This window comes from Oncorhynchus clarkii, chromosome 11 (assembly GCF_045791955.1).
Source record: "Oncorhynchus clarkii lewisi isolate Uvic-CL-2024 chromosome 11, UVic_Ocla_1.0, whole genome shotgun sequence".
In the NCBI taxonomy this organism is placed as follows: Eukaryota; Metazoa; Chordata; class Actinopteri; order Salmoniformes; family Salmonidae; genus Oncorhynchus; species Oncorhynchus clarkii.
In genome coordinates, this window is record NC_092157.1 from 36,670,309 (window position 1) to 36,800,333 (window position 130,025).

The 130,025-nt window shown below is 42.4% G+C and overlaps 2 protein-coding genes and 1 pseudogene across 5 annotated transcripts in view; all 3 read left to right on the forward strand.

Annotated features, from left to right (window-relative positions):
* The first annotated feature begins 26,618 nt into the window (after positions 1 to 26,618).
* Positions 26,619 to 27,677, forward strand: LOC139420732 (B-type lectin plumieribetin-like; annotated as a pseudogene).
* Positions 27,678 to 39,822: 12,145 nt separating this feature from the next.
* LOC139420481 (nuclear receptor-binding protein 2-like) lies at positions 39,823 to 121,606 on the forward strand. 2 transcript variants are annotated; one of them, XM_071170676.1, is made up of 17 exons: positions 39,823 to 40,451; positions 101,310 to 101,432; positions 103,320 to 103,421; positions 104,501 to 104,590; positions 107,514 to 107,554; positions 107,763 to 107,857; positions 108,134 to 108,157; positions 108,260 to 108,346; positions 108,521 to 108,576; positions 112,908 to 113,003; positions 113,428 to 113,560; positions 115,844 to 115,997; positions 116,178 to 116,313; positions 116,439 to 116,492; positions 116,683 to 116,746; positions 117,620 to 117,675; positions 117,776 to 121,606. In XM_071170676.1, exons 1-17 carry the CDS (start codon positions 40,332 to 40,334, stop codon positions 117,854 to 117,856), a joined length of 1,512 nt encoding a protein of 503 aa, XP_071026777.1. In that variant the 5' UTR covers positions 39,823 to 40,331; the 3' UTR covers positions 117,857 to 121,606. The 2 variants fall into 2 exon arrangements, with proteins under 2 accessions (XP_071026777.1, XP_071026778.1); XM_071170677.1 differs by lacking the exon at positions 39,823 to 40,451 and adding an exon at positions 84,624 to 84,744.
* Positions 121,607 to 122,507: 901 nt separating this feature from the next.
* Positions 122,508 to 130,025, forward strand: part of LOC139420482 (poly(U)-binding-splicing factor PUF60-like) — a 25,613-nt gene continuing 18,095 nt past the window's right edge. Inside the window, exons 1-5 of one of the 3 annotated variants that reach the window (XM_071170679.1) lie at positions 122,520 to 122,582; positions 126,071 to 126,155; positions 126,441 to 126,536; positions 126,669 to 126,758; positions 127,351 to 127,401. In XM_071170679.1, the coding sequence (XP_071026780.1) occupies positions 126,456 to 126,536; positions 126,669 to 126,758; positions 127,351 to 127,401 (222 nt within the window). In that variant the 5' untranslated portion in view covers positions 122,520 to 122,582; positions 126,071 to 126,155; positions 126,441 to 126,455. Of the gene's footprint in view, positions 122,583 to 126,070; positions 126,156 to 126,440; positions 126,537 to 126,668; positions 126,759 to 127,350; positions 127,402 to 130,025 lie in introns of all 3 variants that reach the window. The other 2 variants (XM_071170678.1, XM_071170680.1) reach the window with 2 other exon arrangements.

Genomic DNA, 130,025 nt, shown 5'->3' on the forward strand with positions numbered 1-130,025 from the left:
CTATGGCTACAGGCAGCCCAACTCTGATCTTTTGTTCAACTATTGGCAAAAGAGCTGATCTGATTGGTCAAAAGACCAATAAGTGGAAAAAATATCAGAATCCGGCTGACGGTGTAAACGCATTCGAAGTCCTTTATTTGTGCCTGAATTGATCTACAGCTGCACGTGAATGTATACGATATGTGATTGTGACATTTATCACCTGAATCCGTCATAGCCGTCATATATATTTTTTCCAGTATGTCACTCAAGTTCAATTTGTTTTCACTTTTAGAATGCCCATAGATCAAGGCCTGCATTCACAACACGTCTCGGAGTAGAAGTGATGATGGGATCATATTTCCATTTTAGATCCTACTGAATAAGATATGAACAGGGGGGATCTGATCCTAGCACTCCTACTCACTCTTCATGAATACAGGTCCTGATCCCTCATGTATTGTAATGTGGCATAATGTGTTGTCTTGAGTGTTTGAAGGGTGTTGTGCAGATGTTTTAAAAGATGTTGCAGTAATTGATGACCATGGACAAAATGGTGGTGTGCAAAATTAGTTTTTTATAGAAAATAGTATGGATGGAGGAAATATGTTCTGTACATGATTGTCAGTGCCCACGGAAACATTGCTATAATGCAGTTCCATTTTAAAAGAAACAAAGCATTCTGGGTGGTCATTGCTTATGTTCAGTGTACATACACTACCGGTCAAAAGTTTTAGAACACCTACTCATTCAAGTGTCTTTCAAGTTATCTTTATTTTCAGTATTTTCTACATTGTAGAATTATAGTGAAGACATCAAAACTATGAAGTTACACGTGGAATCATATACTAACCAAAAGTGTTAAACAAAGCAAAATATTTGTCAAATAGCCACCCTTTGCCTTGATGACAGCTTTACACACTTGGCATTCTCTCAACCAGCTATACCTGGAATGCTTTCCAACAGTCTTGGAGGGGTTCCCACATGCTGAGCACTTGTTGGCTGCTTTTCCATTCACTCTGTGCTCCGACTCATCCCAAACTATCTCAATTTGGTTGAGGTCGGTGGATTGTGGAGGCCAGGTCATCTGATGCATCACTCTCCTTCTTGGTCAAATAGCCCTTACACAGCCTGGAAGTGTGTTGGGTAATTGTCCTGTTGAAAAACAAATGATAGTCCCACTAAGCCCAGAACAGATGGGATGGTGTATTGCTGCAGAAATGTATTTTGATGTAACACTTTTTTGGTTACTACATGACTCCAGTGCTTGGATTTTTTGTCACTGGTTATTTGGACAAATCCTGATTTTTGCAGGCGTTATTTTGGATGGAGCAGGGACATTTGACTCATATACTTGCCTGTAGAGAGAAAGGGTAGAGTTATTTTGTTTTCGGTTCTGATCCTCGTTCTATGTAAACTAATAAACGATGTGTTATTTCATAGTTTAGTCAAATAAAAATAAGAAAAAACCTTGAATGAGTGGGTGTTCTAAAACTTTTGACCGGTAGTGTAAATAGTAAAAATATTGATGACCAATAAAGTCAATTTCTATTAAACATCACTGCTGTAGTGTTCTTTAACAATTCAACCAACATATACAGTGGGGCAAAAAAGTATTTAGTCTGCCACCAACTGTGCAAGTTTTCCCACTTAAAAAGATGAGAGGCCTGTAGTTTTCATCATAGGTACACTTCAACTATGACAGACAAAATTAGAAAAAAAATCCTGAAAATCACATTGTAGGATTTGTAATTAATTTATTTGCAAATTATGGTGGAAAATAAGTATTTGGTCACCTACAAACAAGCAAGATTTCTGGCTCTCACAGACCTGTAAGTTCTTCTTTAAGAGGCTCCTCTGTCCTCCACTCGTATTAATGGCACCTGTTTGAACTTGTTATCAGTATAAAAGACACCTGTCCACAACCTCAAACAGTCACACTCCAAACTCCACTATGGCCAAGACCAAAGAGCTGTCAAAGGACACCAGAAACAAAATTGTAGACCTGCACCAGGCTGGGAAGACTGAATCTGCAATAGGTAAGCAGCTTGGTTTGAAGAAATCAACTGTGGGAGCAATTATTAGGAAATGGAAGACATACAAGACCACTGATAATCTTCCTCGATCTGGGGCTCCACGCAAGATCTCACCCCGTGGGGTCAAAATTATCACAAGAACGGTGAGCAAAAATCCCAGAACCACACGGGGGGACCTTGTGAATGACCTGCAGAGAGCTGGGACCAAAGTAATAAAGCCTACCATCAGTAACACACTACGCCGCCAGGGACTCAAATCCTGCAGTGCCAGACGTGTCCCCCTGCTTAAGCCAGTGCATGTCCAGGCCCGTCTGAAGTTTGCTAGAGAGCATTTGGATGATCCAGAAGAAGATTGGGAGAATGTCATATGGTCAGATGAAACCAAAATATAACTTTTTAGTAAAAACTCAACTCGTCGTGTTTGGAGGACAAAGAATGCCAACAAAGGGTATATAACAAAGTATTGAGAAACTTTTGTTATTGACCAAATACTTATTTTCCACCATAATTTGCAAATAAATTCATAAAAAATCCTACAATGTGATTTTCTGGATTTTTCTTTCTCATTTTGTCTGTCATAGTTGAAGTGTACCTATGATGAAAATTACAGGCCTCATCTTTTTAAGTGGGAGAACTTGCACAATTGGTGGCTGACTAAATACTTTTTTGCCCCACTGTATTATTCATAACAAGATGAGTACAGTTAAAAGTTACAGGATAATACATAAAATACCTTTTACCATGCAGATACATGTTCACTTAATGTATGCTGTGGCTAATACAAAACTATGTTGAAATATAGAAATTGAAACTTCCAGATTCTCATGTTGAAACCAACTTCCTCCTTGTAACTAGGTCAAAAACAGCGCATGACCCAGGCCTGCACATTATCCTTGATTGCTCAATCCCTCTCCAAAAACACATTCGAGGCTCTTTCCCTTTTGTTTGTCTGAGTTAGTGTTCCTCCCTGTAGTGGAGTGGGTGGTCTTCAAACAGAACAATAACCTCAGTCAGGCTGCTCCGCACACACTGGGAGGAAGATGGCTGCTCTACTACTGCTGTTGTTGGTTAGTGCTGGAGTCCTGCTGTCTTCTACTGAGGCTCAGGAGGCTTATAATAAACTCCCCGATAACTACAGGAAAGGAGTGGATCTGGCTCTGCAACAACTCAACTCTCACGCTGGAGTCAAACACCATTTTCTCTTCTTCAAGAGTCTCCTGAAGTCCGACATAGAGGTAAAAAACCTTGTGCCGAAAACCATTGAGGTTTCTATTGCCGGGAGGTTGTTTTTCTGAGGACTGTGGCAAGACTGCGTTTTGTGTAGACCTGGTAAATGTTTATGGTTGTTTAGTCTACTCAATGATATACATTTCCTTCCTCTAGTCTGGATTTGATGTGAGCTACATTTATCACAGCTTCTACCTGAAAGCCACCAAGTGCCCAAAGGGAACGGTTGACTCCACGCAATGCAAGTTCAGGAATGACCGAGTGAGTACCTGGAACTGTCTCAGCACAGTTGAGCTGAATCATCAATAACCTTACGGCTTTCGTACAAATCCCATAAATTATACACATCTAAGTCTACAGCATGGAATTGTAATCTACATATAATGCTGTCATATTGTGTGTATTTCTACAGCCATTGATAGACTGTTCAGTCTGCTACAAAACCTTTGCTGGAGAGATTGAGAAGGATCCAAAACCGTATATCCACTGTGTCCACAAACCAGCACTTACAGAGGTTTGTTGGATCGCTAGTTGTCCCTTCCCCCGACACTAAACTGTTTCAATCATTCACCAGTCAAATTCTATAACTAAATATGATTATGAAGAAAATGTTAGAATTTTCATGAAGAAAATTATAGAATTGTCTATAAACTAGTTCCTATAAAGATTAAGGACAATATCACGAGGTGAACTCTTATCTAATTCAGAAACGGACAGTAATTGCAGGGATTTGTTCCATCACATTATTGAGTAAAAGTTGAATTTGAAGACAAATAAATATTGTGAATGTTATTAAAGCAGAATATTAACCTGTTTATTTCCCCTTGTGAATTTCAGGATATGATGACAACAAGAGTAGAACACTGTAATACAATGAGTTACCACAGTGGAGCCCCTACTCTCCTGGCTTCAAAATCTTAAAGTGAAAGGGGCCATGTTAGTTCTGTGCCATGACGAAATAATGCTATTGCACAATACATCTGGGTTTAGTCTGGAAAGAGAGCCTAATTTTGTCTGTATTCTGTGTTCATTATTCTGTATTTACCTTCATACTATTTCTAATTACTTTAAACACGCTTAGGCTTGAGCTCCAAGTGTTCACTTCATGCATGCTACGTTCGTGTTTCCTATTCCTCTACCTCTGCAATATCCCAGTTGAATGTGGTAAATTTATGTTCAATAAAGTTTTATTCAGAAAAAAATAATTAAAGTCGTTGGTGTTCTCTTTTCCAAATAGCACATAGCACATGATAGGGGAAATTCCTCTAGATGTTACAGCGTCTCCCATTTCTCTATAGGAAGGCCAAGAAAAACAATCACGACAGTTGGTTGATAGCCTGTTTTAAGCTTGGACTTGTGATTCCTTAGGCCTGAGCAATATGTGTTTTTGAGTCTCGTTAATGTTTATACCGGTGGAAGAAGTGTGTCTATCGTCCATAGGGTGTTACTAACTGAACAATGTAGCACAGGCAAGATTTGTTTAATATAAAATGTTATTTTATTCTGAGTTTAAGGTGCAATACATCTAGCACAACTTCTACCTGAAAGCCACCAAGTGTGCCAGGGGAAAAGTTAATCCATATGTTGTGTATATTCTAACAGCCACTGATGGACTTTGGAGTTTGCTACAGAACATTTGCTGGAGAGATTGAGAAACACCCCCAAGCCGTAAATTATTTATTTCTAAATGACAAGTGTTTAAATGTGTTTGAAATGATGACCTTTTCATGTCATGCTATGACGACTACAGTACTGTCGCAAGATAAGCTACACCAGCGGAGCCTCTACTCTCCGTCACCAAGACTGAAATACCATAGAATAGATGGTTAATAAGACAGAATTGAAGATGAACTGCATTTACAACCCACTGGTGTTATTTCTATTTTGTGCCACGATCACAATAATAAAAAATCTAACCCTAACCCATAACCAGTGTCGACATGTGTGAAAACGGCGCAATTGTACATTTTGTAGTAGTTAAAAATAGCAATTTGATGTCATCGAAATGAAAGATGTAATAACACAGATTTTCAAAACGCTGAGATTGGCTGTGACGCGGGGAGCGGGAAAATTCCCACGCCCTGACATGAAATGTGTGTTACTTTTAATCCTACTCAATTATGTCAGCCATTATGAATTTAGGGCCTTATCTTTTTAGCCACAGAACATAGAAATGTGCCATTTTCACACACTGGTATGGTGCTGGAGATAATGAATATCAGGTTGAAAAGTGGTGGAATTGCCCTTTAAGTAAATTCTGATAACATTTACACATATTGAATAATAACTTACAAAATGTACATGTACACGTATCTGTATATAGTGTAATATTTAGTATCTCAGCTACACTGAAATTATTTTTTTTAAATGACACAATAATGACCGAAATCTGTTAACTAAGTGGTGAGCCTTTACCATATTGATTTCATGCTTCCCTTTGCCAATTGAAACAAACAACTTAAATACTAGGCTAGCTGACTACTGAGAATCAACCTTTAGACTCCGTTGTGTTGTGAGACCTTGTTTTCTAGGTAATAGCATATATAGAAGATTTAGAACATATCATTGTACACTATTCATTTGAGAAAAGCAATTCTAGTGGTGGTAAGTTACAGTACATAACAGTTGTAATGAAGTCCACATGGCCAGAGACCATGCCCTTGGGGCCCTCTGACCCAATGCCAGGGACAGATATTATTGTTACCCCGATCCAGTTCCTAACAAGGACATTGCAAAGATATGCTCTGCCCATACTGCAAAAAAACACTGCCCTTTGAGTTTGTGCAGGTCACTGCGACTTGGAATTCGGGTGATGAGCAGCCGCAGGAAGATGGCAGCCTCCAGGGATGAGCAGCCGCAAGAAGATGGCAGTCTCCAGGGATGAGCAGCCGCAGGAAGATGGCAGTCTTCAGGGATGAGCAGCCGCAAGAAGATGGCAGTCTCCAGGGATGAGCAGCCGCAGGAAGATGGCAGTCTCCAGGGATGAGCAGCCGCAGGAAGATGACAGTCTCCAGGGATGCAGGGCTCAATCCGTGGGCATTCACATGCAACAAAAGTATGGAAAGTAAGACGTGGGAAATAAATTGGCTAATTTTGACTCTCAGCCCAGCTGTAAGATCAGTCCCGTTGCCTTGGTTTAGGTTCCTGCTTACATGGGTAATTCTACCCATGAATTACAGAATTACAACTAATTTTGTTTACATCATGCATGATATGTTCTAATCAAATCCAAAGCAATAACAAACATAATGCTACATTAATATAGTACAATGTAATTGTTTATACACCTATTTGTATTGAGAGATGGCGGTGCCAAACACTGACTCCTGAACTTCATGTTTGAAAATAAAGCAATTCAAGATTGAAATGTTTTTAACGCTATTTCTATAGAACATCTTAAGTTGTTATATTATTATTATCTAATTAGTAGTTTTGTTTATTTTTAAACATCTTTCCCCCCCCAAAAAAATGCTGTCCTACTTTTTTTATGTCACTGCCGAAACATACATTAAAATACTGTAGAATGAATGTGCTTTAAGCCACACCCATACAAATATCACTATAGATGACGGGATCACAATCCTCTCTAGCATGACCACATGGTGAGTAGTCTGTCTGCAAACATTTTGGTGTGAGGGAGTTGGTTTATCTTCATGTATTTTTAAGAAGTGTCACTACCAAACATATAATATTGAAAGAAATAAGTAAAGTATAGTTTTGGGATTCAAGTATATGTTTGCTGGGATGTCCAAATGAAAGCTACCTATCCATATGCTAGCAATGGGAATGTATTAAGGTAGAAAACAAGTCGATATTGTCCAAACCGAAACAATTGACACCATAGAGATATAGAGGTCTCAACTTTATCTGTGCCATTATGGTGTGTGTCACAGCACTGGCAGCACCTTTGAGGCTATCTCCATTTTAAAGTTGCATGTGCCATGCTCTACCAACTGAGCTACAGAGGACCACCATCTGGGTAGTTACAGAGTGCCAAAGATCATACCCCAAGACATGCTAACCTCCCCTGTTATTGGTAATGGTTAGCATGTCTTGAGGGTATGATCTTGGAATCAAAGAAAATGTTATTAGTCTCATGCGCTGAATACAACAGTGAAATGCATACTTAACATCCCCTAACCAACAATGCAGTTAAAAAAAAGTTTATATAAGAATACAAAATAAAAGTAACAAGTAATTAAAGAGCAGCAGTAAAATAACAATAGCGAGACTATATACAGGGGGGTACTGTTACAGAGTCAATATTTGTTGGGTTTGTTGAGGTAATATGTACATGAAGGTAGAGTTATTAAAGTGACTATGCATAGATGATAACAACAGAGAGTAGCAGCAGTGTAAAAGAGGGGGGCAATGCAAATAGTCTGGGTAGCCATTTGATGAGGTGTTCAGGAGTCTTATGGCTTGGGGGTAGAAGCTGTTTAGAAGCCTCTTGGACATAGACTTGGTGCTCTGGTACCGCTTGCCGTGCTATAGCAGAGAGACGTCTATGACTAGGGTGGCTAGAGTCTTTGACAATTTTTAGGGCCTTCCTCTGACACTGCCTGGTATCGAGGTCCTGGATGGCAGGAAGCTTGGTCGCAGTGAAGTACTGAGCCGTTCGCACTACCCTCTTTAGTGCCTTGCAGTTGCCATACCAGGCAGTGGTGCAACCAATGCTCTCAATGGTGCAGCTGTAGAATATAACCTTTTGATGATCTGAGGACCCATGCCAAATCTTTACAGTCTCCTGAGGGGGAATAGGTTTTTTCATGCCCTCTTCATGACTGTCTTGGTGTGCATGGACCATGTTCGTAGGAACTTGAAGCTCTCAACCTGCTCCACTGCAGCTCCGTGGATGAGAATGGGGTGTGCTCGGTCCTCTTTTTCCTGTAGTCCACAATCATCTTCTTTGTCTTGATCGCGTTGAGGGAGAGGTTGTTGTCCTGGCACCACACGGCCAGGTCTCTGACCTCCTCCCTTAAAGGCTGTCTCGTCGTTGTTGTGTCATCGGAAAACTTATTGATGTTGTTGGAGTCATGCCTGGCTGTGCAGTCATGAGTGAACAGGGAGTATAGTAGGGGACTGAGCACAAACCGCTGAGGGGCCCCTGTATTGAGGATCAGCGTGGCAAATGTGTTGTTGTCTACCCTTATCACCTGGGGGTGGCCAATCATCAAGTCCAGGATCCAAACAAACAAGAAATAAGACCAAAAAAACGAAAACTTGAGTGTGTATAACTATTCAACCCCCCAAAATCAATACATTGTAGAGCCACATTTTGCAGCAATTACAGATGCAAGTCTCTTGGGATATGTCTCTATAAGCTTGGCACATCTATCCACTGGGATTTTTTCCCCATTCTTTTTTTTGTTTTTGTTTTTTTGTTTGAATTTTACCCCTTTTTCTCCCCAATTTCGTGGTATCCAATTGTTGTAGTAGCTACTATCTTGTCTCATTGCTACAACTCCCGTACGGGCTCGGGAGAGACGAAGGCTGAATGTCATGCGTCCTCCGATACACAACCCAACCAGTCGTACTGCTTCTTAACACAGCGCGCATCCAACCCGGAAGCCAGCCGTACACCAATGTGTCGGAGGCTACACCGTGCACCTGGCAACCTTGGCTAGCGCGCACTGCGCCCGGCCCGCCACAGGAGTCGCTGGTGCGCGATGAGACAAGGAGATCCCTACCGACCAATCCCTCCCTAACCCGGACGACGCTAGGCCAATTGTGCGTCGCCCCACGGACCTCCCGGTCGCGGCCGGTTACGACAGAGCCTGGGCGCGAACCCAGGGACTCTGATGACACAGCTGACGCTGCAATACAGCGCCCTTAACCACTGCGCCACCCGGGAGGCCTTTTTCCCATTCTTCAAGGCAAAACTCCTCCAGCTCCTTCAAGTTGGATGGGTTCCTGCTGGTGTACAGCAATCTTTAAGTCATACCACAGATTCTCAATTGGATTGAGGTCTGGGCTTTGACTAGACCATTCCAAGACATTTAAATGTTTCCCCTTAAACCACTCAAGTATTACTTTAGCAGTATGCTTAGGGTTATTGTCCTGCTGGAAGGTGAACCTCTGTCCCAGTCTCAAATCTCTGGAAGACTGAAACAGGTTTCCCTCAATAATTTTCCTGTATTTAGCGTCATCCATCATTCCTTCAATTCTGCCCAGTTTCCCAGTCCCTGCCAATGAAAAACATCCCCACAGCATAACGCTGCCACCATCATGCTTCACTGTGAGGATCGTGTTCTCGGGGTGATGAGAGGTGTTGGGTTTGCGCCAGACACAGTGTTTTCCTTGATGGCCAAAAAGCTCCCTTTTAGCTCCATCTGACCCGAGTACCTTCTTCCATATGTTTGGGGAGTCTCCCACATGCCTTTAGAAGAACACCAAACGTGTTTGCTTAACTTTTTCTTGAAGCAATGGCTTTTTTTCTGGCCACTCTTCCGTAAAGCCCATCTCTGTGGAATGTATGGCTTAAAGTGGTCCTATGGACAGATACTCCAATCTCCACTGTGGAGCTTTGCAGCTCCTTCAGGGTTATTTTTGGTCTCTTTGTTACCTCTCTGATTAATGCCCTCCTTGCCTGGTCTGTGAGTTTTGGTGGGCAGCCCTCTCTTGGCAGGTTTGTTATGGTGCCATATTCTTTCCATTTTTTAATAATGGATTTAATGGTGCTCCGTGGGATGTTCAAAGTTTAGATTTTTTTTTTTCAACACAACCCTGATTTGTACTTCTCCACAACTTTGTCCCTGACCTGTTTGGAGAGCTCCTTCGTCTTCATGGTGCCGCCTGCTTGGTGGTGCCCCTAGCTTAATGTTGTTGCAGACTCTGGGGCCTTTCAGAACAGGTGTGTATATATACAGAGATCACGTGACAGATCATGTGACACAGATTGCACACAGGTGGACTTTATTTAATTAATTATGTGACTAATGAAGGTAATTGGTTGCACCAGTTCTTATTTTGGAGCTTCATAGCAAGAGGTGAATACATACAGTTGAAGTCAGAAGTTTACATACAAATGAGGTTGGAGTCATTAAAACTCGTTTTTCAACCACTCCACAAATGTCTTGCTAACAAACTATGGTTTTGGCAAGTCGGTTAGGACATCTACTTTGTGCATAACACGTCAATTTTCCAACAATTGTTTACAGACAGATTATTTCACTTATAATTCACTGTATCACAATTCCAGTGGGTCAGAAGTTTACATACACTAAGTTGACTGTGCCTTTAAACAGCTTGGACAATTCCAGAAAATGATGTCATGGCTTTTGATAGGCTAATTTGGTTCAATTGGAGGTGTACCTGTGGATGTATTTCAAGGCCTACGTTCAAACTCAGTGCCTCTTTGCTTGACATCATGGGAACATCTAAAGAAATCAGCCAAGACCTCAGAAAAACAATTGTCGACCTCCACAAGTCTGGTTCATCCTTGGGAGCAATCACGTTCATCTGTACAAACAAAAGTACCCAAGTATAAACACCATGGGACCACGCAGCCGTCATACCGCTCAGGAAGGAGACGCGTTCTGTCTCCTTTAGATAGCGTACTTTGGTGCGAAAAGTGCATATCAATCCCAGAACAACAGCAAAGGACCTTGTGAAGATGCTGGAGGAAATAGGTACAAAATTATCTATATCTATTATCTATATCGACATAACCTGAAAGGCCGCTCAGCAAGGAAGAAGCCACTGCTCCAAAACCACCATAAAAAAGCCAGACAACGGTCTGCAACTGCACATGGGGACAAAGATCATACTTTTTGGAGAAATGTCCTCTTGTCTGATGAAACAAAAATAGAACTGTTTGGCCATAATGACCATCGTTATGTTTGGAGGAAAAAGGGGGAGGCTTGCAAGCCGAAGAACACCATCCCAAAGGTGAAGCATGGGGGTGGCAGCATCATGTTGTGGGGGTGCTTTGCTGCAGGAGAGACTGGTTCACTTCACAAAATAGATGGCATCATGAGAAAAAGCGTGTGCAAGCAAGGAGGCCTACTAACTTGACTCAGTTACACCAGCTCTGTGAGGAGGAATTGGCCAAAATTCACCCAACTTATTGTGGGAAGCTTGTGGAAGGCTACCCAAAACGTTTGACCCAAGTTAAACAAAGGCAATGCTACCAAATACTAATTGAGTGTATGTAAACTTCTGACCCACTGGGAATGTGATGAAAGAAATAAAAGTTGAAAGAAATAAATCTCTCTACTATTATTCTGACATTTCACATTCTTTAAAAAAAGTGTTGATCCTAACTGACCTAAAACAGGGAATTCTTACTAGGATTAAATGTCAGGAATTGTGAAAAACTGAGTTTAAATGTATTTGGCTAAGGTGTATGTAAACCTCCGACTTCAACTGTATGCACGCACCACTCTTCCGTTTTTAATTTTAAATTCCGTTTATTTTTTTCACCTTACTAATTTTGACTATTTTGTGTATATCCATTACATAAAATCCAAATAAAAATACATTTAAATTACAGGTTGTAGTGCAACAAAATAGGAAAAATGTCAAGGGGGGTGAAAACTTTTGCAAGGCACTGTAGGTGTTCCTTTTGTCCAGTTGGGAAAGGGCAGTGTGGAGTGCAATAGAGATTGCATCATTTGTGGATCTGTTGGGGCGGAATGCAAATTGGATGGGTCTAGGGTTTCTGGGATAATGGTGTTGATGTGAGCCATGACCGGCCTTTCAAAGCACTTCATGGCTACAGACGTGAGTGCTACGGGTCGGTAGTCATTTAGGCAGGTTACCGGCCTTGTGAATTAAAAAAAAAATGTTTACCCCTTTTTTCTCCCCAGTTTCGTGGTATCCAATTGGTAGTAGTTAGTCTTGTCTCATCGCTGCAACTCCCATGCGGACTTGGGAGAGGCGAAGATCGAGAGCCATGCGTCCTCCGAAACATTACCCACCCTAGCCGCACTGCTTCTTGACACAAATCCAACCCGCAAGCCAGCCACACCAATGTGTCGGAGGAAACACCGTACACCTGGCGACCTGGTCAGCATGCACTGCGCACGGCCCGACACAGGATTCGCTAGTGCGCGATGAGACAAGGATATCCCTGCCGGCCAAACACTCCCTAATCCGGACGACGCTGGGCAAATTGTCTGCCGCTCCATGGGCCTCCCGGTCGCGGCCGGCTGCGAATCTCTGGTGGCTTATAAGAAATCCCGCTATGCCCTCCGACGAACTATCAAACAGGCAAAGCGTCAATACAGGACTAAGATCAAATCATACAACACCGGCTCTGATGCTCGTCGAATGTGGCAGGTCTTGCAAATCATTACAGACTACAAAGGGAAGCACAGCCAAGAGCTGCCCAGTGGCAGGTTTGTTATGGTGCGATGCGGTGCCTTAGACCACTGCGCCACCCGGGAAGCTGGCCTTGTGAATGTTGACCTGTTTAATGGTCTTACTCACATCGGCTTCGGAGAGCGTGATCACACAGTCTTCCGGAACAGCTGGTGCTCTCATGCATGTTTCAGTGTTTTTTGCCTCGAAACGAGCATAGAAGTAGGTTAGCTTGTCTGGTAGGCTCGTGTCACTGGGCAGCTCTTGGCTGTGCTTCCCTTTGTAGTCTGTAATGATTTGCAAGACCTGCCACATTCGACGAGCATCAGAGCCGGTGTTGTATGATTCGATCTTAGTCCTGTATTGACGCTTTGCCTGTTTGATAGTTCGTCGGAGGGCATAGCGGGATTTCTTATAAGCTTCCAGGTTATAGTCCCGCTCCTTGAAAGTGGCAGCTCTAGCCTTTAGCTTAGTATGGATGTTGCCTGTAATCCATGGCTTCTGGTTGGGGTATGTACGTACGGTCACTGTGAGGACAACAGCGCCGCCTCTGGGTGAGTGTTTTCTTGTTTGGTTATGGTGAAAAACTGCTCATTCAATGCTGTCTTAGTGCCAACCTCTGACAGTGGTGGTATGTAAACAGCTACGAAAAATAAAGGTAAACTCTCTAGGTAGATAGTGTGGTCTCCAGCTTATCATGAGATACTCTACCTCAGGCGAGCAATAGCTTGAGACTTCCTTAGATATCGTGCACCAGCTGTTATTTGCAATAATACGTAGTCCACCTCCTCTTCTCTTACCAGACGCCGCTGTTCTAACCTGCCAGTGCAGTGTATAACAAGCCAGCTGTATGTTGATAGTGTCGTCGTTCAGCCACGACTCCGTGAAGCATAAGATATTACAGTTTTGAATGTCCCATTGGTAGTTTAATTTTCTGTTTAGGTCAGCTATTTTATTGTCCAAAAATTGCACTTTGCTAGCAGAACGGAAGGAAGTGAGGGTCTATTCGATCGCCTACGAATTCTCAGAGGGCAGCCCCCGCTCCGGCCCCTTTTTCTCCGCCTCTTCACAAAAATCACGGGGATCTGGGCCTGCTCCCAAGAAAGCAGTATATCGTTCGCGTCGGGCTCGTCAGACTCATTATAGGAAAAAAAGGATTCTGCCAGTCCGTGGTGAGTAATCACAGTCCTGATGCGAAGTTATTTTCAGAGTAAGAGACGGTATCGGCAACATTATGTACAAAATAAGTAAAAAATATATAATTTACTAACAACGCAAATAAACAAACAAAAGAACAATCGGTTGGGGGCAGGTAAAACATCTGCCTTCTTTTCCGGGGGCCATTTTTCAAGAAGGATTTTGACTTTGACCCTGTGTAACTTTTCTCACTCATTATTATTCACGATTCATTCAGGAACATCTGCAATCATGGTAGCATTCACATTAACATATTATATTCTTATTTATAATATAAGTGACTCCAAAATAACACCACTCATATTGATCAGATCACGAAACTCACGTTAGGGCCAGATGTAAACAAGGCTCTAGACAAGCTTGATTTGCCACATGGGTTTCACTCAAAGTACAAAGTAGAGGGAAAGAATTAGAACTGACCCATGGTGTGTCATGCTGTTCATTTTGGAATGTGTGATACTACACTTCTTCACATACAGTGCCTTCAGAAAATATTAATACCCCTTGACTTTTTTCACATTTTGTTGTGTTACAGCCTATATTTAAAATGGATTAAATGGAGATTTACTGGCCTACTACACACGATATTCCATAATGTCAAAGTGAACTTTTTTGATTGTATTATTTTTTTTTACACATTTTTTACACATTTTACCCTGATATGTCTTGTCAATAAGTATTTGACCCTTTGTGATGTCAAGCCTAAGTTTAGAAATAAAAATGTGCTTAACGAGTCACATAATAAGTTGCATTGACTCACTCCATGTAAAATAATAGTGTTTAACATGATTGTTTTATGACTATGGCATCTCTGTACATCACACATACAGTACAATTATCTGTAACATCCTTCACTCCAGCAGTGAATTGCAAACACAGATTTAACCACAAAGATTTAGTATTTGGTCCAATATTCCTAGCACACAATGAATACATCATGCTAGTGACTCTACAAACTTGTTGGATGCATTTGCTGTGTGTTTTGGTTGTGTTTCAGATTATTTTGTACCCAATAGAAATGAATGGTAAAGAATGTTTTGTGTCATTTTGAAGTCACTTTTATTGTAAATAAGAATATAATATGTTTATAAGCACTTCTACATTAATGTGGATGCCACCATGATTACGGATAGCCCTGAATGGATCATGAGTAATGATGAGTGCGAAAGTTAGACAGGTGTCTAGCACTCAAATTTTATCAATGTATGTACCCAAAATAAGGTAGGCTACATTCAATTGGCTTTGGTTCTGGGGAACATCAAGACAGGTGCAGGTTGTTAAATAGCTGGCTTATGATAGACACACATACAGTCGACCTGGGTATCCTGGAAGGATATTGACCTCATCCCGTCAGTAGAGGATGCCTGGTTATTCTTTAAAAGTGCCTTCCTCACCTTCTTAAATAAGCATGCCCCATTCAAAAAATGTAGAACCAGGAGCAGATGTTGCCCTTGGTTCTCTCCAGACCTGACTCACCTGACTGCCCTGACTGACCTGACAAAAACATCCTGTGGCGTTCTGTATTAGCATGGAATAGCCCCCGTGAAATACAACTTTTCAGGGAAGTTAGGAACCACAGGCAGCTAGGAAAGCTAAGGCTAGCTTTTTCAAGCAGAAATGTGCATCTTGTAGAACAAACTCAAAAAAAGTTCTGGGACACTGTAAAGTCCATGGAGAATAAGAGCACCTCCTCCCAGCTGCCCACTGCACTGAGGCTAGGAAACACTGTCACCACTGATAAATCCACTATAATTGATCATTTAAATAAGCATTTTTCTATGGCTGTCCATGCTTTCCATCTGGATACCCCTACCCCGATCGAGAGCCCTCCACCCCCCACAGCAACTCGCCCAAGCCTCCACCATTTCTCCTTCACCCAAATCCAGATAGCTGATTTTATGAAAGAGCTGCAAAATCTGGACCCCTACAAATCAGCCAGGTTAGACAATCTGGACCCTCTCTTTCTAAAATGATCTGCCTAAATTATTGCTACCCCCATTACTAGCCTGTTCAAACTCTCTTTCGTATCATCTGAGATTCCCAAAGATTGGAAAGCTGCCGCGGTCATCCCCCTCTTCAAAGGGGGGGACACTCTAGACCCAAACTGTTATAGACCTATATCTATCCTACCCTGCCTTTCTAAGGTCTTTGAAAGCCAAGTTAACAAACAGATTACCGACCATTTCGAAACCCACCGTACCTTCTCCGCTATGCAATCTGGTTTCAGAGCTGGTCATGGGTGCACCTCAGCCACGCTCAAGGTCCTAAACGATATCATAACCGCCATCGAAAGAGACATTACTGTGCAGCCGTATTCATCAACCTGGCCAAGGCTTTCGACTCTGTCAATCACCACATTCTTATCGGCAGACTCGACAGCCTTGGTTTCTCAAATGATTGCCTCGCCTGGTTCACCAACTACTTCTCTGATAGAGTTCAGTGTGTCATATCGGAGGGCCTGTTGTCCGGACCTTTGGCAGTCTCTATGGGGGTGCCACAGGGTTCAATTCTCGGGCCGACTCTCTTCTCTGTATACATCAATGATGTCGCTCTTGCTGCTGGTGATTCTCTGATCCACCTCTACGTAGACGACACCATTCTGGATACTTCTGGCCCCTCTTTGGACACTGTGTTAACAAACCTCCAGACTAGCTTCAATGCCATACAACTCTCCTTCCGTGGCCTCCAACTGCTCTTAAATGCATATAAAACTAAAAGCATGCTCTTCAACCGATTGCTGCCCGCACGACTAGCATCATTAGTCTGGACGGTTCTGACTTAGAATATGTGGACAACTACAAATACCTGGGTGTCTGGTTAGACTGTAAACTCTCCTTCCAGACTCACATTAAGCATCTCCAATCCAAAATTAAATCTAGAATCAGCTTCCTATTTCGCCCCAAAGCATCCTTCACTCATGCTGCCAAACATACTCTCGTAAAATTGACCATCCTTCCGATCCTCGACTTTGGTGATGTCATTTACAAAATAGCCTCCAACACTCTGCTCAGCAAATTGGATGCCGTCTATCACAGTGCCATCCGTTTTGTCACCAAAGCCCCATATACTAGCTACCTCTGCGACCTGTACGCTCTCGTTGGCTGGCCCTCGCTTCATACTCGCCGCCAAACCCACTGGCTCCAGGTCATCTACAAGTCTCTGCTAGGTAAAGCCCCGCCTTATCTCAGCACACTGGTCACCATAGCAGCACCCACCCGTAGGACACGCTCCAGCAAGTATATCTCACTGGTCACCCTCAAAGCCAATTCTTCCTTTGGCCGGCATTCCTTCCAGTTCTCTGCTGCCAATGACTGGAACGAACTGCAAAAGTCACTGAAGCTGGAGACTTATATCTCCCTCACTAACTTTAAGCACCAGCTGTCAGAGCAGCTCACAGATCACTGCACCTGTACATAGCCGATCTGTAAACAGCCCATCCAACTACCTCATCCCCATACTGTATGTATTTATTTATCTTGCTCCTTTTCACCCCAGTATCTCTACTTGCACATTTATCTTCTGCACATCTACCATTCCAGTGTTTAATTGCTTTATGGTAATTACTTCGCCAACATGGCCTATTTATTGCCTTACCTCCCTTATCCTACCTCATTTGCACAGACTGTATATATACTTTTTCTACTGTATTATTGACTGTATGTTTGTTTATTCCATGTGTAACTCTGTGTTGTTGTATGTGTCGAACTGCTTTGCTTTATCTTGGCCAGGGCGCAGTTGTAAATGAGAACTTTGTTCTCAACTAGCCTACCTGGTTAAATGAAGGTGGAATAAAAAATAAAATGTAAATATATTTCAGTGCCAGAAATATGTGAGGGAAAGAGAGCGATTGTTATTAGATTTGAGGAGTAACGGGGTTGAAAAGCCAGGATTAAGTGAACTGCCGGGGAAATCTTCGGGAGTTGTAGTATTTAATTATGTATTTTCTTTTCTTCTGGAGATTTGATTATTGGGTAGGATTTAGACCTTCACTGTCTGTGGTCCACACTCCAGTCCAGCTGGTGGCGATAGTTCCACTTAAAGTTGGTTGCCAACCGCCATATAAAATTCACAGAAGAAGAAGTGAATTAACCAACAACAACAACAGGAGGAGATGTAAAAAAAGATATATACTTTTTCCGTCATAGGGAGAGATAATTAACGAAACAAAAGGAGGCAACGGAAAAACTTCTTTCCTATAAAAAAAATTCCATACACATGATTTGGCTCTTCATCTGTGAATTCTGACAGTAGGAGCAACATTTCGCAATCTATTTTGCACGCAGTTGAGCGCACAAACTGGACTATAATATTACTGTATATAGACTTTTTCTACTGCATGTTTGTTTATTCCATGTGTAACTCTGTGTTGTGTCTGTCGAACTGCTTTGCTTTATCTTGGCCAGGTCGCAATTGCAAATGAGAACTTGTTCTCAACTAGCCTACCTGGTTAAATAAAGGTGAAATTTAAAAAGATTAAAATAAAAAAAACATTACTGTACTATCTCTGTAGAAGGATGGCAACTTTGTGACCTATGGCTGGTAGCCCATGTGGTCTTCAGATACAGCCAGCCCCAACCCCCACTGCCTGTGCATGCAGGACAACTGCAACCTGGTGATGTACACAGAGAAGGACGCCGCCATCTAGCACACCAACACCTCTGCAAGATGTGCCTGATCCACCTTAAAGACAGCAACACCCTTGTGCTGCAGAAGGACGGGGTTGACATCTGGAGCTCAAAAGACTCTCACGGCATTACATAAATGAATCACAAAGACTGAAGCTTTTTTTGTGTGGGCTACACTACTACAGTAGGCCTACATATAGTGTCTGAATAGGGCAATCATAAAGTATCATGTAAAAATGTGTATACAGTGTTGTGAACCAATAAAACAATCCATTTGTTTTGTGTTCATTTTGGATTGTCAACAAAAGTGATGCAGCGGAGTTTTTGTATAATTTCAGCCAGCAGTTTTGAAAGGACCGCTCACGAGTATGGTTGGTTGCAAAGCTACCGGAAATGTATTCTGTAATTTTGGTAATTAACAGGTAATCTATGGCAATTTTGAGTGTCCATATTGTCCATGAGTTTCTAGTGGATAGACCTTCAAGAGAAAATAGCTAACTCTTCCAACTATTGCCTTTTTTCAGAACTGCCACCAGTTTGGTGCCAAAACATGTACAACCAAGACATTGACAATAAAATAAGTGTAAAGAAATATGAAGGATATTTAATGCTGAAACCCTCATATTAAACACCAATGGTATTCACTAAGTTGGTGCTTTATGTTTAGGATAATGTTTTACAGCTTTGTCATAAAAATTATATTTTAAAATCATCTTATTTGATTATTTTATATATTTTACGTGCGATAAAGCCACACAAATGGCCATAGATAATTACAGACGCCTGTGAAAGTCTGAAGTACCCAAAAAGGCTACTAGATGTCATCTTATAAAATTAAATAAAACATTCGAAAGCTACCAAAATTCTAGTAGTTTACTTGTAAACTTAAAACGTTTTCAGTAATATACCCTCCATTTGCAATCCTAGAACAACATCATCAATTTCTTATATGTTACGTCCTCCCAAAGACAACTAACAATATTTGCATGATTTACAGTATCATTATTCATAATTAATTCATCATTAACGTTTGCTTAATGCATGTGACCGACCAATACCTCACAAAGCTTCTTCTCTCCAAGCTGAGACCTTGAAACAGTCAATCAAATGTATCAAATATATTTATGAAGTCCATTTAACATCAGTCGATGTCACAAAGTGCTATACAGAATCCCAGCCTAAAACCCCAAACAGCAAGCAATGCCGATGTAGAAGCATGGAGGCTAGGAAAAACTCCCTAGAAAGGCATGAACCAAGGAAGAAACCTAGAGTGGAACCAGGCTCTGAGGGGTTGCCAGTCCTCTTCTGGCTGTGCTGGGTGGAGATTATAACGGCACATGGCCAAGATATTTAAACGTTCATAGATGACCAGCAGGGTCAGATAATAATAATCACAGTGGTTGTAGAATGTGCAACCTCAGGAGTAAATGTCAGTTGGATTTTCATAGGCAAGCATTCAGAGTTCGAGAAAGCAGGTGCGGCAGAGAGAGAGAGAGAGAGAGAGTTGAAAACGGCAGTCCCGGACAAGGTAGCACGTCCAGTGAGCAGGACAGGGTTCCATAGCCGCATGCAGAATAGTTCAAACTGGAGCAGCAGCATGACCAGGTAGACTGGGAACAACAAGGGGTCATGAGGCCAGGTAGTCCTGAGGCATGGTCCTAGGGCTCAGGTCCTGAGAGAGAGAGAGAGAGAGAGAGAGAGAGAGAGAGAGAGAGAGAGAGAGAGAGCGAGAGAGAGAGAGAGAGAGAGAGAGAGAGAGCATACTTAAATTCACACAGGACACCGGATAAGACAGGAGAATAACACCAGATGTATCAGACTGACCCTAGCCCCCCGGCACATAGACTATTGCAGCATAGATACTGGAGGCTGAGACAGAAGAGGGCGGGAGACACTGTGGCCCCGTCCGACAATACCCCTGAACAGGGCCAACCAGGCAGGATACAACCCCACCAAAGCACAGCCCCCACACCACTAGAGGGATATCCGCAAACCACCAACTTACTACCATGAGACAAGTCCGAGTATAGCCCACGAAGATCTCCCCCATGGCACGAACCCGAGAGGGCGCCAACCTGGACCCCTCCTATGATATGTTACGTCATGCAAAATAAATAAAACATCTCAACAACAAAAAATAAATATCCTGAAATTTGTATGATGTTACAAATTCTAATTCAATATATTTAAGATCCCATACAATCTCTTTAAACTAACATCTTGTTTAAATCATATTGTCATTGAAATAGCTGTGGGGTCGATTTCAAGGCAGGAGTACGTTGACTCTCTATTGTGTCACTACGGTAGCATCTTCTATGAGTAGTCTCCATTTGTCTTCCCGTGGTGTCTCGCATTTTCTCGCATCTAATTGCCTCCTTCTCGACCAAATTGGAGGAGAAGGTGGGGGTCAAGGAAAGATGAACTGAGAAAGAATATTTAGTGGCTACTATTGTGCATTTTTCCAGTCCACCTCCCAGCCAAACCGAAGAAGAAGCAGCCACGTTGATTCAACGGAAATTGCAGTTACTATTGAAGTGAAAAACATGTTAATTGCTACGATGACTGAGAAGATGATTCCAATCATCACAGCACCCAGATGTCCAGACAAAACTTCTCAAAGGGATTCAGCTTCACTTGTCACGTCACACTAATGTTAGCAATTTATGTTCTTTTTCTATAAAACAAACTCCAAAGCAAATCAGGGGGAGAAAAATAGGTTTATTCAGAGGGGACAAATCAAGATGTTATGCTGGGAGGTAGATGTTCAGGTATTCAGTCCCCCCTGTCCTCAGCTTTCCCCCCCCCAAACAAAGCAACAGGATGCCATTTATAACCCCCCCACCCTAGCCTGGGGTTGATAAATCAGAAGTCCTTGCAGTACAACTTGACCAATGGCCAAATAACAAATATCCTGCCCCCAACTCAATGTACAGACCAATGAAAACGTGGCACACGTAGCACACGTTCAGGAGTGACATTCCACAGATTCTGAACAGATGTTGAACTGAAACCCAACTCCTATTTACAAATCGCTATTGACCATTAGTACTCTAGTACTCTATTGACCATTAGTACTCTAGTACTCTATTGACCATTAGTACTCTAGTACTCTATTGACCATTAGTACTCTAGTACTCTATTGACCATTAGTACTCTAGTACTCTATTGACCATTAGTACTCTAGTACTCTATTGACCATTAGTACTCTAGTACTCTATTGACCATTAGTACTCTAGTACTCTATTGACCATTAGTACTCTAGTACTCTACTGACCATTAGTACTCTAGTTTTTAGTCCTCTCATCCTCTGCGTTGTGTATTTATCTTCAAAATATTCTTATCATATTATCATATTCTAAAAACACTGACTGAGTGCTATTTGGATCAAATATGCTGGGTCTAGCCACCCTTGAGGGTTTTGAGAGAGCAACCAAGGAAGTGAGAGAACGGAAGAAGTACATTTGAGAGGCAGCAAGGTATGATTTTTTTTTACTGAATGACACTGAAGACAAAAAAGAAAAGGAAACAAACATGCACCTGTGTGAACGAGAGGCTATGACAGGGTAGCAGAGGCACACAGGGTCTTATCTGATGACATGGAGTCTGAGCTTGCTAAACAGATCAAGAATCTCGCAGACCAGTTTCATGGGTTTAGTAATGTCAAATGCAGAGAACTTGCCTGTCAATTGTCACATCGAAAACAACATCCCTGTCCCAGACAACTGATCAAGAAATGGAAGGCTAAGTAATATTGAACAGAGAGATCTATATCTGAATGTAGGCATACATTTAAGATATACAATATACTACACCCTCATTCTATGATTTAAACTTGTACCTACCCACACACTCCACCACTGTCACAGGACACCATCACCCACTTACCACATGGCAGCTCAACTTACCCTGCACTGGGTATGCTCAACTAACCCCGTACCTGGGGTAAATTGTGCCAAGAGACCCCTTTTCTTTTGATCATTTCCAGGGTTACACAACCTTCTGAAATATATGTAGATATATTTGTTAGAATGAATACTATATTTCCCTTGATGTAGGGATGCTAAATGCATAAGAATGGCTCAACATTCTTCTTCTTCAACAGAATTCTATAGTAAGTACAAAAGTATTCTATAGTAAACTGTAGTGGGTTTTTCATGTGGGGTCCTTTAAAGTGGTGCCTACAGTTGCGCTCAGCTCCACACTGGGGTTGCTGTTGAATAAGTTTGAGGGGTGAATGTAGCACATGTGGGTGTGTGAAACTTACTCCTCAGCCTGAAATTTCCCCATTTGCGCTGACAAATAGCTAGCTTTTCATGTGGCGCAACTGGTAAGAAGCTTTGGGAGGGTGGTCACATGTGCTAGGATAGCAGAGGTGCTGGGTTTGAGCCTTGGTGGGAGCCATATCAGGAGGAAGTGGTACTTGCTAAACAAGCATCCTGGTGGCCTTTACACCAGCATAACTCATTCTATTCTACATTATTTTACACATAAAGCCACTCAGGTCTAGCGTAAATGAGTGAACATGGTGTCACATTTTGAATTAACCTCTAAAACAAACAGTACAGTGAGCTAAAAGTTCACTCCACTAATAGATCTGTACAGTGGCTCTGTGTTCATGTATTTATGGGCATCCTATGAATGAGGTCTTTCTTTTTAGTTATTTATTTAACCAGGCAAGTCAGTTAACAGCAAATTCGTATTTACAATGATGGTGATTCGGGGTCACCTTGGGGTCATGTTAGGTTCTGCACCAAATGATTGATGTGTTATAATAATTGATTATGATTATCTTGTATTAATAGAAGGGGGAGGGCTATAAGACCCCTCCCCCACTACATTTATAGGATCCTGGACCACAGATTAGCAATATATGCATTATAAGGTTTAATACTGGTCCACAGTTATTTTCTAGTCTCTGCCTCTTATAAGAAACAGTCTGAGAGATGTGTGAGTTATTGCAGTTAAAACAGGGTGTCTGTGAGAAAGCGCCTCAAGGCTAAAAGAGATTCATAGACCCCTGCAGGGGAGTAAATAGATAAGAGACAAGTCAGACACGCCGCTGTAAGCCACACGGGAGTGAAAAATTACTGCTGAGCCCTTAGAAAACACGGGACTATTGTTTTCTCCTGCAAGTTTGTATAACTGTATATGCATGGGCTTGGTCTCATGAGTAGAAGGTGTTGACGTAGGCAGTTAAACCACTAGGGGTTGACTGCAAGTATATTAAAGCAACTTTGACCTGTTTTATTTTACAGAACTTACTCTGAAACATATGTGCTGTGTTTCCATTGTCAACTTCTGCCTGCAATTGCATTAATAAAGGTTTGATTGATTTACTTAAAGAAGATATTGTCTGATTGCACCAATAAGCCAATGATCGACAATGAACAAGGAACCTACCCCAACAACGGAATACCCCAGACAAAACCTGGACGACGCTGGGCCAATTGTGTGCCGCCTTATGGGACTCCCAATCACGGCTGGTTGTGATACAGCCTGGAATTGATGCAGGGCCTCAGACCGCTGCGCCACTCGGGAGCCCTTATGCCACTCTGAGATTAATAGCTGATCAACACAAGTCGGATCAGCATGTCCTTGTTTGCTGTGCCAGGTTTATGCCACTCAGACTATATTGTGTAATTCTGAGAAAGGTACAAACAAATTTCATCATCCTCCAGGTTACCATTTTGCACCTGAGTATTCATCACACATTGCCTTTCAGTGCGGAGGGATTGGGCCAATGTGAAGCTTGGCATTATGGTTATATTGTTGTGAGGGGTCAGACTGGGAATTTAGCCAAGGAGGACTCCTACTCCATCGATAAGCACCATGGGATTTATTTTTTAGACCATAGAAAGTCAGAACCTTGATTTAATATCACATCCAGAACTTACAGTAAGTTGTCCCTATAGCAACTATACCAAGGTAATGTGGTCATCATATACAGTACATAAGGTCTTTCCCCCAGCAGTCTCCCATACAAGTACTTAGTGGTATACTGAGTGGTATACAGGGGTCAACGTTGAGAATTGGGTAATATTTTAGAAGCGTTGATCAATGATATTCCAAACTGTGCTTTCAATCATCTAAAAGCACAACCAAATTCCAATGGAAAATCAATGTCAGATGTTTTATTTCGTTTTATTCACCTATGTGTGTTATCACTGCGCTTTCAACCATTTAAAAGCACAACAAAGTTCAAATGGGAATACAATGTCAGATATGTTGTTTATTTATACAACAACTTAATGTGTCATCACTGTGCTTCATCTATTACAACACAACTAAATGACCTTGATCCTAGTTGAGATTACGTTAAAGTACATGGTGCAAGTAATCAATGCTGGTTGAGATTCGGACCAGATTGTTATAGCAATTGTGAAAATTCCATAGACCTGCGACCCTGAAAATGCACACTTTCTATGATTATAAAAACACATTTTTACAGCAACCTCAAAATGTGTCAATGGATGGATGTGTAACTAATTTTAAGGTTGAATAAATACTTTTACATAAGTTTGTAAGATATCTTTAACATTAGGCTATTTACTGTCTTGCAGAAGTAATTTAATTGTGTTTGGTTGTCAATGCAACCATATATCAACATTTAAAGGAGATCTTCTTCTTGGATAGCTCCTTCTGTGCCACTGAGGTATGGCTTTAATTCCAGTTTGTCTGCAAATGTATAACTGATGTGTTGGATTCACGTGTCCATTTCAACCAAAAATCTAAGTAAAAGAATAGCACTAAATCAAATCAAACTTTAAATGCACTTTATATACAGTTTGACTTGATTTAATCCTATTATTTAAATTTGATTTTTAGTTGAGATGTGATTCCAACATATCATTATTATCTTGTAGATTCCATTTGAAATCAACCATGGTGGGAAAAGTACCCGATTGTCATACTTGAGTAAAAGTAAAGATGCCTTCATAGAAAATGACTCAAGTGAAAGTCACCCAGTAAAATCCTACTTGAGTAAAATTCAAAAAGTATTTCGTTTTAGATATACTAAAGTATCGGAAGTAAATATAACTGCTAAAATATACATTAGTATCAAAAGTAAAGGCATAAATCATTTCAAATTCCTTATATTAAGCAAACCAGACAGCACTATTTTCTTGTTTTTTCAATTTACGGATAGCCCGGGGCACGCTCCCACACAAACATAATTTACAAACGAAGCATGTAGTGAGTCCGCCAGATCAGAGGAAGAAGGGATGACCAGGGATGTTCTCTTGATAGGTGTGTGATTTAGGCCATGTTCCTGTCCTGCTAAGCATTCATCATGTAATGAATACTTTTGGGTGTCAGGGAAAATGTATGGAGTAAAAAGTACATAATTTTCTTTAGGAATGTAGTAAAGTAAAAGTATATCAAATATAAAGAGTAAAGTAAAGTAGTACTTAAGTAGTATTTTTACTTAAGTACTTTACACCACAGGAAATCAACCAAAGCTTGACTGATATATTACTGATAAAATATGGTTACATTTCATTTGATTTGTTGAAAGTACCCTTTGGAATGACTTCGATAGCAACAGTGAATCTATTAAGTGGAGATTTCTCAACAATTATTCTTACTCTACGTGTATATTATCCTCTGTTCCCCCCATGTCTGTGTGTGTAATTGTTCGTTACGTTTATTGTGTGACGCGGCAGGCTGTTTTTTTCCGGGTATTGTTTTGAACCCGTGCTATTGTATTGTTGTACATTATTTGTGTGACTAGTGCGCTAGTGCGGTGACAAATATCAAAGCTAAGCAGCATTGGGTTTGGCTAAAATCCAGAATGGATAGCTGTAGATAGATCAACTCTCCAGTAGATGCTGCTGCCCAGCCTATTGTTTTTGTTTTCTTATAGTGGATATAATCTATACAAGGTTTGTCATGTTGAAAATTGGTTTATGTCAGACTGGGCGCGCAACTGGCCAACTGGAGTCAGGTGCAGGAGAGCAGAGATGAGTGAACAGGCACACTTTAATTGGCAGAAGCAAATCAGTCGGACGCAACAGCATCACAACACTCCAGCCAAAGGCAAAAGTGAATAGTGCACTATGACAATATCCTGCGATTGAAATTTTGCCCACAAAACAACAGTTGATGACTTTGTTCAAATCCAATGTATTTTCCAGGTAGATTCCACGTCACAATAAGTTGAGAAATTACTTTGAAACAACGTTGATTTAACTAGTTTGTGCCCAGCGGGTTGTTTTTAATCTCTGCTGAACGAATGACTAATTTCAGAGTCATGAGCAGAAACTACATGTCCAAGTATGACGAGATGCGTAAAGGAGACGACTACCTTATGTCCAACAACCACACGTGGAAAGCTTGCTTCCATGTATGTGTCTAGAACTTGAAAAATACTATGGGCCTACTTGAAAGTGTTATTTTTGGAGTCCATTGAAGACTTTTCCCATGACCAGTTGTCTAAAGTACTAAAGTAAAACTACCAGAAAGTACTACTTAAATAGTTTTTCTTGGTATCTGTGCTTTACTTTACTATTTATATTTTTGCAACTTTTACTTTTACTTCACTACATTCCAAAAGATTTGTAAAAACTTTTTACTCCTTACATTTTCCCTGACACCCAAAAGTACTCAGTACTTGTTACATTACGACAGGAAAATGGTCCAGTATACACACTTATCAAGTGAACATCCATGGTCATCCCTACTACTTCTAATCACAAATGCTTCGTTTGTAACTTATGTCTGAGTTTTGGAGTGTGCCCCTGGATATCCGTTAAAAAAATAAATACTAGAAAATTGTGCCGTCTGGTCTGCTTAATATACAGAATAAGAAATTATTTATACTTTTACTTTTGATCTTAAGTATATTTAAAACCAAATACTTAGACTTTTTACTCAAATATTATTTTGCTGGGTGACTTTCACTTTTAGTTGAGTCATTTTCTATTAAGGTATCTTTACTTTTCCTCAAGTATGACAATTGAATACTTTTTCCACCACTGCCCATGGCTTTGGAACTGGAGAGTTAAATCAATGTATTCATTCTATTTCTCTACATAGGAGGATGGCAACTTTGGGATCTATGGCAGGAAGCCCATGTGGAACTCTGACACCGCTGGCCAGCGCGACGCCTTATCGCCTGTGCATGCAAGACGACTGCAACTTTGTAATGTACCAGAAGGACAACAAGATAATATGGCAGACCAAGTGCCCGGCGTCCGGTGGCTGTGTAATGATGTGCCGCATGTGGCTGTGTAATGATGGCACCATGGTGGTGGAGAGAGACGGAGAGGAGGTGTGGTCCTCTGCTCAGTCTAAGGGATTCAAGCAGTGAGCAGAGCACCTGCATCTCTAAGTTCATGCTGATAATAGCCACACTTTCCATCTGTGATGTATGACTGTCTTCCTTGACCTATGTTCAATAAAGAGCATGGTAAAAAAAATATATGTTGTCTTCTGAATGTATTTTCCTTGCATTATCCTGATCTATCTGTCAATGAAAAGGAATAGGGGTAACATAAATGGGAACAACCAGAAATTATCATAGAATTTTTAAGTATCCTCTTGCCATGAATGTGAGGAGAAAACAATATGGCATCTATTGAGCACATTGGGTGGGGAATCTGAGAGCTGTGAACACATCAGAATCTGGCAGATAAGAATAATGAATAATTGTTTCAATGAGCAGATATTTTTAGCACAGTGCATAGCGCACAAAACAGTTGAATAGCTCTGTTGAAATGTAGAGGCCAAGGTTCATTCTGTTGGCAGCCCCTCCTCTTTGTTACCACAGGCCTCTCTGAAGTGCCGTTCTTAACGAGCCAGACACATGGCTCGTCTAGACACCACATTGTCCCAGTCGTTTCTCGTGCTAAGAGTAGCCTAAATCTCATTAGCAATGAGAGGGTTTGGCAGAGTGCTGGCTCAAATGCTCTCCTCAGCTATTGTGCACCAAAAAAAGTGCAAGACTCTGTGATTATAGAGGTGAATGGGTTTATATCTGGGAATATTTATAAGACATGATTGGTCTTCTTGGTCTTCAACAAATTATCAGTGGAAGACATCAAATGAGGTCAAGTGTTGCGACCAAACATACATTTAACTCTCTACTTTTGGGCTTAATGTGAAATAAATCGATCATGACTCAGTGCCTGTTGCCAGTAGATTAATCACTTAATTTTTTATTGGATCTATGTAAAAAAAAAAAATTACAAAATTCTGCCAAAATGTCCACTAGATGGGGGACAATGCTTTTAATAGTGACACCAGTTTTCTGACATGTCCAATTTCATCTGATGAGTTGTAGTAAGAGTTTTGGCTCCTGCCTGACTATTGTTTGTGTCACACCCTGATCTGTTTCACCTGTCTTTGTGCTTGTCTCCACCCCCTTCCAGGTGTCGCCCATCTTCCCCATTATTCCCTGTGTAGTTATACCTGTGTTCTCTGTTTGTCTGTTGCCAATTAATTTTGTTTGTAAAACCTACCATTGTTTGTTCCCCTGCTCCTGTCTGTTTCTTGCTCCTGTTTCCTAGTCCTTCCCGGTTTTGACCCCTCTGCCTGCCCTGCCATTCTATACCTTGCCCCACCTCACTGGATTATTGACCCCTGCCTGCCCTGACCCTGAGACTGCCTGCCAGTTCTGGACACTTTGCACCTTCTCTGGATAACTGACACCTGCCTGCCTTTGACCTGTCGTTTTCCTGCCCCCATATTAGAAATTAACTTTTGTTTCTTCGACACTGTCTGCATCTGGGTCATACCTGAAACGTGATAGTACGAACTGGCCACGACTGACCCAGCAGACTCGGACCAGCTCCGCAACGCCCTCTCCTTCCAAGGAGCCACCATTGGAAGGCACAAGGAGTTGCTTCGTGGTCTTATGAAAGGGTTCCAAACCTTGGCCGAATGCCACGACCAAGCATTGAACACATTGCTGGATCAATTTTGTGGGTTGTCTACGATGCAGTCTACCACAACGGTATCTTTTCAACCCCTTAGTAACCCGGCTGTTAGCAGCGCCGCCTTCCCGTTCACCCCGGTTTCCCTGGAACCCCTCGTACCTCCCCGGAGTGCTTCGATGGAGAGTCTGGCACCTGTTGGTGTTCACTCATCATCGAGCTGCAGTCCTCCTCCTTCATCTCGGACCCCTCTAAGATAGCGTACCTCATCGCCTGTATGCTTCAGTCTAGAGGAGTTTGTGGCAGAGGTAAAGAAGGTTCTCGATGCTCCATTGTCTGAGAGAGAGGCTGCCCGGAAGTCACTCTAGCTTTGGCAAGGCTCCGCAGTGTGGCAGACTACGCTGTGGATTTCTGCACGTTGGCAGCTGAGAGTGCCTGAAACCCAGAAGCACTGTTCGACATGTTCCTGCATGGAGTTTCAGGGGAAGTAAAGGACGAGCTTGCTGGTCAGGAACTACCGACGGATCTCAACTTGCTCATCACCTTGACCATTCAGATCAATGGCTGACTACAGGAACAAAGGAAGGATAGGAGAGGAGATTTCACTCACCCGTCCAAGGATTCCACCTCGCCTCTGAGGTATCCCGGAAGTCCCCAACGGCTCCATTGCCGAGAGAACCCAAGGCTACCAGAGTTCCCATGGGAGCCTCCAAAAACTGCTGATCCACCTCCTCCTGAGCCCATGCAACTAGGCAGAGCTAGGCTGTCTCCAGCTGAACAGCTATACAGGCTTCACACTTCACACCTGTATTGCGGGACTACTGGTAATTTCGTTTCCACATGTCCACTAAAAGACCAGGCTCACCGGTAAGAGCGAGTACTCTGGTGGGCCACACAGAGAACTTTTCCTCTCCCCTTACTCACATCCCTTTTCATGTCATGTTGCTGTGGGGGAACCAGTCGAAATCTCTCCAGGTACTCAACAACTCTGGGGCCGATGACAGCTTTATGGACGCTACCCTGGCTTCCGAGCTAGATATCCCCACTCAGTCCCTCTCCATTCCCATGGGCAATAGAGCACTGTAAGGGCGCTTTATAGGCTGGGTCACCCACAATACCACCCCCATCAACCTACGTGTGTCAGGGAACCACAGTGGGACGATCCAATTCCTGCTCATTAAGTCTCCTCAGGTTCCCGTGGTATTGAGATTCTTCTGGCTCCAATGACACAATCCCCTCATTGACTGGTCTGCCGGTGCCATCATGAGCTAGAGCCCGTTCTGCCACGTTCATTGCATGAAGTCAGCGCAGCCTGCCTGCCCCAGGACATATTCCAGGGGGCTCGGAAGTTGCCCCGGACCTCTCCGCCATTCCTGCTGAGTACCAGGACCTCCGGGAGGTGTTCAGTAAGGCCTGGGCCACTTTGCTACCGCCGCACCGACCATATGGCTGTTGGATTAATCTTCTCCCAGGAACCACTCCACCGATTTTCATATTGCCCATACAGCCAGAAGAGTTCAAGAAGCAATTAGTGAAGTTGAGCAGTGGTCCCTCAGGTGGGGCTTCAAGTTTTCTGTTAAGAAAAAATACTGCTTTTATCTAGAAGGAAGGCTAGGGAGGAAATATACCTGAAGCTGTATGGAAGGTGTCTGGAGAGAGTGGGAGGGTTTAGGTTCCTGGGGGTCAGGTCTGACACTCGAATGACATGGGTGGAGCATATTAACAGAGTAGTTGTCAAAGGAAAGACTATTGATGCGTTGCTTGTCAGGAATGGAGTGGGAGGGCAGATAGAAGGGCGTTATATACAGTACCAGTCAAGAGTTTGGACACCACTACTCATTCAAGGGTTTTTTCTTTATTTCGACTATTTTCTACATTGTAGAATAATGAATAATGATAGTGAAGACATCAAAACTATGAAATAACACATATGGAATCATATAGTAACCAAAAAATTGTAAAACAATCAAAATATGCAAATATTTGAGATTATTCAAAATTGCCACCCTTTGCCTTGATGACAGCTTTGCACAGTCTTGGCATTCTGTCAACCAGCTTCACCTGGAATGCTTTTCCAACAGTCTTGAATGAGTTCCCACATATGCTGAGCACTTGTTGGCTGCTTTGGCTTCGGTCTGCGGTCCAACTCATCCCAAACCATCTCAATTGTGTTGAGGTTAGGCGATTGTAGAGGCCAGGTCATCTGATGCAGCACCCCATCACTCTCCTTCTTGGTCAAATAGCCTTTTCACAGCCCGGAGGTGTATTGGGTCGTTGTCCTGTTAAAAAACATATCATAGTCCCACTAAGCGCAAACCAGATGGGATGGTGTATCACTGTAGAATGCTGTGGTAGCCCTGCTGGTTAAGTGTGCCTTGAATTCTAAATGAATCACAGACAGTGTCACCAGCAAAGCACCACCACACCATCACACCTCCTCCTCCATGCCTCACGGTGGGAACCACACATGCGGAGCTCATCCGCTCACCTACTCTGCATCTCACAAAGACACGGCGGTTGGAACCAAAAATCTCAAATTTGGACTCATCAGACCAAAGGACAGATTTCCACCAGTCTAATGTCCATTGCTTGTGTTTCTCTTCCCAACTATTTTGCAATTTATATGGCACAGCTGTCAGTTTTTTGGTCCTTAAATGAAATTGGTATATGTTTTTATTCATCACACTTTTCTTTAACCATTTATGTTCTTTAATACAGGGCCGACAAGTTCCTTACTTTTTTCCCCTTCTACTTGCCTCTTCCATTTTTGTGGTAATGCTGGAATTAATTGGTTGTAATTTTGGATAGAGCAGACATTTCCATATGTCTGTGTTAGCTGCATGTGTGACATAACTCCACCAGTCCTATTTATGATATCATTCACAAAAATTATACATTTTTTAAAACATTTCTTCGATAAATTAAGTTTTTTTTATCAATTAGTATATTTGAATTTAACCACAATATTTGTTGTACTATTTGTTCCGTCCTTTCAGGTGGATTAGACTGAAATTGCAACCAACTTTCTAAGGCTTGTTTAAAAAATAAAGACATTTTGGAGATTATTTCCTTTCCAAACAACCGAAGGTGAGCAGGTGTAATCTGAATTAAGGGGAAAAGGCCCTTCCTGAATATAGGATGATACGTTTGTACCAATTGACTAGAGAACCAGTTTGGATTTAAGTATAACTTTTGTATGACTGATGCCTTTAGTGAGAGGTCTAATGCTTTAATATTTAATCATTTCTGCCCACCGAATTCATATTCGTTATATAAATAGGCCCTTTTAATTTTATCTGGTTTGCCATTTCAAATAAAATAGAATATTTTTTGTTCATATAATTTATAAAGCAGGTCACTAGGTGTAGGCAAAACCATAAGCAAATAGGTAAACTATGATATAACTAAGGAGACAATCAGGGTGATTTTTCCACAAATAGACAGGTATTTTCCTTTCCATGGTAGCAAGATCTTATCTATTTTTGCTAACTTTCTATAAACATTTATTGGAGTGAGATAGTTTCTTTCTTTTGGGATTTGTATACCGAGTATGTCCACATCTCCGTCAGACCATTTAATTGGTAAACTACATGGTAATGTAAAATGTGCATTTTTTTGTGATCCAATACGTAATATGGTACATTTATCATAATTTGGTTTTAATCCAGAGATTAAAGAGGCCCTGGAGATACTCCAATTGTGGTTTTAAAAGAAAACATGAATCATCAGCGTACAATGACACCTTATTTTTTAAGCCACGGATTTCTAATCCCTTAATATTATTGTTTGATCTGATCTTTGCAGATAACATTTCAATGGCAATAATAAATAGATATGCCGATAGTGGACATCCTTGTTTTACTAGATAGTTTAAAACTTTCTGAGATGTAGCCATTATTTACTATTTTACACCTAGGGTTACTATACATAACCTTAACCCATTTTATAAGAGATTCCCCAAAATTGAAATACTCTAGGCATTTATATATAAACTCCAGTCGTACTTTATCAAAAGCCTTTTAAAAATCAGCTATGAAAACCAGGCCTGGTGTCCCCGATATTTCATAGTGTTCTATTGTTTCCAGTACTTGTCTTATATTATCTCCAATGCATCGTCCATGTAAAAAACCTGTCTGATTAGGATGAATAATATCTGACAATACTTTAATTCTATGTGCCAAGCATTTTGATAGAATTTTTGTATCACAACACTGAAGTGTAAGAAGTCTCCAATTTTTTATATATATATATATATTTTATATATACCACTTGGGTCCTGTTTCAGTAATAATGATATCAGACCTTCTTGTTGCGTGTCTGACAATCTACCATTTATATAGGAGTGGTTAAAACAAGCCAATAATGGTCCTTTGAGTATACCAAAAAAGGTTTTGTATACTTCCACTGGTATGCCATCCAGCCCTGGAGTTTTCCCATCCTTAAAGTCCCCAATTGCCTCAAGCAGTTCCCCCTCTGTAATTTGGCCTTCACATAAGTCTTTCTGTACAGATATTACTTTTACATTATTATTAGGGAAAAAATCCATACAGTTAGTTTCAGTTAGTGGAGATGGAGGAGTCTGAAATGAAAACATATTCTCATATTCTTAAAGTACTTTACTTCCTCTTTCAAAATATAATTTGGTGAATTATGCGTGACTCCATCATTTATTACAAGTTTTAATCCATTTTTTGGTAGCATTTCTATATTGAAGATCGAAAAAGAATTTGGTGCATTTTTCCCCATATTCCATCCAGTTCACTTTATTTTTATAATATATTACACTGGATCTTTCTTGAATAAGTTCCTCCATTTCTTTTTGTTTTTCCTCTAACTTATTCTGTGCCTCTATAGTACCGTTTTTATTGCTATCTAACTGTACTGTTAGTCCTTCAATTTCCTTTGTTAATATGGACTCTTTTGATCTAATTTGCTTTTGTTTTACAGATGAGTACTGAATCGCATTGCCTCTAAAGGCACATTTAAAAGTGTCCCATACAGTAAGGGTATCTGCTGTACCTATGTTATGTCTGAAAAAGTCAGTTATAAATTCTTCTGTCCTAGTTCTAAACAATGTATCATCTAGTAGGCTTTGATTCAATTTCCAATATCCTCGCCCACGTGGAAATTCTGTAAGAGTAATATATATGCCAATTATGTGATGATCCAACCGCATTCTGTCCCTTATCAACACTTTTTAATTCCAATATATCCATGACATTCATGATTTCCTTAAGTGCCTGAGGGTGATAGTTTGTGGTGTGATTTCCTTTCTGGTCCATAGAGGTATTTAAGACCGTATTAAAATCTCCCACCATAATAATAGAGTCTAGTGTTGCTTGTAGAGTTGATAGATTCTTATATATATTTTTAAAGAAGCTTGGATCATCATTATTCGGACCGTATAGGTTAATAAGCCATATCTGTTTATTGTCCAATAACATATTTAAAATAATCCATCTACCTTGATAATCTGTTTGGACAATTTGCACATTTGGATCAAAATTACTGTTAATTAAAACCATCACCCCTTTTGAATTTCTTTGCCCATGGGAGAAGTATATTTCGCCCCTCCAGTTCTTTTTCCACAAAACTTAAACTAAAATTGTTGAATGAATTTCCTGTAAACAACATACGTATATTATATTCCTTCTCTTTTAGCCAGGTAAATACTGATTGTCTTTTCGTATTATCTGCTAGGCCATTACAACTGGCTATACTTATTTCACCACCTATCATAATGAGACACAACTTTCAATTATTTTTATAAAAATATATGTTTGTAAACGTACCATTAAAAAGTAACATGATGATTGAGTGTCTATATAGCTGTACCATGATCTTTGCCTTTCTACTAAGTAAACCTCCAATTGGTCCCTACTATTCCACCTGCTAAAAGCCCTCCTCATCCTGAGTTGGGTTGTCATTCCAATGCCCGGCAGACCACCCTCGACCCCCTGTATCCCATAACCCATAACCGACTGGGATCCATCCTTTGAAAAGAGCACACAGTGCCATTTACCGAATTGAAGTAGATTAACTGCCAAATGCATTTCCATCGCCCTCACCTCAATTTGTATTATATATAGCTGTGGATCATCCTCTATTGTCCCTAACATCTTTTACTTCTTCGCAACAGTTGTGGGATACACGCATACCTACACACACTCAACCCATACCCCCACACAACCATGAGCTCATTTACTCAACAATTGCACCAGGGTGGCTACTTTGGGTGGCTTAAGTGTGGCTACTTTGAAGAATCTCAAATATAAAATATATTTTGATTTGTTTAACACTTTTTTGGTTACTACATGATACCATATGTGTTATTTCATAGTTCTGATGTCTTTACTATTATTCTACAATGTAGAAAAAATAAAAACCCTTGAATGTGTAGGTGTGTGTTAAGTCCGTCGTTAGAAGGAGCCCAAGGTGCAGCATGGTAGGCGTACATTTTACTTTATTTTCAAATGACACCAAAAAACAACAAGAAACGAACGTAAAGCACTGTAGCGCTAAACAACAACTATACAAAGACAAGATCCCACAAACTAGGGTGGAAAACAGGCTGCCCAAGTATGATTCCCAATCAGAGACAACAATAGACAGCTGCCTCTGATTGGGAACCATACCCTGCCAACAAAGAAATTGAAAACTAGAATGCCCACCCAAATCACACCCTGACCTAACCAAATAGAGAAATAAAAAGGCTCTCTAAGGTCAGGGCGTGACAAAGGTGTGGACTCCAGCCGCAAAACCTGACTCTATGAGGGAGGGTCCGGGTGGGCATCTAGCCTCGGTGGCGGCTCCGGTTCGGGGTGTAGACCCCTCTCCACTTGCTGATCCCTCCGCTTCTGTGGAACCGGACCGTGGATCGTTTTTTTGTGTGTTTTTTTGTTGTTGAATTTTACCCCTTTTTCTCCCCAATTTCGTAGTGTCCAATTGTTGTAGTAGCTACTATCTTGTCTCATCGCTACAACTCCCGTACGGGCTCGGGAGAGACGAAGGTTGAAAGTCATGCGTCCTCCGATACACAACCCAATCTAGCCGCACTGCTTCTTAACACAGCGTGCATCCAACCCGGAAGCCAGCCGCACCAATGTGTCGGAGGAAACACCGTGCACCTGGCAACCTTGGCTAGCGCGCACTGCGCCCAGCCCGCCACAGGAGTCGCTGGTGTGCGATGAGACAAGGACATCCCTACCGACCAAGCCCTCCCTAACCCGGACGACGCTAGGCTAATTGTGCGTCACCCAACGTCGCTCTGATGGCACAGCTGGCGCTGCAGTACAGCGTCCTTAACCACTGCGCCACTCGGGAGGTCCCTAAGGACCGTGGATCGTTGCCGGGGGCTCCGGACCATAGATCATTGCCGGAGGAACCGGACCGTATATCGTCGCCGAAGGAATCAGACTGTAGATCGTCGCCAGGGACTCCGGACCGTGGATTGTCGCCGGAGGCTCCGGACTGCAGACCGTCGCCAGAGTGTCAGGACTGCAGACCGTCGCTGGAGGCTCCGGGCCATGGATAGTCACTGCAGGCTCCGGGCCATGAATCGTCACTGGAGGATTTGTGTCATGGATCTTCACTGAAGGCTTCGTGCAATGGATCATCACTGGAGGCTTTGTGCCATGGATCATCACTGGAGGCCGGTTGCGTAGAGCTGGCACAGAACGCACTGGGCTGGAGAGACGTACTGGAGGCCTGGTGCGTGGAGCCGGCCAGGATATACTGGGCCGTGGAGACGCACCGGAGGTTTGGAGCGCAGTGCTGGCACAACCCGTCCTCGCTGGATGCTCACTTTAGCCCGGCAAGTGCGGGGCGCTGGCACAGGACACACTGGGCTGTGAAGACGCACTGGAGGCATAGTGCGTAGAGCTGCCGCAGGATATACTGGGCCAAGGAGGAGGCTGGAAATCTGGAGCGTAGAGCTGGCACAACGCGTCCTGGCTGGATGCTCACCCTAGACGGTAACTGCGGGGCGCTGGCACAGGATGCACTGGGCTGTGAAGGCGCACAGGAGACACAGTGCACAGTGCTGGCGCAGGATATCCTGGGCCGAAGAGACGCACCGGAGACCAGGAGTGCTGAGCCGGCACAATCCATCCTGGCTGAATGCCCACTCTAGCACGGTAAATGCGGCACAGAGTGCACTGGGCTGTGGATGCGTACCGGAGACACAGTACGTGTAACCGCAAAGTATGGTGCCTGAAGGGTCACACGCTCCTCAAAGTGACTGTCTTGCTCCCGACTCCAACCCCTCCAAACTCTTTCGTCCCGCTCCACTGCCAACCACTCCTCGCTCAAACCGTCCAAGAATTCCTCCTCGGTCTCGGACTCACCCCTCAGCACCGAATCCCACGTCATCTGCCCCACCCCAAATGTTTTGGGGGGGCTGCCTCTCGGGTTTCCATCGTGTCCTCTCCTCCTGACCACGCTGCTTGGTCCATTGGTGATGGGATCTTCTGTTAAGTCCGTCGTTAGAAGGAGACCAAGGTGCAGCGTGGTAGGCTTACATTTATTTTATTTTCAAATGACACCAAAAAACAACAATACACGAACTGAACGTAAAGCTCTGTAGCGCTAAACAGCAACTATACAAAGACAAGATCCCACAAACTAGGGTGGAAACAGGCTGCCTAAGTATGATTCCCAATCAGAGACAACGATAGACAGCTGCCTCTGATTGGGAACAATACCCGGCCAACAAAGAAATAGAAAACTTGAATGCCCACCCAGACAAAGGTAAGGTAGGATGTGAGTACATTGGCTGTAAACATAGGCATTGAGTAATGATGAGAGAGATATAGTCTCTAGAGACGTTTAAACCAGGTGATGTCATCGCATATGTAGGAAGTGGAACAACATGGCTAGAGGCTCTACAGTGAAATAAGACAGTGATTACTAACCAGGACAGTAATGGACGAGGCATATTGATATTAGAGAGAGACATGCGTAGCCAAGTGAACATATGGGTCCAGTGAGTGGTTGGGCTGACTGGGGACACGGCGATTCAGACAGTTAGCAGGCCGATGCTAACAAGCTAACAGTTAGTAGGCCGGGGCTAAACAAGCTAGCAGTTAGCAGACCGGATTAGCAAGCAAGCAGATGGCAGACCGGGGCTAACAGTTAGCAGACCGGGGCACGCCTTCTAGAAGTTAACAGACCGGTGCTAGGAAGTTTGCCTTTGGGGGACGTCGCGATGGGGGTAAGTCTGTTTTTGCCTCTTCGCGGGGTGACGTCGATAGACCAGTCGTGGAATTAGTAGGGTTCCAAGTAGCTCTAGGTAGCTAGTAGGCCGCAGTTAGCAGAATGGGCCTTCGGCGGGCGTCGCGCCTGAGGGACCTGTTGGAATCCTCGGACAGATTATGTCGGTATTCCAGTCGTAGAGGATCAGCGGGGTTCCGTGCCTTGTACCGGCAGTAGAAGGGGTCCGGATATTGTAGCCCAGGAGTGGACTTCGGTGGTAGCACAGGAGCCCTGGCCGGGCTAGCTTCAGGCTAATTGGTGCTTGCTCCGGGATCGAAACGCTAGCCAGGAGTAGTCACCCGGGATTGCGGTTAGCTAGTTGCGAAGATCCAGATGAAAATGTTCAGAGTTTGCAGTAGGAATCCGGGGATATGGGGAAAAAAACAAACAATAGGTCCGTTATGCTCTTGTTTGAGTCACGTTGTTCGAACTGGCGAGAGCTTTCCAAGCTTTCCGTTAGCTGATGACTGCTAGCAGTGGTTTGCTGACTGATAGCTGGTAGGTAGTTAGCTGGCTAGCTTCAGTTGAGGGATTCCAGATCCGAAGTAAATAGAAATACTTTAGGGAAAAAAATAGATCCACGCCACATTGGGTGAGGTGGGTTGCAGGAGAGTATTTAGAAGTTGAGGTTTAGGAAAATATTTAAAAAAGATATGCGAAGAAAAAGGTGTAAAAGATATATACAAGGGACATGACAGGACAAAGACGCCATCTTGGATTCAATCTGCTCTGACTCTTGTGCAGCACAGATGATCTTAAATAAATGTATGTCTCAGAGCAGACAGGATGTATTGTATGAGATTTTGCAGTGCTTGTATGGGGTGAAATAGGTGGAGGTATTTGGGTACCAGCTCATGAGTAGAGGGGAATGAGGATGTGTATGTTATAGCTAAGCAGGCTCTTAAACATCCTAATGTTGAGATAGAATTATACATCCGTAAAGTAGAAGCCAAGAGGTTAATAAGAACAGTGGTTAAAAACAAATGGCAAGAGTTGTGGAACAGGGAGAGAAAGGGAAGACACCTGCGTAAGATCATTGTCAGGAGGAGATGGAGACAGTGGAACATGTTCTATTTCAGTGGCAGAAATATGTGAGGGAAAGAGAGCGATTGTTATTGGATTTGAGGAGTAACGGGGTTGAAAAGCCAGGATTAAGTGAACTGCCGGGGAAATCTTCGGGAGTTGTAGTATTTAATTATGTATTTTCTTTTCTTCTGGAGATTTGATTATTGGGTAGGATTTAGACCTTCACTGTCTGTGGTCCACACTCCAGTCCAGCTGGTGGCGATAGTTCCACTTAAAGTTGGTTGCCAACCGCCATATAAAATTCACAGAAGAAGAAGCGAATTAACCAACAACAACAATGACGCATGGTGTTAGGAGATGTAAAAAAATATATACTTTATACGGTCAATGGGAGAGATAATTAACGAAACAAAAGGAGGCAACGGAAGAACAACTTTTTTCCTACATATTTTTTCCATACACATGATTTGGCTCTTCATCTGTGAATACGGATAGTAGGAGCAACATTTCGCAATCTATTTTGCATGCAGTTGAGCGCGCAAACTGGACTATAATATTTCCCCTCGGTTAACCTATTAACACGACTATTATATCATTTATTGAAGCTTTTTATTTGAACTTTATCAGGCGTACATTTTGAAGGTGTTTTAATGAAACCTTTATTTTTGACTGCTAAGGTTTACCCCTGTGCTCACAGCAAGATGTGTTGAGCTCTTTACTATAGCTGTGTCGTCGGGGATTCTAGACTACATAGACATTTGCGCTACATTCGAGTGAAACCAACTGGGAAATAACAATAAAAACGGAATACAATGACTATGTCTGTCCCGGAGAGCAATTCAGGGTCCGAGGGGAAGGAGGAGGAGAGTGAAGATGAGAGTGAAATCCTGGAGGAAAGCCCATGCGGTCGCTGGCAAAAGCGAAAAGAGCAGGTTGGTCTATCTGTTTGGTTGCTCCGGTGGCAGCGATTCAACTTGTGGGATACACATATTGACAGTTAAAGGGGAGACAAGAAAAACATAATTCTGTTTGGAGCATGATTGCCTGGAACATTATTCCCTGATAGGCCTATAGTCTACATCGTAACGAATCTAATAATCATTGGGGTTGGATGGTGATGCCTGTCGGATGGTGCCTTCCTGTCTGTACTCTGTATTGTAGCAGCAGGTACAGCCGATGCATTCCATAGTAGTGGTAGGCAACTATATTCAGCTGCGGCCTTATTTTATGTAGTAATGGATGGTCAGGGCCAGAACATAGCCACAATGCCTAGTCTACTCCACCCATGCTGTACCAAAGATTTCCAGCGCACAGCGTTAACCAACCATTTCCAGCACACAGCTTTAACCAACTACTGTAGGTATGTTGGTCTATTGTACTTTAAACAATGTGTATTCAGGTTGCTTAGGATTCAAACCTGGGTCAGTAGGTGCCCAACATAACACCAGGTGTCGGTGTGTTGGACACAGTCACTCCTATATAGAGGACTATAGACACGGTCTGTCTGCCTGATTTCTGTCACCTTTAGCTTACCTGTGTAATATTGACGTGTTTTGCAAACACAGTCCTGTTTTATTAATTGCTGTGCTGATCAATGGGCAGCTCATTAACGCCTTCAAATGAATATGTAGCTTAACATTGTGTGTATTTGTATTTATTTTTTCAGTAAAGATGGTGACGCTACAATAATACACATTTACTGTAGGCCATATCTAAAAATACATACAATGATCTATACACCGTATACATAACATTAGGAACACCTTTCCATGACAGACTGATCAGATGAATCCAGGTGAAAGATATGATCCCTTATTGATGTCACTTGTTAAATCCACTTCAATCAGTGTAGATGAAGGGGAGGAGACAGGTTCAATAAGTATTTTTAAGCCTTGAGACATGGGTTGTGTATGTTTGCCATTCAGTGTGTGAATGGACAAAACAAAATATTTAAGTGTCTTTGAATGGGGTATGGTAGTAGGTGCCAGGCACACCAGTTTGAGTGTGTTTCGTACTGCAATGCTGCTGTTTTCCCATGTGTAAAAAGAATGGTCCACCATCCAAAGGACATCCAGCCAACTTGACACAACTGTGGAACGCATTGGAGCCAACATGGGCCAGCATCCCTGGGGAACACTTTCGACACCATGAAAAATCTATGTCCCGACGAATTGAGTCTGTTCTGAGGGCAAAAGGGGGTGCAACTCAATATTAGGAAGGTGTTGTGTGTGTAGAAATATACACATACACAGAAGAAAAATAGGAATGCCATTTTTTGGGGTACTTCCCCGCCCCCTTTCCCCCCAATTTCATGAAATCCAATTGGTAGTTAAAGTCTTGTCCCATCGCTGCAACTCTCGTACAGACTTGGGAGAGGCGATGGTCGAGAGCATTGCATCCTCTGAAACACGACCCTGCCAAGCTGCACTGCTTCTTGACACTGCTTGCTTAACCTGGGAGGCCAGCCGCACCAATGTGTCGGAGGAAACACTGTACAGCTGCCTACTGAAGTCAGCGTGCATGCGCCCGGCTGCCACAAGGAGTCACTAGAGCGCGATGGGACAAGGACATCCCAGCCGGCCAAACCCTCCCCTAACCCAGGCGATGCTGGGCCAATTTATCATCCCTGGTATTTCTTTATACAACTTTTCAAATATACATAACCAGCAGTTTACGGTCTAGCTACCTGTATACTTACCACCACTGCACTGGGGACCAACAAACTCCAACCACCTGTTCTGCATGATAGGGTCTTTTGACAGGGCATGCAAACCATAGTTGGTCAATCCTTATAGGGCTGCGATCTTTTGCATTGGGGGCGATGAAACAACAGAGCCCCATTCAACGAAGGGAAGCTAATTAGAAGGGGTGATTTGCACTTGGAGTTTGGCAAAGGGGGGCATGATTTTTTTGACATAATCGTAATCCAAACCCAACCTTCATTTACTCGTTGTGACTTACTGATGTTCCAAACTCCGTTTTAGACAAGACTGACTTTATGAACAAAATGAGCTTATTTACACTTTGTAGTCAATTGACATTAGAATGAATGCTTCTGACTCAAATTGATGCCCCACAGGCCTGTTTTTAAAGGGATTCGTTGGTTTTAAGGGGAAGTCTCTAGTTAAAGGTGTATTATACAACATTTCCACATGCAAAGCCTGATTTTAAAAAAATGCAACCGAAGTCTGTCATTGGTAGTGCTATTGTAACTTTTATTTCGACCTCTGCACACAGGATTCAGTGCAGAGGTGCTGTTTGTTTACATGTAACTTTAGCTAGTAATTTGTCTTCTCAGCAGTTTGAGTTGTGTTCTGTCTGACAGTGAAATATGGCTAGCTCTTACCATAGCTTGGACTATGGAGTAGCTAGCTGTCTAGTTTTGCAGAAGCCCATTGCATGCATTGTAAGGTAGCAGCGTGACAATTTGACCAAAGTACAGCGTGTCCCACAAAATGTGTGTGTGTGTGTGTGTGTATATTTATATATACACACGTGTATTATATGTGTGCGTGTATGTGTATATATATATATATAGATATAGATATATAAATGCAATGAAAATTGGTGGTCAGGGCCTCCCGGGTGGCGCAGTGGTTAAGGGTGCTGTACTGCAGCGCCAGCTGTGCCATCAGAGTCCTGGGTTCGCGCCCAGGCTCTGTCGTAACCGGCCGCGACCGGGAGGTCCGTGGGGCGACGCACAATTGGCCTAGCGTCGCCCGGGTTAGGGAGGGCTTGGTCGGTAGGGGTGTCCTTGTCTCATCGTGCACCAGCGACTCCTGTGGCGGGCTGGGCGCAGTGTACGCTAGCCAAGGTGGCCAGGTGCACGGTGTTTCCTCCGGCGCATTGGTGCGGCTGGCTTCCGGGTTGGATGTGCGCTGTGTTAAAGAAGCAGCGGCTTGGTTGGTTGTGTATCGGAGGACGCATGACTTTCAACCTTCGTCTCTCCCGAGCCCGTACGGGAGTTGTAGCGATGAGACAAGATAGTAGCTACTACAACAATTGGATACTACGAAATTGGGGGAAAAAAAGGGGTAAAAATAAATAAAAAAGTTTTTAAAAAAAAAGAAAATTGGTGGTCAGCTAGCTTGAAGGGTGTCTTTAGTTGCAAAACTTACCGTTATTTTCCAGTTCATTTAAATGTTGAGCTTGAGGTGATTTCACCCTCAAGCCACTAGAGAGTGTCTGAAGTTAGGGGGTGTCAGATGTTGGGGGAAAATGAGCTAACTAGCATTCAGCTGACTGGTGTTAGCTAGCTACAGAGGCTAGCTGCTGGACTTTGGGCAAGCAAGCTCATATTATCGAGCTACCTACGTAGTTAATGAAAATATCTGTTTGCATTTATTGATTTCCCTCAGCTTGAATACCACCATATAGCTAGCTAGCTACAGTAGCCTAGGTTTGTTCGTATACACTTATTATGCCTGGCAGCCTGGTGCAAACAGCTGTACTGTTGGGCAGCAACTGAGTTGCTGGTCCCGGATTTAGAACTGAGCTTCGGCTAAAAAAAGATGTTAGCATTGTCAGAAATGCTACAAAAGTTAGCACAGCGTTGGTTCTTAATAGACAGAAATGAGCACTTGAGAGCGATAAATTAGAAGTGTAATTAAAACTGTTGCACAAATGTATGCAGTCTGAAAGATGGCAAGTCTAATGGTCACTTTATGGACGCTTTAATCTTGTTCTTATCCAACACGTAGATATTGAGCCAGGTTGGGGCAAGACATTTTCTTTTTTTTCTAATGCTAAGGACCCAGTATGTAGTTCTCGGTAACGGCCGGACTGCTCATGACAGAGGCAGGGCGTGTGTTGTGTACTTCCAATCAAGGTGATTTGTGAATTATCATTGACATTGCTGTCATATTGGCTTAGTTATGATGGTAGGGAGATTTTAATTGAACATTGAGCATCAATCAACCCCAATCCTGACCGGTGCGACAATAATAATCTGTGCACTGTGCACCTGCCAACTCTCCTTCAATTCAAAGTTCAATGCCAACTCCTCTTCAATTCCGGAAAAAACTTCAGAGCGAACGGAACAGCACACCTCTCTGTCTTACTATATGTAGGCCATGTATCTGATGCTGTCTGGCAAAAAGAGGAGTAAACTATTTTTGGCCAGACAGCATCAAATACATGGGCTACACATACATGTCCTCTGCCTCAACGACGATGGCAGTATAATCAGCAGCACTTGTCTTTTTCCTAAAAAATGCATCGACTTAGGACATTTTTCAGTTAAAAATAAGTCTAATTTATTTGTCCTTTTCTCTGCCCTGCTTTGAAAGCGCCTCACTGCTGCAGCTTAATTTCAATAAAAGTCACGTTTCCAATCCTATCACGGGAAACAATGCATGGTAACTCTGTCAGGGTGGAATATTCCATTATTGTGAACCAGTCCGTGGGTGATTAATGACACTTATTTCTACTATTATGAGAAACTTGGATCATATAACACATTTATTACACATCTATAAGAATTTCATGAATGTGGTTTAACATGTCCCAACCGCATAATGAAAGGTTAATGAAAAATATCCATAGCATATCTATAGCACTTTCATGTCATGCTATGCAAGAGCTCATATTTAGATATCTTAATAGATGCATCATTATAATGAGAGTGTAGTGTCATCGTTATGGCTGTTCTCACAAGTGTACTTCTGCCATAGAAGTGTTAGTAAAAATGCCAAAAGGCCGAATGACATTTAGAAAATCATGCTGATATATGGCCTGTATTACCCCCATTCTCCCCACCTGCCGGTATAGGCCCATGACTTACCTTATTCTTCTCTCTGAGGCCAATGGTGCATGAAGATCACCACAGGGTTGAATCCTCAGGGTACATTTTGTTAAATAAAATTGTGTAGTTTGAGGGTCATCGACTCATTCGTAACTCATTAACAGCCCTCCGCCACATCACTATTAGGCCTAAGTTGGGTCTATGTATGTGAAGGGCTTTCCAAGAAAAACTTCCAAAATGACTAATTTGAGGTAGAAAGTTAGAGCACACAACAACAAAGTAGGGATTGGTTTATTTTATCTCACTTTATTCCAGTGGACAGGATGCGAACAGGTGACTTGACCTTGAATATCCCTTTGAGCATGGTGAAGTTATTAATTACACTGGATGGTGTATCTATACACCCATTCACTACAAAGATGCAGGCGTCCTTCCTAACTCAGTTGCCAGAGAGGAAGGAGACCACTGAGGGATTTCACCATGAGTCCAATGGTGACTTTAATACAGTTACAGAGTTTAATGGCTGTGATAGAAGAAAGCGAGGATGGATCAACAACACTGTTCTTACTCCACAATACTAACCTAATTGACAAGGGTGAAAATAAGGAAGCCTGTACAGAATAAAAATATTCCGAAACATGCATCCTGTTTGCAACAAGGCACTAACGTAATACTGCAATAAAATGTGTCAAAGCAATTCACTTTGTGTCCTGAATACAACGTGTTTTGTTTGAGGCAAATCCAATACAACACATTACTAAGTACCACTCTCTAGGGTTGGGCGGTAGCCAGATTTGCATATTGTCATACCATCCTTCTCTCATCCTGGGATTTACAGTATTACGCAAAAAACGCCCATTGGGCGTCTTACCAGAATGCTAACAAAAATAGCACAAGTAATAGTGAATTTCCATGAAGGCTGCTAGCTAAATATGCTAACTTAAATCAACAAATTGCGAAGACAGGTAATCCAGCTCATAAAGTTATACATATACAGGTAGGAGCTATTGAATGGCATTTTCTGTGAGTTTGGACATATACAAGCGATGTGAATGAGAGACATTGTGCAAATGAACAAAGTTTTGATGTATGCTTGTCTGAAGGAAGAACAGTACTGGCTCTGCAGCAGCATGTATACACTCGCTTTGACTGTGTGGAGTATTGAGTTTGGTCTGCCTGCTCTGCTCAGAGAAGATGGTGGACGTGTACACCGGAGAAGATGGGGGAGGAGCAGACTGGCTGAGAACAGAGAGGAGAAAAAACACAAGGAAATCAAAAGATAGCAGTGGCAGCTGTACAGATAACTCATCCAAAGGGCTTTGACTTCTCCAACACAGCAGAAGGTTAACACAATACGATGCCCCGTCACCTTATTAATTCAGCCACTTACTTAGATAACTAGCAAGTTAAACTTAGGGGTCACATTAATGCATAATTCTTCGTTTTTCACACAGGAAATCTACACAGAACTAAAATTCTTCTTATTGTAACTTCTGCTCAGCATCAGACAAATTTTGTGCTTCGTTTGCACTTTTCCACTCGGATGATAATTCACGAAGGGCATTCTATCAGCAGACAGTGCTCTGACTGATGTGTAGCTACTTTTCTCTGGTGCTTTTATCAGTGTGCCAGCCTACCTTTCTCAGGTAAAATGCCAGCTTAAACAAAACATTAGGAAACTGGCCACATTTTTTTCATGACAAACATTTGAAATATTATGGCCATGCATTGTTTTTGCTAAAAAATACCTTGCTTTTTCATTGTAAACTCATTTAGTTGTGAGGCTGACAACCAAATAGCTTTGCACTTCTGTTGTCATCTGATGAAAATGAAGCAACTTACTGCCGAATGTGTTGCACTAATGTAATTTATGTGAAGGAAAACTATAGTTGCACGTCCCTGATCAGTTTATTGAAGCAAATAACACTGTTGACTCAATATAAAATGTGACCCCTGACAATACATAGCTGGACTCACCTGCTCCCGCTTTCTCCTGTTGTGCTTTACAAACAAACCCGTGACTGGCTCAACTGTTCTGGGGAACTACGGTATGCTTCATAATGTGAAATAATGTGACCGGTGAAATTAAGAATGCGATTCTGCTTTATCTCCTAATGTATTGCACAATTTGACTGCAGGTATTTACTTAAAAGGTAGCTACAAATATAAACATTTTGTGAAAAACTTAAAAGAAATTGTTTTAATGGTATTGACGTCATTGAAAATCTATCCTGTGGCTATTTCAAAATACCCCGGTATATGGTATATACAGTATACCACCCAAGCCTACCATTCTCCATATTTTTAAGCATAGTGGTGCCTGCATCATGTTATGGGTATGCTTGTAATCGTTAAGGACTGGGGAGTTCTTCAGGATAAAAAAGAATCGGAATGGAGCTAAGCACAGACAAAATCCTAGAGGAAAACCTGGTTCCACCAGACACTGGGAGATGAATTCACCTTTCAGCAGGACAATAACCTAAAACACAAGGCCAAATCTACACTGGCGTTGCTTACCAAGAAGACAGTGAATGTTCCTGAGTGGCCGAGTTAGATTTTATAGCATATTTAAGTCAAAACTATGGCAAGACCTGAAAATGGTTCAATAACAATGATCAACAACAAATTTGACAGAGTTTGAAGAATTTTGAAAAGAATAATGGGTAACAATGCTAGTGTGGAAAGCTCTTAGAGACTTACTCAGAAAGACTTCCAAAGGTGATTCCAAAGGTGTCTGCCAAAGGTGATTCTAACATGCATTGACAGGGGGTTGAATTACTTCTTAGGGTTTCCCAAACTCAATCCTGGGGCCCCCATGGGTGCACGTTTAGGCATTAGCCCTAGCACTACATAGCTGGTTCAAATAACCATCTCATCAAGCTTTGATTATTTGAATGAGCTATGTAGTGCCTGGGCAAAAACCAAAACGTGCATCTATGGCGGGCCCCAGGACCGAGTTTGGGAAACCACTACTTCTCTACTAAAGAAAATTCATGTTAAACAAATGTTAGAATCTAAGAAGATAATTATGATAATATGGTTCAAGGTAAATGGCAAATTACAGCACAAAATAATGCTAATAATAAGAGAAATGGTGTGTCTTGTTAATAGGGGTAAAGGTTGTTCTGCCCCTGAACAAGGCAGTTAACCAACTGTTCCCCGGTAGGCCGTCATTGTATATAAGAATTTGTTCTTAACTGACTTGCCTAGTTAAATAAAGGTCAAATAAATAGGCAATGTCCAAATATTCAGGTGATATTTGGGTGTCTTTGAATCCAGAGACAGGTCAAATCTACGCAACAACATTATAGAAATGAGGATAGTGAAAAATCTGAGTTTAGCCTCTTAGCATCCAGAGTGTCTAATGATTATTTTCTTACATTGTTGTGTCTCAATGGGCCACTAGGCTATAAACAAGAGCTAAGTGCAATGGTCAGGTCACTCTGAGGAAGATGTCAGCTTGATGTCGAAACGTCAGTCGCCTATTCACATCCTGTACAATTGATTTATTTTCGCTCACTTTAATCCATCTCAGCTTTTTTGTTGTTGAGTGCTCCAACTCCTTTCTACCTCGAATTAGTCCTTTTGGAAGTGTTTCTTTGTAAGCCCTTCTCATGATTTTAGTAATTTTGTTATTGAACACCCCTCCTTTCCCTTTGGTGGCTGAAGCGCAAAAGGCCCACCTGAACTCTGGTCTATGTATAAATTCTATGAACTCAAAGGAAAGTAATCTATTTTTCCATTCATAAAGCATTTATATCCAAGCATTTAATGGTAATTATAGATCAGTAGCAGTCAATTTAATGTATTTAAAAAAAAAAAAAAATTACCCCTTTTTCTCCCCAATTTCGTGGTATCCAATTGTGTCTCATTGCTACAACTCCCTGGAAAGAGACAAAGGCTGAATGTCATACACAACCCAACCAGCCGTACTGCTTCTTAACACAGCGCGCAGCCAACCCGGAAGCCAGTGCCGACACCAATGTGTCGGAGGCTACACCGTGCACCTGGCAACCTTGGCTAGCGCACACTGCGCCCATCCCGCCACAGGAGTCGCTGGTGCGCGATGAGACAAGGAGATCCCTACCGACCAATTCCTCCCTAACCCGGACGACGCTAGGCCAATTGTGCGTCGCCCCACGGACCTCCCGGTCGCGGCCGGTTACGACAGAGCCTGGGCGCAAACCCAGGGACTCTGATGGCACAGCTGGCGCTGCAGTACAGCGCCCTTAACCACTGCGCCACCCGGGAGGCCAATTTAATGTAATTTCTAATACCTTATTTACCTAGGTTTTCAGACCCTTTTCAATGAGACTCGAAATTCAGCTCAGGTGCTTCCTGTTTCCATTGATCATCCTTCAGATGTTTCTACAACTTGATTGGAGTCCACCTGTGGTAAATTTATTGGACATGATTTGAAAATGCACACACCTGTTTATATAAGGTGCATGTCAGAGCAAAAACCAAGCCATGAGATGGAAGGAATTGTCCGTAGAGCTCAGAGACAGGGCCGTGTCAAGGCACAGATCGGGGTAAGGGTACCGAAACATTTCTGTAGTATTGAAGGTCCCCAAGAACACAGTGGCCTCCATCATTCTTAAATGGAAGAAGTTTGGAACCACCAAGACTTTTCCTAGAGCTGGCTGCCCGGCAAAACTGTGCAATCGAGGGAGAAGGACTTTGGTGAGGGAGGTGACCCAATGGTCACTCTGACAGAGCTCCAGAGTTAATCTGGAGAGGGGAGAAACTTCCAGAAGGACAACCATCTCTGCAGCACTCCACCAATCAGGCCTTTATGGTAGAGTGGCCAGACGGAAGCCACTCTTCAGTAAAAGGCACATGACAGCCCACTTGGAGTTTGCCAAAAGGCACCTAAAGGACGCTCAGACCATGAGAAACAAGACTCTGGTCTGATGAAACCAAGATTGAACTCTTTGGCCTGAATGCCAAGCGTCACATCTGCAGGAAACCTGGCACCATCCCTACGGTGAAGCATGGTGGTGACAGCATCATGCTGTGGGGATGTTTTTCAGCGGCATGGACTGGGAGAATAGTTAGGATCGAGGGAAAGATGAACGGAGCAAAGTACAGAAAGATCCTTGATGAAAACCTGCTCCAGAGTGCTCAGGACCTCAGACTGGGGCGACGGTTCACCTTCCAACAGGACTATGACCCTGAGCAGACAACGCAGGAGTGACTTCAGGACAAGTCTCTGAATGTCCTTGAGTGGCCCAGACACAGCCCGGCCTTGAACCCGATCGAAAATCTCTGGAGAGACCTGGAAATGGCTGTGCAGTGACACTCCCCATGCAACCTGACAGCTTGAGAGGATCTGTGGAGAAGAATGGGAGAAACTCCCCAAATGCAGGTGTACCAAGCCTGTAGCGTCATAACCAAGAAGACTCAAGGCTATAATCGCTGCCAAAGGTGCTTCATCAGTACTGAGTACTGAGTGAAGGGTCTGAATACTTCTGTAAATGTGATATTTCAGTTTTTTATTTTTAACACATTTGCAACACAACTGTTTTTGTTTAATCATTATGCGGTATTGTGTGTAGATTGAAGGGGGGGGAACAGTTAAATACGTTTTAGAATAAGGCTGTAACGTAACAAAATGTAATGTAACTTTCCGAATGCACTGTAAATAAGGTATGTTTTTTATTTGGAATAAATTTGCAACAATTTCTAACAACCTGTTTTTGCTTTGTCATTATTGGGTAATGTGTGTAAATTGATGAGGAATTGTTTTATTTAATCCATTTTATAATAAGGCAAAATGTGGAAAAAATGAAGGAGGGCAAGACTACACAGTCTCCCATAATTGTATGGTCCTGGGAGGGGCCAAGTGCTTATATGTACAGTTGAAGTCGGAAGTTTACATACACCGTAGCCAAATACATTTAAACTCAGTTTTTCACAATTCCTGACATTTAATCCAAGTAAAAATGCCCTGTCTTAGGCCAGTTAGGTTTTACCACTTTATTTTAAGAATGTGCAATGTCAGAATAATAGTAGTGATTTTATTTCAGCTTTTATTTATTTAATCACGTTCCCAGTGGGTCAGAAGTTTACATATACTCAATTAGTATTTGGTAGCATTGCTTATAAATTGTTTAACTTGGGTCAAATGTTTCGGGTAGCCTTCCACAGGCTTCCCACAATAAGTTGGGGGAATTTTGGCCCATTCCTCCTGACAGAACTGGAGTAACTGAGTAGGTTTGTAGTACCTCCTTGCTCGCACACGCTTTTTCAGTTCTGCCCACACATTTTCTATAGGATTGAGGTCAGGGCTTTGTGATGGCCACTCTAATACCTTGACTTTGTTGTCCTTAAGCCATTTTGCCACAACTTTGGAAGTATGCTTGGGGTCATTGTCCATTTGGAAGACCCATTTACGACCAAGCTTTGAGATAATTTTCCTATCTCATGATGCCATCTATTTTATGAAGTGCACCAGTCCCACCTGCAGCAAAGCACCCTCACAACATGATGCTGCCACCCCTGTGCCTCACGGTTGTGATGGTGTTCTTTGGCTTTCAAACCTCCCCCTTTTTCCTCCAATCATAACGATGGTCATTATGGCCAAACAGTTCTATTTTTGTTTCATCAGACCAGAGGACATTTCTCCAAAAAGTATGATCTTTGTCCCCATGTGCAGTTGCAAACCGTTGTCTGGCTTTTTTATGGAGGTTTTGGATCAGTGGCTTCTTCCTTGCTGAGCAGCCTTTCAGGTTATATAGGACTCGTTTTACTGTGGTTATAGATACTTTTGTACCTGTTTCCTCCAGCATCTTCACAAGGTCCTTTGCTGTTGTTCTGGGAATGATTTGCACTTTTCGCACCAAAGTACGTTCATCTCTAGGAAACAGAATGCATCTCCTTCCTGAGCAGGATGATGGCTGCGTGGTCCCAGGTTTTTTTCCCTTGCGTACTATTGTTTGTACAGATGAACGTGGTACCTTTTAGGCGTTTGGATATTGCTCGGAAGGACGAACCAGGCTTGTGGAGGTCTACAATTATTTTTCTCTGCTTATTTCTTTTGATTTTCCCTTGATGTCAAGCAAAGGGACACTGAGTTTGAAGGTAGGCCTTGAAAAACATCCACAGGTACACCTCCAATTGACTCAAATGATGTCAATTAGCCTATCAGAAGCTTCTATAGCTATGACATAATTTTCCAAGCTGTTTAGAGGCACAGTCAACTTAATGTATGTAAACTTCTGACCCACTGGAATTGTGATACAGTGATATAATCTGTCTGTAAACAATTGTTGGAAAAAGTACTTGTGTCATGCACAAAGTAGTTTGTTGTTACGTACGCCTCTAGGAAGAGGGAAAGCAAAACCCTGCTAAAACTCAACTCTTCGTGGAGTGAAAGATGTATGGGACTGTAGGTGCAAGTAAGGATGACAAAAAGCAGAGAATTGACTTTTTCCTTCATACGGTAATATGGGGAAAAGGGGCGGGACGGAACCAACGCAATGAAAGTAAATGTCAAAGCCCCCTCTACCTTACCTGCTTACCCACTACTTACCTAACTTAGCACCACCTGGTGCACTAACCAAAATACATGGGGGTGGTCCACCCAGGTCTTACCTAGTGCGCATAGACAGTGAATACTACGGGTTATGTATGCCCGCGGGCCTCATGCCTAAGCACTCCCTAGGTGCCTTCCCCTCCCCCCTGGGAACAAATGAAACAGAAAAATACAATATACTTCACAACAAAAACTGATAATAAAACTCAGGACATAACAATCAGCTCTCTCAGCAACAACTAACATAGTACATACCGAATCTCTTTCTGAGAAACAACCAACATATGATATAACCCTCAGCTCTCTTCTAAGCAACAGAGCACTGGCTTATGTAGCTAGAGAAGGGATGGGATACAGCTTTATCCTGACGAAGGTGCGGAGTCAGCTCTCCAATCATCGATGTGGCCGACCAATCACCTGCTTGGGGGAATTTCAGGAAGCCATCCTGAAACACACACATACAAAACCACAACACAGAAACTGGGGAACGTAACATTTGTTAACAGGAAATTTGTGGAGTGGTTGAAAAACAAGTTTTAATGACTCCAACCTAAGTGGATGTAAACTTCCGACTTCCACTGTACCTGTTTGAGCTCCCATTTGACCAATCTAATCTTGGCAATTGGTAATTTCAATCAATAAACTGGTTCTACAATGTAAAAGGCAATTTCTACACGCATTGTTACATTGGCTTAATCAGATTTAGCTTAATGATTGTTAGCCTAATGATATTTAATCACCATTCATACATGGAACAATAGTTTTTTCTTCAACGTGCTGACTGCTATGCGTGGCACGCAGGCCCCGTAGCCTTTTTCTATGCGCACAATTACGCACAACCAGAATGACACAGACACACTCCGACATAACTCGGGGAAATATGAACAATGGAAACCATACATTGAACATTTACCTCATGTGTCTTGCTAAAGTTCATGGGCACAATAAACATTGCACCCACTCAGAGGGTAAGAAATGGAAATGTATCAAACATGAAACAGAAATGTCTAAGTGTTGCAATAAACGGTACTGGATGAAATGCTAACGATTATTGTAGGATTAGATGGAATATAGATTTGCCACATATACATTTAAACATGTGCAAGCAACAGCAAACATTTCATCAAGAGAACAAAGCTTTGGCGGGAGTTTGGAGGGCGCAAGTGGACAAACGCGCCTTTGGTGCATCATCGCCACAGTAGGATTAATAATAAATGAACAACAAATTCCAAATGCAAGCTTCATGAGTAAATGATACATTTCAAGCAAAAATGGACATACCAAAAGGCCAGTGCTAGTAATTGTTGCTTGATGCCTCATTTGCTCGTGAGCTTGCAAAGTAAACGGTTCATATTCTTGATCATCAGTCTCAAGTCAAAGTTGAATCCAGAGTCTTGAGACTACAAGTCAAGTCTCAAATCATCAAATTTGTGACTTGAGTCAGACGTGAGTCCAAGTCATGTGACTCGAGTCCACAACTCTAGTAAAACATTCTGACACAGGCTGGTAAAGCTAGCTAGCATTTCCCCCTTATTCACTAATTTAGCTGCTAGCTAACTTGCTAAGCCACTGGCAGAATGTCAACACTTTAATCATCATAAAATTCATGAAACATTTAGTTAACAATGTTATTTCACTATTTACATTGTCTTTGACACATTACAATGTTTTTTTTTTAAACAAGACAAATTAAGAGACAGAAACCATTTGCTTTTGTTTGGACTGCTGAGAATTAGATGAGATGCCAGTGTGTAATCACTTCCGGGTGACAGCCCAGTGTTCTTCTGGCTGCTATCTTTGCTATTTTAGCTAAATGTCAGTCATGAAATAACAAAAAGTTGATCTAAATGTTACATTTTTTGTGTGTTTTTTTGTCTATTCGAGAGATCCCCTGGAAGTGACATCCTGTGTAGCCAAAAGAAAAAGAAATTCATGATGTTTCTGGATCTTAATTTGTCCTGTTTGTAATATGCAAAAGTGCAATGTAATTCTTATAGTGAGATAGATACCATTCTTAACTAAAATGTTTGATGGTTGTATTAGCATTTATGATGATTTTGTAATGTTTTATTGACCTAGTTGGAAAATGTATTGACATTGCCAGGGGCTTAGCTAGCTGTTTGCTAGCTAGCTACATTAAGGAATAAGAGGGAAATGCTAGCTTCCTTTACCACCCTGTGTTAATTCTTTTTACTCTGAAATGGGGAATTGAATTTGAATTCTTTGATTTGTTAAATCTATTCAAGAATAGTGAAACATAAAAATGTTAATAGTAGGATTATTTGTTTTCCATTGTTTTCTGTTCTATGTCTGGAAAAGGTTAATATAATGTTCATATTTCCTTTAACATTCTGTGCTGTCCTATTAATTTTGATAAGTGGGGCATGTTTATAAATGCTTTATACATTCTTTATGAATGGTCAAATTGGAATGACAGTACATTGACTGTGTATAATTCATACATAGACAATTTAATGTTAACCGTAAATGCTTTATGAATGGAAAAATACAGAAGGTTGGACTTTAGTTTGACTGCATGTAATTCATACATACACTGTAGACCATTCCTGTGTGTGTTATAGACCGCTTCATGTGTGTGTTATAGACCGCTTCATGTGTGTGTTGTAGACCGTTATAGACCGCTTCATGTGTGTGTTATAGACCATTAACTTAATTGTGATATGGAGGAAGGCTGTTAATGAGTTACAAAAGAGTTACCCTCAACTACCTGATTTGATCTGTAAAATTTACCCTGAGTATTCAACCCTGTGGTGATCTTCATGCACTGTTGACCTCAGTGAAGTCAGGGGTCTATACCGGCCGGTATGGGAAATGGGATTGTGAAGTCTATATATCAGCATAACTTTCTAAACGTGGTTTGGCCTTTAGGCATAATCATTATCACTGGTATGGCAGAAGGACACTTTTGAGAACAGCCAATATTTTTTTAATGGTGCATCTATTAAGATACCAAAATATGAGCTCTCGCATAGCATTAAATGCTTATAGATGTGTAATGAATGAGTTATGAATATGTAGTCAAAGGAAATCCTTATCTATAGTGTATTTATATTAAATATATGTATGTTAAGAAATTATTGATCTATGTTAGGTTCTAAATAAACTAACAGAAAACTAGGAAAAGCTCAAACCAAGTTTATTCACTCAATGGGTCAAACAGCTGAAAAGACCTGTTTCCACCAGCGCATATATTTATACCCCCTTTAGGCGGAGTCTCCTCCTTTTCTCTAAACACTACATCTTTGTTCCTAGGCAGGAAGTTAAGTGATGTGGTAATAAACGGTTCCTTCTCCCTTCATGTGACCTGACCTCGGCCCCCATTCCTCACTAATCCACAGCTATCCACCCTTATCAGTGACTGTAAACATTTGATTGCCTTTTCCCTTACTTAGTAACTCTCTAAGCCCATGGCTCATATCCACCATATACATGACCCCACCATATACATTCCTCCTACATATAACCATTAACTTCTGGTGTAGCACGTATTTCAAATGACAACCCAACATCTATTATAAATTATTATTCTGCTGTATGGATTAATTCATTTTTTGAAAAAAACATGGCCTCATTAACATGGGCACAGTAGCCAGGCAACCCATCCCTCCCTGTTTCCTTTGCAACTTTGAAGCCTCCCACAGATTATGCTACTGCTGAATCAACCTGCTGAAGCAAGACAGAATGAGGCCCCTTGATGACACATCATCAACGAGCTAGCTCACAAGGCCCCTTGATGATGTGAGGCCTGATGCAATTGCCTCCTCTGCCTAATGGTGCAATTGATGCAATTGCCTCCTCTGCCCGTACACTGTGCTTCACACAACTGCCTGACCTCCCTCCCGCTCTCAGACACAGGATACTTCACATGACAGACAAGTTTGGCCAACAACACACACCACGGGTCACCATTTTCCCCAGTGTTTTTCCACTCATTGATTACTGTCATTTCCATGTAAAAAAATACCCATGAGCAGCAATATGTGAAGTTCATAGGAGCATGTCAGATGAAAGCTAAGTCAACATTTTTCTTAAATTAAGGCATATATAAATCTTTCTAATATTTTCCATCCTAAAAATGAGGAATAAGCAAGGGCTTTGAATGTTTGTCAAATGGATGGAAAAGGGGTCAAGAAACCATCTACCAGAAAAAGTCTTAAAAGGTATTATAAAATACATAAAACACTAATATTAAGACCCCTGCCAACTAATATGCCTTCTGTAGGTTTAAGAAACTTTGTCTTGTGCCTTGAAATTCAGTTTCCAAAAATCCACATTAAGATATTTTCTCATTTCTATCCTTCATGAGGGAGGATAATGAAAGTTCACAAAAGTTCGATTAGTTATAGTGTTTGACTGATATCCATTTTGTTTATGAATTATTAAGTGATTCAAACGCAAAATTCTGTTACCAAATCTTTAACAGAATTTCTGAAAAATGGATGAGGAAAATCATAGTAGTCACAAACCACAGTTGAGTCTGTTACTGTCCTCTTCCAGTGGCATACTGTTATGTTCAGTTGAAATCTGTTTTCTTTCTGTTGTCTGGTGGTCAAAGAAATAGTCTGAAAAGTCTGGACAACCTCTCTTTCATTCATTTAGTTCATTTCATTTTGGTCCGGTCTCAACCAGCCTTGATTTCAACGTCCACAGACGTCTGGACCGGCCTTTATTTTGCCCAAACATTTATTTTGCCCAAACATTGACATAAACTTTGAGCACCTCTATCTTCTGAATGTTTTGGCATTTTAGGTAGAAAAAGTCACTTTCTGACCAATTTTACCATGGGCAAATATGTATGGAGTGTTTTGTTCAACTCAAAAGGCATGCGGTCAAAAATGTATTGAATTCAAATGGAACGACCCTTAAGAGACATTGTCATTCTGTGGCAGGCAGAGAGACGCTATTGAGGTGATATTTTTACCCATTTTTGTTTTTCCCCCACTTGGTTTTCGCTTTGTCAATTGTGTGTCGTGTTTTTATTAGCAATTTCTCTTACATTTTTGCTGTCAATTTCTACATCATTGCAAACCCCTAGAGGTAGTCACTAGCCTGGTCCCAGAACTGTCTGTTATCTTACCAACCAATTCCTTGTCATTCATTGTCATGCTAAACATGACAATTCCATAAGAAGTTAGCAAGCTAGCAGAAACAGACTGGCATCCAGCTAGGTAGTCGCCAACTTGGCAGCTTGATTTCAAAAGCTTCGTGGTACTCTGTCTACATGGGGCAATCATAGTGTCTGATTTGGGTGTTTGTGTAGCCCTTACACGAGGACAGCAAGATGGACCTCAGAAACATGGCGAAGGTCATCACAGAATCCCATCCCTTTTCAAGATAAAACACGTTCTTATCATCCCATTTGAAAGGAGTTTACATTCCAGAGGCCTATGTAAAAGTAGTGCATGCTATAGGGAAAGGGGTGCCATTTATGGATGCAGACTAGGCATTTCATTGCACCATGGAGGTTAAATGAGCTCACGGACAATGGTGGAGTAACTCTACTCTACCTGGACCTGTAAGTGTGGGTGGGGCCTTTTACTTGTGGCCTAGCTGGTCAGATTATCACCTGCAGCCCAAAGCCCTTTCACCACTGAACCCCAGGGGGGCTGGAGAGCGAGACGGAAGGAAGCGGGATTTTTGCCCAAATAATCCCTCCTAGAGAGACACATTGTCCATCATCCCATGCTTGCATTATTCCTCCCAAGAGAGAGACAGATTGTCAGTCACCTCATGCTTCCATTATTACATCAATGGTAGCAGTGAAGATGGGACTGCAGTGACGGAAGGACCCAGTGGATTGTTGAGAGACTGTGTAAGAATGGTGATTGACAAGGACTAATATTTGCATAGTTTTGTACAGATGTCACTGCTCACTGTTGCAGGTCTTTGTTTTGAGACAGAGGGGGGAATAGGTGCCAACAATGTGCACCAACGGCTTTATGCAAATTACTGCTTCTCCGTGGCAACTTATTAGAAGGTGCATGCTTGACATGCCTGTCATGAAGAAGGTTGATGTCTCTTAAAACCTCTCTGATCTCCCCATCCCGGATCCGGGATCGTGAATACAGACTCAAGCTCATTACCATAACGCAACGTTAACTATTCATGAAAATCGCAAATCAAATGAAATAAATATGCTAGCTCTCAAGCTTAGCCTTTTGTAAACAACACTGTCATCTCAGATTTTCTAAATATGCTTCTCAACCATAGGAAAACAATCATTTGTGTAACAGTAGCTAGCTAGCGTAGCATTTAGCATTAGCATTAGCGTTAGCATCCAGCAGGCAACATTTCAACAAAAACAAGAAAAGCCTTCAAATAAAATAATTTACCTTTGAAGAACTTCGGATGTTTTCAATAAGGAGACTCTGTTAGATAGCAAATGCTCAGTTTTTCCAAAAAGATTCTTTGTGTATCACATTTGGCTACCAAAAAAAAACGAAAATTCAGTCCTCAAAACGCGAACTTTTTTCCAAATTAACAACATAATATCGACTGAAAACATGGCAAACGTTGTTTAGAATCAATCCTCAAGGTGTTTTTCACATATCTCTTCGATGATATATAGTTTGTGGAAGCCTGGTTTCTCCTCTCTATCAAATGGAAAAATACTTGCACCTGGCGTTGCGCACCAATTTCGACGCAGGACACCAGGCGGACACTTGGAAAATGTAGTCTCTTATGGTCAATCTTCCAATGATATGCCTACAAATACGTCACAATGCTGCCGACATCTTGGGGAAACAGCAGAAGGTCTAAGCTTATTCCTGTCGCATTCACAGCCATATAAGGAGACATTAGAAAACAGAGCTTCAGAAATTCTGCTCATTTCCTGTTTGACGTTTCATCTTGGTTTCGCCTGTAGAATGAGTTCTGGGGCACTCACAGACAATATCTTTGCAGATTCTGAAACTTCAGAGTGTTTTCTTTCCAAAACTGTCAATAATATGCATAGTCGAGCATCTTTTCGTGACAAAATATTGCGCTTAAAACGGGAACGTTTTTTATCCAATAATGAAATAGCGCCGCTATAGATTCAAGAGGTTAAAAACTTGTCAGCAACATCTTTAGCTGTGCTTTACAGTTATCGTACCATACAGTAGGCCTAAGTGATATAGTACAATACTATACGTGGATCACATTCATGTGGTAACTGTGACTGACACGTCCTCAAGCAAACAATTATCCTAATAGCCACCAAACCCTCAGCTCAGTCTGAGCCACGTGCGTAGCTGGCCCTTGTAAACCCCTGTCATGTCCCAGCTGGCTTGCTTTAAGGGATCTCTCTAATGACCGCCACTTCCTAATGATCCAACACCGCCCGCTCGACTTTGTCGCCTGGACAGGGCAACAGCTGCTCTACGTGGAATGACAGCCACTCCGATGTCCCCTGGAGGGACACAACCCGCGGTTCCACCTGTTCACATGGCTGCATTTTGTCTAAAGCAGCACAGGACCGATGGGTTTCTCTCTTGTCAACCCTGTCATGTCTTAAATAGACACTCGCTGTTATGCAAAAGCACATAACAGAAATTAATCCCCCCTCATCTCATATTCAGAGCCCACTTGATTGTTATTTTTCCAGGTTGTTAAACTGAAAGAATATTTAATCAGATTGAATTACATGTACACTTTCAGGGAGAGTCTGTTGGATTATCTTTTGTCTGACATGAGTTGAGGAACACATGGATTTTAGACAAAATGAAAAGCAATCGGGGCAATTCCACAGTAACGGAGTGATGCTGAGACTCAGATTTTTCACTTTAAAATGTATGTCAAACTAAAATAAATGATTGCAGACAGACAGCAATTATTCATTTTTTTTTACATAGAACTAAGCATAATGACTAGGAAAAATATGTTTCAGGTGTTTGAAAAATGCTAAATTCTCCAACCACCCCCCCAGCTATCCTCACGTACTTTGTGCACCCTCAGATTGTTCAAGTAAATGTGTTTTTTTTTGTTGTAAAATGTTCAGTGGAAATTGTTTAAAAGTTGTCCTTGTGCATAGAGTTGTAAGGTTTTGCAGTCATTGGTTTTTGTTTGGCATACATTTTAAAGGGAACAATCTAAGTCTTAGCATCACTCTGTTACTGTGGAAATGGCCAGCATCAATATAAAATGCTGAAAGTATCGGCCTAATGCTCCAGAATTGCTTGTATACATCTGGCTGGTTAGCCCTATTGGATACAATTCTAAAGGAGGACCTCCTACTTAATTAAGATCTAGAGTAAGACTGCAGTTAAACCTGATCCATCATAACAACCCACTGAGCCAACCTACATTACTAAAAGTGTAGCTCGTCTGGCTACCGTTACCACAAGACCTGTTGATTCGTCTTTGCTGGGCTGACCAAATTCAGATTCTTATCTGTGTGTAGACAGGTTTTCTCATCTAGAATGATGGCCGCTTTACATATAATAATGCCTTCACCCTTCGAGCGCATTGGGAGATTTATGAATGAATGGTTTTATGACGCTGTCTCAGACAGACCGTGTCCTGTATCACTGAAAAGCAAAGGAGTTCAGATGGCAGGGAATCTCACCTTGAGAAACCTGCGCAGTGTACCCCTCAATTGATACCCCACAGTCCACACAGAAGGCATACTTTACAAAAGCAAAAATGTATTGACAAAAGATTATACCAAACATTCAGTGGCACTCACATTTTATTTAAAAGGAAGCTCTGTACTGAAGTTTGTGTGTTCTATGCGTTAACCATTCTCTTTCTGTACGAATGTAATTGACCTTTGTAGTGTATGAAAACATGTTTTATGGCCCTCCTTTTATGGGTCTGTCAGACATGAGAGTAGTTCATAAAACCTTGTTGCCACACAAATTAGTTTCTCTCAGAGAACAGCTTTTTGTCACAAACGTTCATGAAACTACAGGTGTGTTTGCCTTTCAGCAAACATACAGAAGATACGCTGAAATGCACATTCATACTCCAGCAAACACAATGGTGTTAATAAACGCAATAATAAAAGAAGAATGAACAAAATAACTGACATTGGTGATCATTCTTGCTAAGTGGCCTATTACGCTGGTCTTATGCTGAAACAAGCTGCTATCCAAACAATGGCCAGTCAGTGTCTACAATAGGCTGTCACACTGTCACACAGCACAACACATGGTGTTTCCAGGCCTCCTGGCCTGGCCTTGGCTAAGAATATTGTCTGTCAGGTGCACTAGTGTGGCTAGATCCCGTTGCCAGGACGCGGTGTGACTCCATATCCCTCAGTGTCATAGGGCTGAGATCTGAACGAGGCAGGAGCTCCGTCAAAGCAAACAACAGACCAGATGGTGTCCAACACAACCTCTTAGAGTCTGTCATTAACAGGGGTGGTGTTCCTCTTATTTGACAAATGCAGCAGGTTTTTTGCTGTTCTTTAAACTGGTTTGACTTGTAATGTTTAATATATTGCACACTATATGGTCAACTGACGGATAGCTGTTTTGTGCTAGTGTAATATCTGAACCGATTAGGCCTATATTCCCCTGGTAGGTCATGAGCATAGACGTTATGGTCACAGAGGAGTTGATTAGGCTATTGACCACATGGCCCCTATGGAACTTGTGACCTATTTCTGAAATGTGAGAGCATTCATTGATGAGACCCTTTGGGGTCACTGTATACCAAACGGTCATACGAAATGGGCCGCCTGAGTCTTGTCGCGCCCCCCTTCGACAGGGGAGCTGGCATGAAAAGAAGTCCTTGGCTGTGTCAGTTCATGCAGCTTTAAGTATTCTGATCATACAGTTTTGGTCATGGAATTCCGAACAGGTCATGGGTCTACACCTACATTTAAATGTGTCTACCGTGTCCAGAGTGTGTCTGGATTCCCTTTTCCTGCGCTATATTCAAATGCCAGTATGCATTCTACAGACGGTAGAATGGGCAAAATTTGATAATAACAAAGCAACAATAACTAGCAAACTTCTGACGCTAACCTCTAGCTAGCCAGCAAGCTAGCAAGAAACACTAAAGGAATTATCATAACTCTAGCCAAGCAAAAAATAGCTTTTATAAATTATAGCTAGCTGGCTAGCATTTATGAGTTGAGCAAACACGTTCTTAACACGCTAGTAACGTATTTCCTCCAACGTTATAATGAAAAGGTGCCTCTCGGTTCCAAAACACGCATTTCCTGGAGTCTTGTGGGAGTGCTGATGATGTCGCCCATTGTATGCGCTTTTGGTAGCCTGATTTGCGTCCAGACTGAGGAGAAATCCGCACACAGTGCATCCCTGACCACCTTACTGAAGTGGTGAGCCAGATCTGAACACAATCAGACAACAAAGTGACTTTTGTGTGCCTACACCTGTTTTCCCAATGCTATCTTCATATTCTGATTGCATAAGTCACGTATAGAGTGCATTCGGAAAGTACTCAAGACGCCTTTTTTCTACATTTTGTTACGTTACAGCCTTATTCTAAAATGGATTTAAAAAAAATCTGCAATGTACACACATTACTGTACCCCATAATGACAAAGCAAAAACAGTTTTTTAGACAATTTAATAAATGTATAACAAATTTAAAAAACTGATACTGTAGTATTCAGACCCCTTGCTATGAGACTCGAAATTGAGCTCAGGGGCATCCTGTTTCCATTGATCATCCTTGAGATGTTTCTACAACTTGATTTTAGTCTACCTGTGGTAAATTCAATTGATTGGACATGATTTGGAAGGGCACACACCTGTCTATATAAGGTCCCACAGTTGACAGTGCATGTCAGAGCAAAAACCAAGCCATGAGGTCGAAGGAATTATCCGTAGAGCTCTGAGGCAGGATTGTGTCGAGTCACAGATCTGGAAAAGGGTACCAAAAGATTTCTGCAGCATTGGAGGTCCCCAAGAACACAGTGGCCTCCATCAGTCATAAATGGAAGAAGTTTAGAACCACCAAGACTCTTTATAGAGCTGACCCCCCGGCCAAACTGAGCAATTGGGGAAGAAGGGACTTGGTCAGGAAGGTGACCAAGAACCCAATGGTCACTCTGACAGTGCTCCAGAGTTCCTCTGTGGAGAGGGGAGAAACTTCCAGAAGGACAACCATCTCTGCAGCACTCCACCAATCGGGCATTTATGTTAGCGTGGCCAGACGGAAGCCACTCCTCAGTAAAAGTAACATGACAGTCCACTTGGAGTTTGCCAAAAAACACCTAAAGGACTCAGACCATGAGAAACAAGATTTTCTGGTCTGATGAAGCCACGATTGAACTATTTGGCCTGAATGCCAAGCGTCACGTCTGGAGGAAACCTGGCACTGTCTCTATGGTAAAGCATGGTGGTGGCGGCATCATGCTGTGGGGATGTTTTTCACAATCAAGGACTGGGAGTCTAGTCAGGATCGAAGAAAAGTTGAATGGAGCAAAGTACAGAGAGATCCTTGATGAAAACCTACTTCAAACTGGGGCGAAGGTTCACCTTCCAACAGGAAACGACCCTAAGCACACAGCCAAGACATCGCAGGAGTGGCTTTGGGACAAGTCTCTGAATGTCCTTGAGTGGCCCAGCCAGAGCCCAGCCTTGAACCCGATCAAACATCTCTGGAGAGACCTGAAAATAGCAGTGCAGCGACACTCCCCATACAACCTGACAGAGCTTTAGAGGATCTGCAGAGAAGAATGGGAGAAACTCTTCAAATACAGGTGTGCCAAGCTTGTAGCGTCATACCCGAGAATACTCGAGGTTGTAATTGTTGCCAAAGGTGCATCAACAAAGTACTGAGTAAAGGGTCTGAATACTTATGTAAATGTGTTTTTGAATTGTCATGGAGTATTGTGTGTACATTGATAAGGGGGGAAAACTATTGAATTCATTTTAGAATAAGGCTGTAATGTAGCAAAATGTGGAAAAAGTCAAGGGGTCTGAATACTTTCCCGAATGCACTGTAAGTGTCAAGTGTAGACACGACCCTTTAGGAATAGGTGACATGCCGCAAGCATTCTGCAAGGTTCCTCTGTAGATGTCATTGTTGTCGAAATCCCATGACTTCCCTGCCACCTTGGATCCATGTCACAGTGTCACTTGGCAGTTTGAGGGTGCCACCGGTGGGTAATTCGTTTCAGTGGTGAAACGTTGATTTTAGCCCTGTTTTGTTATGTTGATTGATTAATATTCTTCCGATCGCTTCCTTCATTCCGATAAGTAAACTTTGAGTAGGGATAAATCTAGAAAGTGCATATTACTACTGACAGAGCCATTACGATTTGCCTAATTTAAAAGTCCAATGGTCCAATGATGCCACGATCAATGTTCCCTCTATAAGCTGTGCGCCCACGCACAGTAGCCCGAGACTGCCACGCAGCTCCCCCCCAGCCCAAGGAGAGAAGCACAAGATTGAACTAAACTCAACTTTCTAGAGTTTTCCCTGTTAGTTAACAGTATCAACATTTCCCTTTACTGTGGGAATTGTGATCGAATCAACGCAATATTAGCCACTTTCAATGCAACATACCGAAACAAAATGTAACTATGCACGATATTTTGTTAAAGGCAGAACGCATCGGAGTACAATTCTATTGTGCAGGACACATTCCAGAGTATGTGTGCAGAGTTGAGCCGGTTGGAATCCAGCTCAGAGCGGTGTGCAAGCTCCTGCTCTCCATGTCCTTTCCTACCACTCTGCTAAAAAATAGGGGGGAAAAATGCTACTCCAAATTCATCCGATTCATTAAAATCACAATTTAACCAACACCCATCTATTTTTGTGACTACCTGGACCTACCATTTGGTTTTGAAGTATTGAAACCAAACCACCTGGATTTCAATGAAAAGTATTTGTATAAACAAGAAAAGGTGAATGTAAGATGCGAACATTTCAAATAGGCTACATGTCATATTAAACAGCATATAGGTCAGGAGCCAGACAGGGAGCCTAAGGCTATAGCCTACAAAGAAATACTTTATGAACCATTTGCGAGTGCGACACAATAGGCTGGTAGGGACATAGACCTCAGCATTTAAACAACATTTAATTGTATTAAATCTTTATAGTCTATAAATTGTGCATATGGCCTGTGACTTACTAATTAAATAAATCTGAAAAATGCCTTATTAGGCTCAGTGCCGTTTGAATTCACTTTTAGAAACACGAGTTTGGTGTCTGGAGAGCTGCGCACTTGCAGAGCCACTGGGGATGCTAAACACCCTTCGGGCCACTCTTGCCAGGCTGGGCAGGGATGCAGTTGTTTTTTAGAAATGATATCGGTAGGCCTAAAGGGTTTTAGGCAAAATAACCCAATCAAAACAGAAAACTCCTTGAACGTGGAAATATGCCAAGCCTATTGGGCCAAAATCAATTAGGGCCTGGATGTATAGATAATATAGATAATTGAACAAAAAATAACAAAACGTTTAAGAGATCTGATTTTTAGTTTATATATACACTTTTTCCTACAGTGAGTAGTTATCTACCCACCTCGTTCCTTTCTTTTAGCATGTGCGCATAGTAAGTACACCATTATGCTTTTGGGATACTTCTATTTTCAGATTCCACAATGATTATTTAGTTGTGGACACTACATCACCGCACTCCCTCTCTTGGTCCTCATGTTTGTAAGTCATTTTGATTTAGCACCTGTGTATTTTATTAGTTTCTTTATAAAAAATATTTAGCGAACTCCATGACAGCATCTAAAGCAAGGGGCTAAAGATGGCAGCACACAAGTAGACTAGAAATGCATGCTGGGCTGGGCATGCCCTGAGCTCGTGAAGTGAGTGCTACTGGCCTGAGCTCGTGAAGTGAGTGCTACTGCCCTGAGCTCGTGAAGTGAGGGCTACTGGCCTGAGCTCGTGAAGTGAGTGCTACTGCCCTGAGCTCGTGAAGTGAGTGCTACTGGCCTGAGCTCGTGAAGTGAGTGCTACTGGCCTGAGCTCGTGAAGTGAGTGCTACTGGCCTGAGCTCGTGAAGTGAGGGCTACTGGCCTGAGCTCGTGAAGTGAGGGCTACTGGCCTGAGCTCGTGAAGTGAGTGCTACTGGCCTGAGCTCGTGAAGTGAGTGCTACTGCCCTGAGCTCGTGAAGTGAGTGCTACTGGCCTGAGCTCGTGAAGTGAGTGCTACTGCCCTGAGCTCGTGAAGTGAGTGCTACTGCCCTGAGCTCGTGAAGTGAGTGCTACTGGCCTGAGCTCGTGAAGTGAGGGCTACTGGCCTGAGCTCGTGAAGTGAGGGCTACTGGCCTGAGCTCGTGAAGTGAGGGCTACTGGCCTGAGCTCGTGAAGTGAGTGCTACTGGCCTGAGCTCGTGAAGTGAGTGCTACTGGCCTGAGCTCGTGAAGTGAGTGCTACTGGCCTGAGTTCGTGAAGTGAGGGCTACTGGCCTGAGCTCGTGAAGTGAGGGCTACTGGCCTGAGCTCGTGAAGTGAGGGCTACTGGCCTGAGCTCGTGAAGTGAGGGCTACTGGCCTGAGCTCGTGAAGTGAGGGCTACTGGCCTGAGCTCGTGAAGTGAGGGCTACTGGCCTGAGCTCGTGAAGTGAGGGCTACTGGCCTGAGCTCGTGAAGTGAGTGCTACTGGCCTGAGCTCGTGAAGTGAGTGCTACTGGCCTGAGCTCGTGAAGTGAGTGCTACTGGCCTGAGCTCGTGAAGTGAGTGCTACTGGCCTGAGCTCGTGAAGTGAGTGCTACTGGCCTGAGCTCGTGAAGTGAGGGCTACTGGCCTGAGCTCGTGAAGTGAGGGCTACTGGCCTGAGCTCGTGAAGTGAGGGCTACTGGCCTGAGCTCGTGAAGTGAGGGCTACTGGCCTGAGCTCGTGATGTGAGGGCTACTGGCCTGAGCTCGTGAAGTGAGGGCTCCTGGAGTGGGCTAAAAGGCTGACACTCCTTGTCAGCCTTTGGGAATCTCGCTCCAAGCTCCATTCAAATTGGGTACGCTCCGCTCCTCGCTCCAGCTCCGCTCCGCTCACATACTCTGGTCCATGCTCTACACAGACCAGTCCGGCATAGCCAAACCGAGCTGCAGTAGGCCTATATGCAAATAGACCATCGCCATATATGGATCTGTGCCATTTACTTTGAACTGGACTGTTTATATAGCTGTGGTCGTGAGTAGATGCACTTGTTTTGCGATCAAAGCAAGAGCTGCATGTAGTCAGCAATAGGTGAGTGATTGCTTCCTACAAGACCACACAACATGTACAGTCAGGTAAAGAGCTTTTTTTTGTGTCTTAAAGGGGCAGTGTTCTATTTAGAGACAGGCGTTTTTATTTAATTGATTTAACCTTTATATAACAGGCTTGAATAAGTTAAGTAGCCAATAGGCAGAGGGTAGCATAATTTGTCTGATTGTCTGTAATAATGGTATGGGAATAATAATGCATTTTATTTTGTAAAGTGGTTTCTTGCATCAAACAACTCAACAACATTATCAATTGCCTCCTCGTCTGAAGGACAAGTGGATTAACCAGTTATTGTCAATCCCTGCATGTTTTTTTCAAAAGTCTCATTTTACGATCAGCAGACCTGAAATTTGCTCAGTGCTGAATTTGTTTTTGAGAGAGCATTGGTCAAAACTCCATCCTACCAAATCAGTTTGACATTTCAGGCGGTCTTTTCAAACAGCTCTTACACTAAAACGACATTATCATATTTTCAAAATGTCACAGTATTATTCCTACCTCATAGTGTGGAAATATATGTAACGCACAGGAAATCACATTCTTCGACTGCACCTGGCCCTTAAAGAATAGTGCATCCACTGATCTATTTATCTCCCAATTTTCATTAATGGTAGGAGAAGCTTTCCCACTGGGCCTCCAATTTTCTACTCTGCAATGGTTAAGCCTATTAAATGTTGACATCCATCTTGTTCAATTCAAATGGAATGGTGCTTCTCTCATTAAAATATGCTCCAAATAATATACTCAGTGTCGCAACTAAGAGAGCAAAAGTCATCAATCAATCAAATGTATTTATAAAGCCCTTTTTACATCAGCCGATGTCACAAAGTGCTGTACAGAAACCCAGCCTAAAACCGCAAACAGCAAGCAATGCAGATGTAGAAGCACGGTGGCTAGGAAAAACTCCCTAGAAAGGCCGGCACCTCGGAAGAAACCTAGAGAGGAACCATGCTCTGAGGGGTGGTCGGTCCTCTTCTGGCTGTGCCGGGTGGAGATTATAACAGAACTTGGCCAAGATGTTCAAACATTCATAGATGACCAGCAGGGTCAGATAATAATAATCACAGTGGTTGTAGAGGGTGCAGCAGGTCAGCACCTCAGGAGTAAATGTCAGTTGGCTTTTCGTAGCCGAGCATTCAGAGTTCCAGACAGCAGGTGCGGTAGAGAAAGAGTCCAAAACAGCAGGTCCGGGACAAGGTAGCACGTCCAGTGAACAGGTCAGGGTTTCATAGCCGCAGGAAGAACAGTTCAAACTGGAGCAGCAGCATGACCAGGTGGACTGGGAACAGCAAGGAGTCATCAGGCCAGGTAGTCCTGAGGCATGGTCTTAGGGCTCAGGTCCTCCAAGAGAGAAATAATTAGAGGGAGCATACTTAAATTCGCACATGACACCGGATAAGACAGGATAAATACTCCAGATATAACAGACTGACACTAGCCCCCCGACACAAACTATTGCAGCATAAATACTGGAGGCTGAGACAGGAGGGGTCGGGAGACACTGTGGCCCTGCCAAACAGGCAGGATATAACGCCACCCACTTTGCCAAAGCACAGCCCCCACACCACTAGACGGATATTGTCAACCACCAACCTACTACCCTGAGACAAGGCCGAGTATAGCCCATTAAGATCTCTCCCACGGCACGAACCCGAGGGGGGCGCCAACCGGACAGGAAGTTCACATCAGTGACTCAACCCACTCAAGTGACGCACCCCTCCTAGGGACGGCATGGAAGAGCACCAGTAAGCACCAGTAAGCCAGTGAGCCCCCGTAATAGGGTTAGAGAATCCCAGTGGAGAGAGGGGAACCGACCAGGCAGGAAGTCAGGAAGGGTGGTTCGTTGCTCCTGTGCCTTTCCGTTCACTTTCACACCCCTGGGCCAGACTACACTCAATCATAGGACCTACTGAAGAGATGAGTCTTCAATAAAGACTTAAAGGTTGAGTCCGAGTCTGCGTCTCTCACATGGATAGGCAGACCATTCCATAAAAATTGAGCTCTGTAGGAGAAAACCCTGCCTCTAGCTGTTTGCTTAGAAATTCTAGGGACAGTAAGGAGGCCTGTGTCTTGTGAACGTAGCGTACGTGTAGGTATGAACGTCAGAACCAAATCGGAAAGATAGGAGCAAGCCCATCTAATGCTTTGTAGGTTAGCAGTAACCTTGAAATCAGTCCTAGCCTTAACAGGAAGCCAGTGTAGAAAGGCTAGCACTGGAGTGATATGATCAAATTTTGGGGTTCTAGACAACATTCTAGCAGCCCTGTTTAGCACTAACTGAAGTTTATTTAGTGCTTTATCTAGGTAGCTGGGAAGTTGAGCATTGCAGTAGTTTATTCTAGAAGTGACAAAAGCATGGATCCATTTTTCTGCATCATTTTTGGACAGAGAGTTTTGGATTTTTACAATGTTACAAAGATGGAAAAAAGCTGTCCTTGAAATATTCTTGATATGTTCGTCAAAAGAGAGATCAGGTTCCAGAGTAACTCCGAGGTCCTTCACAGTTTTATTTGAGATGACTGTACAACCATTAAGCTTAATTGTCAGATCCAACAGAAGATCTCTTTGCTTCTTGGGACCTAGAACTAGCATCTCTGTTTTGTATTTTCTGTATATCAGGGAGCTAGATTCTTACGACAAATGTTTTTTGTTTTTAGGGGTGCGACTGCATCTAGGGTATTACACAAGGTTAAATTTAGTTCCTCAGTTAGGTGGTGAACCAATTTTTGTGCTCTGATGTCCTTGGGTAGGTGGAGGGAGTCTGGAACGACATCTAGGAATCTTTGGGTTGTCCGAGAATTTATAGCATGGCTTTTGATAATCCTTGATTGGGGTCTGAGCAGATTATTTGTTGCAATTGCAAACGTAATAAAATGGTGGTCTGATAGTCCAGGATTATGAGGAAAAACATTAAGATCCACAATATTTATTCCACGGGACAAAATTAGATCCAGAGTATGACTGTGGCAGTGAGTAGGTCCGGAGACATGTTGGACAAAACCCACTGAGTCGATGATGGCTCCGAAAGCCTTTTGGATTGGGTCTCCTTTTGGAGAGGTCAACCGATTATAATTTTTCAACGCCAATACTGATGATTGGAGGATCCAAAAAAGCTGATACCAATTAAATCGGACAATTGTTATATATATATTTGTAATAATGACAATTACAACAATACTGAATGAACAATAAACACTTATTTTAACTTAGTATAATACATAAATAAAATCTATTTAGTCTCAAATAAATAATGAAACATGTTCAATTTGGTTTAAATAATACAAAAACACAGTGTTGGAGAAGAGAGTAAAAGTGCAATATGTGCCATGTAAAAAAGCTAATGTTTAAGTTCCTTGGTCAGAACACATGAAAGCTGGTGGTTCAATATTCCCAGTTCTTCAATATTCCCAGTTAAGACATTTTAGGTTGTAGTTATTATAGGAATTATGACGTGTCGATTTTCTCTCTATATAATCTGTATTTCATATACCTTTGACTATTGGATGTTCTAATACGCACTTTAGTATTGCCAGCCTAACCTCAGGAGTTGATAGGCTTGAAATCATAATCAGTGCTATGATTCAAGCATTGTTAAGAGTTGCTGGCAAACACAGCAAAGTTTGAATGGATGCTTACAAGCCTGCTGCTGCTTTCCACTGCTCAGTCAGACTGCTCTATCAAATATCAACTCATAGACTTAATTATAATATAATAAACAGAAATACGAACCTTTGGTCATTAATATGGTCGAATCCGGAAACTATAATTTCAAAAACAAAACGTTTATTCTTTCAGTGAAATACGGAACCGTCCTGGGTGGCAACCCTAAGTCTAAATATTGCTGTTACATTGCTTAACCTTCAGTGTTTTGTCATAATTATGTAAAATTCTGGCAAATTAGTTCGCAACGAGCCATGCGGCCCAAACTGTTGCATATACCCTGACTCCGAGTGCAATGAACACAAGAGAAGTGATACAATTTACCTAGTTAATATTGCCTGCTAACATTAATTACTTTTAAAACTTCTTATGGTATATGGGGCGCTTGCGTCCCACTTGGCCAAAAGCCAGGGAAAATGCTGCTCAGCAAATTCAAATAAAATTATATAAAAATCTAACTTTCATTAAATCACACATGTAAGATACTAAATTAAAGCTACACTCGTTGTGAATCCAGCCAACATGTCAGATTTTTAAAAGGATTTTCGGTGAAAGCATAAGAAGCTATTATCTGATGATAGCACAACAGTAAACAAAGAGAGTAACATATTTCAACCCTGCAGGCGCTACACAAAACGCAGAAATAAAATATAAAACATGCCTTACCTTTGGCGAGCTTCTTTTGTTGGCACTCCAATATGTCCCATAAACATCACAATTGGTCCTTTTGTTCGATTAGTTCCGTCCATACAGTGCCTTGCGAAAGTATTCGGCCCCCTTGAACTTTGCGACCTTTTGCCACATTTCAGGCTTCAAACATAAATATATAAAACTGTATTTTTTTGTGAAGAATCAACAACAAATGGGACACAATCGTGAAGTGGAACGACATTTATTGGATATTTCAAACTTTTTTAACAAATCAAAAACTGAAAAATTGGGCGTGCAAAATTATTCAGCCCCTTTACTTTCAGTGCAGCAAACTCTCTCCAGAAGTTCAGTGAGGATCTCTGAATGATCCAATGTTGACCTAAATGACTAATGATGATAAATACAATCCACCTGTGTGTAATCAAGTCTCCGTATAAATGCACCTGCACTGTGATAGTCTCAGAGGTCCGTTAAAAGCGCAGAGAGCATCATGAAGAACAAGGAACACACCAGGCAGGTCCGAGATACTGTTGTGAAGAAGTTTAAAGCCGGATTTGGATACAAAAATATTTCCCAAGCTTTAAACATCCCAAGGAGCACTGTGCAAGCGATAATATTGAAATGGAAGGAGTATCAGACCACTGCAAATCTACCAAGACCTGGCCGTCCCTCTAAACTTTCAGCTCATACAAGGAGAAGACTGATCAGAGATGCAGCCAAGAGGCCCATGATCACTCTGGATGAACTGCAGAGATCTACAGCTGAGGTGGGAGACTCTGTCCATAGGACAACAATCAGTTGTATATTGCACAAATCTGGCCTTTATGGAAGAGTGGCAAGAAGAAAGCCATTTCTTAAAGATATCCATAAAAAGTGTTGTTTAAAGTTTGCCACAAGCCACCTGGGAGACACACCAAACATGTGGAAGAAGGTGCTCTGGTCAGATGAAACCAAAATTGAACTTTTTGGCAACAATGCAAAACGTTATGTTTGGCGTAAAAGCAACACAGCTGAACACACCATCCCCACTGTCAAACATGGTGGTGGCAGCATCATTGTTTGGGCCTGCTTTTCTTCAGCAGGGACAGGGAAGATGGTTAAAATTGATGGGAAGATGGATGGAGCCAAATACAGGACCATTCTGGAAGAAAACCTGATGGAGTCTGCAAAAGACCTGAGACTGGGACGGAGATTTGTCTTCCAACAAGACAATGATCCAAAACATAAAGCAAAATCTACAATGGAATGGTTCAAAAATAAACATATCCAGGTGTTAGAATGGCCAAGTCAAAGTCCAGACCTGAATCAAATCGAGAATCTGTGGAAAGAACTGAAAACTGCTGTTCACAAATGCTCTCCATCCAACCTCACTGAGCTCGAGCTGTTTTGCAAGGAGGAATGGGAAAAAATGTCAGTCTCTCGATGTGCAAAACTGATAGAGACATACCCCAAGCGACTTACAGCTGTAATCGCAGCAAAAGGTGGCGCTACAAACTATTAACTTAAGGGGGCTGAATAATTTTGCACGCCCAATTTTTCAGTTTTTGATTTGTTAAAAAAGTTTGAAATATCCAATAAATGTCGTTCCACTTCATGATTGTGTCCCACTTGTTGTTGATTCTTCACAAAAAAATACAGTTTTATATCTTTATGTTTGAAGCCTGAAATGTGGCAAAAGGTTGCAAAGTTCAAGGGGGCCGAATACTTTCGCAAGGCACTGTATATATCCAAAATGTCCATTTATTTGGCGTGCTTGATCCAGAAGAAAACAGCAACGTCACTACATAATATCTCAAAAGTTGCCTGTAAACCTTGCCAAAACATTTCAAACTACTTTTGTAATACAACTTTAGGTATTTTTATACGTTAATAATCGATCAAATTGAAGACGGGTCTGTCTGTTTTCAATAGAGGACGAGAGGAAACTAACGCTACTTTTCAACTCTCAACAGTGTTACCCATTTCCTAGATGGCCGTACTTCTTCACTGCACAAAGAAATAACCTCAACCAAATTCCAAAGACTGGTGACATCCAGTGGAAGCGGTAGGAACTGAAAACAAGTTCTGAGCGGTTAGTCCTCTGGGTTTTGCCTGCTACATAAGTTCTGTTATACTCACAGACATGATTCAAACAGTTTTAGAAACTTGAGTGTTTTCTATCCAAATCTACTAATACTATGCATATCTTATATTCTTGGCATGAGTAGCAGGAAGTTGAAATTGGGCACGCTATTTATCCAAAAGTGAAAATGCTGCCCCCTATACCTTAAGAAGTTAACTAAATATGCAGGTTTAAAAATATATACTTGTGTGTATTGATTTTCAGAAGGGCATTGATGTTTATGGTTAGGTACATTCGTGCAACTAATGTGCTTTTTTCGTGAAAGTGCTTTTGTTAAACATCACCCATTTGGCTAAGTAGGCTATGATTCGATGATACATTAACAATTAACAATGATTATATGCAACGCAGGGCAAGCTAGTTAACCTAGTAATATCATCAACCATGTCTAGTTAACTAGTGATTATGTGAAGATTGATTGATTGTTTTTTATAAGTTAAGTTTAATGCTAGCTAGCAACTTACCTTGGCTCCTTGCTGCACTCGCATAACAGGTGGTCAGCCTGCCACGCAGTTTCCTTGTGGAATGCAATATAATCGGCATCCAAAAAGGCAGATTACTGATTGTTATGAAAACGTGAAATAGGCCCTATTTAATCGGCTATGGCGATTAATCGGGCGACCTCTAGTCAGTGAACTTTTCCATGCGAGTATTAAAGTATTAAAAACGTGAATATTATCTGCCATGACAACAAGGTCCGATAGGAATTCCTGGAACTCAGTGAGGAATGCTGTATACGGCCTAGGAGGCCTGTAAACAGTAGCTATAAAAAGTGATTGAGTAGGCTGCATAGATTTCATGACTAGAAGCTCAAAATATGTATTTTTTTTGTAAATTGAAATTTTCTATCGTAAATGTTAGCAACACCTCCGCCTTTGCGGGTGGGTGGGGGTTATGGTCACTAGTGTAACCGGGAGGGGAGGTCTCATTTTAACACAGTAAATTCATCAGACTTAAGCCATGTTCCAGTGAGGCCAATGAAATCAAGATTATGATCAGTGATTAGTTCATTGACTATAACTACCTTGGAAGTGAGGGATCTAACATTAAGTAGCCCTATTTTGAGATGTGAGATTTCACAATCTCTTTCAACAATGACAGGAATGGAGGAGGTCTTTATTCCAGTGAGATTGCTAAAGTGAACACCGCCATGTTTAGTTTTGGATGAAAGCAGCCATTCCGATTAATCGGTCGACCTCTAATGAGTACAGTGACGGCAATTAGAAGTCACAATGTTAATGTTACTACTTAGCTTCGGCTGGTGGAGGTCGTATAGAACCATGTCCATATACACTTTTTCACCCCGGACGCTTTAATGAAAAAAGTTGAGCGAGGGAAAAATAAAAAATAAAAAACAATCATTTAAAAGTAAAAACTGTAAAGTTGGCAGGTAGCAAAGAAACGTTAGCAACAAACCGCACAACAGCACGTAAACAAGTCTACAAGTGACTCCTGTAAGGCATTTAGTCCTATACTGTTTTTGGGAATTCTGCTTTTGAAAAACAACTCACAGCTGAGGCCCTCTTTCAAAACTCTGAGAATTCAGGTTATGACTCACGGTGTCAGGGAAACGCGGGGATAAGAGCTCAATGTGTTCTGCTTCGCTGCATTGGAAGCTCACAGTCGCGTATTAGGTACAGTGGTGGGTGAAACAGCCTAGGATACGCTGTGTTCAGTGATCGCTATAGACTGAAGAGGAAAAGCACTGTGAAAGATTATAGCCAAGAGGCTTCAAAGCATAGCAACGGGTTCAGAACCATTACAAGTCAGAGGAAAAACAGCCTTGCAGTCTCATTATTGAACCCAAAGTTCATCACCCTCCCCAACCGACAGCATGAGATGATTCAGGGGTCTACAAGAAGGGGCAAGGTCTCGAACTCTGCCTCCTCACAGTGGCCTTGGGGGCTTTGATATTCTATTCCTGGTTCACAGTAGGATCTATCATGTTGGTCATGGGTCATTCATTCCAAAACCAAACAAAAATGTCCACAAGGCCAACAACACATTAACATTCCTGCTTCAACTATGTTTTTTCCCCGGAGTAAAAACAGACTCTCTTAAAGCTAGAGATGCCATGCAACTGTAACCCAAGAACCAATGGTGTTTTTGACCTCTTATTTTGATAAGGTTTCCTATCCTAAACACAAATCAAGGCAAATGTGAAACTAACAGAAGACTGTCAGGTCAGGGATATGAACAATGAACATCTAACCTTATTATTTGCCTGGTAGTCCCTCAGTGCCCTCCAAGTTCATCCTCTCTCTCATTGTTGTCCATAATCTTTGCCATGGCGGCACAAATCTAACCACCGCCTCAATATAAATAACTCCTGTGATCCATGCTCAAGGGATTATAAGAGGTTTTCATTTTCTAATTTGAATGTGTGTCTTGTTCTTGCAGCCTGGTGAGAAGTAAGCAGGTCTTTTGCATGCAGGGACCAGAGTAGAGAGTAAAATGTGACTCAACACCAATCGACTGTTCGTTAATTAAACATGCTTTGGCTTCTGTGAATGGCCTGCTGCTATGAACTGGTGAGACATAACTTTACTAGTGCAGTAGGCTCCTTTAGTGGACAGCTCAGGGAAATTGGCATTGGATGTTTATAAAAGACTGATTGTAGTAGCGTACACCCCTTGGCCCGTGCTTGGACAGACACTTTGATCCTGCTTTGCCTTTCATTCTGCTAATTTGAATGGACAGTCCTCTGTCACACAATCTGAAATCATAGTGCTCTTTGGCCAACATGCAGTTGTTTGGCATTTTGAGCATGCTTTGTCTTCCATTGCATTTCATAGTGTCAGTTAGCCTAGCGGTTAAGAGCGTTGGGCCAGTAACCAAAATGTCGCTGGTTCGAATCCCCAACCTAGCCGGGTGAAAATTCTGTCTGTGCTCTTGAGCAAGGCACTTAACCCTAATTGCTCCTGTAAGTCGCTCGAGATAAGAGCATCTGCTAAATGACGTAAATGTAAAAATTATGCAAACTTATTAATGGACACTTTAAGCATCTCTCACACAACCTGAAGTCATAGTGCTCTTCGGTCAAAATGTTGCCTAACAGCCAGTCAAACTCCAAGCTGTCAGTCCAGTGTGTTACTCAGTCTCTGATTCAGAGGGGTTGGGTTTAATGCGGAAGACACATTTCAGTTGAAGGCATTCAGCTGTACAACTGACTAGGTATCCCCTTTCATCACACTGCCTCCCAGGGTAAGAGATACAACGGATACCCATCAATCATGAGCACAAGTACTACACTGCCAAAGGACACACTCACTCCCTCAACTGTCTCTTTTTTCTCCCTCGTCTCCCTCCCTTTGTCTCTCCATCTCTCTCTGCAGAGGGTCAACATAACAAGCTCAACACGAGTTACTAAACTAATTACAACCATATAACAAAAAATCTATGTCAGAGATTTTTTCATTAAGTTAAATACTTACGCACTCAGATATGTGTTTTCTATTTAGTCCACTTACACGAGAAAGAACATTTTTAACAATATTCAAGTGAGTGCCTGGCTTAAATCTTTTTTTTTTTATGGGATCGATGGTTGGCTCCAAGCACGCTTTCATTAATTTTCACAAGAGAATAAGAATGGAGCACATTCCTTCCTTTATCAGATATTGTGCAGACCGTTTACATTATTGTCTATGTTTCTAATGGACTGTAACATATTGTCAGATTTTAGGCGTGTGCTTGCTTTATTTTGAAAGATAAGATGGGTGTGAGATAATGCCAGTTGGATGTGACCAACATTCACTTCTTGCACGTCACCAAAACTCTGTCCAAGCTGCTCTTCTTACAGTAACTGGCCACTGTGTCAAATAGTGCAAACTTGTCTTTGCTAAACTGGCCAAGCCAAGCTGTAGGCTTTCACCCCGTGTTACCTCTTACTTTCTCTTCCTGGCACAGTGCTGAACTTGTTTGACTTCTGAGGTTTGCCTCTGAGGTTTTGCAAGTGGTTCAGACTCAGACCCTGTTGTTCCTCCTCCTCCTCCGTAGTGGCCTTTTTAAACAGGCAATAAGTGTGATTTTACAAACATGAATTGGATAATCCAGTGGGCAGCAATTACCCCTCTTTATGGAGAACTTGAGTACATGGGTGGACTTTGCCAGGCTCTAATAAGCCTCTCCGGGAACAAAGTAAATCTCAGATGTTTTTAAGTAGTGGGACAGGTGCCAGATTCAGGTCAAAGCAAGCACTCATCCCATTAGCCTGGCTGCCGGACCGATCGACTGACTGGGCCGTGTAGAAGTCTCACCCAGTTCTAATCATTCTTCCTGGAGTTTGACTGTTTGTGTTCATAAATAATAACACATTTTTGAGCAATTCATCTTTGTTTTGTAAACTTGCCATTTTTATATTTTATTCTTGCAACTGGCTGCTGCCAGCATTGTCGAGGTGCAAATGAATATATTTAGCCTGAAAGGGCTCCAACTGCAGAGCAGTGTCTGATTTCCACCCAAATGTAATAATCATAAAGGCCCTGCTTCTGGTTCTCTCATTAAATTTTACGGTCTTGGAAGGCATAAACACCCATTTGATTTAGTGTTGTTGCCTGCATTAGAGAAAGATCTAGTTCATCACGTTAAGTGGTGATTGGCAAATGCTGCTAAAAGTGGTATGCAGTGAACATGATCTCCATAATATTGCGTTGTACCTGGCCTCTCAGAGCATGAAAGTCACATTGATCTTCATAAATCTCTAATACTTATTTTCCACCATAATCTGCAAATAAATTCATAAAAAATCCTACAATGTGATTTTCTGGATTTTTTTAATTTCATTTTGTCTGTCATAGTTGAAGTGTACCTATGATAAATTACAGGCCTCTCATCTTTTTAAGTGGGAGAACTTGCACAATTGGTGTCTGACTAAATACTTTTTTGCCCCACTGTATGTTCCATGCTCAAAACAATTATATTATTTTATAATAATACAATTGCTGAAGTAATAAAAAAAAAATCTAAAAAAGATATGGGTCAAGATTATTGGCACCCCTGGTTTTAGTACTCCAGCACCATTGCGAGGATAATGAGACTGAGCCTTTTTATAAGATGTTTTATGAGATTGGAGAACACATTGGGGGGGATCTTTGACCATTCTTCCAGACAGAATCTTTCCAGATCTTTGATATCCTTCGTCTGTGCGTATGGACTGCCCTCTTCAATTCAAACCACATGTTTTCAATGGGGTTCAAGTCTGGAGACTGAGATGGCCATTGCAACATGTTGATATTGTGGTCAATTAACCATTTCTTTGTGTATTTTGATGTGTGCTTGGGGTTATTGTCTAGCTGGAAGATCCACTTGTGGCCAAGTGTCAGCCTCCTGGCAGGGACAAACAGGTTTTGGGCTAAAATGTCCTGCAACTTGGTAAAGTTAACCAGGCTATTGATTTATTTTAACATTTTTCTTTACAAAATTAAACAGTTTATCAACAGTTTGTCAATATACATTTTTATATAACCATCCCCAACTGAGCATAGATAGTTCATTTCCATATTGCTTGACCTAGCAACTCAGAAATCAGTTTGAAATATAGCTCTCCCTAATCTTTTCAACAAAAAATTGTTAATGGATAATGCATTTTTAAACACACATTCCCTTCACCTCATTGTTTTGAGATGCTGACATGAATTGAGCAGGTGGATGACCTCTTATCAGGCTACACAGCACCCCCTAGATTGGAAGAAACCCGACTAAGTACTGTACTGATCCTCACTAAAGTACTGTACCGACCCTCGCTATATGAGCCGCTTGACATTTCTCACCAAGTGGCTTAACCCTGTTGGCTTGATACGTAGGGTGTTTCCCTTTCATGCCGGGTTCACTTCCCTACCCCGCTGTTCACTACAGTATTATAAAAAGCAACCTATAGAACACACAGTCTTGGTCTCCCCTGTTCAGTTATTAGTGTTTTTGGGCTGTTTAATCCCGCATGTTGATAGAAGAACAGGAGGATTTCGACACCTAAGATACTTCTGAAATCGTTTCTGGAGTTGGAAACAGATACGATTAGCATTCCTGAAGAAATATTTTGTTGAAATATAATTTGATTTCTGAGACATTAAGCTAATTGATTGCACCCAAATAAGCAATTTTTTATTCATAGGATTCAGATCATATTCAATAAATACACTGTGTACAAAACATTAGCCAGTGTGTCTATGTATGCGGAGGACTCAACACTATACACGTCAGCTACTACAGCAACTGAAATGACTGCAACACTTAAAGAGCTGCAGTTACTTTCAGAATGGGTGGCAAGGAATAAGTTAGTCCTGAATATTTCAAAAACTTAAAGCATTGTATTTGGGAAAAATCATTCACTAAACCAACTAAATATTGTAATAAATCATGTGAATATTGACCAAGTTGTTGAGGTGACTAACTATCATGGTCAAAACATATTGATACAATAGTAGCTAAGATGGGGAGAAGTCTGTCCATAATAAAGTGCTGCTCTACCATCTTAACAACACTATCAACAAGGCAGGTCCTACCGGCTCTAGTTTTGCCGCACCTGGACTACTGTTCAGTCATGTGGTCAGGTGCCACACAGAGGGACTTACGGAAATTGCAGTTGGCTCAGAACAGGGCAGCACGGCTGGCCATTTGATTTTTAAACCTGTCCAAAAAGAATACTCTGTCCCTGTCAACTTCACCCATAGATAGACAATCTCTCAAGTTTCACCTGATCATTTTCTTGAAGGCCATGTCAAGGATGGAATGTACGAGAGCAAGGCAGGATGAAAGATCTTAAGCCCTGAGTCAGTAGACACAAAGCTGTACCATAACACAGAGCTGTTGGACACATTACAATCAAAACACACTGGGAAGCCTTGTTGGTGTTGCCTTTGCTCCTGCGAGCTTGAGTGGGAAGTGGAGACGGCAAGATTCCTCATCATTTCCCAAACACAAAACCGTTTGGGGATTTGGGAGACATTGACAGTATAGAGCCACTTAATTCAACCATTTGAATTAATGGAATACCCCCCCCCCCCCCCCCCCCCATTTGTGATCTAGAGGAAAGCGTGATTACTCTTCTCTCTTTGTCTGCTGTGTCCAGTGTGTTGTACTTCTTCAAATACCAGGGTTACAAGTAGAGGTCGACCGATTAATCAGAAAGGACGATTAATTAGGGCAGATTTAAACTTTTCATTATAATCGGAAATCGGTATTTTTGGACACCGATTTCGCCGATTATTATTTTTATTTTTTTTACTTCTTTTTTTTTTACACCTTTTATTGCATCTTTATTTAACTAGGCAAGTCAGTAAAGAACACATTCTTATTTTCAATGATGGCCTAGGAACGGTGGGTTAACTGCCTTGTTCAGGGGCAGAACGACAGATTTTCACCTTGTCAGCTCGGGGGATCCAATCTTGCAACCTTACAGTTAACTAGTCCAACGCTCTAACCACCTGCCTCTCATTGCACTCCACGAGGAGACTGCCTGTTACGCGAATGCAGTAAGCCAAGGTAAGTTGCTAGCTAGCATTAAACTTATCTTATAAAAAACAATCAATCATAATCACTAGTTAACTACACATGGTTGATGATATTACTAGTTTATCTAGCGTGTCCTGCGTTGCATATAATCGATGCGTATCATTGCTCCAATGTGTACCTAAACATGAACATCAATGCCTTTCTTAAAATCAATACACAGAAGTATATATTTTTAACCCTGCATATTTAGCTAAAAGAAATCCAGGTTAGCAGGCAATATTAACCAGGTGAAATTGTGTCACTTCTCTTGCGTTCATTGCACGCAGAGTCAGTGTATATGCAACAGTTTGGGCCACCTAATTTGCCAGGATTTTACGTAATTATGACATAACATTGAAGTTTGTGCAACATAACAGGAATATTTAGACTTATGGATGCCACCCGTTAAATAGAGTACGGAACGGTTCCGTATTTCATTGAAAGAATAAACGTCTTGTTTTCGAGATGATAGTTTCCGGATTCGACCATATTAATGACCTAAGGCTTGTATTTCTGTGTGTTATTATGTTATAACTAAGTCTATGATTTGATAGAGCAGTCTGACTGAGCGATGGTAGGAACCAGCAAGCTCGTAAACATTCATTCAAACAGCACTTTCGTGCGTTTGCCAGCAGTTCGTTGCTGTACTTCAAGCATTGCACTGTTTATGACTTCAAGCCTATCAACTCCCGAGATTAGGCTGGTGTAACCGATGTGAAATGGCTAGCTAGTTAGCGGGGTGCACGCTAAAAGCGTTTCAAACGTCCCTCGCTCTGAGACTTGGAGTAGTTATTCCCCTTGCTCTGCATGGGTAACGCTGCTTCGAGGGTGGCTGTTGTCGATGTGTTCCTGGTTCGAGCCCAGGTAGAAGCGAGGAGAGGGACGGAAGCTATACTGTTACACTGGCAATACTAAAGTGCCTATAAGAACATCCAATAGTCAAAGGTTAATGAAATACAAATGGTATAGAGAGGAATAGTCCTATAATTCCTATAATAACTCAAACTTCTTATCAGGGAATATTGAAGACTTTTACATTTACTTTCTTCTCCATCACTTTGTTTTTGCATTATTTAAACCAAATTGAACATGTTTCATTATTTATTTGATGCTAAATTGATTTTATTGATGTATTATATTAAGTTAAAATAAGTGTTCATTCAGTATTGTTGTAATTGTCATTATTAAAATGTAAAAAAAATCGGCCGATTAATCGTTATCGGCTTTTTTTGTCCTCCAATAATCGGTATCGGCGTTAAAAAATCATAATCGATCGACCTCTAGTGTGTAGTGGTGCTGTCTCTAGTGTTGGGTTTCCCGGCAGTGTATCTATAATCAGGTTATTTCCAGGGAGGCCTGAGATCAGATCTTCAGTCATTTTTGCTGTCTCCCAAATGGCAAACTATTCCCTTTATAGTGCACTACTTTTGACCAGGTCCCATAGAGCTCTGGTCAAAAGTGTGCACTATAGGCTATAGAGTGCCATTTGCGACTCAGCCCTGGTTTCCTCCAGTTAGGGTTTGGAGCAGAGCCAGAGATGGACATCCACAAGCCAATTTATGCCTACTATAAGTGTATCCGGAGTTGGTGTGAAATGCTTAGTATGCATTTTTGACCCCATTCTCACCCCCCCCTCCTGCGGCCTAGGTTGCGCCCCCGGCCAAAGGATTGTGGCTGACTGCTTATGGATTCAACAACATCATTTTTAATCAGCTTACTGTTGATCATTACATTTGTTTGACATACATTTTAGATAGCTTTGAGTTATATTAGTATCTGACCAGTTTACTTGTTTATTAGTATTAGGAAATGGACTGGTACAGTGAATGTAAATAGGGCAGCAGGTAGCATAGTGGTTAAGGTTCAAGTCCAAGAGTTACTAGGTGAAAAATCTGTCGATGTTCCTTTGAGCAAGGCGTATAACCCTAATTGTACCTGTAAGTCGCTCTGGATAAGTCGTTTCCTAAATGACAAAAATGAATAAATAAACAAGCATTTTGAATATGGGTATTTCCATGTAAAAAGCCCCATGAGCATTAACATGTGAAGTTCATAGGAGCATATCAAATTTGGTGACAAATGAAAGCTAAGAGTCTATATTTGTGAGAAATGACGGCAATGTTTCTACCATTCTCCATCCCAAACATTTGTAATAAACAAAGGTTTTGATTTCTGGTCAAACAGATGGAAAAGGGCTTAGAAACCATCTACCAGAAAAAGTCTTAAAAGGTATTAGAAATACATAAAAACACTAATATTAAGACCCCTGCCAACTAATATCAACATTTATATTTCATTTTGTTGAAATGATGTGCCTTCTGTAAGTTAAGAAATAATGCCTAGTGTCATACCAAAAACCCACATATCTTGAAGATATTTTCAAATTTAAATCCCTCATGAGGAGGAAGGTTAATGAAAGTTCACAAGTAAAGGTAGACCTACCAATTAGTTAGTGTTTTACTGATAACAATTTGGTTTATGATATATTACGTGATTAAAACACATCATTCTGTTACCAAATCAGTAACAGAATGACCCCAAAATCTGTAACAGAATAATTGCAACTGAAATGGCTACCATGGGAATGCCACAGATGTCTCAAAGTATTGAGGGAACGTGTAATTTGCATGCTGACTGCAGGAATGTCCACCAGCACTGTTGCTGAATTTAATGTTCATTTCTCTACAGTAAGCTGCCTTCCACGTCATATTAGAGAACCTCCACATCCTGCTTCACCTGCGGGATCGTCTGAGACCAGACATCCTGGACAGCTGATGAAACTGTTGGTTTGCACAACCAAATCATTTCTGCACAAACTGTCAGAAACCGTCTCAGGGAAGCTCATCTGTGTGTCGTCCTCTCCAGGGTCTTGACCTGACTGCAGTATGGCGTCGTAACCGACAAACATTTTCTGTTTACATTTTTTAAAGTAGTCATTGTGCACAGAGTAGTATGGTTTGTTTAAATTTGCAATCAATGTTTTTTGTTTGACATACTTTTAAAGTGAAAAATCATAGTCTCAGTGTCATTATGTTACTGTGAATCGGACTCGGACTAAATAGACTTTACAAACAACAGACAGATTTACTGAAATTATTATCATTATCTGATCATATTTTTTTAACACCAAAACATCAACATTAATGCTTGTGTTTTTTTGACCTGAACCCAACAACTTTTTCCCCAACCTTAACCCACCTCCCTTCAGCAACCAATCACAGCCTGTTTACTAGTTTCACCCTACCATGACTGAGCACCAAACTCCACCACCCCAACAAACACCCCCAGGGAGCACACTTAAGCACAGGGGGCTAACTGTTTCGTAACTTAGGGAAAATAAACAACAGCATCCAAACATGAGTCCCTGTGTAGCCCCAGTAGACATGCTTTATAGTAGCTCAAAGACTATGGAATCCCCAGCCAGCCAGCCGCCCCATTAGTGCCACTATGTCAGAGCATTGTGTTCTTACTTCGCTCTTATTTATAATGTAATCTCCCTACAGCCCCTTTAGACTAGGGCTCTCCGTACTTCAAGTTGGAGAGTATTGGAACCACACTGCAGGTTCAGTTGTGTAATAGATAAAGCCAACCGTGTTAACAAGAACATTTTAACTATGAAATTGATAGGCTGTATACTGTGTATACCCCAGATATTGGTTTTCTCTACAGACATAGCAGTGATATTAAAAGCATCTTGTGCGGTCAACACTGTGTTGCGACCTCACGTAAGGCCTATGCGGTCAAGTCATCATGTGCCAATGCCAATCGCCTACGCACCTTGGGTAGAACGCAGCGCTAGGTGGGCAGAGTATGGGCCAAAGCAGCCTGGGAGGATGCCAATGTGGCAGGCTGCAGTCATCTGGGCTGTATATTTATGGCAGTGGGCACAGCAGGGTGGGTCTGTGGATTGGGTGTGGGCTTGTTGATCAACAATGTGGTAACACCGTGGTGAAAGAGGCCATTTTAAATGCGTTTATAACTACAGTATGTGTAAGCTCTTGCATTTCATGAAGGTGCCTATGAAAATGTCTACTGTGCTGCTACTACTACTACTACTACGTAATTACTATTTAAGATATTAATAGTAAATTCAATTATAACTTGAAAGCTTATTTATTTATTTTTTATTTCACCTTTATTTAACCAGGTTGGCAAGTTGAGAACAAGTTCTCATTTACAACTGCGACCTGGCCAAGATAAAGGAAAGCAGTTCGACACGAACAACAACACAGAGTTACACATGGAGTAAAACAAACATACAGTCAATAACACGATAGAAAAATAAGTCTATATACAATGTGAGCAAATGAGGTGAGAAGGGAGGTAAAGGCAAAAAAAAGGCCATGGTGGCATGCTGGAATGGTAGATTTGCAGTGGAAGAATGTGCAAAGTAGAAATAGAAATAAATCAAATCAAATCAAATCAAATTTTTATTTGTCACATACACATGGTTAGCAGATGTTAATGCGAGTGTAGCGAAATGCTTGTGCTTCTAGTTCCGACAATGCAGTAATAACCAACAAGTAATCTAACTAACAATTCCAAAACTACTGTCTTGTACACAGTGTGAGGGGATAAAGAATATGTACATAAGGATATATGAATGAGTGATGGTACAGAGCAGCATAGGCAGATACAGTAGATTGTATCGAGTACAGTATATACATATGAGATGAGTATGTAAACAAAGTGGCATAGTTAAAGTGGCTAGTGATACATGTATTACATAAGGATACAGTCGATGATATAGAGTACAGTATATACGTATGCCTATGAGATGAATAATGTAGGGTAAGTAACATTATATAAGGTAGCATTGTTTAAAGTGGCTAGTGATATATTTACATCATTTCCCATCAATTCCCATTATTAAAGTGGCTGGAGTTGAGTCAGTGTCAGTGTGTTGGCAGCAGCCACTCAATGTTAGTGGTGGCTGTTTAACAGTCTGATAGCCTTGAGATAGAAGCTGTTTTTCAGTCTCTCGGTCCCAGCTTTGATGCACCTGTACTGACCTCGCCTTCTGGATGATAGCGGGGTGAACAGGCAGTGCCTCGGGTGGTTGATGTCCTTGATGATCTTTATGGCCTTCCTGTGACATCGGGTGGTGTAGGTGTCCTGGAGGGCAGGTAGTTTGCCCCCGGTGATGCGTTGTGCAGACCTCACTACCCTCTGGAGGGCCTTACGGTTGAGGGCGGAGCAGTTGCCGTACCAGGCGGTGATACAGCCCGCCAGGATGCTCTCGATTGTGCATCTGTAGAAGTTTGTGAGTGCTTTTGGTGACAAGCCGAATTTCTTCAGCCTCCTGAGGTTGAAGAGGCGCTGCTGCGCCTTCTTCACAATGCTGTCTGTGTGAGTGGACCAATTCAGTTTGTCTGTGATGTGTATGCCGAGGAACTTAAAACTTGCTACCCTCTCCACTACTGTTCCATCGATGTGGATAGGGGGGTGTTCCCTCTGCTGTTTCCTGAAGTCCACAATCATCTCCTTAGTTTTGTTGACGTTGAGTGTGAGGTTATTTTCCTGACACCACACTCCGAGGGCCCTCACCTCCTCCCTGTAGGCCGTCTCGTCGTTGTTGGTAATCAAGCCTACCACTGTTGTGTCGTCCGCAAACTTGATGATTGAGTTGGAGGCGTGCGTGGCCACGCAGTCGTGGGTGAACAGGGAGTACAGGAGAGGGCTCAGAACGCACCCTTGTGGGGCCCCAGTGTTGAGGATCAGCGGGGAGGAGATGTTGTTGCCTACCCTCACCACCTGGGGGCGGCCCGTCAGGAAGTCCAGTACCCAGTTGCACAGGGCGGGGTCGAGACCCAGGGTCTCGAGCTTGATGACGAGCTTGGAGGGTACTATGGTGTTGAATGCCGAGCTGTAGTCAATGAACAGCATTCTCACATAGGTATTCCTCTTGTCCAGATGGGTTAGGGCAGTGTGCAGTGTGGTTGAGATTGCATCGTCTGTGGACCTATTTGGGCGGTAAGCAAATTGGAGTGGGTCTAGGGTGTCAGGTAGGGTGGAGGTGATATGGTCCTTGACTAGTCTCTCAAAGCACTTCATGATGACGGAAGTGAGTGCTACGGGGCGGTAGTCGTTTAGCTCAGTTACCTTAGCTTTCTTGGGAACAGGAACAATGGTGGCCCTCTTGAAGCATGTGGGAACAGCAGACTGGTATAGGGATTGATTGAATATGTCCGTAAACACACCGGCCAGCTGGTCTGCGCATGCTCTGAGGGCGCGGCTGGGGATGCCGTCTGGGCCTGCAGCCTTGCGAGGGTTAGCACGTTTAAATGTCTTACTCACCTCGGCTGCAGTGAAGGAGAGACCGCAAGTTTTCGTTGCAGGCCGTGTCAGTGGCACTGTATTGTCCTCAAAGCGGGCAAAAAAGTTATTTAGTCTGCCTGGGTGTCATGTATTGTCATGTTGTGTCTTGTTTCTGTCCTTTCCCTTCACCCTGTCTCCCTCTGCTGGTCGTTATTAGGTTACCTTTTCTCCCCCTCTTTCCCCCAGCTGTTCCTTGTCTTCTCTAACTACCTCGTTCACCCCTTTTCCCACCTGTTCCCTTTTTCCCTCTGATTAGGTCCCTATATCTCTCTCTGTTTCTGCTTCTGTCTTTGTCGGATTCTCGTTTGTGTTACTCATGCCTGAACCAGACTATCGTCGTGTTTGCTGCAACCTTGTCCTGTCCTGTCGGAATCTGCCTGTTCATCTAACCTTGTCCTGTCCTGTCGGAATCTGGCTGTCCATCTGAGCCTACGTGTGTTTCATCATTAAAGTAACTCTGTTTTGTTAATTCGCTTTTGGGTCCTCATTCACGCACCGTAACAGAAGAATCCGACCAAGAATGGACCCAGCGACTTCGGATCCTCTCCACTCTGCCGTCGAGATCCAGGGAGCGATGCTAGGCAGACACGAGCAGGAATTGTCTGCTGCTCGACATGCCGTTGAGACCCTGGCCACCCAAGTCTCCAACCTCACAGAACAGGTTCACCATCTCCGCCTCGATCCACCGGCCACTTCCAGGGCTTTCGAATCTCCGGAGCCCAGAATCAATAACCCGCCGTGTTACTCTGGGGAGCCCACTGAATGCCGCTCGTTCCTCACCCAGTGTGATATTGTGTTTTCTCTCCAGCCCAACACTTACTCCAGGAGCACTGCTCGTGTCGCCTACGTCATATCTCTCCTTACTGGACGGGCTCGTGAGTGGGGCACGGCAATCTGGGAGGCAAGGGCTGAGTGTACTAACCAGTATCAGGACTTTAAGGAGGAGATGATACGGGTTTTTGATCGATCTGTTTTTGGGGAGGAGGCTTCCAGGGCCCTGTCTTCCCTATGTCAAGGTAATCGATCCATAACAGACTACTCTATTGAGTTTCGCACTCTTGCTGCCTCCAGTGGCTGGAACGAGCCGGCTTTGCTCGCTCGTTTTCTGGAGGGTCTCCGCGCAGAGGTAAAGGATGAGATTCTCTCCCGGGAGGTTCCTTCCAGCGTGGATTCCTTGATTGAACTCGCTATTCGCATTGAGCGACGGGTTGATCTTCGTCACCGAGCTCGTGGAAAGGAGCTCGCGTTCTCCGTTGCCCCCCTCTCCGCATCACTACCATCTTCCTCTGCCGGCTCGGGTGCTGAGCCTATGCAGCTGGGAGGTATCCGCATCTCGACTAAGGAGAGGGAACGGAGAATCACCAACCGCCTCTGTCTCTATTGCGGTTCTGCTGGTCATTTTGTCACTTCATGTCCAGTAAAAGCCAGAGCTCATCAGTAAGCGGAGGGCTACTGGTGAGCGCTACTACTCCTGTCTCTCCTTCAAGATCCTGCACTACCTTGTCGGTCCATCTACGCTGGACCGGTTCGTCAGCTTCCTGCAGTGCCTTAATAGACTCTGGGGCGGAGGGCTGTTTTATGGACGAGACCTGGGCTCGGGAACATGACATTCCTCTCAGACAGTTAAGGGAGCCCATGGCCTTGTTCGCCTTGGATGGTAGTCCTCTCCCCAGGATTCAGCGTGAGACGCTACCTTTAACCCTCACTGTCTCTGGTAATCATAGCGAAACCATTTCTTTTTTAATTTTTCGTTCACCTTTTACACCTGTTGTTTTGGGCCATCCCTGGCTAGTTTGTCATAATCCTTCTATTAATTGGTCTAGTAATTCTATCCTCTCCTGGAACGTCTCTTGTCATGTGAAATGTTTAATGTCTGCTATCCCTCCTGTTTCCTCTGTCTCTTCTTCACAGGAGGAGCCTGGTGATTTGACAGGGGTGCCGGAGGAATATCACGATCTGCGCACGGTGTTCAGTCGGTCCAGGGCCACCTCTCTTCCTCCACACCGGTCGTATGATTGTAGTATTGATCTCCTTCCGGGAACCACTCCCCCCCGGGGTAGACTATACTCTCTGTCGGCTCCCGAACGTAAGGCTCTCGAAGATTATTTGTCTGTAGCTCTTGCCGCCGGTACCATAGTCCCCTCCTCCTCTCCCGCCGGAGCGGGGTTTTTTTTTGTTAAGAAGAAGGACGGGTCCCTGCGCCCCTGCATAGATTATCGAGGGCTGAATGACATAACAGTGAAGAATCGTTATCCGCTTCCTCTTATGTCTTCAGCCTTCGAGATCCTGCAGGGAGCCAGGTTTTTCACTAAGTTGGACCTTCGTAACGCTTACCATCTCGTGCGCATCAGGGAGGGGGACGAGTGGAAGACGGCGTTTAACACTCCGTTAGGGCACTTTGAATACCGGGTTCTTCCTTTCGGCCTCGCTAACGCTCCAGCTGTCTTTCAGGCATTAGTCAATGATGTCCTGAGAGACATGCTGAACATCTTTGTTTTCGTTTACCTTGACGATATCCTGATTTTTTCACCGTCACTCCAGATTCATGTTCAGCACGTTCGACGTGTCCTCCAGCGCCTTTTAGAGAATTGTCTTTTTGTGAAGGCTGAGAAGTGCACTTTTCATGCCTCCTCCGTCACATTTCTCGGTTCTGTTATTTCCGCTGAAGGCATTAAGATGGATCCCGCTAAGGTCCAGGCTGTCATTGATTGGCCCGTCCCTAAGTCACGCGTCGAGCTGCAGCGCTTTCTCGGCTTCGCGAACTTCTATCGTCGTTTCATCCGTAATTTCGGTCAGGTGGCAGCTCCTCTCACAGCCCTTACTTCTGTCAAGACGTGCTTTAAGTGGTCCGTTTCCGCCCAGGGAGCTTTTGATCTCCTCAAGAATCGTTTTACATCCGCTCCTATCCTTGTTACACCTGACGTCTCTAGACAGTTCGTGGTCGAGGTTGACGCGTCAGAGGTGGGCGTGGGAGCCATTCTTTCTCAGCGCTCCCTCTCTGACGACAAGGTCCACCCTTGCGCGTATTTTTCTCATCGCCTGTCGCCGTCGGAACGTAACTATGATGTGGGAAACCGCGAACTGCTCGCCATCCGCTTATCCCTATGCGAATGGCGACAGTGGTTGGAGGGGGCGACCGTTCCTTTTGTCGTTTGGACTGACCATAGGAACCTTGAGTACATCCGTTCTGCCAAACGACTTAATGCGCGTCAGGCGCGCTGGGCGCTGTTTTTCGCTCGTTTCGAGTTCGTGATTTCTTATCGTCCGGGCTCTAAGAACACCAAGCCTGATGCTTTATCTCGTCTCTTCAGTTCTTCAGTAGCCTCCACTGACCCCGAGGGGATTCTCCCTGAGGGGCGTGTTGTCGGGTTGACTGTCTGGGGAATTGAGAGGCAGGTAAAGCAAGCACTCACTCAAACTCCGTCGCCGCGCGCTTGTCCCAGGAACCTTCTTTTCGTTCCCGTTCCTACTCGTCTGGCCGTTCTTCAGTGGGCTCACTCTGCCAAGTTAGCCGGCCACCCTGGCGTTCGGGGTACGCTTGCTTCCATTCGCCAGCGTTTTTGGTGGCCCACCCGGGAGCATGACACGCGTCGCTTCGTGGCTGCTTGTTCGGTCTGCGCGCAGACTAAGTCCGGTAACTCCCCTCCTGCCGGCCGTCTCAGGCCGCTTCCCATTCCCTCTCGACCGTGGTCTCACATCGCCTTAGATTTTGTCACCGGACTGCCTTCGTCAGCGGGGAAGACTGTTATTCTTACGGTTGTCGACAGGTTCTCTAAGGCGGCTCATTTTATTCCCCTTGCTAAGCTTCCTTCTGCTAAAGAGACGGCACAAATCATCATCGAGAATGTTTTCAGAATTCATGGCCTTCCGTCAGACGTCGTTTCGGACAGAGGTCCGCAATTCACGTCTCAATTTTGGAGGGAGTTTTGCCGTTTGATTGGGGCTTCCATCAGTCTCTCTTCCGGCTTTCACCCCCAGTCTAACGGTCAAGCAGAACGGGCCAATCAGACTATTGGTCGCATCTTACGCAGTCTTTCTTTTCGCAACCCTGCGTCTTGGTCAGAACAGCTCCCCTGGGCAGAATACGCCCACAACTCGCTTCCTTCGTCTGCGACCGGGCTATCTCCTTTTCAGAGTAGCCTCGGGTACCAGCCTCCGCTGTTCTCATCTCAGTTCGCCGAGTCCAGCGTTCCCTCCGCTCAGGCTTTTGTCCAACGTTGCAAGCGCACCTGGAAGAGGGTCAGGTCTGCACTTTGCCGTTATAGGGCGCAGACTGTGAGGGCTGCTAATAAGCGTAGAACTAAGAGTCCTAGATATTGTCGCGGTCAGAGAGTTTGGCTCTCCACTCAGAACCTTCCCCTTAAGACCGCTTCTCGCAAGTTGACCCCGCGGTTCATTGGTCCGTTCCGTATTTCCCAGATCATCAATCCTGTCGCAGTTCGACTTCTTCTTCCGCGATATCTTCGTCGCGTCCACCCGGTCTTCCATGTCTCCTGTGTCAAGCCCGTTCTTCGCGCCCCCGCTCGTCTTCCCCCCCCCCCCCCCCATCCTTGTCGAGGGCGCACCCATCTACAGGGTCCGTAGGATTTTGGACATGCGTCCTCGGGGCCGTGGTCATCAGTACCTAGTAGATTGGGAGGGGTACGGTCCTGAGGAGAGGAGTTGGGTTCCCTCTCGGGACGTGCTGGACCGTGCGCTGATCGATGATTTCCTCCGTTGCCGCCAGGTTTCCTCCTCGAGTGCGCCAGGAGGCGCTCGGTGAGTGGGGGGGTACTGTCATGTATTGTCATGTTGTGTCTTGTTTCTGTCCTTTCCCTTCACCCTGTCTCCCTCTGCTGGTCGTTATTAGGTTACCTTTTCTCCCCCTCTTTCCCCCAGCTGTTCCTTGTCTTCTCTAACTACCTCGTTCACCCCTTTTCCCACCTGTTCCCTTTTTCCCTCTGATTAGGTCCCTATATCTCTCTCTGTTTCTGCTTCTGTCTTTGTCGGATTCTCGTTTGTGTTACTCATGCCTGAACCAGACTATCGTCGTGTTTGCTGCAACCTTGTCCTGTCCTGTCGGAATCTGCCTGTTCATCTAACCTTGTCCTGTCCTGTCGGAATCTGGCTGTCCATCTGAGCCTACGTGTGTTTCATCATTAAAGTAACTCTGTTTTGTTAATTCGCTTTTGGGTCCTCATTCACGCACCGTAACACTGGGAGCAGGACATCCTGGTCCGTGACTGGGCTGGATTTCTTCCTGTAGTCCGTGATTGACTGTAGACCCTGCCACATGCCTCTTGTGTCTGAGCCGTTGAATTGAGATTCTACTTTGTCTCTGTACTGACGCTTAGCTTGTTTGATAGCCTTGCGGAGGGAATAGCTGCACTGTTTGTATTCGGTCATGTTACCAGACACCTTGCCCTGATTAAAAGCAGTGGTTCGCGCTTTCAGTTTCACACGAATGCTGCCATCAATCCACGGTTTCTGGTTAGGGAATGTTTTAATCGTTGCTATGGGAACGACATCTTCAACGCACGTTCTAATGAACTCGCACACCGAATCAGCATATTCGTCAATGTTGTTGTCTGAAGTTGAAATAATGGGGTGTAAAGGAGCAAAATAAATAAATACAGTAGGGTAAAAGGTAGTTGTTTGGGCTAAATTATAGGCTATGTACAGGTGCAGTAATCTGTGAGCTGCTCTGACAGCTGGTGCTTAAAGCTAGTGAGGGAGAAAAGTGTTTCCAGTTTCGGAGATTTTTGTAGATCGTTCCATTTATTGGCAGCAGAGAACTGGAAGGAGAGGTGGCCAAAAGAGGAATTGGTTTTGGGGGTGACCAGAGAGCTATACCTGCTGTAGCGCGTGCTACAGGTGGGTGCTGCTATGGAAACCAGGGAGCTGAGATATGGGGGGACTTTACCTAGCAGGGTCTTGTAGATGACCTGGAGCCAGTGGGTTTGGCGGCGAGTATGAAGCGAGGGCCAGCCAACGAGAGCGTACAGGTCGCAGTGGGGTGTAGTATATGGGGCTTTGGTGACAAAACGGATGGCACTGTGATAGACTGCATCCAATTTATTGAGTAGGGTATTGGAGGCTATTTTGTAGATGACATCGCCGAAGTCGAGGATCGGAAGGATGGTCAGTTTTACGAGGGTATGTTTGGCAGCATGAGTGAAGGATGCTTTGTTGCGAAATAGGAAGCCAATTCTAGATTTAACTTTGGATTGGAGATGCTTAATGTGAGTCTGGAAGGAGAGTTTACAATCTAACCAGACACCCAGGTATTTGTAGTTGTACACACATTCTAAGTCAGAACCGTCCAGAGTAGTGATGCTGGACGGGCGGGCAGGTGCAGGCAGTGATCGGTAGAAAAGCATGCATTTAGTTTTACTTGTATTTAAGAGCAGTTGGAGGCCACGGAAGGAGGTCTGGAGGGTTGTTAACACAATGTCCAAAGAAGTGCCAGAAGTATACAGAATGGTGTCGTCTGCGTAGAGGTGGATCAGAGACTCACCAGCAGTAAGAGCGACATCATTGATGTGGCACACCCATAGAGACTGCCAGAGGCCCGGACAACAGACCCTCCAATTTGACACACTGAACTCTTATCAGAGAAGTAGTTGGTGAACCAGGCGAGGCAATCATTTGAGAAACCAAGGCTATCGAGTCTGCCGATGAGGATGTGGTGATTGACAGAGTCGAAAGCCTTGGCCAAGTCGATGAATACGGCTGCACAGTAAGCACTTAAGTAATAGCTTTCATATGGTAGACACTCAAAACGAAATAGCATCGCATCACTGTTTAGACATAACGTTATACCTCAGATTCCCTCTTTCAAAAGAATTCTAACACTTTCATTGAAGACATAGAGATGTCATTTGGACCAGCGCCAGCTATCAAAATCACCCTCCCTCTCTTACTCGCTCAAACGCTAAAGCAGCGGACAGAATATGAATAAATCTGCTACATTCAAATGTATCTGAAATGCATCAGAAAACGTTGTTTTCTATACAGTAGCTTAATAACTAACACAAGATAGATATTGGTCTCCACTACAACATACAAGTGTCAAGTTTCTCGGAAATGCAGCCTTACAATAGGCTACACCTAGGTTTCTAGTGAGCCTAAGGTTACAAATCAACTGTCAAAATGTAGTTCAATCGTGGCCTGGGATAGTCTAGCGGTTAGGGCTACTGCCTTCAGCATGCACATATAAGCCTACCCTGTATGTGTGCATTGGATTCTGGCCCAAATAACTCAATCGACTGATTTTAGTTACACATAATTAAAAAATCCCCATAAAATCAGTCAGTTTAAGCTAGATATATCAGAGCTAGAGATTTGCGTTGGCTGCGTCTCAATCCACCGCATCTGCCAATGTCGGCCTTCTGCTGCGGGAGGTGACCGAGCTACAGCGGTGTTTGTCAGACCATGAGACATCACAAAAATTGGTATTCTCACGGAAACGTCTTAACGTTTTGCCTACAACCTGTTATGACCACTCTATGGAAAGGGGAGACTCTCACGAACACGGTGGTGTTCTCCACTTTGCTGTATGACCCCCAGAAGCGTCTGAAGGTAACCCATACAAACGAATGGAAGTATTGAGGTCGTTTTTTTGCCCCCCAAAATATAGGGTTAAATATGTGTCAAATATTTCCTTACCTTTCTTATGTCTCCTAGAATAAGGACAGTCACTTCAAAACCTTATTCCTTATGATTTAAAAAAAGATTATATTTAGCCAGTTATTCAAATGCATTTCTATGAGCTATAGTAGTAAAAGCCTAATTTAATATTTTATTGGAATACCTAAAGGGGTGCTAAAATTCAAAATCCAATAGCTAAATGATCCATGGTATGACATCTTTAAACAATTCCCCCCAACGGCTTAGACTTTTAGATTAATGGATAGCATAAATAGGAAACAAATCAAATAATAACAGTTCCATTCATGCAAAGTGTCAGGTAAATTGCCACAGTAGATTTGCTGTGATAAACAAGGAAATGCTTTATTTCAATTGTACGTAATGCTTGTCAAATAGATAAATCAACCTTGGTCTTTCAAAAAGGACTAAGTAGTTCTGATGATAATACCAAACAGAGGGCGAAGGTATCTTAAAATAATTTGGTTGCAAGCGGGAATAAGAATACTCCAACATCATCTTTTATAGGGAGCGGTGCATATTCAACAATCCCTATCCCAGTCTGCTGTCCCCACATGCTTCAAGATGGCCACCATTGTTCCTGTTCCCAAGAAAGCTAAGGTAACTGAACTACATGACTTCTGTCATCATGAGGTGCTTTGAGAGACTAGTCAAGGATCATGTCTCCTCCACCCTACCTGTCACCCAAGACCTACTTCAATTTGCTTACCGCCCCAATAGGTCCACAGACGATGCAATCGCCATCACACTGCCCTATCCCATCTGGACAAGAGGAATACCTATGTAAGAATGCTGTTCATTGACTATAGCTCAGCATTCAACACCATAGTACCCTCCAAACTCATCATTAAGCTTGAGGCCCTGGGTCTGAACTAGAGGTCGACCGATTAATCGGAATGGCCGATTTAATTAGGGCCGATTTCGAGTTTTCATAACAAATTTATTTTTTATATACCTTTTATTGAACTAGGCAAGTCAGTTAAGAACACATTCTTATTTTAAATGACTGCCTAGGAAAGGTGGGTTAACTGCCTTGTTCAGGGGCAGAACGAAAGATTTTCATATTGTCAGCTCGGGGGATCCAATCTTGCAACCTTACAGCACTAGTCCAACACAATAACGACCTGCCTCTCTCTCGTTGCACTCCACAAGGAGACTGCCTGTTACGCGAATGCAGTAAGCCAAGGTAAGTTGCTAGCTAGCATTAAACTTATCTTATAACAAACAATCAATCATAATCACTAGTTAACTACACATGGTTGATGATATTACTAGATATTATCTAGCGTGTCCTGCTTTGCATATATTCTGACTGAGCATACAAGCATACAAGTATCTAAGTATCTGACTGATAGGCAGAAGCAGTCGCGTAAACATTCATTCAAACAGCACTCTCATCTCTTCGATGGTTGTTGTTGTCGTTGTGTTGCTGGTTCGAGCCCAGGGAGGAGCGAGGAGAGGGACGGAAGCTATACTGTTACACTGGCAGTACTAAAGTGCCTATAAGAACATCCAATAGTCAAAGATTAACGAAATACAAATGGTATAGAGGGAAATAGTCCTATAATTCCTATAATAACTACAACCTAAAACGTCTTACCTAGGAATATTGAAGACTCATGTTAAAAGGAACCACCAGCTTTCATATGTTCTCATGTTCTGAGCAAGGAACTGAAACGTTAGCTTTCTTACATAGCACATATTGCACTTTTACTTTCTTCTCCAACACTTTGTTTTTGCATTATTTAAGCCAAATTGAACATGTTTCATTATTTACTTGAGGCTAAATTGATTTTATTTAAGTATTATATTAAGTTAATATAAGTGTTCATTCAGTATTGTTGTAATTGTCATTATTAAAAAAATAATTTAAAAAAACGGCCGATTAATCGGTATCAGCTTTTTTGGTCCTCCAATAATCGGTATCGGTATCGGCGTTGAAAAATCATAGTCAGTCGACCTCTAGTCTGAACCCCACCCTGTGCAATTGGGTCCTGGACTTCCTGACGGGCCGCTCCCAGGTAGTGACGGTAGGAAACAACATCTCCACTCCACTTATCCTCAACCTGGGGCCTCACAAGGGTGCGTTCTCAGACCCCTCCTGTACTCCCTGTTCACTCACGACTGCATGGCCAATCATCAAGTTTGCAGACGACACAACAGTGGTAGGCTTGGTTACCAACAACGACACGACAGCCTTCAGAGTGTGGTGTTACCTCAATGTCAGCAAAACAAAAGAGATGATCGTGGACTTCAGGAAACAGCAAAGGGAGGAGCACCCCCCTTCACATCGACAGGACAGCAGCGGAGAAGGTGGAAAGTTTTTTAAGTTCCTCTGTGTACATATCACCGACAAACTGAAATGGTCCACCCACACAGACAGTGTGGTGAAGAAGTCGCAACAGCGCCTCTTCAAACTCAGGAGGCTGAAAAAATGTGTCTTGTCACCAAAAACACCCACTAACTTTTACAAGTGCACATTTGAGAGCATCCTGTCGGGCTGTATCACCGCCTGGTACGGCAACTGCACTGCCCACAACCGCAAGGCTCTCCAGAGGGTAATGAGGTTTGCACAACACATCACCAGGGGCAAACTACCTGCCCTCCAGGTCACCTACACCACCCGATGTCACAGGAAGGCCATAAAGATCATCAAGGACAACAACCACCCGAGCCACTGCCTGTTCACCCCGCTATCATCCAGAAGGCGAGGTCAGTACAGGTGCATCAAAGCTGGGACCGAGAGACTGAAAAACAGCTTCTATCTGAAGTCCATCAGATTGTTAAACATCCACCACTAGCACAGAGAGGTGGCTGCCTACCTACAGACTTGATTTCATTGGCCACTTTAATAAATGGAACACTTGTCACTTTAATAATGTTTACATATCTCACATTACTCCTCTCATATGTATATACTGTATACTGTATCCTTCACTATCTATTCTTTACTATCTATTGCATCTATTGCATCTTAGCTCCTCTGTCACTGCTCATCCATTATATTCATATATTCTCATCCCATTCCTTTACTAGATTGTATGTATTAGATTTTGTTGTAGAATTGTTAGATATTACCTGTTAGATACTGCTGCACTGTCGGATCTAGAAGTGTTTCACTACACTCACAATAACATCTGCTAACCATGTGTATGTGACCAATAAAATAAGATTTGGTAATGAGGTGACCAATAATGGTTACTATTTCGATCAGCTGTGCACCTGAATTTAGAGCATATTGATGGATTAACGAGACATCAGCTGGCGATAATCTAGTGCTATCGATGGTATAGGCCACTTGTTATTTTTATTATATTCCAATACATTCTGAAGGCCTCCCATTTGCCTATCCATTGGCACATAATGAAAGGTGTGAAAACCGATAGATTACTTTTTGTTTCCATGGCTGAGCAGATTTGGGCCATCAGTTGATTGACAGCTAATTTAACAGTTTGTTGAACAGCTAATTTCACCATTTGCGCCAACCCTGTCCCTTTAATCAAACGACAATGTTTTGGTCATTATTATTCAAGAATCTGGCACTTTGCCACACCCATGTGTTAATGTTAAAATCCTCCCACTGCTAAATGGCATATTGTTAGACCTAGCCTAACATTGTCATTATCCTTTGTGATCATTATATTATACAAGCCTATCATGTTTTGCTGACGAGCACAGACTGGGGCATTCCACCTCAAAAAGCACAAGAAAAAGATTGTTCTGAAATTGTTTCTGTTAGAAACAGAAAATGTGCATTCCCACAACATTATTTTATTGAGATAAAATGTGATCTCTGAGAAATTAAGCTAATTGATTGCACCCAAATTGGCCATTTGAATTAATAGGATTCCTATAATAGTCAATAAATATATAGGACCTAAAATCCGATTTGGACAACTTATTTCTAGGTATGGTACTGCATTGTATGCAAACACCACTTTCAGCCAACTTGCACCGATTCTAAATATTTCTTCAGCCATTCAAATCCTCCTGCAGCAAGACTATTTTCCTCCTGTACAGGGTGGCTTGAGAAGAGGTGATGATCAAGTATGGTTTATGCCGATTCTGTAAATGCTATTAAGTTTAATGTAAATCTTACACGAGGCATTACACAGCATATCCTGTAAAAGATCAGTGCTGCCTTGGAACACAGACACAAACAGTGTTGCTGCTGCTCCGTTCAGAGTCAGTCTGGCCTTTTCCCTGACTCAGTGTCCTCAAGTCTGGTAGCACCACATGCCCCTGGCAGTCGACTCCCTCGCCCAAATCTTCCTCTCTCTCTTTGGCTCTGCCCTTCTCTCTCACATCCTATTGCTCAGGATCATTAAGAGACGTCTGGGTATTAACAAGTGGAATGGGTTTGGGTGCATCGTACAATTGAATACTGCAGTAGATGTGTAGCCGTTGAACCTGTCAGGTTTTCTAAGGGTTTCACGGTAACAGCTGATCTTTGTACTGTTCAACATTTTTCTGACTCTATAGAGACAGGAAGGGCAGCCCTCCTGTATCTGTCAAGAACAGGTTTGACCACTGTGGGCCTTACTTTTGCCGCTTTTGTGTTATCTGTACATCAGGGGAAAAGAGATTGGGATAAGCTATCTCATGTGCTTAGCTCTGAGCTGCAATGTGTGACTGACTATTCTCTTGCTGGCTGTATTCTGGGCTGAGCAGTCATCTGTGCTGTGTTAATGCATACTTACTGTTCATCTGAGGCGGAAGGAATGGGAGCCCAGGGCTTGTCTGTCTCTGTCTGCTCTGCCAGGCTCTGGAACACAGACACAAACAGTGCTGCTGCTCCGCTCGGAGTCAGTCTGGCCTTTTCCCTGACTCAGTGTCCTCATAAGTCTGATAGCACCACATGCCCCTGGCAGTCGGCTCCCTCGCCCAAATCTTTCTCTCTCTATTTGGCTTTGTCCTTCTTTCTCACATCCTATTGCCCACCCCCACTCCCAATTTCTCTCTCATCCCCTCTCTCCCAATCTCTCTTTTGTTCTCAGTCCCATCCCCCCTCCCCCTTGTCTCGCCTTTTCATGAATCCATCTCTTCACTCCGGAAGTATCTCTGATCCTCGCTCCCCTTGTCTTTTTGCGTCATCATGACACAGATGGTCGGGGCAGCAGGTTTTTTAGCAGTCAGACGTTATGGGACATCAGTGCTATAGAATTTTTGTTTACATAAGATCCATATCTGCCCATTTTAATGAATGAAAACCGGTATCCATTCAGGATTTAAAATGGGGATGCACAGCTTTGCAAAACGGCTGGCAATCCTCCCCATGCAGGGTCATTCTAAATCTCCTGTGATGTTTTGCAGCCATAGAGAGCATGGCTGGCTCCGAAACCTCTAAATGATTCACGATAATGGCTACATGTAGTAAGTTATGGCTGGAACAAGACACATGCTATATTTATGCTTGTTCCTCCTCAGTTATTGCATATGCAGCGCTTGTGAGATCTCTTGTGTGTGTTTGTCTCCCCCTGTAGATCAGTCAAGGTAATGTCCCAGGTGTCGAGAGTGCTTCACTGGCCATGGACACAGAGGAGGGAGTGGAGGTGGTGTGGAATGAGGTGCTCTTCAATGACAGGAAGGTCTTCAAGGCACAGGAGGTACGTAAGACAGAAGCTGTGCACCCTATTCCCTATATAGTGCACTACTTTTGACAAGGGTTCATAGGACACTATATGGGGCATAGGGAGCCAATTGGGATGCAGACAGGGTTTCGATTGTCAATGGCTATATGTTCCATTCAGAGGAGGCTGGTGGGAGGACGAGCTCATTGTAATGGCTGAATCAATGGAACGGGGTCAAACATGGTTTCCATAGTTCCATAGTTCGATGAGTTTGATACCGTTCCATTTATTTCATTCCAGCCATATTTTGGCGAACCATCTATTACTGTACATACAGTACCAGTCAAAAGCTTGGACACCTACTTATTCAAGGGTTTTTTCTTGATTTTTTTTACTATTTTCTACATTGTAGAATAATAGAGAAGACATCAAAACTATTAAATAACACATATGGAATCATGTAGTATTAAATCAATCAAAATATATTTTATATTTGAGATTATTCAAAGTAGCCACCCTTTGCCTTGATGACAACTTTGCACTCTCTTGGCATTCTCTCAACCAGCTTCACCTAGGATGCTTTTCCAACAGTCTTGAAGGAGTTCGCACAATGCTGAGCACTTGTTGGCTGCTTTTCCTTCAGACTGTGGTCCAACTCATCCCAAACCATCTCAATTGGGTTAAGGTTGGGGGATTGTGGAGGCCAGGTCATCTGATGCAGCACTCCATCACTCTCCTTCTTTGTCAAATAGCCCTTACACAGCCTGGAGGTGTGTTGGGTCATTCTCCCGTTGAAAAACAAATGACAGTCCCACTTTGCGCAAACCAGATGGGATGACGTATAGCTGCAGAATGCTGTGGTAGCCATGCTGGTTAAGTGTGCCTTGAATTCTAAATAAATCACGGACAGTGTCACCAGCAAAGCACCCCAACACCATCACACCTCCTCCTCCATGCTTCACGGTGGGAACCACACATGTGGAGGTCATCCATTCACCTACTCTGCGTCACAAAGACACAGTGGTTGGAATCAAAAATCTCAAATTTGGACTCATCAGACCAAAGGACAGATTTCCACTGGTCTAATGTCCATTTATTGTGTTTCTTGGCCCAAGCAAGTCTCTTCTTATTGGTGTCCTTTAGTAGTGGTTTCTTTGCAGCAATTCGGCCATGAAGGCCTTGATTCACGCTGTCTCTTCTGAACAGTTGATGTTGAAATGTGTCTGTTACTTGAACTATTAAGCATTTATTTGGGTTGCTTAAGGCTGGTAACTCTAATGAACATATCGTCTGAAGAGGAGGTAACTCTGGGTCTTTTTTTCCTGTGGCGGTCCTCATGAGAGCCAGTTTCATCATAGTGCTTGATTGTTTTTGCGACTGCCTTGTTGAAATTCTCCTTATTGACTGACCTTCATGTCTTAAGGTAATGATGGACTGTCATTTCTCTTTGCTTATTTGTGCTGTTCTTGTCATAATATGGACTTGGTCTTTTACCAAGTAAGGCTATCTTCTGTATACCACCCTTACCTTGTTACAACACAACTGATTGGCTCAAACACATTAAAAAGGAAAGAAATTCCACAAATTAACTTTTAACAAGGCACATCTGTTAATTGAAATGCCGTCCAGGTGACTCATGAAGCTGGTTGAGAGAATGCCAAGAGTGTGCAAAGCTGTCATCAAGGCAAAGGGAGGCTACTTTGAAGAATCTCAAATATAAAATATATTTTGATTTGTTCAACACTTTTTTGGTTACTACATGATTCCATATGTGTTATTTCATAGTTTTGATGTCTTCACTATTAATCTACAATGTAGAAAATAATACAAAATAAATAAAAGCCCTTGAATGAGTAGGTGTGTCCAAACTTTTGACTGGTAGTGTATGTACTCAAACCTCTCCCCATCCCATCTGTTTTTCAGGAAAAGATAAAGGAGATGTTTGAGAACCTGATGCAGGTTGAGCACCCAAATATAGTGAAGTTCCATAAGTACTGGCTGGACATGAGAGAGAGTCAAGCTCGGGTATGTCTGCTATCTATACTGAACAAAAACATAAACGCAACATATAAAAGTGTTGGTCCCATGTTTCATGTGCTGAAATAAAAGATCCCAGAAATGTTCCATACTTACAAAAAGCTTATTTATCTCAAATGTTGTGTATAAATGTGTTTACATCCCTGTTAGTGAGGATTTCTCATTTTCCAAGATAATCCTGACCGGTGTGGCATATCAAGAAGCTGATGAAACAGCATGATCATTACACAGGTGCATCTTGTGCTGGTATAACTGGTGTGAAATGGCTAGCTAGTTAGAGACCTTGAAGTAGTTGTTTCCCTTGCTCTGCAAGGGCCGCAGCTTTAGTGGAGCAATGGATAACGATGTTTTGAGGGTGGCTGTTGTCGATGTGTGCAGAGGGTCCCTGGTTCGAGCCCAGGTAGGGGCAAGGAGAGGGACGGAAGCTATACTGTTACACTGGGGACAATAAAAGGCCACTCTAAAATGTGAAGTTTTGTCACACAACACAGTTTTGACGGAGCGTGCAATTGGCATGCTGACTGCAGGAATATCCACCAGAGCTGTTGCCAGAGAATTTAATGTTAATTTATCTACCATAAGCCGCATCCAATGTCGTTTTTAGTGAACTTGGTAGTACGTCCAACCGGCCTCCAACCGCAGACCACGTGTGACCACACCAGCCCAGGACCTCCACATCCGGCTTCTTCGTCTGCGGGATCATCTGAGGAGGGAAAGAGGGGTGCTGAGGAGCATTTCTGTCTGTAATAAAGCCCCTTTGTGGAGAAAAACGAATTCTGATTGGCTGGGCCTGGCTCCCAAGTGGGTGAGCCTATGCCCTCCCAGTCCAGCCATGGCTGCACCCCTGCTCAGTCATGTAAAATCCATAGATTAGGGCCTAATGGATTTATTTAAATTGACTGATTTCCTTCTAACTCAGTAAAATCTTTGAAATTGTTCCAGGTTGCGTTTATATTTTTTTTCATAATAGATCATTCTCACTCACTCTTGGGAAATGTTTCTCTCCCTTCATCTCTTGGTTTGGTCTGCAAACTGATAGTATCTCTTTCTGCTAATCTGTTGGACAGGTCATCTTTATCACAGAGTACATGTCCTCAGGAAGCCTAAAGCAGTTTCTCAAGAAAACCAAGAAAAACCACAAGACCATGAATGTCAAGGTCAGTGTCTCTCCCATAGGGGAAATACCCTCTGACATCTGTGACACTTGTCAGTTAATGACATACTTGTTGATTCCCACAGTACCATGAGTTGGGTTGTGTTCAGTAGGGAGAAAACATTTGAAACGGGGAGGTACTACCTGAACTGTCCAATAAGAACACAGATTTACATTCTCCATTTGAAAAAAACATTTTTCTACCTTGTGCCCTACTGAGCACGTGCCTGATCAGACATTAGAGGATTATACTTTGGTAGTTCCATTTGTCGGTCAGCTCCGTATGGAAAAAGTGGTAAGCAAGTTAGGTCCAAATAAATATATTTTCACCAAGTCAAATGTATTTATTATATTAGAGGTTTCGTGATGCTTTTATCTAAACCAAAGTAGATAATTTAAAGATTGTTCAATACATCAGTTGGGGTCTCTATAAGCTTCAATATGAAGTCCTAAACCTAGATTGAAAGTGCATCCTTGTAGCTGTGTGGGCTAATATAGACAGAATGCTTGGAATAAGTTGAACCAATGGCCATGTGGTAAGTTGAGCCAATGGCAAGTTGAGCAAATTGAAGTGTTTTCTTCCCAGGCGTAATGCAAGGCATTGTTGCTGGGATATGAGGTAACAACAGGGCCTGGCCTATGTTAAGTGTTTGTTAGGTGTTAAGCCTGTGTTAAAAGATGCTTACAATTATTTAAAGGCAAAAAAGCGATTGTGGTTGTGTTGAATTGTGTTTGGGAAATAAAAATAGACGTGTTTTTTAAAAAGGTAGTGGTAATATTAACTTACCCTGTCCTGCTGCTCAACTTACCCCATACCCAGGGTAAGTTTGTGCCAATTTGGGGACAAGCTATGTTTTTAAAACTGTAATGTTTACATGAATTCTGATTATTTCCAGTGATACACAACATCCTGAAATATATGTAAATATCTTTGTTATAAAGAACACTATATTTCCCTTGACGGAGAGATGCTGAATGTAAAAAATGGTTAAACTTAGCCCACTCTGCCTTACAACACAGCAATGGGGGAGTTTGTGCACTAGCGCCCTCTACTGAAGAACATTAGAATCAAGCTTGGCAAGGCCAATGAACGTGATTCACTCCTTCAATTCTTCTGCTCTTCACCTTGAGCTGAGCAGAACAATACAGGCAATTCTTAAACAAACATTGGAATGTGACATTTATCAGGCTCACTCGTCCTTCTGGACATTGTTTGTTAAAGTTTGGGAACTAGTTTTGTGAAGTTTCCTTTCAATTTGTTGTTTATTATTCTGCCTGTTTAGCCTCGCTAACTTGTTGTAATCAGGGTTGGTTAGGTTACTTTTTAAATGTAGTCCATTACATTTGCTAGTTGCCTTTCCAAAATTTGAATCAGTAACGTCATTTTTGGATTACCCAAAAGCAGTAACGTAATCTGATTAGTTTCCATTACTTTTGGATAACTTTCCTCTTAAAAGGCATTAGAAGAAGACAAAAAGGATCCATCAAACGCATTTGGTGTCATCGTCATAGTGGTCTCTGACTTGTGGTTAAACTCGCTCAGGTGTAACAAACTTAAACTTGCGCCTATTTTAAATGCTGAATTGAATATCATTGAGAAAACAGGTGTATTTTTTTCTCCCAACCATCCTTTCTGAAGATATAATCATTTAACTTTTCAAACGTATCTGTAATCTGATCACTAGTAACATAACAGATTCAGTTTTGTTGGGAATCAGATTACATGTAACTCCCCAACCCTGGTTGTAAGTAAAATGACTGGCACGAACGAGTCGACATAGTCTGTTAAGCCGGTCACAACCTTGCCCACAGTCATGCGGTTTCACCATGTCTTTGAATGATACTCACAAGAGTTGTCTTGTATGTCTCGGCTGGGTGCATGCTCAGGCTGCCCTGGATCGAACCTGCTTGCATCCTTATGCAGCCTTCACCCCTAAGGTCATGACTATGTCCTACAGGTCTCTAGCTTTTCTCTAACTTTTTCCCATATCTGCCTCCTCTGTTTGCTTCTGAGGAGCAACGAAAGTTACATGCCCTATGGCCGGTAATGGCATTACGCAGGTATATTGAGCGGACCAGGGGTGTCAGTTTGTGCGACCAACTGTCTGTTTTGGTAATCCGGCTTGCCGGTAATGGCATTACGCAGGTATATTGAGCGGACCAGGGGTGTCAGTTTGTGCGACCAACTGTCTGTTTTGGTAATCCGGCTTGTGGTAGAGGACTTTCTAAGCATCGTCTCTCCCAATGGATTGTGGAGGCTATTGCTCGCTGTCATATGACAGAAAAAGGCAATCATTACCTACACCAGGGGTCTGGTGGCGTCTGGGGTGTTGTTTAAAGGGTTGCCTGTAGGAGATATTTGTGCTGTGGTGAGTTGGGCATCACCACGCACTTTTGTCCGCTTGGATGTCACTGCCCCCAGTGTAGCCCATATCGTGCTTTCAACTGGGGCATGAGAAGGTCATTAGGCAGGGCAGATTGGCAGATTGCACAATACCCAAGTACCACAGGTTTTCCTGTCTGGTTGGAATTCTGGGTAGGCCATTTCATTTGGGTGTCCACTTGGGGCGTGATTTCATATCCCCATAGCTGTGTTGTACCGAGTTGACCGACTGAAATGGAATATTCCATTATGACTATAACTACTGTTCCCTGAAGGAGGGAAACAAGGTACAACACCTGTTCGGCCCCATGCTGCCTAGTTCAGTGAAGTGGGGTACTGAATTGAAAGGATGAATCCTTGTCGGGCGCAATTCTAATGTTATTCAGTAGAGGGTGCTAGCGAGCCAACTCCCCATAGCTGTGTTGTACCTCGTTTCCCTCCTTCAGGAAACAGTAGTTGCAGTCATAACTGTAAGTTTACTGTTCCCGCATACTTAAACCATATTGTACTTTTTAAGTGTCTGCTGTTCACTCTGTCATTCCAGGCTTGGAAGAGATGGTGTACCCAAATTCTCTCTGCCCTCAGGTAAGACCAATAACTTTCTCTTTCTCTCATCCCCACGATTTATATCCAATGGCAGTCTGAACTAGTAATCCAGGACTGGGGTCTTTAACTCTTGTTCCAGTCCAGCACTAACATACCAGATTTTACAGATCATGTTCCAGCAGCTCTCCAGGGCCAAAGTGTTCAGTCAAGTGAATGGATCTTCAATTGCCATCTTATTTACCCCCAGTTACCTGCACTCCTGTGAGCCGCCCATCATCCATGGCAACCTGACCTGTGACACCATCTTCATCCAACACAACGGCCTCATCAAGATTGGCTCAGGTCTTACACCGCAGACTTTCTACCTAATCCTATTCCTAACCCTAACCTAGCTATAACCTGAACCTAACCCTGTGGTAACATGCATTAGGAACAGTTCAATTGTGACTTGAGAGCTTCATCTGAATAAATGGTAGCAGTAACAGTTAGCATTGCATGCTAGCAAACCCCTATACTGTGCATTGTGTGTACTACAATTGCCCAAATATGTATTATCATTGTTCTTCTATCTATGCATCTGAAGTTAATACTGGATACCCTGCTCTTTCCTATCCACAGTATGGCACCGGTTGTTTGTTAATGGTAAGAACCATATAAGTGTGCCGCACATCTAATTCTCTGAACGTCACAATATTCTGTGTGGTCTGGATTTGATTTTTCTAGCTGTCTGTCTTGTTCTCTCAGTGTTTCCGGAGGCCGGTGTTCATGGTAAAGTCCGTGCACACCGAGACGAGCAGAGGAACCTGCACTTCTTCTCTCCTGAATACGGCTGTGAGTGTTTTACTGAGCCTTCCTCGATTCTGATACAGTATATGTACTGTATGTCTGGTCTTCATGCTTTTATTAGTTGCCAGTTTCACTCCGGAGTTTCCCACGACGCTGTGACTAGGCAGTTAATATCATACATGTCATTTTAGAATAAATGTTCTCTCTCTCTGTGTCTAGCGGCTGAGGATGACTATGCCATTGACATCTTCTCCTTCGGGATTTGTGCTCTAGAGGTGAGCACCCAGCTGCAATAGTTGATACATGTATTATAAACCTTACTCTCCGTCCTTACGGACGATAAGACAATTATTTAATTCTGATCAATGAATTTAGTCTTTTAGGACAGTGAAGCACTGCTAGCAAATCTGAGCTTTGTGTCTATAAAACAATTGTATTGTTAAGTTATTGAAATGTGTAGGCCTGTTGACAATCCTTGCCACAGAAAAGATTACCATCAGGAAATGGAGAGTTTGCTCTTCATTTTTTTTTTAATAGCTCTCTTAAAGTTTTTCATATGTAGGCTTACACAGGAAAAAGGGTACATTACAGTGGTAAGGTAACAGGGCCTATAGCATTGTGAATTCCACTACAGTAGTGGCTTCTGATACCCAAGTGCCTGGCATGAACAGGCACACAAACATAACACAAATCTTGCAACAGACCTGCTTTACAGCGCATGTTTCAAAACAATATTTTGGGTAATGTATTTCCTTTGGAATTTACCTTGGGTTGAGGTTTGTTTGAATGAGAGAAGACTAGGGCAGGAAGGTATATGCAGACTTGGTCAAATTTTTGTCCTTACGCATTATTAATTGTCATTGAGTATGACCGACGCAGTGGAAACAGAATCCTCTCAAGGGTGAATGGAAAATCTTTTAAAAAAGAGATATTATAAATATTAGAATTATATAATTAATGACAATGGTTATGAAAATTAACAGAACCCATTCAAAGCATATTCTGTCCATTAAAATCACATCAAATTGATCAGAAATACAGTGTAGACATTGTTAATGTTGTAAATGGCATGTTGTTAGCTAATCCAAGTTTATAATTTTAAAAGGCTAATTGATCATTAGGAAACCCTTTTGTAATTGTTAGCACAGCTGAAAACTGTTGTTCTAATTTAAAGATGCAATAAAACTGGCCTTTAGACTAGTTGAGTATCTGGAGCATCAGCATTTGTGGGTTCGATTACAGGCTCAAAATGGCCAGAAACAAAGAACTTTCTTCTGAAACTCGTCAGTCTATTCTTGTTCTGAGAAATGAAGGCTATTCCATGCGAGAAATTACTAAGAAATTGAAGATCTCTTATAATGCTGTCTGCTACTCCCTTCACAGAACAGAGCGAAATGACTATAACTAGAATAGAAAGAGGTGCACCTGGGGCCTCCCACTCAACTGAGCAAGAGGACAAGTACATTAGAGTGTCTAGTTTGAGAAACAGACGCCTCACAAGTCCTCAACTGGCAGCTTCGTTAAATAGTACCCGCAAAACACCAGTCTCAACGTCAACAGTGAAGAGGCGACTCCGGGATGCTGGCCTTCTAGGCAGAGTTCCTCTGTCCAGTGTCTGTGTTCTTTTGCCCATCTTAATCTTTTATTTTTATTGGCCAGTCTGAGATATGGCTTTTTCTTTGCAACTCAATGTCTACACTGTATTTCTGATCAATATGAATATTATTTTAATGGACAAAAAATGTGCTTTTCTTTCAAAAACAAGGCCATTTCTAAGTGACACAACTTTTGAACGGTAGTGTATGTAGGCTAAATGTAGCCAAATTCTTTCTGGTAAATGTCATGATCTGTGATCAATTTAGAATAGGTTAGTTTAATAGCCTACTGTTGCATGATTATTGTTATACACACTGAGCGGCTGGACCCATGCTTTTACAGGCTTTGCCTTGGGAGCAAAATGGCGTCATAATGGCATTGCCAATACGCCATTTTTATTTTTTAAATGTAAATCTTTGTCAAACCCAATAAAGCTTGATATAAATAGTCACCCGGGGCTTTATTTAATGGTCATTTGGAATGTCAAGTCAATGAGCATTTGGGTAAATAATATAAAACATTGCGGAATATTAAGTCGCCAGTACCATGTAACAGGATGATGTGCTTATTTTAAGAACATCTGTGCAAAATTGTAGGAGTAGACCCTGCTTAGTGTATTATAATATAGATGTGTTGCATTGTCTTCAAGTTGTGTTCATAAGCACAGTGCACACATGTCCTCTCTCTGCCTAATATTTCAGACACTGTGTATAACAGAACACAACACACAGACCATACATATACGCTCATGTCCCTCAGTGGTGTGAATGCCAAGGGAAGCCCGTTTGGATTTAGCTTCAGACCAATCACATCACATTAGAAGTTGTCGTTATCCTCCGGTAGCTAGCTAGCTAAAATTGTCCCTTTCCTAAATTAGTCATGGATGGAGATAGGGATTTGGACTTGGTGGTATTACTTAGTTCTCCATACTGGCCAATGATTATAACAGTGATTCTGATCAAACCATAAATTCATACATTGTGCCCCTGGCCTGAGAGGATGTAAGTTCAACATGTAGCTAGATGTAGAAATGTTAGGCTAATGCTAACTAGCTGGCCTGGCGCATCATTGCGCATGAAAGGGAAGTTAGGCTAGCGAGCAAGCATTTTAGCCAGGTGGCCTAGGACAACAAAAACTAAAAGCTTGTATCACAGAGTCATAGACTGTTTAGGCAACATGAAATGAGGAGGATGGTATTGGCATTTCTCTGCAAGTAGAGTCTCACACACACATAAATCATTACCATGGATAGCCACATCATGTAGCTTATGTTGATTGGACTAAATTGTTTTTGGTATCTTTTAGTTGTCACTGTATTAGACTAAGCATAGGTGATGAGATGATGTTGAAATGGTGCTGGAATAGTGGGAGCAGTGCCTGTTTTCTTTGCAACTTGGTAACTCGCCTTGGTTATAAAGCAATGGTTGTTTAGTAGTCCGAAAATGTCGGAAGATTTAACTTGCTTGACCTTGCTGTATGTCATGTAACGGTTTGTTACATGCAATATATTTTTACGCATTCACCGGACAGATGTTGCTCTTTGGTTTTGTGATGAAACAAAGGTGTGGTTGAATTTATTCTGCCATTGTGTCTTCTTATTGTCTCGGCCTTAGACCTATATATCACAGTGTCAAGACATATGAACTAGCAGGTTATAGAGCAAACAACGCAATTACAGTTGAAGTCGGAAGTTTACATACACTTATGGTGGAGTCATTAAAACTAGTTTTTCAACCACTCCACAAATGTCTTATTAACACACTATAGTTTTGGCAAGTCGGTTAGGACATCTACTTTGTGCATGACACAAGTCATTTTTCCAACAATTGTTTACAGTTGTATCACAATTCCAGTGGGTCAGAAGTATACATACACTAAGTTGACTGTGCCTTTAAACAGCTTGGAAAATTCCAGAAAATGATGTTATGGCTTTAGAAGCTTCTGATAGGCTAATTGACATAATTTGAGTCAATTGGAGGTGTACCTGTGGATGTATTTCAAGGCCTACCTTCAAACTCATTGCCTTTTTGCTTGACATCATGGGGAAATCTAAAGAAATCAGCCAAGACCTCAGAAAAAAAATTGCAGACGTCCACAAGTCGGGTTCATCCTTGGGAGCAATTTCCAAATGCCTGAAGGTACCACGTTCATCTGTACAAACAATGATGACCATCGTTATGTTTGGAGGAAAAATGCTTGCAAGCCGAAGAACACCATCCCAACCGCGAAGGGGTGGCAGCATCATGTTGTGGGGGTGCTTTGCTACAGGAGAGACTGGTGCACTTCACAAAATAGATGGCATCATAAGAAAGTAAAATTATGTGGATATATTGAAGCAAATCAGTCAGGAAGTTAAAGCTTGGTCGCAAATGGGTCTTCCAAGTGGACAATGACCCCAAGCATACTTCCAAAGTTGTGGCAAAATGGCTTAAGGACAATGTACTCAAGGTATTGGTTGGCCATCACAAAGACCTGACCTCAATCTTATAGAAAATGTTAGGGCAGAACTGAAAAAGCGTGTGCGAGCAAGGAGGCCAATGAACCTGGCTCCGTTACACCAGCTTCAGGAGGAAAGGGCCAAAATTCACCTAACTTATTGTGGTCGGCTACCCAAACCGTTTGACTCAAGTTCAACAATTTAAAGGCAATGCTACACTCAATTAGTATTTGATATGTAAACTTCTGACCAACTGGGAATATGATGAAAGAAATAAAAGCTGAAAGAAATCATTCTCTCTACTATTATTCTGACATTTCACATTCTTAAAATAAAGTGGTAATCCTAAACTGACCTAAAACAGGGAATTTTTTACTACGATTAAATGTCAGGAATTGTGAAAAACTGAGTTTAAATGTATTTGGCTAAGGTGTATGTAAACTTCCGACTTCAACTGTATCACAACACATAGGGGAAAAAAAGCCATATTACAACCTGCCTTGGCTTCCCTGGGGATTTTACCCATGCACCGCTTCTGATGTCCATTCTTAACATAATCTCCTTTATTTATAGATGGCTGTCCTGGAAATCCAGGCTAATGGGGATGCTGTTGTGTCCAAGGAGGCCATCACCAACGCAGGCCAGTCTTTGGAGGATCCCCTCATGAGAGTGAGTTTCACTCATGTTTCCTTTTATGGCCCAAATATAGCCTAGCAACAGTGGGCAAATGCACAAAAACACATGACCACATTCATCTTTCTCTGATTAAAACAAACTTATTTAACTAGGCAAGTTAGTTAAGAACAAATTCTTATTTTACAATGACAGCCTACCGGGGAACAGTGGGTTAACTGCCTTGTTCAGGGGCAGAACGGCAGATTTTTACCTTGTCAACTCGGGGATTCGATCCAGCATCCTTTCGGTTACTGGCCCAATTCTCTAACCACTAGGCTACCTGCCGCTGTCAATAGGGACAGGAGTTTTACTTGACTACGTGACCTGACCAGGAAACCAGACAGAGTTTTGACATAATTGACATTTATCAAACCCTAACCACTACATAGCTTTAACTTGGCTCCACTCCCTCTTATAGGAGTTCACCCAGTCATGTGTACGTCATGAAGCCAAGCAGCGGCCCACAGCTCACGACCTGCTATTCCACCGCGTGCTGTTTGAGGTCCACTCCCTCAAGCTTCTGGCTGCCCACTGCCTCATCAGCAACCAGTGTGAGTGTTTCCTCAGTCCTCCTCTGGAGCCCCAAAGCACACCGCATGCAATATGTGGAATTGCCATTTGAGTGATTCCACACGAAACCCAGACAAAGAAATACCATGATTTTGGGGATGTTCACGACATTTCATCCATAGTATTGGAGGAAGGATTTGATATTTGTATCGAAAAGCATAATTGGGCGCTTTTTCTTGGTTGTATTCATGTGTTTTGTGTCTGTCTCCGACAAAGAAAGTTTGACTTCCACCCAAAATTACTTATTTTATTTTTTATGTTTAAGGAAGTGTGTAGGTCCCAATCTATATCACACAGCTATGAAAGTTCTATATTTAGAACCGCCTGCTCGATCGGGGACTGTCAAATTTGGCATATTTATTACATTTTGGCCTTACACAGGCCTCCTTTGAGACGCCGTAATGTTTCATTTGTAAGTGCTACAAACCAAAATTGGTGCCAGATGAAGCTTTACTGCTTGTTCGATAATATGAGTAGTATTTTGATTTCAATCATTTTCCTACATTAATTTACGAATATCGAAAAATATGAATATTGAAAAAACAAATGTTTTTATTTAATCATTGTTAACTATATTGTTGAACATAATATGCTCTACGGGCATATCAAAGTTCCAGGGTGAGACCTCTGCTAGTTTTAAAGTTATGACCCATTTTGTACATGAAATTGGCATAGGTAATGTAACCAATCACAACCCTCCTTTTACTTGTATCATTGCACATCCTGAAAATCGCCAGTAGGGGGCGACCATTTTGAATCCATTTTCATATTCACTCTGTTGGTAATGCTTACAAGTTGGATCATAACTATAAAAGTAGCAGAGATCCCACTCTAAAACTTTATTATCCATGCATAATCACTTTACCTCTACCTACATGTACACATTACCTCAATTACCTCGACTAACCTGTGTGACATTTGAGTGAAATATACCGGTACCCCCTGTATATAGCCTCGCTACTGTTATTTTATTGTTTATTGTTATTTGTATATTTTTTATTTTATAAATGTTTTACTTAAGTTTATTTTAGTAAATACTTTAACACTTTTTTTTCTTAAAACTACATTGTTGGTTAAGGTCTTTAAGCAAGCATTTCACTGTAAGGTGTTGTATTCAGCACATGTGACAAATAACATTTGATTTGATATGCCTGTAGAGTATATTATATTCTTTTTTTTTTTTCTTTTTTTTTACCCCCTTTTTCTCCCCAATTTCGTGGTATCCAATTGTTGTAGTAGCTACTATCTTGTCTCATCGCTACAACTCCCGTACGGGCTCGGGAGAGACGAAGGTTGAAAGTCATGCGTCCTCCGATACACAACCCAACCAGCCGCACTGCTTCTTAACACAGCGCGCATCCAACCCGGAAGCCAGCCGCACCAATGTGTCGGAGGCTACACCGTGCACCTGGCAACCTTGGTTAGCGCGCACTGCGCCCGGCCCGCCACAGGAGTCGCTGGTGGGCGATGAGACAAGGACATCCCTAACCCGGACGATGCTTGGCCAATTGTGCGTCGCCCCACGGACCTCCCGGTCGCGGCCGGTTACGACAGAGCCTGGGCGCGAACCCAGGGACTCTGATGGCACAGCTGGCGCTGCAGTACAGCGCCCTTAACCACTGCGCCACCCGGGAGGCCCTATTCAACAATATAGTGAAAAATGATGATCAAAAATGTTTTTTTTTCAATATTCATAAATGAATGAAAGAAAACAATTATCGTAATCAAAATACTACTCACATTACAGCGAAAGTGGTAAAGCTTCATATGACACCAAATTCTGCTATGTAGCACTTACAAATTAAACATTATGGAGTCTTAAAGAAGGCCAAAATGTCAGAAATATGCCAATTTTGATGAATTATTTCTCAATTATGGTTTTAGATACAATTGTCAAATATATGTCAACATTCCTTCCTCCACAGGACCGTTCTTTGGATTAAATGTTGTGAAAATCCATCAAATCATGGTCTTTTTTTGGTCTGGGTTTCATGAGGAATCACTTTTTTTGGGCCGGGGGAACCAGTCTGTTTGGTATGACAAGGAGTGGCATGATGACACAAACAGAGTGGTATCCAGGCTAGCCATTTCTGTGGGAGAGAGAAAATGTTTCCATGTTTGTCACATGACAGCTGAAAAATTATGTAGATTTTGTGGGATGTATCTTTTGTTACAATGGAAGTGGAAACATTTTTCTATTTCATTTGCTAATAGACACCCTGGTGTGGAATCCATGTAAAGCTCCCTTTCCCTTCTCTACCCAGACCTGCTCCCAGAGAACTGTGTGGAGGAGAAGACCAAGTCCTTTGATCCCAACGGTCTCATGGCGGAGATCAAACATGGCGACCGGCCTGGTGTGCAGCTCAAGTACTCCCATGTGTCCCCTTTGGAGCTGGACAAGTTCCTGGAGGACGTCAAGTAAGGGCTAATTCCACTCACCCATTGGGCTCAGGTCAAAAGTAGAACACTATATAGAGAATAAGGTGCAATTTAGGACAAAACCTGAGAGGACTGCCTTGTTCATTGTGAAGGTTCATTGTAAAGGGTATTATATACACACCTGTGGCTCCTGACTTCATTCTGAATCCCCCTCCTCAGGAATGGGATATACCCCCTCATGAACTTTGCGTTATCGCGGCCCCACCCCGTCCCCCGTGCCCTCTCCCTGTCCCATGAACAGGTGGAGTCGGTAAAGACCCCCACCCCTGAGCCCCAAGAGACAGAGAGCAGAAAGGTGAGGTCTGTGTGTGTATGTCTGTATCTCATTCTATTTGTTTATGTCTGTGTGAGAGAGACAGTGTTGCAAGTTAAAGTACGCTTATCACTCTAATGCAATGTCGGTCTGATGGTGTGTTGCAGGTGATTCAGATGCACTGTAACTTGGAGTCAAATGAAGAAGGGACCAAAACTCATGTGAGTTTGATTATAATCTTCTTTTAAGTAATGGCGTCCATCTCACGGCGGTCTTTTGCAGTTACCATAACTGACATGACAAAACCCCCCCCCCACTTATTTTTTCTGTCCTTGGATCCCCACAACTATTTGCATTTGGGGATAAGCATATTCTGGGTTAATGAAATGTATTCCTCTCTCCTCTCCTTAGCTCTCTCTGTTTCTTAAGATGGATGACAAGCTCCATCGACAACTTAGCTGTGACATCCTTCCAAGTGAGTTCTAATGGACACTTTATCTGTTAATACAGTTAATTTCTTGCCACTCTTGATAAAGATGAGCAAAAAGTAAATACAAATACTTAGCTCTATTGTATGCTCAAAAAAAATTGACAATTATAATACACAATTGCTCAGAGAACGAGATTTTGTTTACACCACTTTTTTCAATACCTCACCTTGCGAGGATAACGGCACTGAGCCTTTTCCTCAAATGTTTTATGAGATTGGAGAACACATTGGGTGGGATCTTAAACCAATCCTCCATACAGAATCTTTGCAGACCCTTGATATAATTAATCTGTGCTTATAGACTGCCCTCTTCAATTCAAACCACAGGTTTTCAATGGGGTTCCAGTCTGGAGACTGAGATGGCCATTGCAAAATGTGGATTTTGTGGTCAATGAACCACTTCTTTAGGATTGTGATGTGTGCTTGGGGTTATTGTCTTGCTGGAAGATCCATTTGAGGCAATCGGGTTTTGGGCTACATTGTCCTGGTAATGGGTAAACTTCATAATGCCGTTGACCTTAACGGCATTATGCCATTGACCACAGGGCCCCAGGACCAGTGGAAGCAAAATAGCCCCATAACATCAAATATCCACCACCATATTTTAACAGTAGGTATGGGGTTATTTTCTGCATAGGCATCCTTATTTTGGACACCAAACCCACCACTGGTGTGCTTGAACAAATAGCTCAATTTTCATGTCATCTGACCAGTGCACCGTTGCCAATACCATTTAGTAAACTCCAGGCGTTTACATTTGTTGGATGACATGAAAATAGAGCTCTTTGGCCATGCACACCAATAGTGTTTATTGCATACTGTTGTATGAGGCTCAACCATTTTGAATGAATCTTTCAGATGACAGCTCCAAAGACCTTGCCAATGAACTTGTTCACTACGCTTTCATAAGTGAGGTAGGTATTATTTTTGCGTAATGTTATTGCAAATGGCCTTAATCATTATAATCAATATCCTGTAATGATCTGACCGCTAACCCTGTGTAACCCCATGCAGGAGGACTGTGAGAAGCTGGCAGGGTTCCTTGAGGATGCGCTCACCAGACACAAGGGCAAAGCCTCTGGAACCACACAGTGAGAAGGGTCCATTATGAAAACTGGCTCAGAGAGGGGCCTCATGCATTGACCACTCGAACAGAAAGAGAAAGGGGCCAGAAGGCAGGATCCCTCAGCCAGGATCAGAGGGGTCAGGTCCAGTGAGGGTTTGAGGGATTGGGACTGGGGCTGATGATTGGTGGGATCATCCCATAGAGGGCTAGGATAGGCCAGGATTGAGAGGGACAGGAAGCATCTCTGGTTGGAAGACATCATGGCTACAGTGCATTCAGAAAGTTTTTTTTTAACGTTACAGCCTTATTCTAAAATGGATTTTTTGTTTAACTACAACCTACACACAATACCCCATAATGACAAAGTGAAAACAGGTTTAAAGAAATATTAGCATTACAAATATTTATTTGTATTAAAAATAAAAAACAGATACCTTATTTACATAAGTATTCATACCCTTTGCTATGAAACTCGAAATGGAGCTCAGGTGCATCCTGTTTCCATTGATCATCCTTGAGATATTTCTTCAACTTGGAGTCCACCTGTGGTAAATGCAATTGATTGGACATGATTTGTAAAGGCACACACCTGTTTATATAAGATCCCACAGTTGACAGTGCATGTCAGAGCAAAAACCAAACCATGAGGTCGAAGGAATTGTCCGTAGAGCTTCGAGACAGGATTGTGTCGAGGCACAGATCTGAGGAAGGTTACAAAATAAATTCTGCAGCATTGAAGGTCCCCAAGAACACAGTCGCCTTCATTCTTAAATGGAAGAAGTTTGGAACCACCAAGACTCTTCCTAAAACTGGCTACCCGGCCAAACTTTTCAATCGGGGGAGAAGGGCCTTGGTCAAGGAAGTGACCAAGAACCCGATGGTCACTTTGACAGAGCTCCAGAGTTCCTCTGGAGAACCTTCAGTATCGAGGTAAAGATGAACGGAGCAAAGTACAGAGAGATCCTTGATGAAAACCTGCTCCAGAGCGCTCGGGACCTCATGCTGGGGTTAAGGTTCACCTTCTAACAGGACAACAACCCTAAGCACATAGCCAAGACAACGCAGGAGTGGCTTCGGTCAAGTCTCTGAATGTCCTTGAGTGGCCCAGCCATAGCCCGGACTTGAACCCAATCGAACATCTCTGGAGAGACCTGAAAATAGCTGTGCAGCGACGCTCCCCACCCAATCTGACAGAGCTTGAGAGAATTTGCAGGGAAGAATGGGAGAAACTCCCCAAATGCAGGTGTGCCAAGCTTGTAGCGTCATACCCAAAATACTCGAGGCTGTAATCGCTGCCAAAGGTGCTTCAGCAAAGTACTGAGTAAAGGGTCTGAATACTTATGTAGATGTTATATTTCAGTTTTTTTTTCTTCATACATTTGCAAAAGATTCTAAAAACCTATTTTTACTTTGTCATTATGGGGTATTGTGTGTAGATTGAGGGGGAAAAACTATAATACATTTTATAATAAGGCTGTAACGTAAAAAAAATGTGGGGGAAAATCAAGGGGTCTGAATACTCCCCAAATGCACTGTATGTTCAGCTATCCCACAATGCAGTGGAATGCCTTAAAATGTCTTCATGACTTTGTTCCTCCATGATGTCACTACTGTTACTGTACTGCCAGTAGAGATATTTCCAATGATGGATGGACATAGTTAATTCGATACAAACAAATAAAACAGCTATGTTTTCATGTTAATTTACAATACTTTAATTAATAGTTTATAACTCCAGAAATGTTAATTGTTTTTAGAAAATAATCTTAAAAAATAAGATTTTTTTATAAAATGACTCCCTAGTTTTATAAGCCCCAGAAATACCTACTGTAGAAATGTCTAGTGAGAGTAACTTTGATGACAAAGATGAGAACCGTCCAACATGCACTGGTAATGCTAAACATGCTAACACTTATTTATGTTTGCTTAGTTCTATGAACAGCATTGGCGTTGCACAGACCTCTTTTTCTGTTTAAGTTTTAATGGTGTATAATGGTCTTCAAACAAACTCGCAGTGCATTCTACCAATCGTTTACTAGCCTGAATGACTCTCCATGCATTAGTAGTAATGAGCAATGAGATGATGCCTCTCTTTTAGTCTGTAGTGCTCTTAAGGGTTTTCCCTGTGAAAGTGTTCTGTAAGCCAAAGACTTGCAAAGTGCCTGTGATGGCAACCTACCATGTACAAAACCCATAACACATTACACAGCAACATAAAGCGACTTCAGAATAAGATGGAAAACTCCTCCAGACAGTCAACAATTCAGGCTATTGTGTTGATGTCAACAGAATGATATACTTTTATTTTCCTTTATTCTGAAAACCAGATTGTGAATGTGAAGAGGGGCCACAGCAGAAATGTTTAAATACATTCTAGAAAAGGAATTGCAGCTAAACACAGAATGTGTACTTAATATACTCCACTCCAATTGAGACATTTTAGAACAAGAATATAAATGGAGGGTTTTCATAAATAGTTCAGAAGAAATAAAGCCCATAATAAAATTATTTGGGAGCAATTAGTTGCTGTTTTATTGAATGATACAATATCTGTATCTTAATTTGATCATTCTGTTGTCGCTGAGAATCTTCCTGCACCGCAGGAAATTCAAATGAGACTTGTGATTTACAAAAATTCACTGAAAACTGCGGGTTATCTTTTTCTCTCGTTCGCTCAAATGCCAAAGCACCAGATTGAATGTCGCAGTAGTACATGTATTCTAATGTACATCAACAACCGTAATTTTCAATAGCTTAATAACACAAGATGGATATTGGTCTCCACTACGACATACAAGTGTATTCGAAATGTAGCCATAGGCTACACCTAAACTATAGCCTATCAAAACTAATTTCCTATTTGAAAAAATATATATATTAGCCTAATGAAATCCTGCTGCAGGATTATTTTACTCCTGTGACAAAACTGGTCAAATTAAGATAACAACTACAGTACACAACACAAGAAAGCGTTATATGCTTATGTACAGTAGGTTGAAGCTGAATTCTGCGTTAATATATGTGCTATTTAGCCTTTATGTCCACTGATCCCTAATCTCGGTTAACCCAGTAGACTGTCCACAAGAGATTAACAGATCTCCAATGCCTTTTAAAGAAAGCAAGAGTCAAGTAATAAGGGATTTTGGTCTAAGTGGATTTAGTAAATTATGGATGGCTTTAAGAAGTTGCCTGTGTTTTTAGGGAGGAGAAAAAAAGAACTTTTCTTAATCAATCTTGAACAATATATGTTCTTCAGTGTCTGCATCTGTTAACAATATTACATGTGTTTGTACATCTGTAAAGCTGTGGCCCCATTACAATTGCAGTCCTGTATAATCTGCTAATTTCTCTTAAAATGTCCAGCCTTTTATCTGCTAGTCTCGAGGGAAACATTTCTGGGAGAAGAGTTATCGGTAGAATATTGTGTAGATAAATGTGTTTACCTTGAACAGAAGTGTGAATGCTTAGAGTGGTGCTACTGTTGATCTTATCTGGTCTCATAATCTGCAATGCATGTATTAATAATAGCTGAAACTGTTCAGGCTTTGCTTTTCCAAGATTGCCTTAGTCATTGACTGACTCCAGGGGGGGACCTGCTCGAGACAAATGTATGCCCATTCATCCATCCATCAGTCTTTTTCTGTAGTGATCACTTTCTCCTCAGTCTGGATTCTGTTGAATTTATGTAGGCTCTGTATAGTACTGGACGTGTTCTACTTATCCTTCTGTAAATTATTGTACTGCAATGAATGACGATAAAAAAATGTTTTGTCACACCATGGTGAGACTGTTTGAAGATTATTATTATTATTTTCAATATATTATTGGTCTTGGGGTCCTGACAAACATTTAAACTTTAAGACACAGATAAGTAACACCCCCCCCCCCCCCCCCCCCCCAAAGTCAAGCTGTTAATTTCAGTTCGAGGGGCCTGACAGCAGACAGACAGTGACCAGGGGGAGGTCACACAAGTGAAAGAAGTTTTATTGAAAGGGTCAATCTGTGATTGCTACGTCCATTTTTTATTTGAGAATATAACTTGCCTCATCAAATCAAAGTTTATTTGTCACGTGCACCGAATACAACAGGTGTAGAAATGCTTCTTTACAGGCTCTAACCAACAGTGCAAAAAAGGTATTAGGTGAACAATAGGTGAGTAAAGATATAAAAACAACAGTAAAAAAGTGCCCCTGTGACAACAATTTTGGACCCCCTTGTGGCCCCCCTAAATGTGGAGTATGAAATCATTTTTACATAACAAATTTTTACTATCGTTTTTAAAAAAAATAATAATAATTGACATCCGTTATTAGACTGTGGCAACGATGATGATTATGAACATGGTATTTTGCCTGCTAATCGATGACAACAATAACATCTAATGTAACTGGCCCCAGCTTGGCCCACATTTACCAAAACGGGCGGTGTAGCGACTTATTGTTTGAATATGCAGATTGCCCCTTTAACCTTTGCTGACTATGACAAACACATCTATGAATGTAAACCAATTGTATGGCTACATCAGCACTACATTGTACTTTCAAGCACATGTCTACTTTAGTCAAATGGGCAAAATAACGACCAAATCAAACCTAGCAACCCTGAACTGTGCCTGAACTGACCTGAAATCAAGCTCTCGCGACGTTCTTTCTCCGGTCTCGGGTTTAGTGTTTGTCCTGCAAGTCTCGCGGTACTCGCAAACTGGTGGAGGGCCTATTCAAGTAGGTGTGCTTCATGGCGGTGACGGAGATTGCGGTAAATAACTTGCTAAATAAGTTAAATATGAACTCAGTTATTGTTGTCCCCGTCCTGTTTCTCAAATAGTTGTGAACCTACATATTGTAGGAATTATTGGTTTATTCCCGTGAACCACGTTTAATTCACAAAACCTGAATGTAGGCATGCGGCCTTTATCAACTACTAGCAAGCTAAGTTAGCTAACTACTGCGACAATTGGCTCTAGACTAATGCTTTCTAGCTAAACAATTTAAATAAAGCAATTGCTAGCTCACTGGTAAAGATGTTAGTATGTTAGACTGCCTTGTTGGAATTACAATGCATGATTTAAAATAGTGATATGCTAGGTAGCTATGTTAAAGAAGATGCAACGACCAAGTTAGGTAGTTACGTTAGCTCGCCTCAACTATCCTAACGTTACTTACGATTGAGCTCCACCCACTCAAGTGTAGCAATTTAGCTAACAAGCAAGCGTATTACTTGCTTACGCTTCGCATTTTCTAGTAACTAGGGGTGTAACGATTCACCAAACCCACGGTTGGGTACGTACTATTGCGTTTTTGTTATCACGTCTCGGTACAGCGGGAAAATTAAATGCCATCCACAATGTTCCTGCCATTGTCTGTTGTGACAGGGTTGTTATGTGGGCCTCAGGTTTCCACTCTGATGCTGCGTTTGTAACTGTGGGAGGTAGGAATTTAACGTTACCAGTTGGATGCATTCATGTGATTTGAAATCGAGAATTGTCCATTGGAAAATGGTCAATTTGCCACCATAAACTAAAAGTACAACTTTCATGATTGTAACCAATTTATAGAGTTCAAAAACCACATTAATAAATTGTTTTTTATAAATAATGTTGCGTTGCATTTAATTACAGAAAATGCTGTTAGAGGCCATTTCGTTAGTAGGTGACAGAGGTCACCATGTGGGAGGTGGGTGCTCAGGATGATAGACACGTTTCCCAATAGGAATTAGTTGGAGGTCCATTTTTTTCCCAATTGTATGTGGTAAATTCCCACTTCCATCTTCGAGAACGCGCCAGATGCGTGACGCATAAACGGCTTGTGTCTGTAGCAAGGTACATCTACCACTCTGGGTTGATGGGTAAAGGGGTATCTGTAGCAAGGTACATCTACCACTCTGGGTTGATGGGTAAAGGGGTATCTGTAGCAAGGTACATCTACCACTCTGGGTTGGTGGGTAAAGGGGTATCTGTAGCAAGGTACATCTACCACTCTGGGTTGATGGGTAAAGGGGTATCTGTAGCAAGGTACATCTCCCACTCTGGGGTAATGTGATGGGAAAGGGGCTATCAATGTTTAGTATGCGGCAGGGCTTGATATTAACTTTTTTAGCCATTTGTTCTTGGGACAAGACAGATTTTTTTTTTACTTGTCCGAAAGCTTAAGCCACTTGTTCCAACAACAAAAAAGGTCCATAACACCATCAGCCAAAAGGGTGACTGAAAATTGGTGAAGTGCAAAGGAGAGGTCTGAAATAATTTTCGGGGCTTTTCCATACATAGATGATGTTATCGCCCCCAAGCGGCCATGTAATGGACCGCTACACATTTGGCTGGTGTGCTACGACGAGGGACGAGAGGCATTATGATATTGGCAAAATATATTTAGCGTAGCCAAACATTTTCTAATAGCCTATTCCACTCTGGTGGAGATGTGGCACGAAAGAGATGCCTAGGCTACTGTACATAACTAGCTCTGTGTGTAACGGCGCGAGTGACACCGTCACAGAGCCTTCCTGGCTGTGCGTCTTGTGATGGGTTGAAAATCATAATGGGCGCGTGTGTACAGTATATTCGTTATGTATCTTATTTATCTCGTGTACAGCATACAGAGCCTTTGAGCAGAAAATCTGTCAGACAGCGTGAGAGTGCATGCTACATCATCTCAAACAGCAAAGTCTTACCTTGCTTCAAAGTAGCCTAGCCAAATTCAGACCATATCCGTGGAGGCAATTGTTTTATATCAACTTTCTTTCATTGTCATTGTCCAAGGCGTCATATTAGCATCCCATGCTAGTTGTTGCATATTAGATCTCTCTTTCTAAATTTCTAACAGATATTTTCATCTGTCACATGAAACTGCTCGCATGTGTGGTGCGCTTTTGACAAGTGTTTTCCCGCTAATTGCATTGTGGAACAAACATTCGCACGTAGCCTACTGCGTGTTGCTGCGCTTATAATGTGAAGAAATAATAGTTTATCAACATTTTAGGCTAAATATTCTGATTTGTTGCATCAGACTCATTGCGTTTTAAAGTTTTGCTTTATGTAGCCTAGGCCTGCTAGTTGTATGAGTTTGGGATCTAGTGTCCCTCAGCTGTCCCAGTCGGTTTGGAATAGGCTATTTCTTTCTCAACAAGCTGTAGATAAGTAAGGAAACTTCTCTACTATGGGGGATAGTAGATTGACATAGGCTAGTGATTTTGCTGTTCGTTTACTTACTCGTCTTGTTGGCTGAGAAAAAGTACATGCGGATAATTAGGTAAGAAGGACCGCATCTTCGACTTGCATGTTCTGTTAATATGAATTACCATAATCTAAATGTGATTTCTGTTATTCTAAGCACCGTGGGTGGACTCCCTAATCAGGTTACTTACCCAATGCATATGGGTTCTGGTAAATTTCTCAAATGTCCGATAAATTCAAAAGTCACATTTTCTGAACCGAATCATTGTTTATTAACATGGTGCTGAAACCCCCTATTCTCAACCATGGAGAATGGGCGCATATCCGCGGCTATAAACTAAATACAATAAACATAGCTTACTTATCACTCGTGCAATTTATTTGGGAGGTGTGCTTGGGTTGCATGAAGGTCTGCTTGGATGCAGAGGGGAGGGGATGTTGTGGTGTTTCTTTGCATTTCTTTCTTGTACCGGTATACGGGGATGATATCAGCCTAAATGTGTCAACAGCTGCATAGGCTATTCTCATTGAGTGTGGCGACATACGGTTAAAGTTTTATCCAACTCTCCTTCCATCAGTGTTGGAATCTACTGGGAAGCCAACATTTAACCAAACTGGAGATTTAAACAATGATGGAGGATCCTCCAATTCTGGTTTATCGACCCCGCACACGCCATCGTACAGAACTAGTTCCCAGCTGCGCCTCACAAAAGGGCAGTTTGAAATGCAGCAATTAAGATTTGAATTGTGATTATATAGCCTGCAATGTTGTTTTTTTGCTCAGATTTACTCAAGGCATATTTTTTTTACATTTTGTAAATATATACATTTTTAAAGTATTTATTTGGGTTCACAGTGCGGGACGAACCGAGTTACCTGAAAGGTTCAGTACGAATACGTGTACCGTTACACCCCTACTAGTAACTAACTAGCGAAATAGAGATCTAGTTTGCAAGTTAGCTAAGTTTGTATAAAATTAGCTAGCTTAGTTCATACTTGGTGCAAATAAAGGATTCCAAGCTTACCGCCTTGCAGCTGCTATCATGTTAGTCTGAAGGCATTTTCTCTCTCTCAGACTTTTTTGAATTGTTAAGGCTTCCCATTCACTCTTCCCCCTGGGTTATCCTGCCTCTGAGGTCCCAGCGTTTAGCAGGTTGTAGGTAAGGAGCTCTTCTCTATGCACGCTTGTCTTGAGCGTCCCAATCACTGATGACTGGTCTTTGATATTGAGATTATCTGACACCCCCCCAGTACGAAATATGCACTGTGATGATTCCCAATCTGTACATAAATTATCCTTATTATGATCATAGTAGGAGAGAGATGTAGCCTACCAAATTTGCAGTGCTCAGCAAGTGTCATTCATTTCTCCAATTAATAAGTGTTCATGTCTCCTGAGGATGCTCATATGCATATTAATGTTTTTCACTGCTGTGGTTCTTCAGGGAGGGACAGCTCTGATGATGGAGAATGGACAGGGCACAGGCGCGAAGCTTGGCCTGCCGCCTCTCACCCCAGAGCAGCAGGAGGCACTCCAAAGGGTGAGCCTACTTATTACATGTACATTACTAAATACAGGTGTATACACAATGTCTTTCCATTAGTCAGTTTGCCTGTGGTTGCATTATTCTCTCGCGTTTCCTTTTCTTTCATGCTGAATGACTTTTCTTCAGGCAAAGAAGTATGCGATGGAGCAGAGCATTAAGAGTGCCTTAGTGAAGCAGACCATTGCTCATCAGCAACAACAGCTTACCAACTTACAGGTGAGACGTGCAGAATTCTATACTCTTACAACTGCAACTTAACTCTACGTGTCGTTGACCATATGTTCTTATCTCTTTAACGCCAACCACTCAATTAAATGCTCATATCTAAGAGTAACTTGGACCATTAGCAAGATTGTTACATAGTAATTCGATATGACTATCTGCCCTGGGAGCTTTGTAGGTATGAAACATTACTTTATTGTTTAGTAGCACAAAACATAGCACCACAGCTTATAAAGTATGTTTGTCTGCTTACGATGATAGGGTGGGTATATTTGTCCTCTTGTTTCTGCCTCTTTTTTTCCAGCTAGAGAAGATCAGCATGAAGACTTTGTTTAACATGTTGAATGCTTTGCACTTGTTTTCACATAGGGGTTTTGATTGTGGGGTGATGTTGTGAAATGGTTTTGGGGAAGATTTGAAGTGGGTGGCAGAGGGAAAGTCAAATCAGTCCTGAAAGCTTTTTATGGGGAGTGTGTAATGTCACTAAAAGCTGATGTATAGCAAAGGAACAACATTTGAAAAAGCAAAGCTTAAATACATATCTAACCTACTTTTCAGTACCTTTTTCATCTTTACTGTCTTTCAGATGGCAGCAGTGACAATGGGCTTTGGAGATCCTCTCTCACCTTTACAATCGGTCAATAGATTATTACACTTTTTTCTCTGTGCGCTTTCATGATACAAAGGACTGTTACCCTTTTTTGATCGGCCACTCTGGGCTCCATCCTAGCCATTGCAGCTGACCAAATAACTAATATTTCAAAAGAAGACATGTTTATAAATATTATAATTATGAGGAACAAGTTCTTATACGATGTGCTGAGTCTGCTTAATTCAGTCTGGTTAAAGCTGCAAAATGTAACTTTATATATGTGTCTATATATGTGTGTGTGTGTGTGTGTGTGTGTGTGTGAGTTATACATCTGTCATTCTCATTGAAAGCAAGTCTAAGAAGCGGTAGATCTGTTCTATGTGCACTATTTCTATGCTTCCCATTCTTTTAAGTTTAGTTTTAGCATCTTTTACTTTCGGTTTTGTACACCAGCTTCAAACAACTGAAAATATAATATTTTTGGTTATTGAAAATACACTGCTCAAAAAAATAAAGGGAACACTAAAATAACACATCCTAGATCTGAATGAATGAAATATTCTTATTAAATACTTTTTCTTTACATAGTTGAATGTGCTGACAACAAAATTACACAAAAATGATCAATGGAAATCAAATGTATCAACCCATGGCGGTCTGGATTTGGAGTCACACTCAAAATGAAAGTGGAAAACCACACTACAGGCTGATCCAACTTTGATGTAATGTCCTTAAAACAAGTCAAAATGAGGCTCAGTAGTGTGTGTGGCCTCCACGTGCCTGTATGACCTCTCTACAACGCCTGGGCATGCTCCTGATGAGGTGGCGGATGGTCTCCTGAGGGATCTCCTCCCAGACCTGGACTAAGCATCCAACCAACTCCTGGACAGTCTGTGGTGCAACATGGCGTTGGTGGATAGAGCGAGACATGATGTCCCAGATGTGCTCAGTTGGATTCAGGTCTGTGGAACGGGCGGGCCAGTCCATAGCATCAATGCCTTCCTCTTGCAGGAATTGCTGACACACTCCAGCCACATGAGGTCTAGCATTGTCTTGCATTAGGAGGAACCCAGGGCCAACCGCACCAGCATATGGTCTCACAAGGGGTCTGAGGATCTCATCTCGGTACCTAATGGCAGTCAGGCTACCTCTGGCAAGCACATGGAGGGCTGTGCGGCCCCCCAAAGAAATGCCACCCCACACCATGACTGACCCACCGCCAAACCGGTCATGCTGGAGGATGTTGCCGGCAGCAGAACGTTCTCCACGGCGTCTCCAGACTGTCACGTCTGTCACATGTGCTCAGTGTGAACCTGCTTTCATCTGTGAAGAGCACAGGGCGCCAGTGGCGAATTTGCCAATCTTGGTGTTTTCTGGCAAATGAAAAACGTCCTGTACGGTGTTGGGCTGTAAGCACAACCCCCACCTGTGGACGTCGGGCGTCGGTCTGTTTCTGACCGTTTGAGCAGACACATGCACATTTGTGGCCTGCTGGAGGTCATTTTGCAGGGCTCTGGCAGTGCTCCTTCTGCTCCTCCTTGCATAAAGGCGGAGGTAGCGGTCCTGCTGCTGGGTTGTTGCTCTCCTCCGGCCTCCTCCACGTCTCCTGATGTACTGGCCTGTCTCCTGGTAGCGCCTCCATGCTCTGGACACTACGCTGACAGACACAGCAAACCTTCTTGCCACAGCTCGCATTGATGTGCCATCCTGGATGAGCTGCACTACCTGAGCCACTTGTGTGGGTTGTAGACTCCGTCTCATGCTACCACTAGAGTGAAAGCACCGCCAGCATTCAAAAGTGACCAAAACATCAGCCAGGAAGCATAGGAACTGAGAAGTGGTCTGTGGTCACCACCTTGCTAATTGCCTATAATTTCCACCTGTTGTCTATTCCATTTGCACAACAGCATGTGAAATGTATTGTCAATCAGTGTTGCTTCCTAAGTGGACAGTTTGATTTCACAGAAGTGTGATTGACTTGGAGTTACATTGTGTTGTTTAAATGTTCCCTTTATTTTTTGGAGCAGTGTATATTTCACAGCGTTTTAATGGTACAACGACTAATCTTTACATTGCTTGTTTTGTCTCACAAACTGAAATTTAGGCAAACTTTTTGAATTTTTGCAACCTGGAAATGGCAGATAGAGTTCTGCTTATTACACCTTTTAATGCCCTGCCCACTGCACCATTTCAGAAGAAATGCCCTGAAGTACTTCCACTAGTGGCAACAGCTGTTAGTCAATGTTTTTTAAACTGAAAGAGATTCATAATGGAAATTTGGGATTTGTTTTGAATTCATACACACTGCATGGTGAAAAGTATGAGGGGACCCCTTCAAATTAGTGGGTTTGGCTATTTCAGCCACACCCGTTGCTGACAGGTGTATAAAACCGAGCTCACAGCCATGCAATCTCCATATACAAACATTGGCAGTAGAATGGCCAATACTGAAGAGCTCAGTGACTTTCAATGTGGCACCGTCATAGGATGCCACCTTTACAACAAGTCAATTTGACAAATTTCTGCCCTGCTAGAGTTTCCCCGGTGAACTGTAAGTGCTGTTATTGTGAAGTGGAAACGTCTAGGAGCAACAACAGCTCAGCCGCGAAGTGGTAGGCCACACAAGCTCAGAAAGCGGGACCGCTGAGTGCTGAAGCGAGTAAAAATGT

What these genes read in the sequence shown, in the direction of transcription:
- LOC139420481 (XM_071170676.1), top strand. Translation starts at nt 40,332, where the DNA reads ATGACTATGTCTGTCCCGGAGAGCAATTCAGGGTCCGAGGGGAAGGAG. An exon ending in ACAAGACCATGAATGTCAAG is followed by an intron (nt 104,591 to 107,513) that starts GTCAGTGTCTCT and finishes CTGTCATTCCAG; the next exon opens with GCTTGGAAGAGATGGTGTAC. An exon ending in AAGTTCCTGGAGGACGTCAA is followed by an intron (nt 115,998 to 116,177) that starts GTAAGGGCTAAT and finishes CCCCCTCCTCAG; the next exon opens with GAATGGGATATACCCCCTCA.